Raw genomic sequence first — 124486 nt, forward strand, 5'->3', positions numbered from 1 at the left:
CTGGGAGCTGCCCCTGCAGACCCGGGCCGCAGAGGAGACGGCCGAGCCCGCTCTCCCCCCGGGTGCCCGGGGCAAAGCTGCTGGGTAGGCGCTGGTGAATGCTAGGCGAGAAAAGAAAGTGAAAGCGGCCGGGGTGGGCGCCGTTGTCCCGCGCGGGCGGACTTGAGGGGCGGCCATGGCGGGGGGGCCGCTGTCCACCGTCGAGCATCTCTGCCCCGCTGCGGCCGCTGCCGCCGCTGCCCTCCTTCGTCGAGGCGCGAGGGTGGAAAGCGGGCAGAGCAGTTGCTCTTCTTTTCTGTGTACTGTTTCTTATGCTTGGCTCAACTCGGACAGCGAAACTGTCCTGTTGCTGGCTGCTTGTGGCTTGTATTTCCTTCTGATACTGGGTCCTCCGAGGGACTGACTGGCTTAAAATACGTACTTTGTAGTCCTTTGCTTAGTTTCTGGTCATTGCGGTGGCAAATTTGCTAGGTAAGGTGTTTCGACCATGGAATCAGCTTGACAATCCTTTACTTCCACAAAATTACGTGAAAATAGCGTTGCTTGATAGCAGTGGTCTAGTACAGGCACACTGTCCACCCTCTGATCCAGTAATTCCTGGCCCGGAACCTCTTGGTGTGCCTCACAACATGAGTGTGCCCAGCTCCAAGTCCTACTTCTCCGCAGCATTGCATTAATGTCAGCACACGGTTGCTAGACACTAGGCAGAGCCAGCGTATGAATCCCCGTATCTGCTTACACAGATGTGCCCTGTGTCTCCTCATCTGAGAAATTAACTTTTTCCTTTGGAAATTGCATCATGTCAAGGAGGATTTTTGTTCCCTGAACACAGTAATAGGCCTGATGAACGTTTCATAGTATTTGTTATGTTACAGCTCTTTAAAGATTTGACCACTTGGATGGGTTTTGGTTGCAGTGGAGGTTATCTCTACAATGAAGACATGAAAAAAGTAAATGTTATGGCCAGGTCTTGCTATTGGCTACCAAAGCACAAGCCTCCATGTGTGCTCTGATGGCTAACTTGTGCCGGTGTACCTTTCCCAGCTTCTCTGTAATATTATTATTATTAATTAAAGTTACATGAAGACTTTAAAGAAATTCTCAACATTTATTATTGTTGTTTGTGGGAAGGTGTGTTGCAAAACTGAAGAGACTGATAAATCTGAAGAGTAGCTCAGAGCATCCTAACACTGCTATTGAGGGCTCACAAAACTGCTTTAATTAATGACTTAATCTAGCCACAGTGCTCTCTTAAGAACTATGTTTACATGTTCATTATCAGACTTACTCAAATATGGAGGATCTAGTTCAGCTCTAGGATTAGTAGTAGTGAGAAGCACGGGAATGATAGATGTCCAGTTTGCTTCTGTGTTCTTTGCTGTTTCATAGGAAAGATGATCTGGTAACATTCCAGGAGTGGCAGAAATCTTAGTGGTCAAGTAAAGGCCTGAGATTTTTTTTTCCAGTTTAAAATGGAATTGAGTTAAAGTCTTTGGTGGCAGCTAGGAACATTTTGTATTACATTAAAAACAGTTGAAATTGTGTGCTGTGTTTTATTAGAAGTATTAAATTTGTCTGTCATCTTGTACACTTTTTTTACAAAGCTTAGAGTAATGCTTAAACAAGTAGTTTCTTCTCTCATGTTAGGTAGTGTGAGCAAATATCACTTATCTTCTCCCTGGATGATACTGTCATTTCCTAATCAATGAAACACACGTAGTGAGAGCACTTTCAGTAACAACTGCACTGAACTATCTGGTAGTTTGCAACATCAAGCTTTTTGCAGGAGTTAGCAAACTAGCAATTGAAACAAAAAATGAGAACTGATCTTGAGGGGGGGGGGTTATTTTTTTATATTTCTGTTGTATTTTCAATTGTAGCATCTGTTTGTGTGCAACACTGTGTGTAACATTCAGACAGGAAAAACATGTTTCAGTTCAGAAGCTTACTTGGTAATCCTAATGCAGTAGATGCCGATCCATACAAACCAATGTTGGTGACAAAAGTCACATGAAAGTAAACAGCTCGGGGGGGAAAAGATTGCGCAGGCCATCCTAAACAGTGCAACATGGGCAGCTGCCCACGAGTGAAAAGTTATGGTATCTCAGGGTCATATCTGCCACAACTCATTGGTTTGAGGGTTTGCTCTAGTGTCTCCATTCTCTTTTGCTACAGTTGAAAATTCGGGATAGAAAGAAGATTGGTTACTGGTTTAATGCCTATAAAAATGGAGAAACAAAGTAATTTGGTATGCAAAGATTTTTCTGTTGACAGTTGATCCAGCCTCCCCTCGCTCTACACTATGTTTCTGTCTGTATGTGTATCATAAGGAATTTCCTCTTAAGTCACAGAATATTATCAAATATTCAGCTTCAAAATCTTAAAAACTGTTTTTGGAAAACAACTGAACATCATGCTACTATCTGGTATACTTAGTACTACTTGATTGAAATAGTTCCCAGTGAGTATTCACCCAGGGGTGTTGCTGCATACTGGACCAAATACTGAGCTTCCATTATGAACTGGGGCTTATTGGGTTGTGCTAGTGCTCCAGTGTTTTGAGGCCAGGCTTCTAATTGAGCAGTTTATCTCTAACTTGCATAACAAGATAAATGTTTTTACATTAGGATTTTTTCTTCTTGTGTAGTTTGTTGCATATTCTTAAGCTTCTCCAAATCCCCCAACAGTGTAATTCCTTCTTCAATAAGCCTCAGAGTTTGGGCATGGGCATATGGTATGGAATATGTGCTGATAAATAAAAGCAGCCTTTTAAATTATTTGCATCATAAACCTTTCAAGACATTCATTGATGGCAGTGTTATCTGGGGGACAGGCATTGTTTGAATGTCCAATATAGCAATGATGCTTTTAACAGTTAAGTTTTCTGTTAATGTCTCAGTAGTACTGAAAAAGGGAAGCATTTGAACTCAGAATCCTTGTTGCTAGCTAGAAAGCTGCAAGTTGAGGGGATGTCAGCAGACTCCTTCCATCTCATTGTTCATGCTGCACAGTGTCTTTCTCCTGTGGCTATGCCAAGAGTTTCCAGCAACCTTGCTCCTCTATGACAGTGAGGGCTTTCTGTTCACTCATTGTACTTGCCAAGCAAAAGGGTCTGTGGTTCCTCATTTGTCTGATCTTGTTGACTCTCCACCTGTCCATTTTCTTTGATTCCCGGTGCTCTGTTTATCCCATATTTGGGTTTTTTTGCACAGGCAAGAAATCTTCCAGGGTATATATTGTCTGAAACTCTATTGGGAAGATCAGCGTAGCAGAGCTATGTTGTTCAGTCAGAGGATTCCAGCAGCTGGTGTATAGCAGGCCTGGGTTGGATGGACCATGAATTGCAAGTGGGGGAAAGGCTGTCAAAATGAGGACTGAACCTTGCTCGCTTAAGTAATATCAGCTTATTTTGCTTTTACCATGAAAGATATTACTGATCCTTGGAATGTTTTGTAATATAATAGCTATAATGAACTGCCATGCAATTACCCTATAGGAGCATCTGACTTGCTATCTAGACTGTAAATGAGATCTGTTTGAGAAGTCAGTTGTTCCTGAATGTTTCAAGGAAGCCTAAAAGATACGTTCTATCTCTGTATGTCTTTCCATGTTGAATTCTAAGTATTTGGCACTTTGACTTCTATTCTGTGTGGAGGTAGGAGAGCACTTACTTTGGAAGTGTTTCATGTGATCATGTGTTTATTCTAGGCTCTAACAGCCTGTATATTCTTTATTTATAAGTGTAGAGGTATGAAAGGAAGAGACATGAGCACTCTTTAGCTTATTGGATTTGAGTAGTCCTTAGTGACTGTAAAATATTCTTTCTAGCAGTCCATGTATGTATATGCTTTTTAAAATGAGTTTTTATTAAAATCTTGTGATTTTAATAATTGTCATTCTGTCAGTGGAAAAGCATTGGAACCCCCTGGATCGACATGCCTTACAAGAAGCAATCTTCACTTTCTCTAGGTTTATTACCTTCCAAGTTTTGATTTGCAGATGCACAATCCTGTTACAAACCCTGACTCATCATTGCTCTAAAGGAACACTGCAACCATACAGAATTCAGCCAGCTTTTAATAATGGGGAGTAACCCCTTCTGGAATCATTGCAACTTTCATTGTTGAAAATGTAAATGTTTTTTCTTTTTTCACTAAGGAACAGGAAACCTGTAGCAATATGCGAAGTAGTACAACTGACTGTTGAGAAATGTGTAAACAGTAAGCCAAAGACACTTTGTCATCTTTTTTATGATAATCTTGAGTGCAAAACAACTTGTTAGCAGTAATCTGCTGTAAAGTGTCACCTGTTGCATATTCTCTGAGCGGCTGAGAATGCTTACACTTTACCTTGTTTTTTGGATTAATATGGTCCTTGTGTCCCTTAGAGCATCTCTTCTGATAATGTGTGGCTTTCATAGGAATTCAGTTGTTTGCATGGGCTGCTCTTAGTTTTTTTGGTACTGACTCATCTCTTTTTCTCACCTCTGGTCCTCTTGTTTTTCAATATATAAGAGATGATGAAGTAGAATACAGAGGCACTGAAAGTCATAACCTGCATTATCTTATCCCTCCCATCTCCCATGGACAAATATCTCCAAATATTCTCACTTTAGTTCTTAAACATTGTCTTCATATGTGTTTGCTTCACTTAAGCATTTTAAATAAGGGATCTGAAGTCTTTCTAAGGCTAGTTTCCTATGGTAATTTGAAGCTCATGTGTAACCAAAATTGTGAGATTGTACTTGAAATCCCTGCGGTAATCAGGAAATTACCTTAGATTTTTTTTTTGTTTTAATTTTTATTGTTACTTGTTTTTACTCACCGTGTCTTGCATTTTATTTCCTATTGTTGGATACCCTTTTTGTTCAGTTGTTAGAGATTGATTCTTCTGACATTTCCTCTTTTGTTCAAATAAGGTTATCATTTAGCCATACTGACTTTTGGGGTTATTTTTTGTTTCCACTTCTGTGGTGTGCATTCTGTTTGTGATTGCCTTGAAAGCTGAAAAAGGATCCTTGTTGAATATGACTACTAGTCATGGTTGTCGGGGTGGGTTTTTTTTGTTTTTCCCTTCCGGAGAGGGGGGTCAGCACTATCTTTGTAATTTTATGTCATTCCAGTGAGGTATATCTGATAAAGCATTCCCTTTGTTCTGAAGTACTGGTTCATCTCATTGCTGTTAATGAACAATGTTGTTTTCCTTATGGGTTATTGGCAACTTTTGCTTTTAACTGCTCCATTGGCTAAACCTCATAAAGCAGTCTTTCAAATTACAGTCTCTTTCCACAATGTGAGGAGAACGGCTCGATAGGCATAGGACAGGCCCCAACACAACAGTGATTTCTGTCTCTTGGGAACTTCTAGGCTGACAACATACTTTTCCCAGACATTTCACCAGCTTGTCAGGATTTTGCACTTGTTCAGGGGTGAAATTCCAAACCACCAGAGCTGACCACCATCCTAGACACTTGCCTTTACTTTCCCACACATCCTGCCACTCATAATTACCCAACCAGTAGCATTCTTCAGAGAGCTCTGTATTGCTCTGAACAAAACCTGGCATGCCGGCAACCAGTGCAGCACCAGCAGAGCTCTAAGTCATCCCCCTAAGGTGACACTCAGCGTCGTGGTGAGCACATACAGGACTCCAGCACATTGGCCCCAGCTGCCCCTAGAAAGCAAATGCATCAACATAGTGAACACACCATGGGGAAAAAAACCCCAGCAAATGTATATAAAACTCTCTTAACAAGCCTTAACTGAATCTTCTTCATATCTTGGTTCTTGTGATTTCAACGCTTTTGTCTCTTGCCAAAATTGACTGTCTTAGTTAAGATAGCTGCTTTTGAGCTACATGTTGGGATGCCAAATACAGACTCTCCTTGGTTAACACAGCCCATTCTCACAAACCCCTTTCCCCCAGCACAGAAGTAAGAGAAAGTAGCACAAAAACCCCCTCTAATTCTGGCTTGAGCTTTACTGGAAATGAGATAATATAATGCACAGTTACCTTAGCCTATTTGCAGAAAAGTGCAGCAAAATGCAGAAGCAGCAGGAAATAAGCCAATGACCTACCCCATCCCCTGACCTGCAGCCCCTCCACGGGAAGAGACCAACACCCCAAACATAGAAACCAAAAGTGGCAACCAGAACAGGAAGCCTCCCGTGTTACAATCTGAACTTCAACACCATAATACTTTGGTCCATCCAGCACTTTCATTTTGAAGTGGGCATGACAGCAGCATGTTATTGAATATCAGCAGCAGATTCAATTCAACCTGTGACAGAACTGCAAAAGTAGAATATATTTTTTTGAAGATGGTAGCTGAAGATCATGCAAATTTTTATTCTAATGTATTGGCTTCAGCAACCTACTTCTAGGTAATAAGTTGGGTAATTAAACTCTTTTTCGAGAAATCTGAGTAGGCAGCCTCATGCAGATGTAGTTTTCTTTGTTTTAGTTGAACTATTTTGGTTAACAATGACAACATTTCGTTGGTTTGCTCTATAGCTTGTCACATGGAATTCATGGCATTGCTGCCGGGACATCTGCTGTGCACACTTAAAGCTGGCAGGTTCTGTTGTGGGCATTTATTCTGAAATTATGAAACTGTAGTGTGACAACAGTATGAAGAATGAAAATAAACAGAGTTCACAGGTGATGCAATCAAATTGTGAAAAAGCTCCAGCTTCAAGTCCAGTCCCAGATCAACATTTTTCACACAGTTGTAGCTTTGTTACATGCCAACAGTGTGAAATAAGGAGTTTCTGCTTTCTGTGCCTTATAATTGTGTTGGATTTAGTTGGAGTAAAATGAATTTTCTTCATATTCTGTTGCATGGTCTGTGGTTTGGATTTGTGCTGAAAACAGAGCTGAAATTTCAGGGATGTTTTAGTTACTGCTGAGCAGGGCTTACCTGAGTCAAGGACTTTTCTGGCCCTCATCCTAGCTGTGAGTAGGCTGGGGATGCACAAGACAGTATGAGGTGACACAGCTGGGACATCTGACCTGTACTGACCAAAGGGATATTCCCTGCCATATCACCTCATGCTCAGCGTATCTTCTAAAGGAAGGAGAAGGAAGGAATGGACATTTGGAATAATGACATTTGTCTTCCTAAGAAATCATTACATGTGATGGAGCCCTGCTTTCCTGGACATGGTTGAAAACCTGCCTGCAGATAGGAAGTGGTGAATGAATTCCTTGTTTTGGTTTGCTTGTGCATGCAGTTTTTGCTGTACCCATTAAACTGTCCTTAACCCAAGAGTTTTCTCCTTTACCTTTCTGATTCTCTGCCCCATCCTACTGGGAGCAAGTGAGCAAGCAGCTCTATGGGGCTCAGTTGTCAGCTGTTAAATGCCAACAGTAGTGAATGAACCTTCTAATGATTTCTGTGCTCTTTTTCTTGGAGTCTAACAAAATTCTTTGTAAGGAGGATGTGTGTGTCCGTGTTCCTATTCCCACTAGTTAGGCGTATGAAACAGCATATTCGTGACTGCTCCAGAGTAGGGGGTGCAGAGATTATGGAATGTTTTGGTTTTGTTTGGGGGTGATTTTTTTTTTTTTTTTTGTCTTTAAACATGATGGTGTGCTGAAGAAATTCATCTGTGAGCTGACAGTGAGACACTTATAAATCGAAAACCAAGTTTTGTCTTTGAGTCTAACATTGTTATTCTTCAGCAGTCTGCTGTTGAGTGATTGTGGAGTTGGAACAGAATGGGTTTGTGCTCCATTATATGCCTGCATTGCAGTGCTTCAAAGTAAAGGCATAAAACTTGCAATGACAAGCTTGGGTTTTGTTTGATTTGCCTTGAAGGCTTTGTACAAGTAAAGACAATGAGAAAGATCTAAAAATTGACCTTTCCATTATTTGGGTGTTTCCTTGCAGTGTTGGAGACACAGCCATAACAGTGCTATGCTCATGTAGGAGACCTGAAAAATTCTGTTGAGTGGTTATAGCTCATTGTCCAAACTGAGTGAAATACTAAATGTCATTTGAGAGGAGAAAGAAAACTGTATTAAAAAAAAAAACAAACAAACAAACCAACAACCACCAAACAACCTTTAATATGCATTTTTAGCAATAGAAGTAAGACAAACCTTCAAATATTTTGTCTTGAAAGTGTCAGAAGTACATTTGAAAAAAAACAAACCACCAAAACCAACAAAAACTACGACAATAAGCAAGAAGTGGTAAAACTATTCCTTTTACAATTCTTTGTGATATTAGAAACAAAAATGTTCAAAGTGATTTGGAGTAAGAAGTAACAACAAATGTCTAATGAACTCGTGCTCCAACCTATAATTCTGGGGTTTTGAGAAAAATTCAGGCATCCCTTTCACACTTCTTTTGAGTTTTGTTCTGATGTATGTATGTGTGTGCTTTACTTAGCTATAGGGATATTTATCCCATATGGAATGTGTAGACCTTTTCATAGACTTTTCTTAAATTATTACAAAAAAGGAAACTTTTGGTAGCTTCACCTTTGGTAATGCCTTAAGCTGATTTAGCTTGTAATTTAAGCAATGATCATATGGAATTTGTCATTATATGTGCTTTGTTTAATATGGAATTACAGATTTTGCATGGAGTTTGGTTTCTCAAATGATACCTTACCCAAAGCAAATGGCTGGTTAGCTGTCCTGTCGATACTTTAAAAAAAAAGAAAAAAAGCTGTTCTTGTTGAACCCAGCATAACAGTGTGTGGTTACATGGCCAGTTTCCATGTAATACACTCAGTGTGCATCTTTACATGCTTCCTTTATGCTGAAAGTGAGCTTTCTTAAATTGTGGGAAGAAGTCTGTCTTGCAAGCTTTTGGGGAGGTGCAAACCTCAGGTGTGTTTTAACAAGATTACTGACAGTAACAGCTTTGAAGCTGGCTTTGATGTAACCAGGGCTTGGGAAAGCCACTCGGCTCATGATGAATGCGATGCCTGGATAATGGACATTGTCAGTGCCGTCCTTCTTGAGTCTGGATATCTTTTATTTGACCTACGTGATTATGGCCTTTAAAACTTAAGGAAAATAGAAGCAGGTACCTCCACTTCTGTAGGGGCGGGCATCTTTTTGCGATCGGGCATGGACAAAGTGAGAGTGTGAAAACTGACCAATGTATTGGTGCTCAGTGTTGCTTCTAAAATCCCCGTCAGTGTCCTTCCTAGCTAACCAAAGTGAAGTCATCAGGGGAATAGAAGAGCTGGCTATTAAGATTACTCTATGGGGAGGACAGTTTTGTAAACTGAAAATTGAAGGTGGCTAGAAAAGAGAAATACCCTAAATACTGCTTAGAATGTCCAGGAGACCTGGGGGTTACTTTAAGCTTCAGTGTACAAATATGATTTCTTTTGTGCTTTGAGATCTTACTGAAGTTTTTTTAATGTAGGTTACACACTACAAGCAATATCCACCTAATACAAGCAAAGTATATTCCTACTTTGAATGTCGTGAAAAGAAGACTGAAAATTCCAAATTAAGGAAAGTGAAATATGAAGAAACTGTTTTTTACGGCTTGCAGTACATACTGAATAAATATTTAAAAGGTAATTGTCTCAGTTTCCAGTAAAATTTACCTGTAAATAAATATCTTAAGACTTCAGGCTTGAGAAAAAAATCAGCTGGAACAATTACAGGTTATCTTGGTGCAGTGTAGGTAGTAACACACATAAGATCTTACTGATGTAATTCTGAAAATAGGATGTGCACCCTTGTAAAACGGTATTGACTTCACAATTCAGACATATCTACGCTATGTTTATTCATGCCAGTGGTTTATTAAAAATGAAGAGGTGTTCATATGGCCAACTTGCACAGTCATCACGTTCCTCTGGGATCACTGCTATGAAAACTCTTAGCAGGTTTTTGACTGTCATAAAGAATCGATAATCTCAAGCTGTTACCAGGTCACCTTCAAATTACAAGTGTACTTTAGCCTGTTGGTTTCTTGAGCAGCTTAATCTGTATGAAAAAATTTGGAAGTAAAATTTTGTTTTAAGGTGGCTAGTTTACTGCATTTGATGTGTCCTCTGTCTTTGCTGAAAAGAGACTTTTCTGTATCTGAACCAGTTTGTTGTTTGTTTTATGAAGTGGTGAATAATTGTAAGCTTTCATCTGTTTCTGAAACTACAGGTAAAGTGGTGACCAAAGAGAAAATCAAGGAAGCCAAAGAAGTATATAGGGAGCATTTTCAAGATGATGTCTTCAACGAAAAGGGATGGAACTACATTCTGGAGGTAAAAACCTACGAAAATACTGTGAGATTGTTATGAAGGATTTATGAATCAAGTACAGAATAAATACAGCAGTCTTTCCTTTTAACCATGGTAGTAAAGACTGGATAAATTTAGCTTCTTATGTTTAGTGTACTTGGAGTAGCAGCTGTCAAAGAACAATAATATAATTGTAATTCCTTAGAGAAAAGTAATTTTCATCCTTTCAGATGCCAAATACAGCTTTGCAGGTAGTAAGGATTTATGGCTGCCATCAGCCAACTAGTGTAAGTGGGGGGCTTGTTGGCAGGGTTCCACATGGTGCTTAGTGGTTGCTTGCATCATTTATATTGCGTTCTCTAACTAATCTTAACCATTTTTGTTCTAATGCAGAAAGGATTACAACTTCTTGCATGTGTAAATGGGTCCAGAAGATAGATGTTTTGTTCAATTGATTCCTAAACTTTGCAGAAATAGTTAAGTTGGACTTTATTATGAAATGCAAGGCTTGAACACTTCTGACATGCAAGTCCTTACAAACTTAGTCTTGCACAATTATCATATTTCCCTTTTGTTTAAAAATGTGTCAGTCTTCAAGTAACTGCAAACATCTCTTCTGAATAATCAGGAGATTGAGACCAAGAGCATTCTTTAGAGCTGTTCTAATCCTTGCAGATTAATTAAATGCTAATTTCATTTTGGGCTCTAGTGAACAGATTATTATTTTTTTTTTTGCATTTGAAAACACAATTTTTGGTTCTTTGCATTTATTTTTCCCTGGATATCCTGACTGTATATATGTTACGGTGGCAACTGCTACAAGTTTCCACTAAGTGTTGCAAATGGCAACAAGGTTGATACAACTGCCTCTTGGGAAACAGTGGTGTTGTAGAAGTTTATAGAGGACTTGCAGCCACTGCAAGTAACTACAGATGTGAATTCAATCCATATTTCCTTTAGGCTGTTATACATGGTGGACTGCTGTCTCCTGTATTTAAAATAATCTTGGTCCCTCTTTGGCTAAACTGAATTAATACACTTTTAATACTGCATGCCTGTCCACACTGATAGGTTTAACTAATCCCATTCAACTTTTGGTTTAGTCAGAAGAAGCCTTCCTGTATACATGGTGTATTCCTTATCAGATTGTCTTGTTAAAATTACTCATGTATGTATAAATACAACTTCCATTTCTTGATCTTGGATGCTGATGGCTCTCAGACTAGAACTGCATGTACTCACTGGGACTTTGCATGTTCTTATGCACACAGAGACCAGGCTTCCCCTCACTGAATTCCTGTATATACTCAGATACCTACCACGCTTTACTCTCTGTATGTGTAGTATTAGGTAAAGTGGAGGGAGCAATGGCTGCATGCATGAAGTGCCAAACAAATTGGAGATGTACACACATGAATCTGTACTCAGCATAGGTAAATGAGTTAATACTGCCAGCGCATAGGGGTAGAAGAGGGGAATGGGCTTCCTGGAGAACAAGGGGATGGTGTACAGGCTGGAAGTTGGTTGGAGTTGAGAAGTAAGCCCTGAATTTTGAGAGTTGATTCTACCTACAGATTTTGAAAATGACTAATAGAGTGCTGTGGCATGTCATACTGCCTTTTTTCTGTGGACAAAATCAACACCTGTAGCAACTTTGAAATCTGTTTTGTTTGTGGTAGTGTTTTGGTTTTTATTTCTACTTAGCTGTACTTCAGTCATTGAATTATTAATGAATTATTTTGAGTGCTTTTGAAGGCTTCATTGTCCTTGTTAATCCAGAATGGTTCTCTCTAACAACTGAGCTCTATATAAACAGAGTTCACTTCAGCATATTACACTTTCGAAGAAACTTTTGAACTGTAGTGTAAAAGAGACTTTTGATGTGTTTTGAGCATGGGAGAATATATTTTGATGCTACTTATGACTCTGTAATCTCTCTGACTTGTTGCAACTTTTGTTGCCTTTAAAGAACACCTCATGAAAAACTTTCTGTTGAAGAGTATTAAAGTATAAAACATTTTAGGTATTTAGCTTGCAGAGCTCTTTCAGAAAGTTGTAACTGCTCTTTAGAAGTGCTGTTTGCAACTTACTCTTTTTCAGAGGCTGTATTTCACAGAATGCTTAGTCCTTCAGAGATGAAAGACTACATTTGTCAAAAGAATGACACTTCAAGGTTAGATACAATGTTTAGTGGATGGAATGATAAAATCCCCTTAAAACAGATACTAAATGGATCCTGCTCCAATAAATGACCAAAGCACACATCTATACTAAGCAAAACTAGAGACTTCTTTTGAAGGCCTAGATAATAGCTAAATGCTTTCTAGCTTGCTTTGTCTGAAAGCACTGAGGAAAATCAAGGAACAAATATTTCTAGTTCCATGGGTGAAACTTACATATTATTATAGGAGATTTAAGCCTTTCTGACTCAGTTTGCACAAGGAATGCAACTGATAACCATCATTTGGTTTGATAAAGAAACTGAGGTTGAGGTTATAGGATTTTCCTCTTCTTTTCTTTCTTTTTTTTTTTTTTTAAATAAATGGAATTTTTTTTTAATTTGGGCTGGTATGTGTGCAAACAAACCAAATTATTTTTAGGATTGAAAGAAATTTAGAAGAAGAAAACTTTATCAATAAACTCATAGCTTGACTTATATCCCTTGCAGTCAAATAAAAGAGAAGTAGGTCCTAATTTTTCCTGTTTAACAGTATTACTGTTTCTTACACAGAAATATGATGGCCATCTTCCTATAGAAATAAAGGCTGTTCCTGAGGGCTCTGTAATTCCCAGAGGAAATGTTCTTTTCACAGTAGAAAACACAGATCCAGAGTGCTACTGGCTCACAAATTGGATTGAGGTCAGTTTGGGAAAGTTAACATGTTTTTTTCTAAGTAAATATTAATGCACTTAAAGAATGAAGCCCTCATTGGTTTAAGGGGAATCTCTGATAGCTTTCATCTTCTGCTGTAAGTAAGCCTGGGTTTTAGTGCTGTTACACAGATCTTTTCTCCCTACCTGGCAAGAGACTGTCACAGCTTTAAGGAAATTCCCAACAGTACTTTTATCCACCGTGAAAGGGAGATGGGGGGGAATTGCATGTCTGTAGCTTGGGAGTGATAACTCCTGAGATGGTCCATACCTGGCCTAACTTCTAAAAGTATTGTGAAAGCTAATTGCTTTAGCCCTAAAGCAAACTGTGTGGAGGCATCACTGCTTTCTGAATGGGAAATGGAAATAAGTCCTTTGTGTGTCTGATTAAATGTCAGGTGGGCATATTTAAGTCTCAAGCAAACATACACTTACTAATGTGATGGATTTTGCTTTAGACTATTCTCGTCCAGTCGTGGTATCCAATCACAGTGGCTACAAACTCAAGAGAACAGAAAAAGATTTTGGCCAAGTATTTGCTAGAGACATCTGGCAGCTTAGAAGGACTGGAGTATAAACTGCATGACTTTGGCTACAGAGGAGTTTCTTCACAAGAGGTAGTACTACTTGTTTAATAATTTGAGAGCAGTAAATGTTTTTAACTAGAAACGGCTGTAGCATGTGTCTGTTAACAACTGTGAATGCAGAGAGTACTGTGTTTGGACTGATTGATGGTGGAGGGGGAAGAGATGAGGTGGGGCTGTGTCTGAACTCTTGAGAACTAGACCAGGAGAGCTTTTTTTGGTATGGAAGCTCACTTTCCTGTGTAAATGCACTGAGAGGGCACTGGTGTAACAGGAACTGAGTCAGAGTTTTACTGTTACGAACTAGTGCTAGACAGTGACAATTTAGGCTTCTATATTTGGTGCGGCAACTGAAAGTTGCATCTTTTTCAGACGGCAGGAATAGGAGCTTCAGCTCATTTGGTAAACTTCAAAGGAACCGACACTGTAGCAGGAATTGCATTAATTAAAAAGTACTATGGTACAAAAGATCCAGTTCCAGGATATTCTGTTCCAGCAGCTGAACACAGGTAAGATACTGGGCTATTAAAGCCTTTTAAAAAACAGCATAGCAAAATTATTTTTTTCTTACCCACCTTTGTATCCAGAAATATTAAGCTATTTAACTTAGATCATACAGTACTAGACATGACTAATCCAGCTGCTGAGGCTGAAGTTCTGTACTGATTTGAGGTGAAGAGCTCTCTCTCCTTTGTTTTATTTTGCTTTCATTAGTTTTTTTTCTGCAAATCCTGTATAAGGTCAGGAGTTAATGCAAGTCCTTGGATTTCACTTGCATGTCTGCATACTGAAATGAGCAAAGTATAAAGGAAGGGATGGGGTGGTTTGTTTTTGTGTGGTGTTTTTTTTGTTTTGTTTTTTTTACTTATATAGTACAAAACCTAGTCCTTTTAAATAGAGAATATTTTCACTTTGATTTTGCAAAATGAGATAATGGAAAGGTTTACATGAGTAGCTCTCCTAGTATAGTAATCATCTGTAAAGGAACACTGCTTTATATAACTTTGTGGACCATTGCTGTAGTACTATTCTAGAACTCCTGCTTGATCAGTAGAAGTCACAAATTTCATCTGAAATGTTTTCTTTTATCTTAGCTTAATACTGCAGTAAAATCCAAAAATGATGGCCTGAGCAACTGTAACGTTATTTGTAATGAAAGCAAACCCATGGAGTGAAGAGAGTAAGCGTTTTTGCACAGCATATCCAAGTGGTGGTATGAAGCAGACACCCTTAAACTGCCCTAATTTAAGCTTGTATTGGCAAATGCTGACTGCAGGCAGCCTTTCCAAATTAATACACAAAGAGGTGTGTCTCTAGAAAGAGATTCAACATTTTCCATAATTGTTCTACTGTTCCCCAACCTCCAGTGTGAGGCTGTGTTGTGAGGGGTTCTTACCTCTGGCATGCCAGCAGGATTGCTCTTCTGGACTGGCCTAACGGTTTTGAAAGAAATTTTGTTGTCTCTTCACTGCTGTGATCTGGGGCTTGTCCACACAGTAGTTAATGCTAGCATTCAGTAACTCTGTCTCATGCTGTTGCCTGTACCCTTGTACCAAGGGTAATGCCCTGAGGCTCCTCTACAAGAATGTTTGTATGAGTGAGCATGATGGTTTTAAATCACTATTAGAAGAAAACACAATTTATTTTCTCTTTAAAGATATTTTTTTCTGACATATGCTGCTAGTTCTACTACTTCCCATTTTGTAATCTGAAGTTGCCAGAGCAGATGTTCTGTTCTTGGATCTTTACTTCCCCAGCTGTCTGATTTGCAGATTTAAGAGAGAAGCTCTTCCAAATATGTTTAATATTTTTTTTTAATGTTTTTAAAGAAAATCACATTTACACGTGAAAGAAGTTTAATGTGTCAAGTGTTTGTCCTAGCTGCCAAAGTTAAATCCAGGGTGCTGTTTGTTTAGCATGTTTACTATCCATGCAACAGCTGATAAATACATAGTTCATGCTGTCTTGTAATCATTGCCTGTTGCTATCTTGAACTGTTGCTAGTAGGGAATACAGAATGTGTGATTTAATATATAAATGCTGTTGTAATAGCGATTTTTTTCAATTGACTTTACAGTACCATAACAGCCTGGGGTAAAGATCATGAAAAAGATGCTTTTGAACACATAGTGATGCAGTTTTCTTCAGTGCCTGTATCTGTGGTTAGTGACAGCTACGACATTTACAATGCTTGTGAAAAAATATGGGGTGATGACTTAAGGCATATAATTGAAGGCCGGAGTCCAGAGGCACCACTTATTATTCGACCAGATTCTGGGAACCCCCTTGACACTGTTTTAAAGGTAATCCTTTCTTTAAGTCATTTGTATAAAAGATTGGGAAGGGCAAATGTGTGGTTTGTAATGACCAGCTAGCTTACATAGAAAACTTAATGCTCTAAATTGGTATGCTTAGTGTATAGTTCAGGATGGATAATTTGGTGCTATGAAAAATGTAAACATTTACTTCAGCTCAGTATCAACATGGAAACTCTTTTGCAGTCTAAATAGTTTAATCTTTTCTATCAAACCTATTCTTACCCACTGTTCCCAGTACCAGGCTATTAAGACTTCTTATCATGAAGTTTAGATATGTTGGCATTTTGTATGAATATAATTAATTGTTTTTATGCTAGTGGACTTCCTCCTCTTGTAAGACATGCATTTAAATCAGTAGCACATGACCTCCATGTTGAAAAATGCTTCTTGCCTTGTAGCTTTTTAGAGAGCATGATTGTTACAGTTCTATAATCAAAGCTGTTGGTACCTTTGAATTTGAATAGCTGTCACAACTCTATTAATGAGAAAGTAGGGGAGATTTTAGTTGTGTTGGTACTCTATCAAATAGATCCATACACTTCCTCCCCTGCCCCAGGACAACTGATGTATCACAAACAGTAACTGAATAATTTTTGGAGAGCTGATAAATAAAACTCCTAACTGAAATGTTTCATTTTAATTATTGGTGGCTAACAAAATTGCAGAAAACTGAAGGCCTCATCCACCATCTTTAGGGTGGTCAAAAGAAAAGCAGAATCTTCAGATGACACATTTAATAGCAAAAACTTGCAGCAGTCAAAGAGAAAGGAGGGAAGTATGGTTCTGATTAACTCTTGGGTGCGAGTTCATAAAGCCATATAGTCTGTAACTGTTTTAATGTCTTCCACCATCATGGCTGGCATGCTTTTTGTTTGTGTTTCTGTGTGGATCAATTTAGAGTAGGATATGTGGGTATACTTATGTTGGTTTTTGGTTTGTTGTTTTTTTCTTTGAGAGAGCATGACTCAAATGTGGAAATTGTTTGTTGGAATGGCAGGATTTTTTTTTGACCCGTCTCCCTTCTCTTTGCAATAGGTCTTGGAGATCTTAGGGAAGAAGTTTCCCATTACAGAGAACTCAAAAGGCTACAAGTTGCTGCCACCATATCTCAGAGTTATTCAAGGGGATGGTGTGGATATCAACACATTGCAAGAGGTAGGAAATCCTGTTCATGTGTCAGGCTGGCACTGGCAATGTTGACATGTAATCTGGACTCTGACTGGTCAGACATTGCTGCAGAGACTTGCTGACCCTACCCTGCCCTTCATTCCAGACACTGGCAGGATATCCTAATGTGTAAAACAAATTCATTAGAACTTCACAGGAAGTTATTAAGATGCATGAAAAAAAAAAATAGGCATTTCCTAATCCCCCTCTTGTCACCCTTCTCCTCACACTGTCTCTTCTTTTCTTTGCTCTAATCCTGCTTGTCAAGTCTAATTCAGATCAAAATCTGGCAGTGTTTGGTCTTTTCATTGATATCTAAATAACACTGCGTGGTTGTGGTGCTATAGCAATAGTCGTAATTAGCTGGTTTGGCTCATTTGTTGTGTACTATCTGAAATGTGCTTGCACTCAAATATTGAAGGTGTAGTTTTTAAGTAGACTTTAAAAACAATGGTGAGGGAAATGAATACATTGATTTGTTAGACTGTAACCTGAGTCAAAATTGCAATTCCATCAAGACAAAAACTGGTGGTTTAGTAGATGCTGCGTGCTTGAAACTAGTTATGAATTCACCATTATTGACTAGATGGAGGTATGAACTACAGTTGATAAGGGGCATGTAAAAGGAGGAGGGCTTGACTTGATCAGGTTTGTCCTGGATCATTCATCCTCAGCTGTATTAAATTTCAAAATCAGAAATGACCTATGATTATTTTTACTTGATTTTGTTGATGCTTGTCTTGGCTTTCTAGATTAACATATCCTTAGATTCTTAACAAAGTTGACTTTTGCTGCTTCTCAAAACTAGGAGTAGGAGACATCAGGTGCTTTGTTGTTTGTTAATGTAGTCTGAAACTGTCTGCATATCTAACATGGACACAGTGGTGGACCTCAATGACAACTCAAATTTGCCACTCAGATCCTTAGAAGTTAATAGGTCATTACCTTATATGCTAACTGTAGTCTCACTGTGCACTACAGTTCTGTTCCTCCTCTAATAACCTTTAAAACAATTTTATTTTTTTTTGTCCCATGTGACTTCTTGAGAGTATGGAGCTGTGTTAATGTGCTTGATGGAACATAAGCATGAGCAGTTAATAACTGGAAACAAAGCCTTGTTAAATACTAGGGAAAGAGACTTTTTGTTGTAAATTTTTTTTTCTTCTAAATTTTTTTTCCTTAGTTTGTTTCTCTTTTTTTAAAAAATAAACTTCTGCATGTTCTCCATATCAGTTTAACAGAACCAATGTCTGTATTAGGCAAAATATATTGTGGTTGAGATTTTAATGAGCCATGACAGGAAAGAAACTGGATTGTTTGTTCTCTCTTTTAAGAAACTTGAAGGTTGCCTTCTGTAAGTTATACTGGACCAAAGCCAAGGATGCTCATACAGCATCAGCTGTAACCAAAAGGTTAAAACTAGTATTTTAAAATCTTTATATCACTGCTCTCCACATTCTAAATAGAGCAGGAAAATAATTCCAGCTGCTAATTGTAGAGGGTAAGAGGCAGAATAAGCAAATCTTTGCTCTGATGAGCAGCCTGTTTGATGAAGAAAATATAAACTGTAGCTGATTGTGGGGAAAAGTTTACCTGTAATATGTAGTAGAGTTTAAGATCCAATTTCACAAAGTGTACAGAGCCAACATAACTCGCTGCTGCCTAGTGACTGCTGCTTATCTCTTTCTGAATCTGCAGCCTTGCTCTGCACCTCATGTCAACTTTGGTCATTGAACCACTGGTCATTAAATTAATGTAGCCCCCACATGTAGCAGTGAATGTCTCAGCCAGAATTATTCAATTTTGTGGTTTAGTTAATTAAATTTGTCCCCAAAAAGAGGCCAGTACTCATCAGAAAAATTTCTAAAAAAAAATTTTTCAAAGTTGTTCTGTGTTGGGAAAGGCAGGCAGGAAGGAGAGAAACACTTCATCATTTCACAGTAGCAAGTTATGTTGGAGCAAAGCCTCCACGATCTTATTTTAGTTGTGTTCAAATTTTATGGATCTTGTTATCTTGTGTCAGCAAAATACAAGGTTACTGTGCTGACTTTTGGAAGACTGGGTAATATTTAAAAACAAACTAAAAAATGAATGAAAAACCTCCTGCCCTGGAAGCACCTCAATCCTGAAGTGTAATTCATGCTTTTCAGAAAGGCATTTACGTGAACAAATGTAACTCTGTTGTTGTGGCCGTCCTACCCCCATCCCCTCCCCCCTGTACAGCCTATGCAAGTGATTATTCTAATTAAGCCATATCAGCTTCTAGGCATGATTTATCTTTATGGATCAGATGAAAGGTAATGGGTACGATAGGGAAATCTAGAATAAGTAATAACCAATTTCTCCCACTTAACTAGCCAAACTAGCTGAAACAACATTACAGAAAACACCTCAGAGTATAAACTGGATTTTAAAATTCTTTGTTTTAATAGGGGATGCTGGTAGAACAGGTAAGGAATTTTTTTTTCTGATTTTCTTCTAGCATTTTCACGTTAAAAAATCATTCCAATCTGCTAACTCCACGATATACTACACTTTCAAAGGATTTTCTTTGAACATTCAATTTCCAGATGTCATTTTATACAAAGAAAATCCTCTAATCTGGAGTCACAGTTGATATATTAATCATGCTCATAATGGTCAGAGGAGGCTGGTCAAAACCTTGACACATGAATGTTTTCCTTGTTTAAACTTGAAAGTGTGAGACAAAAAAAATTCCTCTGTGTTGTTTTCCTGTGGGGGAGGCTTCAGTTGTCTCAGATCTCTTCCCCCCCCTCCCCTTTTCTCTTTCCCTATTACTGTTGCTATTTGCCATCTCTTCCCCATACTTAAGGAAGCTGTTATCTGGGCCTCTGTGGGTCACTGGTAGAGTCAGAGCTGTCTTTCAACTTAGATTCTATTTCCTTTTAACCTCTCACCAACCAAAGATCAGTCCAAGTAAGCAAATCCCTTGGGTGAGAGTGAAAAGGTGGAAGCCAGTTCTTCACCCAAGGTAAGTAAGGAGTGTGTGTGACACAAGATGAACAAACCATCTGTAAATGAGAGCAGAAAATCTATCTGGAAGGGAGTTCATGTTTCTCTCACCCAGGCAAGAAGGTTAAGCATCCATGGCCAAGCTACACTATATTTGTACTAACATCTGTTCCCTTACAAGTATCAGTCAACATGAAGTCTAAGCATCATCTGCTTTGTTTATAACAAGTAATTTACGTTACATCTGTGGACTTGTTCAGGCAAGTTCAGTGTCAAACCTGATCCATAAAACTAGATAAGGAAAGGAGCAGAATACATTGGCTCAGGCATAGCCAACAGTTCACATAGCTTCAGGCTTGGTCAGTCTCTGGACAGAACTTGATCAGGATCTGGGTGGAGTTTACCTGCTTTTGCCTTTTCAAAAGACAGTGTACATAAGCAGAATCCATATCCAGTCCCAGTCAAGTTTGATTTCTTTTGGTACTATTGAGCCTTATGCTCAAGGAGAGGGTATATAAAATCCCTCTTCTTACCCTTCCTTTGTTGTCTTCAGTTACTCTGATATGCTTAGGAGAGAACTTAATTAATTTCAATCCTTTATTCTTCCTGAAGATTCCTTTTAAGTGCTCCCAGGAGAAACCTAATTACCTGAAAATATGCATTCCTTTTTTGCATGGTCACTGTCTGAAAGGATATGATGAGTATTGCTGAGATCCACAAGATTGTCACCTATTGAGGCATTTTTTTCAAGATACAAAGCATCACAACCTTAAGAGAAGGTCATGGCGATAGGGTCTGAGATTCACTTTCCTTGGCTTCTTAGATGAGGCTGGTGCCATTAGAATGCTAGAAACTCACTGATAAGATCTCTGCTGGGGAAATCTGAAAACATAGCGGGGAGGTGTTCCGTATATAACCTCAGAAGGTTATAGAGCTCTTCAATCTGCCCCTCCTGCTGATTGGCCTCTGTCAGGCATTCAGATTGAGAGTATGTGAACAGATTCTTTGCATGAGACTAAATGGATAAACTAAATGCTAGCACTTTTGTTTTGTTACATTAGCTACCACCAGTTAGCCACTGTCTGAAGTTAGAATTGTTCCTTTTTTTTTTTGTCTTACGAAGGAAACTTTTCATTTTGCCCCATAGCTGTCTTAAAAAAACAAAGCAGCTTGATGTCAGTAGCTCCTGAAGCAGTCCTGTTCAGTCTTACCCTGGCATTTCTTATTGATGCAGGATGTTGACGCTGCACAAAAAGTTACTATATTCATGATGATGTTGATTTTTGAAACTCTGCACTGTTCCCCATAGATTACTTCCTTCCATTCTGCTAATCACCACCTTTTTTTCACCTACTCTGAAGTTTTTCTCACCCACTTCTATTAGGAGAATGGCTAGGAGATAGAAGTTCAGACACTCTCCTTTTGGGTCTGTAACCATCATTTCAGGCTGTCATAATCGTAACAGGTCAGGGAAACAAATCTTAGCCATGTATGAGCATGAGTAAACTAGCACCCATTCCTCCAGGCTAGAGGATGTTACGTTTGGATAGAATGAGGGTGGGGAGGAAATGATAAAGTTTTAACGTGACTGTTGATAGCTGTGCAGTTCACAGTGATCTGTACTAGCCTGAGAAGGTAGCAAATCAAATATTTTGAACAGCTTTATGTATTTCCATTTTCCGTCCTCAAAACTGCTGATCTAATTCCAGTCAAAGCAATTTTCATGAGAACTGCTCTGTTGAAGTCCTTGACCAAAATGGCTAATAACTTGCTGGAACTGATGATCGAGATGACTGCGTTGTTTCAGGATACATGCTATGCTTTGAAGCCCTCTCATCATTTTGAGAGTTCAGAAAGTTCTGAAATAACTCCTGTAAAGTCCTTTATTCTCTTGAGAGCTCTGATTGTCTGGACACTGCATTGCTTTTCTGCCCTCGTTTAGAACATAAATATGCCAGCATGATAATAGTTTTACAGCAGAAACTTGCTATAATTATGCCATGCTGGAATTGCAAATAAAAATTAAAAGAGCGTGCCAAGTATTGACAGAATTGTTACATGCCTCTCCTGGAAACTGAATGTTAGTTGGTTTAATTGTCTGTAAAAGCATCTTGTTTAAGTAGTATAATATTTTTATGGAAAATCACCATGGCCTAATAGTATGCCCCATCATAATTTTCTCTTTCTTATTAGATTGTGGAAGGAATGAAGAAGAATAAATGGAGTATTGAGAACATTGCCTTTGGATCTGGTGGAGCTTTATTGCAGAAACTAACCAGAGATCTCTTAAACTGTTCCTTCAAATGTAGTTACGTTGTAACCAACGGTCTCGGGGTATGCCTTTGTACACCTTCTACCACTGTGTTTTCAGTAGAAGCCTTCCTGCTTGTTTAACGTTTCCTGTTACATTACCACCACCTGCATTAGGTGCACAAGCCCCACAAAGCCCTTTTCTTTAACAAAAACAAAAAATACTCTCTCAATTTTAGGTAAACGTTTTCAAGGATCCAGTTGCAGATCCAAACAAAAGGTCGAAGAAAGGACGACTGTCACTGCATAGAACACCTGCTGGAGATTATGTGACACTTGAAGAAGGCAAGGGAGATCTTGAAGAGTATGGACAGGTATGAATTTCCAATATGTATTATGTTGTTCTTCAAGCAAAATTAGACTGACAAAAAGCAGGTTATAACTTAATTTCAAGAGGTGGGGTTTTTTTGGTCTTGTTCAACTCCAGTGCTATTACCCAGCGTGGAATTCAGTAACAGCAGAATGTTCAGGCTTTGCAAGTAGAGAGCTTTCCTGTTTGTCTTCAAAAGCAAGAGGACATTGCTGCTTTTCCTCAAAATTAATGTCTTAATGTTGCAGAATATATGCCAGCCAATTAGTTTCATATGGGCTTGTATTGCACAGTTTGACTAGCAACTTGAGTTGCAGGTGGGAGAGACATAACTAAGATTTGTTTCTGATTGACATTTGTAAATAGTTCAAATGTACATAGAGTAGATGCCCAGTTTTCAAAGATGTCAATTTAAAACAGCAATTCCATTTCCCTGTGAATTCTTTCAAGTTGCAAAAATGAGCTGTTATTTCAGTATGACAAGGGCAGACTTTATGCACATCTCAGGCTTTCAGTTTGCTATCTCTTACATTTTCAGTGTGCAAGTAATTAAATATTTAATTGCATGTTGAGTCTCTTCCTGAATTAAGAGAATTGAAAATAACTTATCAAATTGCACTTCAGCCTATAGAGGCTGAAAGTTTCATAAGTTTTCTGATATACAGAAGCACATTTTTGTGCTGAGATCTGAGAAATTTCAAGACAGAAAACAAACTGAGCTATACTGTGCTCTGGATGCAAAAATCAAGGAAGATTTTCAAAGTTCTGTATACACAGAAGATTTTTATGTATATCTAGAGAGGGAGGGACCTAATGGTGAGCAATCTTTTCATAACAAATCATGAGATGTTGACTTGGAAGTTAGGCAATATGTAGTTCCTTCATTTTTTATAAGTTAACTAATTAATTAAAATATTAGAGTTATTTGTGTGGTACAGCTTCTGGGGCTTCCTGGAAATTACAGGCAAATGTAGTATTTTGAGCCCATTTCCTTAAAGCCACAGCTCCTTGCAGTAGGTCATTGAGCATAGCCACTGCTCAGTGTTACTTTTGTGCTAACTTTCCTGTGCAAAGCTGTACTTCTAGCTCCTTCAGTGTGCTGTTTGCAAGCTCTTCTTCGCAACACTGTTTTACAAAAAGCATGTGCAAAGGGGAGTGGGAAGAAAGATTCCCACCCCCCGGTTGCTCTAGAGGAAAGAAGAGTTTAATTTTAACCTCTATAATTGAATTTTGTTTAATTAGTTAAGTGCAGCCTTTCTTACTAGCTGCCCTAGCAAGGTGTGTTTAGCAAGTGTGTATTTGGTCTTGGCCAGAGGGGGATGACTCATTTTAGGGACTACTCAATACTTCTGTCTCTGCACAGGATGGGCTAAATCTTCTGATCAGTGGAAAGTGTCAGAAGAGGCTGTAGAGATTTAGTATCTCGAGAGTCTAAAGCTGCAGTCCTGCCAGGCCTGATTTGGGTGTTGGTTTCTGTATCTGTGTAATGCATGTTGTTTGTTCATTTGCCAAATCTGGTGTTTCTTGCAGGATCTCCTTCATACAGTATTTAAGAATGGAAAGGTAACGAAGTCATATTCATTTGATGAAGTAAGACAAAATGCCAGACTGAAGAACAGTGAAATAGAAATGGCGTCTCACTAAGTTTCATTCCATGTCAGTATATGTGTGTGTGTGTAACAAGTATGTACTGCATAGCTACTGGGTTTCTTGTACAGATTTGTGTGTTTGTGTTTTATGACATTGTAGCCAAATTATTTGTTGGTTTATGGACATACTGCCCTATCTTTTGCCAGTCTTTAGAGAAGATGAAATCAGGAAATGGTACTTGCATTGTAAAACATGTGTAATGCTAAAGTGTGCTTTTTAGGGCCCTTTGCCAGTAGTGATTCAATCTGGTATTGATCTTTTCACAAATGAGACAGAGCTGAGAAACTTTTTTATATATAAAACAGAATATCACAAAAAGGATTTACATAAAATTATCATGATTGCTTTATGTTTATATTTAACTTGTATTTTTGTACAAACAAGATTGTGTAAAATATATTTAAAGTTTCAATAATTAAGTCTTTCCAACTTTTCATGATTTTTATGAGCACAGACTTTCAAGAAAATACTTGGTGGGAGGGGGAATCCATTGCCTTTTGTCCATTAATCAGCAAATAAAACATGGCCTTAAAGTTTGTTGTGACATCGTACCATTTGACAACTAAATCAGGACTCGTATCTCCTTAAGATCCCATAGAATTGCTGACCTCACTGTTTCTTGTAGTTGTCTGTATTAGTAAATCTACATTAAAGAAAATTACTGTTCGTACTAGAAGGTTTAGGTACTACAGACCTTGCTGGCACGGTAAGGTATGTAAATGAAATGCCAAATTTGTAAGGATTCTCTACTGCAACTGAACTTGCCAAGTCTATCCTACTTGGCATATGCACCTCAATATTTTAAGAGTAAAATTTTTAAGATATCTCCTCTTCCACGCTAGAATATATGTGTAAAATACTGAAATATGGAAGCGGTGTATTTTAAAGTAATTACACTTCTGGGTTTATTTTTCATATACTGTAAGTGACATGACTTTAAAGCAAAATACTGGACTGGGTAGTGCACTTTTTTACTTTTTTGTATTTTTTTCATTGATTTGCCTTTTGTCAGACTGGATGTTAAATTGTAAAAATGTTTAACTATTTTTGTTAACGACTTTAATAAAACTTTATGCTAGCCAAACTCCTACATAAATGGCAGACCTGTTTCCCCCTCTCGCCCTGTCTCATTGGAGTGAGGAGGGGCTTTTATTTTGCAGAGGGTAACTGTAAAACAGTGTTTGAGAGATACTTCCGAACCGTCTGGACTTGATTGTATTTGCTCTCTGCATATGCTTGATGTGAATATCTGCTGGAAAACAAAACTGAGGATTTTATTTGAGAAGCTATGTAGTAACCTCTGAAACGTTTGATAGTACTGTAGGATGGCTCTCACCAGAAAAGTACCTCCCTTACTTAAAAAACAGTAAAAGCAAATAGCTCCTGTGTTATCCTGGTAATCAACTGTCAACCAATGGCTTAATATATTGATGTAATTAATTAATGCTTCTCATTAGCAAGTAATGTTACAGAAAAATGTTCAAGGTCCTCTAAAATAATTTAAGCCTACAAAATGTTATGAAATGTGCTTTGAGAGGAAGATTCAAAAGCCATACTTCATTGTTTTTATTCTCTTGCTAAAAAAGGGCCGTATCAAAGCACCCATAGTAATTCCAGGGTTTGTGGTTAAGACATTTATGCCCAGTATCAATAGTTCTTGTTAATAAAAACTTGTTTTCCACTTGTAGTGTATTGTAATTATCCATTTAATTGATGTATTGTTTCAAAAATAGTGCTTTAGTAAGACTAAATGCTGACCTTTCACACTGAGGAACTGCCTTCCCTTTGCTATTAATGATATTGTTTGTATTTGGCCAGGAAATATTTTAAATCTGGACCTAGGATCAGTAGCAGGTCAGCCTGTTTCACTCCTCCACATGTGTAGTAGGGAGTTTTATGATGTATTGTTTAAAAAACAAAGTAAATGCTGCTTTCATTCTCTACCAATAAAAATTTTGATAACTATTGACTACCCATAACTGATATTTTTGTACTTGAGAACTAAGAATATACTGTGCAAGCAGTTTTCTTGTGTACCATGAAATACATTAGTAATTGTTCAGTATTGTCTAAAACTGTAAACTTATTAGTTGAAGACTTTTAAGCAAATTGTCTACTTGTGCATGTTGCTTTCAGAAAATTGTCACATTGCATGTCTTGGGCCACATTTTATTAAATGTTAATATCTTTAAAAGAAAGGGGGGAAAAAAGGAAACACCTGGTGCTATTCAGACTTGCATACATATATCTCTGTGTTTGGCGGTTTGACATTCTGGGTATCAAGGAGTTGACAAATTACCACAGTGCTTGAACCTTACAACATCCTAATTCTTCCACATGAAAGCAAACAGCATGCTTAAGTTTGCTTTAAATTACTACATTTGTAGTCACTGCTATATTTTAATTATCCCCATTTCATAATACAATATTTGTATTTAAAACTAGGATTTGGGAGTTTTATGTTTAATACCCTTATTTGTAACCATATTTAGCATAAGAAATGGATTTTATAAGACTTTTTTTTCCCTTCAGCTGCATGATTATGAAAAGATATTTTTTTGGTACTTAGAAAGATCTGGGGAGAGAACAGAAGAGTACTTAATTTTGTCAAAAATCAAAACAAAGTTTAAACAGTTGTGTTTTTTTTCTTACAGGTTTTTACATTCCTTTTTACCTATTAAGCAAAGAATATATATTCCTCACTTAAATCCTCTGTTAAAGTAATCTTAATGTACTTGGCATCAAATTCCAGTATGTAATACAGATGGAAATAAAGCTTAGTTCTGGCAGTGAAAATGATAGCCATTTGACTGTGTCTTAAAGCTGTCATGTTGAGCATCAGATTTCATTCCTGTGCTCTTTGTTGCCAAATGCACTGGAGGATAGATGTGCTGTCTTTCCAGTCCTGTAGGACTGCTGCTCAGTTACCTTGCATGCAGCTTGTGATTAAGGGATTGAATTTAGAGTTGCCTCAGTTCTAGAGAAGAGAAACTTCTTTCTTTGGTATTTTGCTTTTTTGTGTTTCTGGGGACATGAGCATGTCTGATCTTCAGCATCTTGTCTGTTCTGAAGCACTTGAGGTTTATTTAAGAAATTATCCTATATTTATAGTTGACATAATCCTTTCCCAAATAAGCATTCATTATTTAAACTTTACCTCTACAACCACTAAAATTTCTTGCTTAAAAGCATATTAAACAAAGATGTTGCAGCTTTCAGTTCAGTAAAGTAAATGTCAGTGCTTCAACAGAGAGAATGTCTTGTGTCTGTTTGGACAGGATTTTTATAATTAGAAGTTACACTTAAAACTGAAATGTAACTTTAAATTGCAGAGGGTACCTTATGAACACAGATGCTGTGATAGTACGAGTTCATAAGGCTCCTATTGTAAGGATTGTTCGTTGGTTTTGTTTGCTGGTCCCTTCAGGTCATACTGTACTGTAAAAAGGGATTCCTTGTCGCCTACAAATAATGGCACTTTCAATTCGCATTTCTGTTGCATTATCTTTACAGACAACATGCACAGCTTAAGTGGTAGGCAGGCCTTTTCTTCTTTTCCATGTTGCTAAAATCTCCCAGCTATACCACTCCGACTTTTCTCACTGTATTCAGTCTGCGCAAGTTCAAAGTGACTATGAAGAGTGGCTGTATGGTGGTAGGCTCCTGAGTTGTCATGCAAATGACGGCAGGGACATTTCTCTCAGATTGTGCAGAAGGCATGCAACCCACAACATCTCTTGCTATGTCCTTCAATTCATAGAATCTCAGAATGCTGTAGGCTGGTGGGACATTTAAAGTTCACCCAGTCCAACCCCCTCCCAGTGAGCAGGGACATCTTGCACTAGACCAGGTTACTCAGAGCCCCATCCAACCTGACCTGGAATGTTTCCAAAGATGGGTCTTTACCTCTTTAGGCAACCTGTGTCAGTGTCTCATTACCCTCATTGTAAAAAATGTCTTCCTTATATCTACCCTAAAACTTTTAGTTTAAGACCATTACCTCTCATCCTAGCCCTCCTAAAAAGTTTGTTGCTATCTTTCTTTATAAGCCCCCTTTAAGCATTGAAAAGTAGCAATAAGGTCTCCTTGGAATCTTTTATTAAATAAATACTACTGTAAGAAATAAAATACCATAATTAAAAATAGTATCAATAAATAAAATAAGTATTGGTGCTGAGCTGTTCAAGGCAAGAACTGTAAGGATGCATTTCAGCAATAGTTGTTGCATCTTTACTTGTTAATATGGAGAGTTTTAAGTCCATGAGAGCCGCCTCAGGTACCCATAAGTGCACACTTGCTCTGGGAAATTTGTAAACTCTTGAGTGAAAGGCAATGTTCTTGTCTTACACCTGGTGATAGAGACATCTTACCTGGAGAGCTGCATGCCTTCTAAATAACCTGATCATCAGAAACAAGGAAATAGTGCAATTAAAGATGCTCTGTTAAGTCATGCTTACTGCATTTACAGTTAACCGTGAATGTTATGTTCTCTTATTGTTTTCTTGCTTTACTTTGTTAATGACTTTAAAACACCCCTCACAGCTATCTAAAGATGGTTGGCTGTAATTTATGGCAAAGGATGAAAATCACTTAGCAATAGAGCATTTAAAAATTAATTTCCTATAGCAAAATATATTGTTGAAATACCTGTTAATGCAGGTATTTAAAATTTTCACATCGGCTCTCTTATGTTTCCTCAGCTGCTGCTACAATTGCTGAGTATTCATGTCACCAAAATATTATTAAAAGTAATACGTCAGACCAACTGTATGGATTCTATATGTCCTAAGGTAAAGTGGTGAGGTATCAGTCTCAAACTTCCTGAAGAAAACCCCCTGAGTGTTCGAGATGTGGTTTCCTCAGATTTCTGACTGTAAAGATCAAGGGAGGCATGCTCTTCCTTTTCAAGGAAATGTTCCCTTTTGGAAGATGCTACCCTATTTTAAGCATAAGGAATTGCAGCTCAATGTTGGATATGTCAGAAGGATGACATACTCTAGCAATTTAAGACGCTAATATATGGGTAAAGTGGCTTTGAGAAGAGATATGTTTGTAAGTCATAGAAAGGTCAGAGCATGACAGCTAATCTCCCTCTGCTGAAGGTGCCTCCCTGTGATTTCTATATCAGCTGAGCAGGTTCAGATTTATCCTATAATCTGCTGTGAAAACATTGCAACTGTTCAACCAAAATAGAGTGTTGCCATGTCCCTGTGATAACAAAGCAGGAGTCTCTTAATATGCTTCAGTCCAACTTTAATCCATTTTTCAAGGCTTGTTGCTGCTTGTTAGGCCGAATACCAGTGGCAAACTTCACTAAAGCTACTGTTCTTCCCACACAATGTGGGTTTTGCAGCTTCACCTCCAGCACTGTTGTGCAAAGGACATTATTTGCCTTTACTGCAACTCTTAAGTCTCCAGAAGGTAAAAAGGAAGATTTCACCTCTGTACACCTTCAGACCAAATCAGATAGATTCACACACTAAAACCACAATAAATAAAAAAAAGCTGTCCCTTTGCTGCCTTTCATTATTTGAGCTGTGGGCAAGAGGATGTTAATATGTATTATGTGAATATGTAAAGATATGCAAGAATCTGGCAAAACTCAGAATTTATGGTCTTAAACCCCAGTTTCCTTATAAAAGCCATATAATGAAACATACACATCTGATCTGTACAGTAAATAATAAAATATAGCTGAGTACTCAAACACTTTAGTTTGGTTTGTGCAGGTGCTTCTTGACTTCCAGTCTTAGCCAGATTCCATGCAGTTCACACAGGGTGAACCCCACCAGGCACAGAAGCTATGCTGGCACATAGAAGAGGGTGACTAAGTACTCAAATGTTTATTGACTGCAATGCTGGGCTTTGTGTCTGCTGGAAAAGTTCACCACTGTATGAAATAATACACCCTGCTGCCATTGTGAACCTTGAAGGAAAAAAATGTGGTTTTGTTGGTCTTGAGTGTAATTCATCTTCACTTCTGTCTACCTCTGGAGGCTATTCCCCTGGCTGTCTTGTAAGAAAATGTACATCTTTAATCCTTGGTCTAGCTTTCACAGCATGTACTGGGTTAGACAAGACCTGGAAAGTTTCTTTGGTTTCTTCCCTGTTAGAACAGGGTCCTGCCCAGAGGTGTTTAGAGACAAGAACCCTTCTGGTTATTGAATATGTGATGTGCTGTAAATCAGCATAAGAAGAGGGAGTGACTTTGCAAGCTGTGATATAACTGTAAATAATGACTGCTTCCCAAATCAGTTAATTAGACTTGAATGTTATAACACTGCACCCATGTATCAAGACATATGTTGGCTGAGGCTGCCCTTTTTTTTTTTTTTTTTTAACTGACTTTATGCACTTCTTTCTTGAAACACATGGAATTTGGAAAGGATGACTCTCATCAAGCAGCCCCATGTATTTTTTTCTACAACGAGGTAAAGCTCTTTGGTGCTGCCTCAGTTCTTGCCTAGCATTTGAATTGCCTGTGTTTATTTTTGTTTGTTTTTAGTGCTATTGAGCTTTGTACTGGCATTATTTGTACTGACTTGAAGCCTTGAGTACTGTGTGCAGTTCTGGGCCCCTTGCTTCAAGAAAGTTATTGAGGTGCTGGAGCAGATCCAGAAGAGAGCGATGAGACTGGTGAGGGGAAAGTCTTATGAGGAGAGACTGAGAGGGAGCTGGGGTTGTTTAGCCTGGAGAAGAGGAGACTCGAGGGGATTTAATCACTATCCACAACTACCTGAAGGGAGGTTGTACTAAGGTGGGGGTCAGGCTCTTCTCCCAGGCAACTTGTGACGAGATGAGAGGGCATGGCCTGAATCTGCACTAGAGGAGGTTTATGTTGGATGTTAGGAAGCACTTCCTCATAGAAAGCGTAATTAGACACTGGAATGGACTGCCTGGGGAGGTGGTGGAGTGACCATTCCTGGAGGTGTTTAAGGAAAGATTGGATGTGGCTCTCAGTGACATGGTCTCACCTATGTGGTGGTGTTAGGTCACAGGCTGGACTTGATCTCAGAGGTCTATTCCAGCCTCAATAATTCTGTGATTATTGTGAAGCTATTTTTTATAACTAGCGTTTTGTATCTGTTAGTACATAAATAAGCACATCATTTCATGGGTGAGGTTAGGAATTATTTTTTTTCTGTACACAACAGTTCATGCTCTATGTTCTCTCCTGTTTTAATTTGCAGTCATGGTGTTTCAGAAGGTCCTTTTGCAAATCTTCACAATCAACTCCCATCTCTGTTACCCTAACTCAGCACCTCCAGCAAACACATCCTTCTTTAAATTGTTTAATAACATGTTGAGTAGCATGAGTTCAACCACAGATCACTAAGTGGAGTTTCACACTCTATGAAAGCTGAGTGTTTTTCCTACTCTATTTTCTGTCCTGTTATATCCACCCTCTCCTCAGGTCTCAAAACTTTCAGCTTCCTTCAAGACTTGATTAAAAACCTTGTTGAATGGGTTTTTAGAATTAAGTAGGTTATATATTAAAAGAGTCTCCTTTATCCACACATCTATTGACTTCAAAGGACTTCAGAGAAAATAACTTTCTCTTGCACATGTCAAGCAGTCTTCCCCAGGAGCTTAAACTGATTTCTTCCACTGCAATCTCAAAGTTAAGTTTGTCTACCTTCAGCATCCAGATGCTCAAAGTCTGTGCCTTTGTCCACAAGATCAGAAGTCTTTTGAAAATTTGGAAAAATGGACTCCAGACACTCAGGGAATGTGTGAAACTGATTCTTGTGCTGCTATCTTTGCTATGTTGCCATACAGTTTTTGGTGGTGAACAGCACAATGCTGACAACGTTCTGCAGTCTTATTCATGCGTGGACACTCAACACTCAGTTGAGTGCCTCGGAATAAGAAAAACAGCTATCCATTAGGACAAATCTGTTCTTTAGGTTTTAATTCAAGAGACATAGTTACCAAGTGACAGGCCAACTTGTGAGAGGCTTGTCACCTGGTGATGCTTCTTAGGGACTTGCATGAACAGGAGAACCGGGCATTATAAAAGAGACAGGCTTATCTGCCATTTAACAAGAAATTTGTTGAGACTAGAGGCAAAGAGAAAATGGTTTGCACAGTGCTCATCCTTGGACTGCAAAAAAGTTCTTGTATTCAATATTGGACCAAACTAAATGAGATTCCAGGATACTTCTGATTAAAGAGCCATTTGTTTTAGAACCCTGTGCAAGGCTCTGTGGCCATCTGATGTCCTGAAAAAGATTGTACATAAATTAAATCATCTTTATACTTGAAGGTGTATTGAAACTACTGAGGTATCTCTGGCATATTTGCTGGGCATGAAGTGAGCAATGGCAATGGGTACTTTGCATATACTGACTGTACAGGAATCACATGTGTGTATATATATATACACACATATATTATGGACACAAAGAAGCAGATCTATCTATATATGGATAGACAGATGTGTATATATGCAATCTGTTCTAGAAGGAAATGTCCATAAAGGCTAAAGACATTCTAACAGTGATCTTTCATGGGCTATGACCTTTCACAAACTCTGCATATAGGGATCCTTGCCCTATTTTCCTGATAGCTTCATTTTATACATGAAAGGGTTGTGTAAGCACCCTTTTCAGCTACCATCTGACTGGCAGCTTATGCTGAAATGATCATCTATGATTACTCCTAAATCTGTCTGTGAATTATTCCTTGCCAAGATTGTCTGCATGTCTGTCTCTGGTGTTGTGTAAGTTGGTATTTAGCTACCTGCCAGTGGATGTCATGGGGCTGTGACCAGGCAAGTCAGGTTTATGTAACAATAACCTGCCTTTGTCCCTCTTTACTGCTCTTCGATTTGCATGTCTTCCACCATTTTTTAATCCATGTAGTTAATTACCTGGCAATTACATACTGCACAATTTTTAAAAACTAAAGCAGTGCTGCAGCAATGCTTTGGAGGAATTAACATTGCATTATGATGGTTTTCTTTATTCAACAGACCTGTGATCCCATCAATAAAAAGACACCAGCCCTATTTAATTCTCTTTGTTACTACTAGACAGTAAAGTGCTCTGCACTGCAAGGTTGAGGACTATCTCCAGGCTGTCCTGGACCCTGCAACAAGTCCTCTCCATCAGCAGTTGCTGTTCTCTGTCCCAGCATCCACTGGAATGACCTTGTCTCCTGGCTCAAGGTAAGTCCTGAAGGTGAGTGAGCAGCAACAGGTCAAAACTGTCAGGTCTTCAGGCAACAGCAGGCTTCTATTTAAAACCACATTGTGTTTGTGTAGCAGTTGTTTCCCTTGGAGAGGCAGCTGCCATCTTGTGGCAAGGTGTGAGATTTTTCTCTCATGTTGGTGCAGGCTTGGGATGAGGCACCCCTAGATGTTGGGCAGGTGCTGGCAGAGCCAGTGGCCCATGAGAGGTGTGCTGTACTCCTGCTTCATTAGTTGGCACATCTTTCTGAGTAAGCTCCTCTGTAACGGTCTCAGTGTCAGCTCAGTGCTGATCAGGATGAGGCCATAGGCAACACCAGAAACAAACATTTATTTTGAAAGTGGAAGAATCCAGGATTCTCTGATGCCTTTCTCTGCTGGGTGAATAACAAACCACCTGGCCACAGTATTTGTAACTAGACTCTTCTCTGTATTTTTAGCAACTGATCTATGAGATCATTTTGCTATTTTCAGTTGTTTGTGACTTGGGACTTTTCTGCTGGGAACATGCTGAGTGGGAAGGAGCACATTCCCTGAGCCTCCAGTGAGAGGCTGAACAAACCCTGCACACCCAGTAAATGATACTCATTTTCTGAGCAGTTTACCTCCCTTGAGCATCAGTAGTTCAGAGCAACCCTCCAGGTTATTCGTCCAAGACTCAGGAGAATAAGCAAGTACCCAGGAAAAGTCTAGACAGTCTTCATTAAACTGATTTGATTGCTTCTATAAGCAGAAAGAGTCTGTAAGCTTGGATGTCATCTCCTGTGCCACATTCACAAGCAAACAGCATCCTGCTTAAAGCAAAAAAATCCAATTCACACACATGCCTTGTGGTGATCTGGTGGTTTCAGTGTGAAGTGTCTCAGAGCAGATCATATGTTCTGCATATCCTACATCATTCCCTGCATTAACAGTGCTTGCTGCAAACACCTACATCTGACAGCTGGGTCCCTCTGAGAGGGGCAGCTTGTCTTCCTCTTGCCTGCTCCTCCTCTGCTTGCCCTGCTGCATTACATTCCATGTGCCTTACACATCTCTTACCTCAAAATACAAAGAGACCCTGACTGAGTGATGTTGTTCATTCATAAATTAATAAGTAAGCAATAACTGAGTCATAAGCCACAGCTATAACTTTGTGTCAAGCCTGCAAAATTACCTGCAGGATTCCCCTAACACAGCCTGTGCTGCACTAAAACTGAGCTTTCTGTCATCTATACTAGAACTTTGACAGTCATTAAACAGAAAAAATCCTCTTGCAACCAGGAAAAATCTCTGCAAAGATGAATTACTTGGGCTCTCTGTAAGTGGTATAACCCAGGCAGTGCAGGGGCTGGGACATGGGGCTGCCAACCCAGCATGGCATGCTCCTGCTCAGTGTGTTAGGGTTAGCCTTAGCCACTGGCCCTTCTGGCTAACAGCTCACCCTCTAAATTAATTTCATATTATACATATGATTTGTTGGGAGCAGCATCACATCTCACCAGCCCAAGTCCTTTGTAATATCACTTTTCCTACTCAAGTGGCCATGTGCACACATTAGACAGCACTCCCTGTCCTGGTTAAATAATCCCCATTGCAAAGAGCTTTGTAGAGAAGAGTTTATCCTCATTCCTCAGCAAACCTGCAGCACATCAACAACCCTCCAAAAGTCCCTGCAACAACTGCCATTTGGGTGCCAGCAGTGCTACCAACCCCCTGTGACTGGGCTGGTGTCTCAGAGCAGGATGCTGGGACCTGGACTGTGCCCCAGTCCCACTGTCCCTGTGTGCTGGGTGCATAAGCACTGCTGACCTTTAAGACCTCGTCAGAGCAGAGGGATTTCCAGCCAGGATGAAATTCTGGCTCCAAAAAAAGGGGTTAAATATAAGAGCAGGGATGTTCGATTTTGTCTTAGCAGACCCCCAAGTTCAAAGCATGCCTTGAGGCTTTGCACATTGGGAGCCTTGGCAGAGCTGTGCTGAGCAAAGCACAGCCATCGACCTGGTGACTCTTTCCCTATAGTGCTTAAAATGTATAAACTGCCTGTTGAAGTACAGAATACCACTGTTACTATCTAAGGGAGGCTGGTAATCTGTTTTCACTGCTTGTAGAAGTACAGAATAGCACTTTAGCTATCTAAAGGAGGCTGTTTATCTATTTTCCTTTCCTTTGAAGTTAGAGTGGGACAGTGGAAGACAATATGGACTTGCTTTCTCCAAAAAAACTAACTGACCTTGACTGTTATGAAAGCCTTTATACAATAATCTGGGCAAAGAGAACTGGAATTTCTCCTGTGAAGTATATTTTTCCCTACAAGAATGCCAGTTTCCTAAAACAAGAACACTTTGCAGAAAGGCTTAGTTTCAGTGAAGCTGCCTATTTGGCAGATGTTTAGAAAAGTTTTGAAATTGCTGAAATACTGAGTTTGTCAGTATAACTCTTCAAATATGAAATTTATCTACAGTTGGAATTAAGACAAATAGAATAAGAAGTTTTAAAACCCACAAACAACACATAAAAGTAAATAATAAGTTTAAAAAATTAGAATTGAAAATTTTGCATTATTTAAAATAAAAATGTTTAAACTGACCAAATCCAAACCAGATTATGATCACCAGTTCACAACAGCTTTCAAATTTGGATTTCTGGGAAGTAGAAAATTTACCCTATTCCAGGAGGAGATAGGAAAGCAGTCCTGGCAGAAAAGCTACAGGGTAGGTGGTGACCAGAGAGGTGAGGCTTCACATCTGTGCTCTAGAATAAACTGCCAACCTTGTACATTCAGAATTACACCATTTTCTCTTCCCAAGGAACCATTACACATAATGAAGCCCTGCTTTCCTGGAGGTGACAACCTGCAGGCCCATGGGAACTGATGAATTAATCCCTTGGTTTGCTTTGCTTGTATGCTTTTGCTTTATTTACTATACTGTCTTAATCTATGAGTTTTCTCACTTTTACCTTTCAGATCCTCTTCTCCACGTCACTGGGGAGTGAGCAAACGGCTGTCTGGTGCTTAGTTGCTGGCTGGGGTTAAACCAAAACAAAAAGCTAGTATTACCTCCTCTGAAGAGCTTCACACAAAATAAATACAACCTGATCCAAAAATAATATTGTTTAGAAATCAGGAAGCCTATTCTGCCTCCTGAGTATTTTATCCCAGTTGCTCAGAGGTAGGACACAGCCACCACATGGTTTACCTGAGCCTGAAAGTGGTATGGGGACGCCTAGGATGATGTTTGAATGCCCTTATTTGTACTTGTTTTACTGAGCTGCCCCTATATGATTGGTCTGTTTTCAGTTTACAGAAGAGAGGAGCAGGTGAAGCAATTCTTTCTCTCTCCCTCTTCACCATCTAATAGAAGATATCTAACAACAGAAAGGATAAAACCTACATGTTGGTCTTACTAACAAACATTAACTGACTTTAGAAGACTTATTACTGTTTTGCTGCTGCTTTTTACCCCCAAAAGGAAGTATTCTGGCGTGAAACTATTGTGAAGGTCCAGGCAAGATCCTGTCCTTTTAAAGTTCTGGTTTGTTTTGTTTGTTTTGTTTTGGTTTGGTTTGGTTTTTTTTCTCCAGGAAATATATTTGGAATAACTGGTGGGTGGGGAAAAACAAAGGAAACAATTTAAAGCAGGTGAGTAAACTGTCTTTCCATTTTATTCCCCCCTTGTCCCTCCCCCTTCTTTCCACACTAGAGAAAGCACACAAACCCAATTACATTCATTCTAAGTCTGGATAAAGTGGAAGACTTCATCCTGGACAAACACTCTTCAAAGCCTATTGTGATGGTTTAACCCACGCACATCAACAAAAGCTCAGCTGAACCCAGTCAGAGAAGCGAATGAAGCTGTAGTTTACAAGCAATAATGGAATGCAATGAATATGTACAGAGTATACAGTATTTACAACATTATACAGGTATTTACAAAATGAAAACAGCACAGCAATCCTCCCTGGGCAGGAGGACATTGCCCTGCTTCCCCCCAACCTCTCCCCTCCCTTTATTCTCTGGTTAATTAGAAGAAAAGAGAAGAGGAGAAATGTTAGGGGAATTTCAGTTACTTCAAAAGCTTTGATAGAAAAGCTAGTAATGCTTATCTCTAGTTTGCTGATAAAGAGTCCTTCAGTGAAGCAGCCAGCATGCCAGCAGAAAGACAGAAGAGAACGGAATGAGAGCAGAATGTAAGATGGTAAAACTACATCCCACTCATCTGACCAATGAAACTAGTTTAGAATTATCGCTCTTGGCTTTCTTTTTACACCAACTGTAGATTTGCTCAGATTCTATTTTTTTTTTAAAGGCACAGCCTAAACTGTCACACCTATACTCACAAGATACTAATGCACTTCCTGACACTCTGAAATGATGCTGCCTTTGGCCTTAAAACCCACAGCACACCAAAGCCATGAAACTGTCCCATTGTAGATATATTTTGTTGTGGCTTAGGGCCAAAACAGCAACAATAAAGACTTACATTTGCATAGCATGTTTCATAATCCACTGGGGTTGCAACCAAGCAGGTTGCAACTTGCAGCTGTGCAGCAGGTTGTCTGTGCAGGTTGTGTGTGCCTGTGTGTGAATTCCTAAGCACCAAATTATTGCTCTGGTTTGTGGTTGTTAGAGAAGACCCTAAGTGACCCCATTGCTTGACAGTGCTGCCAGTCCACCTGAAAGCTGCTGCTGATAATGTTTTTCCTTCTAGAACTGAAGGAATATTTTAACACCAGGCCATGTATAATCAGTGCTCAAATCCCCAGCTGGAACAGGAGATATATCTGTTTGAAACTCAGAAAGACAAAACTGTTACCTCTCTCAGCTGATCATCTACAAACTGCTTTCCCTAGCAGCTGACCATGACACCCCTTCATCTGGAATTAATGTCATCCATTGTTGGGCTTGTTGGTTTTGGTTTTGGTTTTGTTTTGTTTTTTCCTCCTTGCTGCTTAGCCTAACATTTTCCTGCATAACCAGGGATAAAGTGTCATTGTGGAGTCTTTAAAGTTTCACAGAGCTGTATGTGATAGCCAAGAATAAAAGGCATTATGCTTAAGCAAATCTAATAAATATAATGGAGTCTGAAGATTTTTCTGCATCTGAAACAGATAATTCAGGGTTCATAAAAAATTTACCACCATAAAAAATATAAGTGTCCCTAGCTTTTGGAGTAAATCCAGTCTGAGCCCAAAGAGGATCAACCAGGGATGCCTTTAATAAAGATTAGTCAATCACTCAGTGGATCACATGGTTCTTAATTCTCTCCTAGTCAGCATTTAACTTGGTAATTAATTTATCTATCACACCAAAGCCCAGTGTTGTTCTCCTGATGGATGATACTGATAGTAGATGCTTGTCAATGGTCTCCACAGCCCTTGGTACAGCCATGCTGACTTGGAATCCTGAGTTTAGCTCACAGCCATTCAAAACCACAGTACCCATACAGCCAGATCAGGCAGCTGCTTGTACCTGTGCCCAGGGCTTGAGGGGTGGCTGTGGATGCAACATCCCCCACAGCAGGCAAAGAGGGACATGTCCTTCCACTGAGACCTGATGCAGTGCTGGAGAAAGGGTTGATGAAACACTGTATATGTAAATGCCACTATTACCTTTATTCCCCAAAGGCAGTACAGGAGTTAAAGGAACACAAGATTTTAAAAAGCTGTTACAAGAATAAAAATTGAAAATATTTGGATTATTTAGTTTTTAAGGCAAATAAAATATGTGTAAGCATGTAAAAGTGCAGCCACCCTCAAGTGACAGGACTATAAATCTCTGTCTCAAGGGCAATGGATGTGATACTGCCTCAAGTACTACTGGAAAATCCCCCCTTGTTTTTCACTGGGTTAAACTGTTTTTCACCGGGTTTTTCTTCTTCTTACTAGTGCTGTGCATCTTGTAGATGAAGGAATGTACAAATGTTCACCACTTGGAGCTTGCAAGGTTGATGGTCTGTGTACAGGTGTTGTAGAAAAATATATTCCAGAGTGAGGTGATGATTCAGTTGTACAGAAATCAAGACCTATTTTTTTGTCGACCCTACTTTCCCCTCCCCGCCCCCCTTTTCTTTCCAACATCAACACTGCTGTCACACCTGCACAAGGAAACAGTACTGTAACATCTGCACAATGAAATATATTATTTCCTGTCTGAGTATGTTCTATCACTCTGCATTTTGTGTTTGTGCTAAACCCTATGCTGGGGCACTCTACCCCATCCACTGCCATGGGAATGTCTTTAGGAAAACATCAGAGCAGGAAAATATCACAGTATCACACAGTATCACAGTATCACCAAGGTTGGAAGAGACATCAAAGATCATCAAGTCAAATCTGTCGCCACAGACCTCACGACTAGACCATGGCACCAAGTGCCACTTCCAATCCCCTCTTCAACACCTCCAGGGACGGTGACTCCACCACCTCCCTGGGCAGCACATTCCAATGGTGAATGACTCTCTCAGTGAAGAACTTTCTCCTCACCTCGAGCCTAAACCTCCCCTGGTGCAGCTTGAGACTGTGTCCTCTCATTCTGGTGCTGGTTGCCTGAGAGAAGAGGCCAACTCCCTCCTGGCTACAACCACCCTTCAGGTAGTTGTAGACAGCAATGTGGTCTCCCCTGAGCCTCCTCTTCTCCAGGCTAAACAATCCTAGCTCCCTGAGCCTCTCCTCACAGGGCTTGTGCTCAAGGTCTCTCACCAGCATCGTCGCCCTTCTCTGGACTACAAAAGGCTTGCTCAGCACTTGTGACAAATGCCTTCTTCAGAAACAGGGTGGGTGTCGAGTTGAAGGTGACAGTCGCTTTTGGGTGGTGCCCAGTAATAGACAATGTGTATGAGCTGGAACACAGGAAGTTCCACCTCAACATGAGGAAAAACTTTTACAGTGAGGTTGACGGAGTGCTGGAACAGGCTCCCCAGAGAGGTTGTGGAGTCTCCTTCTCTGGAGTCTTTCAATATCTGCCAGGATGCATTCCTGTGTGGCCTGCCCTAAGTGATCCTGCTTTGGCTGGGGAGAGGAGGCGGTGGGGGGGAATGGACAGACACGACTAGATGCTCTTCACAGGTCTCTTCCAACTCCTAACATTCTATGGCTCTTCTTGAAACATATGCCCCTTCTTCCAAAAGGTGTCATGCTGAATGGGTATAGGAAAGCAAACCACAACCCTCAGCTCCAACTTGCTCCAGAACCCAGAAGATGTAGCTAGAAAATAATGGAGAAAACCAAACAAACATTTACAAGCCTCTTATTTTCCTGTCCTTAATAGTTATACTTATTTCTTAGAATAAGACAAAGGAACTAACTAATGCAGTGCTGCTGATATCCATGAGAGGGGTATCAGTAAGGGCATTTTGGTGTTTTACACTAACAGAGAAATCCAGAAAATGCACTGTCAGCTGATTGCAACATTCATAGGTGACCCCGGTCCCTTACAAACTTTGGCACAAGCTCTGGTTCAAATCAATGTGCCCTTGCACCAGCTGGAGCCAGAGGCAACGCGACCCCCTCTGACAACAGCAGCTCTTGCAGCTAGAAAGTCGTTAATGACTTTTCAGCAGCATGGTGCAGTAGTGGAGTCTCTGCTGCCTCCAGCTGTGGCTCCCCGCAAGCTCCTAGACAATCTTCTGCATTGTTAGAGTGTCTGAGTCTAGTACCGAGGACCGATTTTCTTAATAGTGCAGTTGAAAGAAAACATCTTTTTTACACACACAGCTAAAAAAATTTTTTGGATCCAACATTATATGTTCTATGTCTGTTCAGCTTGGAATATATTGTCATTACTAAATAAAGCAAATTTCAGAATAAAACATAATTTGAAAATTAAAAACTACAGTATTTTAATTAAAAACATGAAAAAGTGAAATATTTTTATTTCTATACATGTATATCATATATACATAAGTAACATAAATCAATCAAAACATTTTATATACTTTCCTAGTGTTCTTATACTGTACTATGACCTTCACCCAATATATACTTTCTGAATAACATAGTTTTTGGTCAACAGAAGAGACATTTGGAGAAAATTAGACTATTAGAAAGAAAGAGGTAAGACTAAAACCCAAACCCTTTTCTAATTCTGGGATTTTACTTTCATTCACTTTTGCAGTCACTAGCAAAGCTGTTGGCTCTTCTGATTGCACCTTGAGTAAAATTCAGTCCAGTCTTGAGGTCAACAGGAATGTTGGCATTGCCTAGATGAAAAGGTCCTACTTAAGAAGTATGTGATCTGTGGACTTGTGCTGGATCATAGCACTGGGCTGAGCGTGACCTTTAGATTGCTCCTTGAGCTCATGTAAGAGTGTGCATTATTTTTGGGACATTAAGCACAGCAGGATGAGCTCTTCGGGGAAATTCTGCAGTGTTGCCAGCACTCTGGTGGCTGGTCCTGTGGGACGCAATGTACTTCCATCCCCTCCTTCTGGAGTCATATGATTATGTGAGGATCTCAGCTTTCATGACAATGAAAAGTGGGTTTCTAGTCATTGAGATTACAGAGAAAAGCTGGCAAATGTCACCTCCTAAAGGTAAAGCAGCAGATGACAAACTAAAAGGAATCTCAGCTGCATCGAGCTTGATTTTAAGCTAACCACATAGCTCTTGGTTATGAGGACCAGTAACTTTTGAATACTCGGAATAAGAATTAATTTCATTAAGTCCTTGAAGACATAAAAAAAATGCTCCTTGCTTTTCCTTCTTTACTCCCTCCCCTTCTTCCTTATTTTCTTAGGATCTAGCCTATTACTCATGTTCCTTGATGCTTCTCAGTCCAGAGATGCCATTGGAGGAGGATGCTGTTAAGCAGTCATCTGGAATATGAGCACTGGGAATTTTCCAGGGTTACAAAGTATTTTTCTTTCATCTGCCAAAGCTAACAGCAGCAGTCACTGAACACATGCCACTGGAAAATCACAAGTGGGCTGATTGCCAACTATGCAGAGCTGTTTGGATAGAAGCGTGTCAGGGTCTTGTGAGTGTGAAAGGACGTTGCCTGCTGTGTCTTAACTGGCAAGGCAACGCTTACTTCAAGGCTGGCTTGGGGCACGTGACAGCCCAAGACTGTGTCCTCCTGGGTGAGGCTGAGCCAGGCACTGTCTTTAGATCTGTACTGTGAGCTACCAGGCTCCTCATCAAAGTGAGCTTCGTCCAAGGAGTGTCCAGAAGAATGCATTTATTGTTAGTGGAACAGTTCAAGTGCAAGTAAAGGGGACAGCATGGGATAAACAATATCAGCTAATGGCATTGCTGACAGTTAAAATGAGGACATCTCCAGCAACCCTTGAATCTTCCACCAAGACTCTCTCACTTGGCAATGAGGATTTGCCATAGGGAGACTAAAAAGAAAAGTCCAGAGGAATGAATCTGCTGTGAGCATGTGGAGAGTCACAAGTGCTGACTGGAGAATTTTGAATTTGTACTGCTCACAAATCCACACTAGAATGGATGTGGAACTTCTCTGACCCTATAGTCTCTTCTCTGACAGCACTCAAAGCCAGGGAAAAGGTATCCAAAGCTATGGAATTGTTTTTTCCAGCCCCAGATGAGTTGTGACACATGGGATTTTGTGAGAGTCCATTCACCAGTGGCATTGTAGAAAAAAAAAACAACAACAAAAAAAAGAGATCTTTTGTACAGCTTGGTGAATCTTATGGCTTTCATCCACAGGAAAGCTGGTGGGAAAGGTTGAATTTATGCAACTTAGAGAGATCATCATTATTTCACAGAAATCCTCTGCCATGCACATCTTTAACTAAATCAGGCTGCTGAAAGCCATGTCCAACCTGATCGTGAGCACTGGGCAACCTGTTCCAGTGTTTCTCCATCCTTATCATATCCAGTTTTCATAGAATCATAGATTGGCTTGAGTTGGAAGGGACCTCAAAGATCATCTAGACTCCTAGGCAAAGATACCTCCCACTAGACCAGGTTGCTCAAAGCCTGATCTAGCCTGGTCTTAAACACTTAGAGCAATAAGCAATCCAGAACTTCTATGGGCAACCCATTCCAGTGTCTCACAAACCTCATACTGAAGAACTTCTTCCTAATGTCTGTAAGAGTCAATTGGAAGAATATTGTCTCAATGTTGTCATCAGAAACTTGAACAATAGGGGACCCTGTGATAGGACAAGGAGCAATGGGTGCAAGCTGCAGCACAGGAGGTTCCACCTCAACATAAGGGGGAAATTCTTTACTGTAAGGGTCACAGACCACTGGAACAGGCTCCCCAGAGAGGTTGTGGAGTCTCCTCCTCTGGAGATTTTCAAGGACCATCTGGAAGCATTCCCCTATGACCTGAGATAGATTGTATGGTCCTGCTCTGGCAGAGGGGTTGGCCTTGATGATCTCTTTGGGTCCCTTGCAACCCCTGACATCCTGTGATCCCCCAAAACTTAAGACTAACATCTTGTTGCAAGTCTGCCTCACTAATAAGTTACTAAGCCTGCACAATGGAATGTGGTTTCTATGGATACACAGGTGAAAAACATTAGCTGCATGGTACAGAGAAGAATGGTGCCTCTCTCTGTCACCTAGGACAAGTCAGAAAGACTGACTGCACCACTGTCTCAGCTTATTCTACTGGAGCAAAAACTGTAACTTCTGTCCAACTTCTGTCTCAGTGTTGATGAGGAAATTGTGAACCTTAGGCAAACCTTGCTCATTATAATGTCATTCTAATATGAAGACACACCTCCTGGTTGAAAGCTACCCACCTCCAAGGTAGACTATACCTCAGACACTCCTCCTTGGGCATGCGTGGAAGCCTTACTCACAAGAGGTGGAGAGAGGAAGAGATTGGCCATGGGCAGGTGCATGATTGAGCATAAATGAGGGCTCCTTAACAATGGAACTTGAAAGCTTTTCCCACCAGGATCAAGAATGATAGGAAGGACCAGTAGGACTGGACCTAGGACCAGAGAGAAGTCTTTGGACACTCACATTGTTGGTAGCTATCAGCCTCTTCTCTCTTAAATTTCCTTTTCTCCTTTTCCTATCACCCTTTCTAACCATCACAAGCCACTTTACAGGATTTACTGCTGATTGAAACAAACCCCTTTAGAGTGCTTGCCTTAGATTTTTGCACTTTGAGATCACAGCAAACGAACTACCATGAGTCCACTGAGTGGACTGTGACAATGTCTAATCGAAATCTACCCCAATCTGTTTTGGAAGTACCTAGCCAGGTAAGAATTGTGTTTTATGTGTACACAGAAGAGCAGAGTATTCCCACAGGAATGCACATCTATGTATATGACTGCTCTCATTTGGGTTGATTGCTACCTTTGCGCTTTAGCACTGAGGCCAAATTCTTCAACTAAAACGACCTAGTTCCATGGGAGCTGCTCAACAGCAGATTGTTAAGATATGAATTCCAGTTTGATTTATATGAACTTAATGAAAAAATTGATTGAAGCTCCATCTTACAGAAAGTTTCGGCAAACCACTTAGGCCCTAAATTCTGCCTTTCATTAACAGTATGTATTTTAAACAGGTACTTGAAATTTATACCTAAATGTAATTATATGTGCATATGTTATGTGCCAACCCCATATATATGAGGGCAATCAAAAAAAAACCCCAAACCCAACCCAAACCCTCTCTCTTGGAGAGAGGCCTAGAGAAAGTGGAAATCTTTAGCCACTATGCATAACCTGGAATTTGATGCATACTCAGTGCAGAAGGAATGAAGGGGTAAAGTAACACTGGACTTTTGCCTTTGCAGAACCAGCCAGTCTGGGACAGCGTTACCCTCAGAGGTTGTTCCAGCTTTATGTCCACTAATACACACTACGGAGATGCTGTCTGGGGCTGACAGACCAACAGCAAGACTGATTAAACCAACTACTGGAAAAACCCCCAGGAAACTAGTCAAAACATAGCATTTCCTGCAGTGAAACATGAGCTCTATGAGTTCCTAGACGCCAGGATTTTGTTGATTTAAGAGCTGTGTTCATATACACACACAGAGGCACAGCAGCTTATGACCATGCAATCACAGCACCAGGGCAGAGCCGGAGGCGTATCCTATTGGCTGTGCCCAACTGACATGCAGATATTTGTTAAGGGCATGTTACAGTGACAGTGGCATCAGCATGTGTAAATTACCCCAGAACAACCACCTAACTAGGCAGTCTAGAGGTTCTTTTTAAGCTTTCTGTTCTTCAAATGGCTCGTATAGCATGATGCTTACAATAAAATGGGTTTGGAGCTGACAAGACAGTGTTATTATCTCTTGCCTAGTTGGCTCCTTGCCATGCTCCTGTTGCTTTCTATCTCCCATCACAGGAGACTGGAAGAATTCCCCTGGGATTGATTAACATGAGAGAGATCCTGTGAAAAAGGGAGAAATCAGCCTTGCAAGGATTTGCACAAGCAGTTAAGAGCCTGGAGAGGTGGGAGCACAATAAAAGGCACTGCAACAGAAAATGAGAAGGAAACCCCAGGCAATTTCTCCTGTCTCTGTGGCTGTTCCATCCCTTCCACAAACATGCTGCTTCTAGATGAGAACATTCAACAGTGGCAAGGAGAAACATCCACTATGGAGCACTGCAGTCAGCAAACTGCTGAAGAACGCCAGGTCAGGAACTGGATGCATAGACTTGCTCCCAGGTAATTTTAAGGCAAAGTTCATGAGAGAGGATGGTCCAGAGACGACCTTCCGGGTCATACACCCATCATGGCTTGGAGGCTGAGGTTTTTATGAGTGACAATGCCAGCTGGCCTCTGTGCCCAGAAAGTCCCCAGCCACACTTCATTTGTTGCATCTGGAGCATGCTGGGAAACTGTGGTTTTCTTCCACTTCCTTTCTCACCATTCAGAATGAGAAATATTTGTATTGTTAAACAGATTTTATTTTGTGGCCCAATGTCTGTGGTTTGAGAGCTAAACTGGTCATCAGGTCTCAACATCTGCAGATTGTGGTTTTGTTTTTTTGTTTCCAGGATAAATTTGGGGTTCATCCAAAAAAAGCACAATTAATCATTAGACCAGCTTTACATATACGGTGTCTAAGTTCACGTGCATTTCTTTGCTGCCAAACACCTTCTGAATTTTAGACACCTTGATTTGTGTTGTAATCAGAAACACCTCATTTACGATAGCAATTACTTGCATAGTTAGCTGGCTAATTCAAGTGTGTTGGCATCCCGATAATGCTAGCATACTTGAAATACTTGCATAGACGATAAAGCAGCAACAGCTACAGACAAGAGCGGTGAAATATGACTTCCTGTCGCCCGTTTTGTTTCCCTGCGGCATGCCGGGAGCTGGAGCCTGTTACACAAAACTTCCTGCCAGCCATGTTGCTTCCCAGGGCATTCTGGGCACTGGAGTCGTGCCACAGGGGCCATGCCAAAAGCACTAGGTGGAGTGGGAGGGCACTGGGAGCGCTAGAAGCACTGAGAAGGGAATTTGGGGGGTTGCTGGGAGCACTGGGGAGGGATCTTGGAGTTACTGGGGAGGATGGGGAGGACACTGGGGTCCTACTGGAAGCACTGGGAAGGGGATTTGGGGGTTACTGGAAGAAGTGGGTGGAAGTGGGAGTACTCTGGGACCATACTGGAAACACTGGGAGGGACTGGGAGGACACTTAGTGTTATTGGGAGCGCTTGGATGAGATTTTAGACTTATTGGGAGCGCTGGTGGGTCTGGGGGGCACTGGGCAGTCTGGGAGCACTGGGAAGGGCACCTGGGGTTTACTGGGAGCACTGGGAGGGACTGGGGGTCATTGAGTGTTACTGGGAGCCCTGAGAAGGGATTTTGGAATTTATGGGAGCACTGGGAAGGGGATTTGGTAGGTTAGTGGGAGTACTGGGAGGGCACTGGGCATTTCTGGGATCCCTGGGAACAGATTTTGGGGTACTGAGAGGGATGGGGAGGACACTGGGGCTATACTGGGAACACTAGGAAGGGGATTTGTGTGTTACAGGGAGCACAGGGAAGAAATTTTGGGGATACTGGGAGGGGCTGGGGATTTGGTGGTTACTGAGAGCACTGGGCTTGACTCTGCAATACTGGGAGACACAACCAAATATTAAAAACCTGTTGCGTATTGTCTGGCCAAACTCAACCTGAATTTGCAAAACGGCTTGCGGACAAAACTGCCCTTTCAGAGCGCAGAGCAGCGCAGTTTGCATAGGGCAGCGAGCAGTGCCTGCCCGTGGCCACATGGCGGCAGCAGTGAGCGTGAGAGCAGGGGACACCGACGTGTATGCGCCACGTCCGTAGCGACGCGAGGCTCCGCTGCCGTAGCAACGCGCGCACGCGCTCTCGCCTCGCCCTTCCACCCCAGGCCTCTTCTGTTTTCTGCGCCGGCTGCTGTCAAGGAGGGACGCAGTCCGCAGCGCCGACTCCTCTCTGCGCGAGGGAAACAGGGTTCCTGACACCCCCGCAGGGAGCTCCCCATAGGCACCACCCGGCTGCCCGCCCACCCGCAGAACCCCCACTTCCGCACAGCCTTCCTATTTCAGCTTGTCTGCGGCGCAAGGCAGACTTGCGGTCGGGGCTGGAACTGGGCTCCGGAGCGGGCCCCCTGGGCAATGAGACCTTGTCACGCAGAGCAGCGTCCAAAGAGGCTGCACCACCCTGCTTACAGGGGTCTGGACTCGCTGCTGGCATTGCAAAGCGCCTAGGACACCATGGCGCTGACCAGGCCCTAATTTACAGGGCAGCCCTGGTCCCAGAGGCCCACAGACAGGGCGGGCACCATAAACAGGCTGCCAGCTGAGCACAAAGGCTTTCAGACCCGGACCCCCTTGCTTGCAGGCGGGGTTGACATCCAAGGAGTCAACTTCCCACTTTTAGGGGCTACTGTGACAGCACCCGAGGAGCCTGGGCCTGGAGGGTGCCCTCCAGGTCCATGCTGTATGGTAATTTGGGCCTTTAGCAGACTTTCTAGTCAGGTGTTTATATGAGTCTATTATAAGAGCCCCAGGTCTTGTTGAATTGACAGGCATTAGCAGTTATGCCCCCAGGAACCCCAGCCACAGAGCTTTTCCCCGCCAAGTGTCACAGTGGCATCTCAATATTTGACATTTGTCATTTAGAGATTTAAAAAAGTGACATTTTGGGATACACGAGGTCTCCACTATTTAACACTATTGAGCTAGAGGATCAACTCCTCGACAAGTTCTTCTTGTACCACTTGATGGCATGCTTGCATCAACACACTGCAGGCTGAAGGCAGGACAAACCAGCAAATCCGGTCCAAAGTTGTTCCAAGCAATTAATTTTGCATCATGAATGTACCTGTTTAATTGATTAAAGGAATCTCACACTGTAGTATTGACTAGGAGCAAAAAGGGCATACAAAATAATTACACTCTATATTTTGCAGCTTTAATCCCAGCTTTTGTAAGTCATTACTTTCTCATGTTCTCAGTAAGTTAGGTAAGAAAATTGCTTTTGTCTTACAGAGCCCCTTCTTTCAAAGGTACAAGTTTATTTCCTTTTTTCCTCTATGACTCTCTGAAAGGATATAGGCATGAGGTGGCTATTGGCCTTTTCTCCCTAGAAACAAGTGATATGAGAGTAAATGGCCTCAAGTTGCACCAGGGGAGCATTAGGTTGGCTATGAGAAGAAACTTCTTGACTTAAAGGGTTCTCAAAGACTGGAACAGGCTCCACAAGGAAGTGCTTAAGTCCCCATCCCTAGAGATGTTTAATAGAGACAGACATATAATAAGGAGGGACATGGGTTTACACCAGACTTTGTAGAGATTGAGTATGGCTGGATTGGATGATCTTAAAGGTCTTTTTCACCCAAAGCAACTCTTTCAAGTGTTTTTTCACCTCAAGTGAAAAAATAACTGTAACCCTAACTCTAGAACGTAGCCCTAACTCCTAACCCTAAACCATAACCTTAACTCCTAACCCTAACCACTAACCATGTTTATCTGGACATTTAATACTGTATTGCATGACATCCTTGTCTCTAAATTGGAGAGACGTGAATTTGGTGGACAAGGAATTGTCTAGATGAGTTCACTCAAAGCTGTGGTCAATGGCTTGATGTCCCAGTGGTGTTCCTCAGGGGTCAGTAGAGACTGGTTTTGACCAACGTCTTTGTCAGCAACATGGACAGCAGGATTGCATGCAGTCAGCAAGCAGATGACACCAAACTGAGTGCTGCAGTTCACATGCCTGAGGGATGGGATGCCCTCCAGAGAGACCTGAGCAGACTTGAGAGGCAGGTCCATACAAAACTAATGAAGTTCATCAAGGCCAAAGGCAAGGCCCTGCCCATGGGTTGAAGCAACCCCAAGCACAAATTCAGGCTGGATGACGTCTGGATTGAGAGCAATCCGGTGGAGAACGACATACGGGCATTGGTGGATGAAAAACCAAGTGTGAGCCAGCAACGTGCACTTCCAGTCCAGAAAGCCATTTGTATCATGGGCTGCATCAGGAGAAGTGTGGCCAGAAGGTCAAGGGAGGCGATTCTGCTCCTCTACTCTGCTCTCTTGAGACTCTACCTGACGTACTGTGCTCAGTTCTGGGATCCCCAGCATAAAACACTACGTCACCCCCGGGACTTCCAGATCATCCACTCGACACGGAGCGACCGACGTCCTGCCGGATCATCATACTACCTGTTCCCGCGCCGCCAGTTTCAGAGTGAGGGCAGGCACCTCCGTCCCATCTCGGCGCATGCTGCGGGCTCCGCACCTGCGCGCTGGCTGGGGAAGGCGGAGCTGGGCGCTGGGTGCGCATGTGTGGAAGGCGGCAGCGAGAGCTGGCGCGCGGACGGTGTGAGTGTGAGCCGCTGCGGGTAGCGGAGCCGGGGGGTGGTTCGGCTTGGCCCGGCCCGGCCCGGCCCGGCTCGACTCGACTCGACTCGACTCGAGGCGGGGGCGGGCGGGCAGTTTGTGGTTCTTAGGCTGGGGGAGAGGAAGGGAGTGAAGTGAGCGGCTCCTGCTACGTTCCGGTTTGGAGTCGGTGCGGAGCGGCGCGCGGGGGTGAGGGGCCTGAGGCCCCAGCTCTCTCCCGGCTAGTCTCCGGGATTCGAGCTGCCCCTGGGGCCCAGGTTCGCCTTCAGCCTCGCAGACGCGTGGCCGAAGGAACCCTTAGTCCCGGCTTTGCGGAGAGAGACCGCGCTGCGGAGGCCCAGGGGTCGGCGTTCCCCCTCCACCAAGGCATGCCTGTGCCGGCGGTGTCGAGGGGGCAGTCTCTTGTCTTGTGCCGGCTCTCATGCTGAGGTGTAGAAAGACCTGCCCAGCAGGGATATTTTAGGACCAATACGCTGAGAGAAGTCCTAAGTCATCAAATCTAGCTGCTTGTGCGTTTGGTCTCCTTACCTAGACTCAGCTGGAAAGTGAGTGCTTTTTGTTCCTCCTGAAATCCCTTGTGCAAACTTCGTGCAACCTATCCCGGCCAGGAACATCCTGGATTCAGGCTTTGGCTGATGCTAGTCTTTGTGTCAGCATTGCCGTTTAAATGTAGTTGTTTTGTGAACGTATTACTCTAGACATCCTCTTGTGAACTCTAGGATGGGATCCCCTTGGAGATTAAGACGTGGTCAGTAGAGAAGTACATTTTCATCCAGTGGCTTTAATCTGTTTAGTGTAAGATGGCATGTTCTGAGATTTTGAAGAGCAAACAGGGCTGTCACATACGCTGTGATCAATAGGCAATTCATGCTTTTCTGGAGTGCAGTTAGGCACCAGGATGGACAAGCTGAAGTAATTAATGGCTTTAGATATATTTAGGACTCTTAGCCAAGCCCTGTTTTCATGTAGGCAGTGGAGTAAAAAGCTGTACTTAAAATCTGTGTACACTTTTCAGACATTTCTAAAACTTACCTCCTCCTTGTTGGTCTTCAGTTTTGGAGGATACTAATATTTTTTTCCCCCTTCTTTGTTTAAATTGTTGATATTTATTTGTATCTTATTTTTAGAAAGCCACCTTAATCTAGCTATGCAATTTCTTGGTATCTTCGTTCCATTTAGAATACTTGGGTAGATAGTGTGGACAGGTGGGCAGACTTACTCAAAGCTATCTTGCTGGTATAACATGGGCCAAAGCTATTTGTAGGGCTATCTGGGAAATATTTTGCCTGATGCATATGATTATGCTTTTCTCTCTCTCTTTTTTTTTTTATAGCTACATTACTTTGATTTCTCACACTTGCTCTGTAATTGGTTTTTTTTTCAGGTGCTTCAGAATTATGGTTTCCTGATATCTAGCTGTAGTCCTTGTTAAGTGTGATACAGTTGCTCACAAATATATGTAATTTGAAGTGTTAATACACTGGCATTGCTTCTATTCTTTCATTTATCCTTTTTTTCCATAGTAATTCCACTTGCTTATACAATTTATCCACTGGATTATACAATTTATATTTTAGAAAACTGGCTACATTTCTGAACTACTTTTTGGGGTGCCAAGTCATGTTACATTTGACAAAGTCAGAATCCAGTGTGTGAGGTTACTTCAGTTCTCTCTCTGCATGTTGTGTTTATCACTACAGACAGATCTATCACTTTTCCATCAGTTTTAAAAGCTGCAGGCAAAGTAGTATCTTTGAGGTATTTTTCTATGTTTTATCCCTCAAATCCAGCCTTTTCAGTGTTTGGACAATTGAGACCCTCAGTCTTCCTTGACTAGTTCTTGTATAAAGGTAAACTGTAATTAATACTAGAACTTTCTCTAGCTAGTTTGGGCTCCTACTATTTTTTAAGGTGTATTGTCAGTCTTCAGCATCAGCTGGATTTTCTTCATATGCCTCTGCTACTTTTAGGCTAGAGTAAATGTAGCTGTTAACAGCTGTTGTCATCCTGTCTTTCCTTAGTGTCCTACCTCTGCTCTGTTACTTGTAAATTCTGCTTTATTTGCTGTCCAGGGAGGTGATGACCTGTGACTAATCTACTTTCCTGATTTTATTCCCTTGATACTTTTAAATGCATATAAGTCCAGAACTAAATATGTATTTCTTCAGTTAGCTAAACTGTGATAATTTGTTATATTGCTTTGATCATATCCTATATGCTTTTCCCTTTTTGTTTGTTTGGGCTTTTTAAATATTATTTTATTCTCTGTGCTGTGAAAATGTCTGTGTAATGCCTTACAAAGTAAAGCTTGATATTGATGAAGTCTGTTAAATCTGTTATAATGATACTATTATCCTGGGCTAGAATTCCTGTTCATTTGTTCATTTCCCTTTCCAGGAAATGATAATTAAAACTTTTTATTTTCCAGATAATTTTATTTTTTCTCTGCACCTCAAATGGGATATGCATGTTTAGGTGACTAACTGCAAGAACGTCAAAATGCCTAATCTTGAACATCCAGCATACCCAGCAGCTAAGCTGCTTCAGTTAGAAAGTTTGGTGCCTTGTCGAGAATCCCAAGTGTCCTTGTTGCTGTCCATATTTGGAGAGGTAATGCTTTTTATATTGCATGTTTGACCAGAACAAAGGTGTTCTGCTGTCTGAGGGAGAAGGCATTTAAGGGCATTTTTGTGATGGTACAAAAGGGGAAGAGAGAGGGGTTAAGAGCATCTGTTAGTCATTCAATGGTCGGCCCAGCCTAACGCTTGACATTCATAAAAAGTGTTTGTCAAATTTATTTTTGCATTAATTTTTTAAGTCAATATACACAATTCTTAGAAATGAGAAAGGCAGAAAAATAAGTACTTGTTCAGAATGAAATAAAAAGAACAACTTTATTATTTTGCTTGTATCTTAACGAAAATAGTCTATGAAACATACAGTGTTAGTACCATTAAGGAAACAGAGGTACTAAGTCAAATACTGTCTTGTGAAAGAAGAGCAGGGTCTTTGACCATCTCCTCCACCAAACCATGCAGTTCTTTTTTCTTTGATGCTAGTGTTTGCAGAGGTTAGGATGATGTAAGGCTTGCAATTGGTGCTTGCCAAGATTTTGCTTCAGTTAACTAACTAATTTGAGGTAGGAGCCCACTACTTCCCTCTCCCCCCGCCCCCCCAACCTTCTTTCAGTGTGTTTTTGTTGCTTGCTTGCTTGGTTTTTTGTTTGTTTTCCCATGAGAAATGTACCATGTTGTTATAGCAGTTTCACTGGTAGCTTTATGGGATACTTGATTCTTGGGACTTTTCTCCCAACATTTCAGTGAAGGTGAAACATAAAACTTGATCACACTGATCCCCTGATAATTGACATAGTTCATATTTAATGCCTCAATTTAAAAGATAACTTTTCTTCTGGAGGGAAACTTCATTGATAAATCTTTCATCTGTTGAATGTGAAAGAAGAACTGAAACAGCAACAACTGTTTTTTAATTTTGTTTTTATTCCTAGCGTGAGCAGTTTAGTTTTCCATCCATCTTTATCTATGGACATAGAGCTAGTGGAAAGACCTATGTGATGCACACTCTTCTAAACACCTTACAGGTAAGAATATTCACAATGAATATTGAATTTAAAATTTGTTTGTAACAGGTGGTCCCACTAACTTAGCTTCTGCTTTCTCAAAATGATTTCTTTTCTCATCAGTTTCAGTCTTCTTGATTCTTCTTTTCTGCTTACTGTGGTGAATGCATCTCTCTTCTCACAACTGCTCTTAGAATAAAATAAAGGTGGTATTTACTGAGATGCAAATCATAATAACTTACCTAAAAAAGCTCTAAGGAGCCAAATTTCGAAATAGCCCTGGTGACAAGAAAATACTCATACAACCCTGGAATTGTTTCAGCTGGAAAAGACCTCAAAGATCAAGTATAAAATCAACCCAACACCATCATGGTCACTAAACCATGATAATGATTCTGAGGTTCAGTCTAAGAGTCACTTCAATCTTTTCTTGAATCTTCTTGCAATTCTTCCTTAAACTTATTTTTACTTGTGAGAAGGAAAACAGAAGAATTTGCTGTAGTGAAATTTTGTTTCACTCAGTTTGTTAATAAACTCAATTATATTGATTTGGGTGTGTATGGCCTATATAAATGTCACCCTAAGAGCTTAAACTTACTCAAGTTTGCTGAAAACAGAAGTGAGTCAGAAGTGGTGAAAAATCACTGGCTGAACACCAGGCAACTGCCGCTTTCTCTGATAGGGGTACCTGGTTTTGCAGACCCTAGAGGAATGTTGCATTCATTGGGATGAAGTACTTAGATTTTCTTTGTTGTTGTTTGGTTTGTTACACACTCATTCCTGTATCAGAAGTTTAATTTTGTAGGTAACACATATTATTCACTGGGATACTTGTTTTCCAGAGGTTTTAATGTTCAGTATATAAAAAAGCATATGCCTCAGCAGAGAGTATGGAGCTATGCAAATAATGTATTTCTTAAAAATATAGGTGCTAGAAAATTACGTTTTTTCCCTGATGTGGGTTTGCATACTGGTGCTGTTTTGCACTTCGTAGTGTCTTTTATTTATGCACAAGTGCCTAGCTTTTCAATATTACTGAACTGATACATGGATTGCCTTAGTGTCTCATGCCCTGTTTTTCACACATTCCCTTTACTCTGAAAAGGCCCTAGTTTTATAAAAATGTTGGTCACAAGCAGGCTGATTACATGTCTGATACAGAAGCTTATGCTTTCATTTGTATGCAGTGAATACTAAAAACATTCAGAGTAATTCTGGGGAGTGTGCTTCTAGATTACTTGCTTTGTAATATAAGTTTGAGAAATTTGTGCTATCCAGACCCTGTAGTTTGTAATGGACTATTTTCTGATACTGTAATGTGTTGCAGTTGTCTGACTTTGCTTTCATCTGCATTCTATTTAGTTCTTTTTTGCTTATTGCTCACAAATTTTAAGTGTAGTTAGAAGATACACAGCATATTCTGTATGAGGATTCATCAGATCTCTCTTTGCTTTGTGGTACATAATATTTTGACTAAGTACATAAATAATAATTCTGTTTTGGCAAGAGTGTTTTTGTTTTCTCTATCCTCTCGTCAGGGTGTGGTTTCTTTCAGTATCTCATTTGGAAAGGAAAACTGACTTTGGAGTATTTACGCTGAGAGCCAAATAGAGTTGTATCTTTTTTCTACCCTCCAGCTTCCTCATGTGTTTGTGAACTGCGTGGAATGCTTTACTTCACGACTTCTTTTAGAAGAAATTCTCATCCAGCTGCAAAGATATTCTGAGGCAGAACAGAGTTCTCATGTGCCTTGTGATACCTTGAACGACTTCGTACGCCTGTTTAAACAAGCTGTTGCAAGTCGAGAACTTCAAGATCAAACATTATACATTGTAAGTAATTTCATTGTAATATCCAGTTTTATTTTGGTTAAGAGGGAGTGAATAATTGTTATTAATAATTTGTTTGTGCATTATAAGTAAGTCTTCACAAAATTTCCCTATGGACTTAATTCAAAATCTGTTAATACTGCATTACTGGTTTCAGGTAAGGTTCTGTATTCTTCATGGGTTTAGAACACTTTATACACAAAACCTGTATAGCATGACTAATAATGAATATGAATTGTACTTCAAAGTTAAATTAGGTATACAATAATGTTAAGATACAGAGAGTCTGTATTTGCTTGTCTGTTTTCTTGTGAAGGTAGCTTCACTAATGAGAAAGCAAAATTGGGAAGCAGAACAGATGTGAATTGTGGAGCATGCAAATGACAAGAACTAGTAGGCTAGAGCAGGTTCAAGTTAGAAGTTCTATGACAGAGCTAAAATGCATTTCATCTCTAATAGTGCTGTTGAGATTGTACATCTTCAGCTGCGCCTGTGACCCCCAGAGACAAGAACTGTGCTTTTGAAATTTAAATGGGGGGGAAAAAAAAAGGCTACAATGAAAATTTTGATGATATACTCAAGTGGAAGAAACATACAGACGACAGGAAAAATAATCACAATCTAGACCACAGGAATGATTAAACCAGTATTTACTAGAATGCTAGGTTTTGGGTTGGTTTGTTTTGGTTGGTTGTTGGTGGGGTTTTGTTTGGGGTTTTGTTTGTTTTGTCTTTGTGTTGTTGGAGTCAAAATTTGCTGATGTCTGACAGTATAATGAGAGATGAACACAGAAACATTTCAGGCACACAATAGGACAGACTCCTTAAAACTACTTTGTTGAACAAAATCTGTTATCTTGAAAATATGAATGCCACAATATTAGTGATGTGTGGGTACTCTGTGTAGGCATTTTGGACTTGAAAAAGATGGTAGAACTTAAGGGGATTTGAGAAGAGGCAAAATTGATTCTTTAAGAAAACTTGGAAGTAGTTCAAGACTGAAAGCTTGATGGTCCTGAGTAATCACTCAGCATGTTTCTCACAGCAGTCAGCAGGTATACTGCTTTGTTTTTTTCACAATCAAACAAGAAGCTCTTACTTGCAATGAACATTCTTCATTCTGTTTCACAGGTTATAGTTGCATACACTTTATTTAGATTTTAAAATACTTAACCACTGAGTTAAATAACTTCATACTATGTTTAGTGAAAACAGCCCTATCTCATAGTTGCCTACAGCTGACAAGGGTAATAAATTTGATATACTTCTTTAAAAATTGAATGGAGGAAAAAATGTACCAGTACTTAAAATAGGTAAGAAGTTATACATAGCTCATTAATTTTAGTTTGCTGTCAGAAATACGATACTGGAATCCTTCAGCAATTCCAGAATTAAAAAATATAGCACTAAAATACTATATAAATTAAAATTTTACTTTCAGATTAATGCTTGAATTAAAAAACTGTTCTACATCAGTAAATAATGCTTCATGTATTTTATGAAGATTAGATTTGCTCAGAAAATTAGAAAGTTCTTGATCAATGGTTATAGTAAGGTTCTGTTGTATTATGTAAATAGTTGCCCAATCAGAAGAATTAAGTATTAAATCAGTATTTCAGTTCTGTATGGGAACACACAGGAATAGGGGAAATCAATTAATATGTATTAACCAGTGTAATGATTTACTGTAGAGTGGTTTAAACTGAGACTGATGGAAGACCAGTGTGCTGGTAACGTGTGTTGTCACTGCTGCACTGATTTATTCTGTTTCATGTCAATAGCAAATAATGTAAAATTTCAGCCCAATTGACTTGAAGCAAATTAAGATGAATGTTTACTTGCAAGCAGAGGATTCTAAATGTTACTCTTAACCCAAGCATACGTGATGAATGCTTCTGATTACTTGTGAGAAATGAATTTATTCGTTCTAATTACTTGAAAAATTGGAAGAGATACAACTTGTAGTAATTTGCACATTTACAATGTTTAGCACTTTAGAGAAGTAACAAGATGCTGTTTTTACTGTTCTAAAATATATTTTCTTTAAAAAGCTGAAGGTTGACAAATCTGTATCACTAAAGAATGCATTTATAGGCCTGTGGGTAGGCTGTTTCTGTGAACCACTTGACATACTCCACGAGCTAGGTCACAGTTTGTTTCTCACTTAACTAAGAAACAAGATGTACCTAGGTCAAGACCTTAAAGCTTTGTGTTTGGTATGTGCTGCATGTCACTGGGTCCAATAAGCCCTATACTGTTAGTAAAAATACGTACCCTCTATTTGGTCAGTAGTGTAATGCAGTCTTCATTCCTGAAGTTGTTTATCCTATGAAGCAAATGCCAGTATAAAGTCATATATTGTAGTTTTACATAAATTCCTGAGCAGTATGAGTTAGCATTGCAGAGGTGAGTGGTGCTTTCAGAAATTTTCTTGTATGGTGTGCTTTTGAAATACAGTTTTCAAAAAATGCTTCTTGGTTGCCTAGATAAAATTCTTCTTACTGTGGGCAACAGAAATGATAGCTATCTTAATGTTTTGATGTGTGGAGAAAAAGTAAGGAAATAGAAAAATACCATTTTCTTGGGGTCTCTAGTTTCTCTTTCAACCGCAGTAATTAGAAATTAGATTTATATTGTAAGTAGTAAATAAAGCATAGAAGAAATGTTTCTATTTTTAAAAATCTTGACAGGAACAAATTATGCTGGGAATATGATTTAATTTCTCTTGGTCAAAGAATATCCATGCATGTTTTCATGTTCCTAATTGGAGACTCTAGGTTCCAAACTATTGTAGTTGTTTAGATAAAGTGTTTCCTCTTTAGTTGAGGAAGTGTTACATATTTGTTAGTGCTATGAGGGGTTTGCATGCACTACAGTAAATTCTGTACATTTCTTGGGTGCAAACTATGACAAGAAAAATCTATCTGAAAATTCAACTGTGTAAGTTTCAGTTGGTAGCTAATTTGAAAATATCAGCTCTTATTTCTGAGAAATAAATTCTTTGAGGGGAAAAAAATAGCTCTCCTACCATTAGCATGTTCATATAATGCTACAGTACTACATAGTCTCCTTCTCTGCACACATTCAAAACCTGTCTGGATGCATTCCTGTGTGGACTACCCTAGGTGATCATGCTTTTCAGGGGGTTGGATGCGATGATCTCTGGAGGTCCCTTCCAACCTCTAATGTGCTGGGATACTGTGATAATCTAAGAAGAAATTTGGACAAAAATTGAGCTTTCAGTGGTTGTTAGTGATATCATATCATATCATGGCTTTGGCAGTGATATTCTTAACTGTTATATTTAGGTTTTAATTCTTAGTGCCTCAAGACATGAGAATGTTGCTTGTCTGGGGATTGTTTTCTTGTGTTTTTTTTCCCAGGTGTGAAGCTGCTAGGGCTTCCTGGAAGCACACCTGAAGAAGTAATCACTCCAGTGTTGCTTCTTTAAGGGGTCTTGATATTTCAGTGGTTTCTGCTGTTCAAGGACCATTGGGGAAATGAGTTTCCATGAGCAAAGAATGAGTCTATGTCAGAATGGAAAATGCCACTGTCTACATAAGATCATTGTTTTGTTAAAAGGTGCTGGATAGAGCAGAGCAGCTGAGGGAAATGGAAGCAAACATCCTGCCATCCTTTCTCAGGCTTCAGGAGTTGGTAAGTGTGTGTGGGAAAAAAAATTAATATGTATAACGGAAGTAACTAAACATGCTATTTTCCCATCTAGGCTCACTGATGAACAGAAATGATTTTTTTAGATTTAAAAAGCTGCAGTCAAATTGGAGTGGCGAAAACTAGAAAACAGGGGAGAATTTAATCATTGACAGGTTGTTGGTTGGTGTGTGTGTGGTGTGGTGTGTTTTGTTTTGTTTTTTTTTCCTTTCTTGGATTCTTAGGTTTTTTAAAAAATTCTGTTCAGTAGTATCTTGCTTTACAATGCCTATCTATTGTAGAGTCATGTGAGACCAGTGTCAGATGGATAGCAGTCTTTTCTAGAATATTTTTGGGTTTAAGAACAATGTGCGTGTTTTCTACTTTTCATTTGTAATAATTTTTTTTTTTAATAATTGGAAAAAAAATACCAGTCAGACCATAACAAAAAGCTTCAAGATAGCTCTTACTGGCTTGGCACAAATGAATCAACTCTCTTTAAGAGTTTGTTATATGTTTGCATGGGAATGCAAAACCTTCTTCTGAGTCAGCAGCTGATTTAGAGAGCTTAGCTACCTGCAGTAAATTAAGCATTGTAAGCATGAATTTACAACTTGGGGAACGTTTGTCTTCCTCAAATTTCTGCTATGTGAAACTTCACAACCTGGTGTGGTGACCGGCTGGAGGATGGTCACTGGACCACTAGCTATTTAATTGTGAGCTGCATGGCTCAGCAGCTGTGATTGTGCTTTATGATGGCAGAGTTTTTGCACTTGCAATGGGATTGTGTCACAGTATGTTTCTGAGTGGGAGTAAACCACTGTGGTTTTTGCTTTCCCCTTTCTGAAGTATCAAAGCTTATTCCTTGGGTTAGGGGAAATGGTGCATTCTCCAAGAAAGAAACTGAAAACAAAACCAGGAGATGGTGGTACTTCAAAATGTCTGAACATCTCAATAGCTGAAATGATACTTTATCTCAAGACTTCTGTGTGGTACTCTTAATCTTTTGGTGACATTGATTTTTTTTTTTTTTTTAAATTTTTTTTTTTTTCCTGTTTACTGAATGAAGACTGATTTACAGTTGTGTTCTTATGCCTGGCTGCTGGTGTATTTTCTGGCTCTTTTTGTTTGTTGTGCCCCTGACCTGGATTTTGCTGCCCCTGAAGCAGAAACAACCTGTCTGACAGAGCAAGAAGAAAAGCTTAGGCCTGTGATGTTGTTCAGCAACTAAAAAAGAAAAAACAAAACCAACATAGGCTAAAACTTAAACGCTAGAGAAACACCCTCAAATTCAGAAGTAACCTCCAAATAACTTTGTCAGCCTTCTTGAATGCTGAGATTGCAGTTTCTTAAATTCTGGATTCAGGACTGAGTCTTTGTAAAACTGTTGTGTGGCTGATGTTACAGAGCAGTGTTGTAGGAGCACATCTACTGCATCACTTCTTTTCCTGGAGTGAAAGAAGACAAGAAACTTCATTACTGGTGAAATATTTCATGGAACTGAGGGATTGTTGGGAAAGAATAGGTCATAGGATGTTTGATTTCTCTGAGGATTATGGGGGGGACTACCTAAGTTTTTAATATTGGAAAGTCTGTCAGAGACTGAACTGAAAGTACCTTACTACTTTTCTCCACTAAAATGCTTGGCAATCGGGTAGAACACAATTCAAAGAAATCTGTGGAAAGATACTCTCTTATCAAAAGGAAAAAAAGTTCCATACAAGAAGAAAAAATAAATAAGGGTAAGTGCTGCTTTGGCAGGAAGCAGGGAAAAATAAATAAAAGATGATTCTCCCTTCATTTCAGGGAAGGGGAATTGCATTTAAACTTTTCAAGTTGTTCACAGCTCTTATTAAGAATTTCCAAATCAATCACATTACTTCCTTTTTTTTATTGAGGTGCCTCAAGAGATTTGAAATGTTCTTGAAGAATGACATTTTAAAGCATATTTTTTAATGCAGAACTTCTAATATGGGAAACCTTGCATAACATTAGAATGAGCCATTTTCTTCACAGCTTCCTATTATAGAACAGAATTAACCAGGTTGGAAAAGACCTTTGAGATCATCAAGTCAAATTAACCCTGAATATATTGAAGGATGATGGAAAAAGAAGGAATATTGTTTTTAGTGTGAAGTTTTTTGTTACCGATTGACCAAAACAGCAAACTCAAGGCAAGTACATTGTCAATAAAAACTTGTTTAAAAAGAAGATGCTAGTATGTACAAGCCTTGTTTGTAACTAGTAAAGCAGTTGGCGGAGTACACAGTAAATACTGTGCTTTTGGTTTGGGATGGTTTCTTTTTTGCTTTTAAGGACCAACTTAGCTTTAAAATGCGAGTAATAAATAGCTTGGTTTCAGAAAGCATTGAACATTCTTTGCTTTTTATCTCCTCCTGTTTGTTCCGAGAGACTGGGTTTAATTATGTATGGAATCTATTTGGTATTATCTAGTGCCAGAGCTCTATCACCCCACAAAGCTTACATGTCAGTGAATTGGCAAGGGATGCAGAGAAATCCTGTGTAATTATGAAAATCAGCAAGTTCGTCAGCTGCTTGGTTAGGCCAGCTGAAGCTTCATTGCTATGCTAGTAATTTGTATTGAACTGTGAATGTGGTGATTTTTGTGGAACAGAGGAGTCACAGTGATAATTTTTCTGATTGATGCTGTAACATGCAGTGTTGTTTTTCCTTTCTTTTTCTTGCTGTGTAGACTGACACAAATGTGACCGTTGTCCTGCTCAGTGAAATAGTGTGGGAACTGTTCCGCCCAAACACCGGATGCCTTGAGCCAGTCACCTTGTATTTTCCTGACTACAGCATTGGTAAACTCATTCTTTAATCTGTTTTTCAAGAATTGAGTAACACTGTACCTTTTACAGAATCCAGAATATGTAATAGCTACTGGAGTGTGAAAGTCTGTATTCACACAGCCTCTGAAAGACTTTTCCCACTTGCCAAAACATCTCAAGTTAACATTGTAGATCCGTTACACTGGCTACTTCTTCTAATCACTGTAGGTTTTGGGGGATTTTATTTTTTTTAAATTTATGATTACAGTTTTAATTTTCCACTTAACTTGTAAAAAGTAGTCGGTTTAAGTTAGCTTTGTATAAGCAAAACTTGTTTTTGTTTAAACAGGACACCTGCAGAAGATCCTGTCTCAGAATCATCCCCCATTGTATTCTGCAGATTTCTATGCTGCGTATATCAATATTCTGCTTGGTGTCTTCTACATGGTCTGTAGGGACCTGAAAGAACTTCAGCATCTGGTGAGATTAGCTCCTTTAGAATTGTTTTGTTTGGTTGGTTCATTTTTTTTTTTCCCCCAAATGAACTCTGAAGGTTGAATAAATCATAGAATCATAGACTGTTTTAAGTTGAAAGAGACTTTTAAAGGTCTTGCAGTGAGCAGGGACTTCTAGATCTGGTTACTCAGAGCCCCATCCAACCTAACCTTGAATGTTTCCAGGGATAGAGCATCTACCATCCCTCTGGCAACCTACTCCAGTACCTCAACACTCTCATCATAAAAAATTTCTTAAATGTAGTCTAAATCTACTCTCTTAAGAATTTGATAGCTTATAAAAGCAGTTTCTGTAAAAATCCTTAATGAAGGTTGTGATTGCTTTGGTGGCTGTGAAGGGTTACCTTTGCAGTTTTCTACAACAAAAGTTGCCCTAAGGAGATGTCAGACTGGCTATGGTTCATCCATCCTAGAACTTCTGTTGTGGTTTTTGGGCTTAAGCTGTTCCTTGAATATCTGAGGGACTGAGAATGCTATGCTGCCTATTTTTACCTGCTGGGATAAGGTGATAAAAGTGATGAAAGCTTGTATGTCTATTACTAAGTATAGTATTGTGTAGCATTTACATGTGTGTGAAAGACCAACACAATGAAATGATTTTACATAATTGGACCTTAAATTCTTCTTGTGCTTGATAAGTCCTTTCTATTAAAGGCAATGACAGAACCAAATTTTTTCAATGACATGGAACATGTATGTTATTAGGCATGATTATTAGTGATATATTTTGCAGTTAGATATATATGTGGAAGTTACTGCATTGAGTTCTGTATACTAACATAGACATTTAATAAGGTGTACAGTAGGACAACAGGAGGAGGATTGCTGTTTTAGAAAATTTTGTGCAATACTGATGTTGGAAAGAATCTAGATTACAACCTTGTAAAAAAGACTCTCTTGCCTAAGGTAAGATAGAGACAAGAGTTGTATATGGAATGTGTTATCAGGGGTTTGGGTTTGGATTTCTTGCCTGTTTTTTAGTCTTTCTTTTTTCCCTCTCTCCCTTTTCCTTGCCCCCTCTCTCCCTTATATTTTTTTTTTTAAATAATTTCTGCTAGTGTTTGTGTAAGGTGGCATTACTATTGACTTATTCGTTGGTTTTTCAAAGTAATGAAAGATGTTGCCTGATAGCTTCTGTAGCTTATCCAAAGACAGAGTTACTTACTAATGTCTTGTACTTTTTGCTTTCTGTAGGCAGTTCTCAATTTTTCGAAATACTGTGAACCTGTGGTCAGAGGAGAAGGTGAGCTGCTGTTGAATTTGAGCATGTGTATGAGAGTGCAGGTGCCCTGCTGTGGGTTTTGTGGAGGATTTTGCTTCAATCCTCATTTTTGGGTGACTATTTCTTTGATCAGAGGAGCATTGCTTGCTCCAGTTGAACCCAGTAGGCAGCATTTGCAGCAGAAGCAGTAGGTTACCTTTGGTGGTGGTGTTTTATGAAGTCAGATGGGAATAACATGAAAACTTGCTTCCCTCTTATAAATCTTTCTCCTTGCTCAACCCCCAGGAGTTCTGCAAAGCATCAAGAGAAGTCATTTCTCTGTCAAGGCTAAGAGGAGAGAATTAAACCAGAGGTTCTTCTAAGCTGTCCTAGAGTGTCTTTGAATAAACTGCAGAGAAATGGCCTTTATGGCAGTATGTACTTGCAAATGGATGATTATGCAGTATCATCTTCATACAGTGTTTCAGAGACAGGGTGTTAGACTTAAGATGCCATGTCTGTGACTGTTTCAGTATCAGGGTTTTAGTGTTGTAGGAGTTAAATGTTTAACAGCTAATTCTGGCTTGGTGCAGCAAATGAACGTGATACCCGCAAACTGTGGAAAAACATTGAACCTCATTTGAAGAAGGCAATGCAGACTGTTTATCTCCGGGAAATATCCAGGTAATTTGGGAGAAGAGGGGTATTTTGTGGATGTTGGTGTGTTTAACAAGCTTCCTGTCTATAAATATTTACTCTGTCCATTGTGTTTCATGGCTAGCTTTTCATTTTTGCTAGATAGATAGAAAGAACCTTTTTTCTTTAATATGCATTTCTTTTGTGCCATATGGTATATGGGTATAACAGGAGGAAATTGTTAAGTAAAATGTTATTTGTAGCATATGGAATACTCAGCAAGTAAAGCAATGGCTGTAGGTTGTCTTCTCTTTTTCTCTGATGGTCATGCAGAGCAATCCATTTTTCGTCATGTACTAAATTGCCAAGCATGAGAATCCTTCACCAGAATATATGGGCAGAGTTTCAGACACACTTGTAAAGTTGACGTGGCTGATTCTCTGTACCAGGGATGCAGGCAAGCTTCAAAATTCTTATGAGACATTACAGATTCTGATCATCTGTGTTCTTTATCTTGTGTCATAGAGGTAGGTTTCTGACCCCTTATTTTCTTGTCCAAGGGCAAAATTGTCCTTATATGGAATTACCTTTATTGACAAAATCAAAAGCTGTTATCCTGGTAATGGGCTGTTTTTCTTGGATTATTTCCTAAACACCCAGACTGCTAGAAAGAAAGGTAGTGGTGTAGTTTTTTTTTTTAATGGTAATGATCAGCTCAGATTTAATGTCTTCTCCATATTTAAGATGAGTGATTCTGATGTTACACCGTGTAAAAAGAGATAATCCGGTAGTGTTTGATTTCTTCATCTTAATACAAATACAGTGATTTCTTTCCTTTGAATGTCATCGAGGCCATGCAGTATTTAGTAACTGAACCTGGTTGTGTAGAAGTCTTTGCTAGATGTTCTCATGAGCTTAAACAGTTACTAAGCAGAAAAAGAAATATACACTAGTAGTATTTTAATACTTTTTATTCAGTTCTGTATTGTTCTTAAAACTTAGAAACTATAGATAGTAGATGATGGTAGTTAAAGGAAATACATTGGTATTTTACAATTACCTTGGACTCACTTTTACACATCAGCATAACATTATTTTCTGCATTTTTTTTTCCCCAAATCCTCATAGTTTGTACATTGCTGGGACTTACATGCAAGGTGTTAAAAATACCAAGTAGTAATTACTTATTCTCTTACTGTATCCTAGCCATGTGTGAAATTAACGTACACATATACCGAGCAGTTAGTGTTCTTTAAAAGACTAATAGATGCTTCCTCTTGATATGCTTGCATGATCTGTCTTTTAGCTCACAGTGGGAGCGCTTACAGCATGACGATGGAGAACCTGGGCAGTTGAAAGGTATCAAATACAGTAACTCCACAGGGCCTTGTCATTCCATTCCCCCTAATCCTATGACTATGGGATATCCTGAGAAATCCCACCCCAGCCTTCTTGTAGGCCCCCTTCAGATACTGGCAGGCCACAATTAGGTCACCCTGGAGCCTTCTCTTCTCCAGACTGAGCAGCCCCAACTCTTTCAGTCTGTCCTCATAGGAGCAGTGCTCCAGCCCTCTGACCATCTTCATGGCCTATGAACAAGTTCAGTTTGAAATCTTTGGATGTTCACAGAGGGGCTTGGTAACACCTATACTCTTTATTTTTTAGGACTTTCTGCACATACACATGTGGAACTTCCTTATTACTCCAAATTCCTTCTCATAGCTGCTTACCTTGCCTCCTACAATCCTGTTAGGACAGATAAGAGGTTCTTTATCAAGGTATTGAAATTTCTTTTTTTTTTTTAGTGTGGTTTACTGGGTTCCTGCATACTGAATTTCCACTTTTAAAACTTCAACCATTCTTTTTCAGCTTTCCGTGTGGTTCATTTATTCAACAGGACATTTTTCTGTAGGTCACGTACTCTGGTTGGTCATGATCCCTTGTAATTTTTAATGTCTGATAAACCCAGTGCCCTTTTCATATCCATATGTGTGTAACACTTTTTTCTTTTTTAGCACAAGCATTGATTTGGTTTTATGAGTTGATGTAGCTTTGCTTTGTAAAGATTTTAGTGGAGTGCCTGCAATGTCCTTAGGTAAGAGCTACACTTAAATTTTGAGGTAAAAGACAGCCCACACCTGCTTTAGCCTTTAGTGAGGTAAAATAACAGTGCATTACTGTGTGGTGTTCATGTGTCAGTGTCTGGCATTCATGGTAGGTGTGAACAACTGAAGGAAACAAGAACAAGACAATTTGTTAAACGTATGCTTGCTTTCTTCTTCCCTTTTGAAAAAAAGTTGTAGATACATGTTTTGAGAAGTTACTGCAGCTCCCACTGATAACACATTGATACATTTTTAGCTTAAATATGCATTTCATGTTTCTGATGTGATCTTACACTGGAAGTTGTAGGTATTTCACCCTCCTCTCTAGTCCTTTCCTGAGTGGAGAATTACTGGTAGTAAGTACAGATTGACATGGGTTGTTTTATGGGCAACTTCTGTTCTTCTGCCTTGGCCAAAGGAACTTTTTTGTAAGAGTTTTATTTGCTAAAGAACTGATTTTGCCCAGGTTTTTTGATTATCAGTCTTGGAACTCAGAGAAAGAGGAAAGCTTACAAGACTCAAGTCTGTAAAATACGTTATCAAAAAATACTACATCTTTCTCATTTGTGCACATTGAACCATCTTTTCAATTTAATTTCTTTTCTCCTTTTCTAGATTCCCAGAACTTAGTTCCCACTCATGCATGTGAACCCTACTACACTTTTGTACAATAAACATGAGCTTCTAAGGTTTTTGAAGCAGGGACTGTGAAGGTATTTCAGTCAGTGAAGCAGGATAAGTTACTATTCTTCCTACATATATCATCTGATAGCAGTTAGTCACTTATCAGGTACTAAGGTGAATTTCAGGGATAGCTGAAACAAAGCTTAAAACCCCCTACACTTTAATTCTGAATGTTTTTGAGTCGTGGACTTCAAAATAGAATGTGATTTTAATAGTTTATAATGAGATTGCAAGTGAATTACAGACAGGTGCTCTCTGGAGTTACTTTAACTGGACTGCTAGACAGTGAAAAAGATTCTAACAAAAAGATAGTCTTTGAGCTGCTGATCTGCACTACTGGGATAGGTGCTAGGGTGTACTGCAGCTAAAGTCAGTTTGTGGCAGCCTGGAGTGCTGACAACCTGAGAGAGCAAAGAAATAACAGTTGGCAGTCCTGCCGTTAATTGTGTGAAAATTCAAGAGCTTCGCAGTGCATTGAGAGAAGAAAATGAAGTTGGTTTGAAAGGTAGTCTTTAAAACAAAAAAGAATAGCAATCTAGGTGAGGTCTTCGTTTTACCGGTTTAATACAAGAGGATTATAAACTAACAAAATTAGCCCTGAATTTCATATGTTTCTGTGTACTTGCATAGAAATAGGGCACCTGCTGACTTGCTTTGAAACACTTTTGATATAATTCAAATGCACCGTATGAAGATTCCAGGGTAACCTTTAAAATGCATGAATGCAGTTGTGATCCATCACAAGCATACTAGGTAACCTCACACTCAATCCCTTTCACCTCCAAAAGGTCTCTGTTACCACCACAGTCTTCTTTTCTAAGGCACAATAAAAAAATTACTCTGCTGTCTCTTAAGTATATGTGATCTGTCTTAATTTAATGAGTTATTTTTTTAGTTAGTGTGGCAAATAATTTAAAAGAAACTTAAAACCCTGTCTAATACTAAGCTCTTCAGGACTTAGTCAAGAAAAGCCACAGGTAACTGAGTTCTTGACATGGCTGAGTACTGAGATGCACAAATACCAAGGACAACATTTTTTAGCATTATAGTGAAAGTAGAACTATTTAATTTAGGATCTTTCCCATGATTCGTTGAACGTGCTCATAAGGTGTACCTATTAATAAGGTGTACTTCTCAAGGCCATGGGAAAAATCATCAGGTGTTATTTTGAGAAATAGCACTTAACTATGTTTAAAGAATATTATACTTGTACCTCTCATCTAATTTTACATCATTTACACATTTCATTCTTCATGTGGCTCTTTGTTGTCTTTTTTTTTTTTCCCCATGCTCATTTGTAAGATCTTCTTTACTTTGTTTCTGTCCTTGTCTTGCTCTCACATTTTCAGCTGATATCCAAGAACACTTGCTTTTCTTCTTTGGACAGTCCATCCTTTCTTAAGGCTGCTTTAAAGCTGTGCCCTTTTGTAACAGTTTAAAGCACTATGAATGGTTTAACCTGCCTGTTCCCCACAACACAGGAGTGAGGGAGAAGTAGCGCACAAAAACTCTGGGCTGAGATAAGTTTTACTGAACAAATCAGATAATATAATGCACAATTACCTTAGCTAATAATATACCTTAGCTTAGCCTATTTGTAGAAACAGAAGTATAGCATAAAGCAGGAAAGCAGTAGGACAAAGCAGAAACCCAGAGAATCAGCCAATTCTCACCCATCTCATTGCCATTCCCACGGGAAAGAGCAAACACTCAAAAGCAGCACCTGGAACAGGAAGCCTCTCATGTTAAAATCTGAACTTTAAGCCCCATAATACTTCTCTTCAGCCAGCACTTTGATTTTGAAGCTGGAACGAGGCAGAATGATTTTGAATGACAGCAGCAGATATTCAGCTTAACCCAAGAGACCTTTTAAGTAAAATTATGTTCCTTTCCTCTTTACCTTTTGCTGTTTGTCATTTAGCTCTTGCACCTTGAACTGTCTTTGCACTGTATTGATGTAATTCCTGGTTGTCATTCTGCCAACTTGCATGCAACCTGAATTCTAACACAGACCAGATAAAAAGTGAAAATTCAAATGGCTTTTGTTCATGGACACATTTTAAAATGAAGTAGCCATCATTTAAGCTTCTCTTGAAAGAGAAATAAAGTAAACGTCTGTCTTCTTCATTAGATGATTGAGGGGAGGAGAAGATTTGTGGCATGAAGTAAAATTAAAATCAGATTTTTATTGCCTCAGCTCAGGTTGTAATTTTGCCTGTCACCAACAATTTAAGCATGTTGTTTTCTGGCTTTGCACCACATGGGACACAATGGAGGAAGAAGTAAGGCAAGTGTAATTTTAGGGCTTCTAGCAAGGAGGATTGCTAGTAACATCGGAAACAAGTACCAGAAGAAGCAGACCCAGACTAGTGCGCTGTTGTACATGGTGCACAAGTATTTATTGACTGTTTTCATTCCATCTTCACTATGGAAGAAGCATAAAATAATTTACATGTAATGTTTGCTCTTGTCTTTTGTATACAGCATCATGGGAAAGTTAGAAAGACTAATTTTATGAAGAAACATGAAAAGGTATGTATTTCATCTTTCCAAGCTAAGTCTGGCAAGAAGTATTTTTATTCTATACTGCTGGTTTATATTTTGTTTTAACTCACTGTTTTCTACAAAATCAACAGAATTACATTAAATTCTGTTTCATATGAAACAAATTTCACCATAGCATAAATTTGTAGCCATATTTTTTTTTGTATGACAAAATGTTTTTAATAAAGCTAGTTAAGGGACACCATCCATGGAAGATCCAGATACCAGAGTTCCTAAGATGTTAGAGGAATAGGTAGGTAATAGTTTTGAAAGTTGTCATTTTAATTGCCAGTGATGCAATGAACTCCTCTGTGTGTCAAGGCTTGGAAACTTTGCAGTCCTGTCTGTTGTGTAGGATTCCACCAGACTAACCTTTTCATGGTTACAAATAGCTAAATATCATTGGTATCAGTGGAGCTGTAACGGTTTATACTGGCAGAAGCTTGATATGCTAGGAATAGCAAATACCTGTATGTACATTTATAAAGATAATGTGAGACATTCCACCATGTTTCTGTCAAGGGTAGGGACACTTCCTGCTAGACCAGGTTGCTCAAAGCTTCATCCAGCCTGTTCCAGAGATGGGGCGTCTACAGCCTCTGTGGGCAACCCATTCCAGTGTCTCACTGTTCTCAGAGTAAAGAACTTCCTTGTAGCTAATCTAAACCTACGTATCTACTTTAAAACTATTGCCCCTCATCCTATTGCTACAAGCCCTTATTAAAAGTCCCTCTCCAGCTCTGCTGTAGCCCCCTTTTGGTACTGGAAGGCTACTATAAGGTCTCCACAGATCCTTCTCTTCTCCAAGTGGAGAAGAGATCCAACTGTCTCAGCCTTCCTTGTAGGAGAGGTGCTCCAGCTCTCTGATCACCTTTGTGGCCCTCTGGACCCTCTCCAACAGGTCCATGTCCTGAAAATCAACTCATGATTAAACAATTCAGAGTCCTCCTGGAGATGCCAGGTTTGGAGCCAGACATCGATCTGCTGGCTCTTCCTATTTATTCTCTCATCAATCCCTGCCACTGCAGGGATAGGGGAGACGCTACTTGTGCTCCTTATTCTCCTAAGCAGTCATCCCAAAGGTCTGAAGTCTCTTGGCAGTGCCCTTGGAATCCTATGATACTACAAGTGTATTTTAAGAAAGTAGAAATGTGGTAGTAAAGGTGTAGTTTCCTGTCTAAACCTAGGTTGATTTCTTTTCTAATTTCCTGATTAAAAAATGTTTTCTTTGGGGTTGGTATCAAAGTGGTAACATTTCAATTGTGGTATAGGTCAAAAGAGAAAATGAAAATTAATAAAATGTTAATGAAAAAAACTCCACCAAAAATCAGCATTTTATTTCTGTAGAGAGAGTTGAATTTTATTTTTTAATTTTTTTAATTTTTGATAGTGGTTTTAGAAAGTGAAATTTACAGAAGACCTGAGGTGTCAAAGCACCTCTGGTTTAGTTCAACCTCCCTGCCAAAAGCAGGGTCACTTAGAGTAGGTTGCTCAGGACCATGCCCAGCTGGGTTTTAAGTATTTCCTTGGTTTAGCTTTGTAGCATTCATTTGCCTTCAGGGTTAAAACAGGTTGGCTTTTTTTTTATGTGGTTAAATGTGATTTCCTGTGTTGCAGTTGGTGCTCCTTTGCAGATTCTACTAATGTTGTAGACCTTAAAGCTGTTGTTAGAGCAGTTTAGTGTGGCATTTATAGTGAGGAACTTTTGTTGCAAGTTTGCACCTTGTGGTAGTGAGGGAAGTTCAGTTCTACCCCTCACCCCCCCAACCCACAGCTAACTTGGTCAGAGAAGCAAAATGGAAAAGAGCTGTATTTTACAAGCAGAATGAAATGCAATTAATATATACACAATATACAGTATATACAAAAATATAAAGGGAAGCATGTAACACAGAAAACTTCCCCCCTCGCCCCTTGATAGAGGAGGGCTCCCCCCCAAAAACCCTTTTCCCCCTTCCTCCTTTTTTTCCCATAAAGGGATAGAGATAAAAGTAATTATTAAGGGGGAATTCTGTTAGTTCAAAGAGTATGCTAGGGGAAGAAGAGAATTAGTTTCTTGTGTCATTAGCTCAACATCAGCTCCAGCAAGCACAGAAGAAAGAGAAACAGCTGTCCAGGCTGACTGAAACAGATATTTATAAATCATTATAAATCTAGTGACAGGAAATTTGGCATCAGATCCTCTGTTATAGCTCAGAAATGTTCCTATTGATTGTGCAGTTAGAACTCCTGCAATGTTGACTAGAGCTCTCTTTCTATATCCTTTTCCTGATCAGTCAGCATGTGTTCTGTGTTCAGTGTTTTCCATAACCAGTAAGTAGGCTGTATGAAAAAGGGTGCTGAGAATTCATGTTTTCACTACTGTGAAAATGCCATCTTGTGGTACTTCAGGAAAGATATATTGCATTGAAAAAATTTTGGTTTTGTTGCAGACCAGCAATCACCTCCTTGGACCAAAACCATTTCCCCTGGACAGGTTGCTAGCAATATTATATAGCATTGTAGACAACAGAGTTGCTCCGACTGCAAATATATTTTCCCAGGTGAGTGTGTACTTACTTTCTTTGTCTTCTTTTTATTGCTTGTAATTTAAAAAAGATATTACATTGGGTTTTTTGAGTCATTCTAATGGAAAAATAACAATAACAGTAGTTTAAGTTGAAGGCTTGGAGCAATATATATCTGTCTTACTAGCTATGAATTCAAGATTTTATCTGTGTGATGGTCTGAAATCTTCTGAAAGCTAACCTTTTCCTGATCCTAAGCTATGATCTGTGTTGGTTAGTTTTCATGGCTTCTCACTGAAGTCTGTCAGCCTGTCTGACTTGTAAGTTAACTGTATAAATGTTTGCTGTCCTTTGGTTAAAATTGGTCAGCTGGTAATGTTAGAAGAGCCTAGTGGTGAAGAAGGAGCAGAGGGAAGAATAAGGTTTTTGCAGGTGCAAGGTGTTTACTGTCATACACACATCTTAGGGGTAGTGTTTTTTGTTCATACCAACTTCAGCAGTCCTGCAGAGTCAATGGTATCCTGCTTCACCAGATGGCACCATAACTGTAGAATTGAGTCCAGACTTTTCTCTACAGCTCTGCCTTTTTCAAGTGTGAATACTCTGTTTTATGTAAGTTAAAGGAATTTTTTTGATGTCTGCTCGATTCTTAGATCTTTCATGTCCACCTTAGAAGAACTCAATTTCTTTCCTGCTTTCCAGTTGTGCTTAAATTTTACTTCCAGAAATGCTTTCTACCTTTCCCTGTCACGTTTCAAATGTCACCATGGATTATTTAACTCTGATGTCTGTGTTTGTGTCACATTCCAGGAAACATATGCTTAAAATGCCTAAACAATTTTGCTTGTTGCTCTAATCATCCCCGCTCAGTGTTCACGCAAACTTTTGGCGAAAGTAATCTTCCAGCTCTGTAGAATAACCAACCATAAGTATACCTACTGTAAAATCAGGGAATAGAGGAGCTAGAGAATTGTAGGATTTTATTTAACGGGTGGTACAGGGATACCTTTGTTGATGGTGGGGGCTCGGGCACTTTACAGATGCAGTGGGCAATTTATACTGTCACATGTTTTCTTTCAAGCCTTTTTAGTTGTAGGCCATGATATGATCTGTGGCAAGAGAAATTATTAAACAGCCTCAAAAATATGTTAATACAAGCATTTGCTTTGCTCCAGCCAGCATTTTCATTGTGAAGCTGGCATGAGGCAGGATGATTTTGAATGACAGCAGCAGATTTTCAACTCAGCCCATGACATATAGTGCATTTTTTGTTGTTCAATTCATGCTGAAGCTCAGAGTACTGCAGCAAAAGGTGGCTGTTCTTGTTTAATGATGTAGGTTTATCAATAATGATTGATCTAGCTTTAGCTCAGTAAAACATAGTGTTATGAACTTGTTCTAGAAATTCAGAGGAAAATAAGATATAATTGAAATAATTTTTGGATTTGTTTCACACATACTCTAAATCTACTGATGATCCACCAAATACGTATTTATTGTTTGAAGCCTTCCTCCTTGCTCTCATTCTCTCCCTCTGCCTTGCTTTCTTCAAGCATTTGACAACAATTTCACTGGTCTTTCAGTAAAATTTTGGTTTTAATTTGGAAAGAGTACATGCTTTAAGGTATGGGATAAAAGAATGGGCAAGAGGCAAAACAACTGACTGTTCAACTTGCAACTATGACATTCAGAGTTTTACTTGAACTCTGTCAGTCTCAAGGAGAAAATTTCAGTGTAATTTATTCTTGCAATATGAAAGGGAATGATGATCAAACTGGGAGCAGGACATAGTAAAATTTGTGTGTAGGGTGTTAGTTGTATTTTTTCTTATTTTTGGCTGTCAAAAACGTCTTGGTATGCTTAAAATATTAATGTGTTATATAACAATTATACACTGTATTGTCAAAATGAGTATGACTGTAAATCTAATGTGCATTCCAGACGAGAAAACAAATTCCAGTGCACAGTCCAGTAGTCCCTGGAATGCAATTTCCCTTTAGACTGAACTGCAGAAATTCAAGTAAATACTTCACCTTGCTTTAGAGTGTACAGTAGATGGCAGGGCTATCAAAGATGAGCTGCAAGTCCTCATTTTTCGGACTATATGCAGATTACGCTGTCAAGATACAAAAAGATTGTACTAAACCTTAACCAGGTTAGGGAAAAAAGGTTGAAATTAAATCTCTTGAGACCAAAATGTAATTTTATGCATTAGAAAAAGTACTTCTAAGTATGAAAGCAATTCCTGCATTAAATTTTAATTAGGAATACCGAAGCATCTAATGTAACAAAATACAACAGAATTTAAAATATATTTTGGAGGTAGTTGACTTGAGACATAATATTGAATTTAATTTTTTTTCTTGAATGGTTATAAACTATTTATATTTCACTGATTCTTGCCATTCCTTATTCTGTAAATATATTTTTCAAGTAGTAAATATTTAGGAGCTGAGTTATCCTTTGCAGTATCAATACATTTTACTGTTAGATAACAGGAGCATTTATTATCTTGTTTGTGTGTACAGCATGGAATTCATTCTTCAATTGTGCAGAAGTTTAAAATGTTTTAAATCAAATATTAGGCTTCTTATCTGATTGAAAAATTATTTTATATCCTTTTTAATGAACATTAATTTCATGTACTTTTTAATTTGTAAACTAATAGGCTGTACATGAACCAAATACTAATTCTCCCCATGTACTGTCAGAAAATAGCATGCCTTGGCTTTAAAGTTGATCAACAATCTCAGTAAAGATTCAAGGACTAGCAGCTGCTGTAAGATCTATCATGTTGCTGATTTCATGATATTTCTTACTGCTCCTTCTTTCTGTGCATAACATCTATTCACATGAAAATTCTGGTTATTAGCTTTTCAAAAGTGAAAATTCTGTGCTAATAAGCAGCAAAATGTCAATTTTCTGTTTTAATGCTAGGGATTATTGAAAACATTTCATTTTTGCTAAATAGTATTTCAACTTAAAATTTGAATCATCTAACTTTTGTCATTGCTACTTAAAGTGGTCTCCCAGTTTTTTCAAATAAAAAGTGAATGTGTTCTTTTCAGAAGCATGATCTTTTCAGTTGATACAAGACTTACTTTCTGCTGCTGTAACTTCTTGCTGTACTTGGGTTACATGAGAAAGAATTGGGCTTGTTCATTTTGTTTTGCTTACTATTTCAGAGGCGTGGTACCCAAACACAGATTTCCACTGCTACAAATGAAAGTTTTGTCACTCCCTTTAGAAGTCGTAAATTCTCTTGATTTTATGTGGGTTTTAAATAAGATTTTCCTGTGTTTGTTGGCAATTGTTTTAGATGAAGCTAAAGTTAGATTAAAAAAAAAATAAAAATTTGAAGACTTGATGTCAGTACCTCTGTGACTACAGGTCTATATTCACTGGAAGTTTCCTCCAGATACTGCCTTTTCTAGCAGCTCTGACTGGTTTTTAATCCAGTGCCTGTTATTGTAACATGTCAATGAATTTGTTTGCATTTCTGTGCATGTTTTTTAAACCAAGAGATAAGGGAGGTTAAAGCATCGTTGATTTCTGAAGCCATTTCAGAGGACAACATCTTGATATGTTTTTCTTCAGATGCACTTTTTGTAGTAGCTGAAGGGATTGAAGATACTTGTGGCATCAGCAGTGGGCAGATGTGCTCTGTGTGTGGGACAGAACTCACGCAGTTGACCCATGGTTGGATACATGGCTCGGTCAAGCATGTGGCTGAAGTATTTGAAAAGATAAAGCAGTGATTTTTATGGTGGAAAAAATGCGATTGTATTTTCACACAATGCTAAAAAATGTGCAACCAGGGCATGTGCAGCCTGCATCCTACAACGCTCTCATAATTTGTAGATTCTAGATACAGCAGTTGATGCTTTTTCAGGCTCAGAAAACAGCCATGAATATGACTTGTGTGTCTGCATGGACCCACTTTGCAGAAATTCATTGTGTCCAAGTGTAATTACTACAGAAGGGAGCTTTATAATGCCTATTGCGAGTCCATTTTGCAAAGACTCGGTTCTGGTTTATCAAAGAGCAGTGTTTGATTTCAGGTTTTCCACAAAATGACAGAAATATCACACTATTATTCCTATTAAAATGTGCCTTAGTGTAAAACAGTAGAATGAGTTTATGATCAAAATACTGTGCAAGGATTGCCAGCAGTTATTTACATTAAATGAGCACATTTTACATTGGATGGAACAAGGGCTGTTAATTTTGTATCACAACTAGTAAGCAAGTAGATTTTTGTTGTTATAGTTATTACAAGCCAAAATTAATACTTTTTCCTCTCCCAAAAGTGTTTTTTCAACTGCTGCTTCAAATCAGTTCTCTTAACCTTCTTTCATTTTCTAGGTGTTTTATCTTTCTTCTGTCTTCTTGCAAAATAAGGTTTTCATGAAGAGGATTGATTAGGTGTGCTAGTAGTCCTAAGTAATGATGTTATCTGTATTGGATAAATGTAATTAGACCCTTTGTCTTGTTTTTTTCCCTCTTAATACATCTCTGAATGTTTGGGAAGACGTCTATGCAGAGAGGTGCGATAAATTCTTAGTAATTTTCATCTACTAGTTACATATTCAGAATATACCAATCAGTAACTTCAGTTCTCTATGCAGAGAGTGAAAATGCAATAAAGTTAGACTGTTAGATCATCTTCAGAAAGCTTCAGAGTCAGGTTTGGCTTTACTGTTACTCATGTTCAGTGAATGTTCTTGGGTTGCTTTATAGTCAGAATTCACTTCTGATTATAGTGCATTTGGAAATGGAGTCTCCTACAAAAGCTGTTTATCTTTGTGGGTGTAAGATTCATATAGTAATACCTTACACATCTTACCTGTTTGATACTGGACATAAGAAATGCATCAAAGAGTAGCTCAAATTCCTAAAACTAATGTAATTACACACATGTAAGAATTTGGAATGAAGGTTAACAAACCAAACATTTTCTAGTCCAGCAAAATAATAAACAGCATTGCAAATGGTTGGCTTTTTAGGTGAAGTTAGAATAAGTCTGCAGAGACAAGATTTGGAGTATTGTGTTAAGTGCCAATATGATAAGGGTCTTTAAGAAACAGACAGTACCACTGATGTACTTAGCAGGCTTCCAGCTGGAGGGAGCCAGAGTAATGTAATATCCTTTAGTTAAAGGAGAAGTGAAAAGAAAAAGTATCCTTTCTGGGAGTGTAAAAATCTAAGAGGATTATTTTCTCTGTTTTCTGTCATCCCCAAAACGGTCTTGCTATAATTTCTTGTAGGGAGGAGCATTTACATTTATGAAAAAATGGAACTTGGTGGAAGAGTTCTTAAATACTCCTTTTTTTCTATTTTTTTTTTTTTCCTTAATAAGAACTATTAAGATTTATGGTATACCCCTCTTTCTGGTCCATCAGATCTTTGCTTTTTAGCCTCCTAATGACAACAATGAAGAATTATAAACTGTAGGATCTGAGGTTCTCTCCTTGTTACTGGTCCAGATAAACTTGCTCTTCTCTTACACTGAGAGTCAGGATACACAGACGTATCTTCAGCATAGAATGTTTGTTTGTCTCATAGGGTGTTGTATACAGCAGTCATACAGAACTGGTCTGTCATCTTCAGGTTTATTGTCCTTGTCAGTTTGTAATGCAAACTTTTGATCATGTCACTTTATGATTGCCCATACCTAAAAGATGTTTTTTTCAGCTTTCTTAGTGGTTAGCAAATTTGTAACTGCTTTCCCTCCCCCCATACGCTTATTTTATTAGTGTTGTGTTTGATCCTGATGCCTGTATACTTCTATGGGTGTATTATGCATCAGACACTCTTTTTTTGCCGTCTCTGTCTGTTGATTAGAAAGTATAGTAATCTACTTATCTCTGTTGGTTTTCAGTAGGTTTGGGGAGATGGTGATAAGAGGTGGTAACTAACTCTTATTTTCTCGTTTTCTGTTGTCGGTCACTGGACTAATCTGGTGGCAATGCATGAGCAGAAATGGGAGCTTAATGTGATGCACAGCATGGTGACATAGGTTAGCACTTCAGCACTGACTGTGGCAGCTTGAGAGAGCATGCTGTTAAGCCAAAGGAAAGAACACATTGCTTTTAACCAAATAGCTGACTATATATATATGTTGTTTTCATCTCAGCCTGGCTGTGAATAATAGTAATAAGTAGTCTTAGGTCAAATAGATCTTTCTAATTACAATTATGAAGAAACTAATAAAGATATTTTAGAAAAACTAATTATATTTGAGCTGTGTTATGTTGTTTGACCTAGTTTGAGCTTGTTTCAGTGTTTTGAGGTATACTGCTAATACAGCTTTACAGTCTGTTCAGATGTTTCCTCACTCAAATTCTATTATATTCTGTTCTATATAGATTCTTCCTTTTTGGTAATTTAAGGTAGAAAACATTAATTGTTGCAGAAATCTTCTAGTAATAGTGCCTGGCTTGGCAGTTAATCTGACTCAAATACTTAATGTATTTAAGAAGAAAAAATGATGCAAATTAATGAAAACCAGTTCTATGGAAGAAGTCTTGGTTATGACAAGGAAAAGGCTTGTTGAGAGGGAGCGAGCGAGGACTTTGGATGAGATTATCAGGAAGATCAAGGGGATTTCTAAATTTGTTCTGTCTTTTATTGAGAAAAATTGACTTACTTAAAAGCTTTCTCGATCTTTAATCTTAGGTTTTTATTTCAGTGGCATCTCCCTAAGACTTTGCACACTTACATAACCCAGTAAGTAGTTACGTGTTCAGGCTTTCAAAAATTCATTTGCAATAACTTATTTTCAAATATAATTAAAAATATGATTTTGAGGTAGGTGTGCATGTTTGCTACAGTAGTGATGAAAAGTGCTATGCACTCCATGTTCACTTCAACAGTTCCTGTGGCCTTGTGAACTTAATGCTATATAATTCTTGATACCTTTCACATGTCTTACCTTGCATGGCATATGACATGGGGAAAGTGTTTCATCAACCAGCAGTTCCTTGAACTTCTGTTCTCTCAGCATGTTGCTTGTAAATGGTATTTGAAGCCTCAAATTTTAACTTATGAAAATGTGTTAGTGTATAAGAGAAGTAAATATGAATGCATGAAAGATGAAACTAGTTTCCCTCCTTCTAAATTCTGTCCTTTCCATCCCTTTCTTTACATACTTATTTTGAAGTTGGTTTAATGTACTTAATGGAAGGAACATCTTTTAATGCTCCAGGAACAAATTCACCCTGTGTTTACATCAAGCAGTTGCAGCTGAAGCTTGTTAGTGATTGCATCCCAGATGAAAATAAAATATTCTTCACTGTGGTACATGAGCTCCTATTGTTTGGAGATACATAATCAGCTCATCCCCTCTTTAGGGATGAACAAAGAACATAATAGTACATCTGGTTCATCTATTAAGACAGCAAAGATTAATTAAGCAAGTACTGCACAACCTCTCTTGATAACAGATATATCTAAAACCAGCCTGGATATGACAAGGTTTTTTTAATCACTTTGCTTTAACCATTTAGTGTATGCACATAGTCTGTTGCAGGTCTCCAGCTCTTCATAGAAATAAGTTAGGATGTGTAATACTCAAGGTGAATTAGAGGACTAGGACAGAGGTGATTCGTTCTCTTGCAGATGTCTTGGTTTAAGAGGATATGACTAGGAAGATATGGCATAAGACTAGAAAGAACTTGTTGAGTGCTGAGCTGACATCATTAACACTTAATAAATTTTATCTGTCTGTCTTGAAAATACCTTGTCTGGTTTCTCTGACAATATGGTTTACAAGCTGTTTGGGAGAATGAACCATCTCTTTATTGAGCCTTTGTATAGAATCTGGTGTAGTGAAGTACGATTTCAAAAGTAGGACCTTGTGGTCACACAGTTACAGTGAGTATCTCTTTTTCTTCCCTGGTGGTCTAATTCCAAGTTTAAGACTATTCATGGCCAACTTTACTTTTTGTTGCTGTTGTCTTTTAGCCTAAATATCTTTACTTGTTCTGTGCTTTCTATTTCAGCAGAGTTATAAGGGCAGAGATGTCCTGTTAAGTCTTAATTATGCAAGCCTTCACTTACTAAGTATATGATTTATTTTTTTTTTACTAAACATCCACTAATTAAGACAACTGCAGCCTCAGTAATAGCATTAAAGATGGCTCAAAGTCACTGGTCAAAGAGTTGGATATAATTTTATGTTATTTTTACTGACATACTCTGTGGACTACTTCTGATACAGTCCTGTGCCTCTCCTCCCTGCCTAACATGCACTCACATCTCATTATCTAGATGATGTTCTCTTTAGGTACTTAATACCCCACCTGTCACTTCAATACAGATGATTTCGGTGTGTTGTAAAATAAATCTGTAGTATTGTTTCTGTACCAGAGACTCTGTCCAGTTCTTGATGAGGTTGGGACATACTGAAGCTGTGTCTGTGTACAGTGTCAGAGCATGAGGTAGCAAAATGGTACATTAAAGAACACATTGGATCTCTTCAGTGTATACTTGTATTGTTTCTGCCCTGACAGCTGCAGTCTGTTCCAGCTTCTGACTTTCTCCTTGACATCCCTCCTCCCCTAAAGACTTTCCATTGCTTCCCACATTCATTTGATTGTGGGTAGTTGGGATTGCCACAGTATCCTGGACAAAAGAAGCAGCTGCATTACAGTTAATTTGAAAGAGAGGATTTCAAAATATGAACCTCGTTGACAAAAGAATGCTTCTGGATAGATGAGTAGTTAAGGACTGACATAATCTCTCTTCTCTATGGAAATGAAAACAGGAAAATACTGGGGACAGCAGTGTATAAAAACTGGTAGCAGGGTATGAGTAAATCCTACAAAAAGTTTGTATTCGTAGTAAACATTGCAAATACTGCTTATTTAAAATGTAGGCTGAAATAAATCCTGCAGTAGCTTAGGCTTTGAAAAGCTTGATTTAGAAAAGTATGTTTTAGTTAAAAATCCCTGTGTGATCTGACTGATCAGTGAGTGAATCTGCCATGAAAAATAAATAAATTATTATTTATTTTAAAGGCTCAAATGTACTGAATATCTGAAGGTGTGTTAGGTGCTGCAAAAGGTCTCCTCTCTCCTGACATAAGGTGAAGGAGGGTGGATGACAGATGTAGTAATATAATTATTTTGGATGAGGTTAGTTCTAACTATATCTGCACAGTAAAAGTATGTCTGGACTGGTGTGCTTTTCTAGTTAATAGAAAAAAATGGGCATGCACAGAACATCATCCTGTGTACCCTGCTGCAGACATGAGCATCTAAAACCACTCTGTTTATGAAAAGGTTTTAAATCTTTATTAAAAGTTACAGTGAACCATATCCTGATTTTGCTCCATCAACTAGAAGTTAGGCCAAGACAGCCCCAGGTGCAAATATAAATATTGTAGCTATCTAAAGCTATTCTATCCTGAAGGACTAAAAAGTGTTTTCTCAGTAATAATTCATCGTATATACCAAAAAAGGTGTTTTCTGTGTAGTTGCTTGTAAAACAAAGAGAACAACCCACCATCAAGTATCTCTTCTTGGATGTCATATTTTTTTGTCAAAACATTTGCAGCATAGGGGAAATAATGGATTTGTACAGCTTCCCACTCCTTGCTCCTGCAGATTAGGTTGGCCAGTTGTACCATGTTGTATGCTTAGGAAGGGATGCTTAGGGTTGCATTGCATGTATGGCAAGCTCATGCTGGCCTTCCCATCCCTTTTTGCTTGACTGCTTTTGGCTTATTCTTGAACACAAGTGCTGAAGCCCCTATCTTTTCAATGACAAGGTTTTCCTGTTGGAAACTTGTTTTGTGGAATTCTGTGATGATGATGATCTGTTGCGTTGCATCCTTGGGTCTGTGAACTGTATCTCAGTAACAGCAATGCAGAACAGCTCAGCTCCTTGTGGAAAGTGCTCAGAGAGTAATCTTTTTCCATGTGAGAAAACCAAACATGTTAAGAAAACTAGGGTCTTCTGTCTCTGTTTTGAAATGTGAAGAGGCAAAGTATAACCTCTGCAAGTGGAATTCCTAGGATTATTACAGATAAATGAAAGGCCCCTCAGTTATTTAAATTTCAGGAAGTGTTTTAGGGATAAAATATAGAATACTACTTAGCAAATTTTTGGGCACTGCTTACCTGAGAGTAGAATTGAAATGTTTAAGGACAGATCTAGTTCAGGTGAGCAGATGTTTCATTAACATGTGGTTGGGCAACTTTAACTTCACTCAGATGAACATCTGTGACCATGCTGTTACCCATGTAGAGACAGGTCTTTAAAAAAGCAGCATATTTTAATCCTCACATTGTTGTTGTGTTTTCTAACTGAGGTTTAGTTCTGAATATGATAATAAATTCATATATCTTTTAATCTCTAACAGGACATAATTCTAGGTCTCCATAGCAGTTCACATAGAACATTGAGAGGTATCTTTCAGTGTGCATGTTTTTGCATACGTTTTTCTGCCTGCTCACTTTCCATAAATGTTTTTCAGGGAATATAATACAAATGAAAAGTAGGAAATTGGTCATCTCTTTATGAGCATGCATAAACATTCCAGTACCAGGAGTAGAATATATGGACAGGAAATCTATGTCTTTTGAATGGATCTAAATTCTGACAGGTTAGTAGCGAGTTTAAAAGAATATGAGGGTGGTGGTGGTGGTACTGAAGTATTTATTAAAAGGCATAGATAAAGAAGATGAACACCCAAGCTGATGTAGTTTAAAAATTAAAGACTGCTGAATATAGTGCAGACCATTTGTGATCTACATAAAACGAACGTAGGGCATTCCATGTTCTAGATCAAGAAATGTGAAAGAAAATGTCAGAAGATGAACTGATGAATCGCATACATAAAAAATTGCTCTAGTGGATACACAGAGTAAACAGATTGACTTAAGAGATTACCACGCAGACATGAGAAGAAAACTGAAGATTGTTGTTACAAAATGATCTTTTCCAGCCTTTTTTATTTATTACTAACATATGGCCTAGGAAGACTTTTTGCAACAGATATTTTCTAGCCTGGAGTGGCCTCTAATGGATGTATAACACTGATGGTGTAGAGAAAAGCTTTTTAATAATTTGTGTGACTGTAGTGCTTGTGAAAGATGCTAGACTGACAGTCTTAGAAGGCTGAGAGACTGAAGTAATCTGTTCTGATTCACTGAACAGGTATAGCACAAGTATCAGTTGCATCATCTCTCTGTGTTGCTTTATAATTGTATCCTGAAAAATATATCTTTGTTTTTAGCTGACTGACAAATTAATGGTGACAGGTACTGGATACTTAGCTCTTAAAAATGAGTTTTGACACAGCTGAGCTTTTTGTTTAAGCACTTCGTGTCATAAAGAGCAATGGGCGACCAGTTGCAGTGGTGAAGAGGAAGGAATGACTAACTGGGAACGCCTGGTGACAAACTGGAACTCTTGTGTGGTTGGCTGGTTTGCTAGTCAGCATATACTGGCTTCCCTTTTTCCTTCCCTCCTAGACAAAGCAAAGACCATTGAGATCTCACTGGTTTTAATCTTGTGGTAGACATTTCAGGGGACTATACTGTGGAGTGCTATTTGACCACTTACTTTTGTATGTTTTTGGTGCAGCCAAACCCTGAACCAGACTACTTCTTAATGACTGGGAGAAATAAGAGGTACAGGTGAAGAGTTAGCATGGCAGTATCTTCTTAGCAGAAAAATACCTTTTTATCACTTCTATAATTAGACGAACACTCAAACCAATATATTACTCTCCTCTTCCATAACAAAAACAACCCAAATTTTAATTCAACTCTTTGGAATTCCCTTCAGTGAGCCAGACTGCTGTCCAGTGAGAACAAAGCCTTCTCAGACTGGCTTAGGTGAGACTTTTGTAACATCACATTGTGCTCAGGCTCTGGGTATGCTTCAGTGTGTTAGGAGTGGTTAGGAAGAAGTGTAGAAAACATAATAGGAGTAAGCAGTATGATAGGAGAGTAAAAAATAATGCTTGAAGTCTTGATTTAATTTTCTTCATGGAAGTGTTTGTGTGGTGTCATGGGTTAACACTCATCCTGAAAACAAGGGGATACTAAAAAGGATAAAGAAAAAAATGATTACCTGTACTCTGAAAACCTAAGGTGTTTCCAACTGATTGCCAAAGTTGCTAGTGTCTAAAATCTGGTACATCATAGCCAAACAGAGAAATGAGTAATGTAAAGAATTTGTATTTATTAGGTACTTACGGTTATTGTAGTTTTGATATGCTAAAATGCTGATCTCTAGTGCAGGTAATGGTTTGGTTTTTTTCTGTGTTTGACATGAACAGAGGAGCAGTTTGAGCCTGATCTCTTATTAGAAAAAGATAACAAAGAGGAAAAAAAGCCTACAAAAACTCACACATAACAACGAAAAGTTAGGATAAAGCAGTAAATTCAAGCTAACATGCACAAGTGGAAATGACCTCAAATAAAGCTCTTCAGAGAAAGGAAAATAATTGGAAAGTAATAGCACTTAGAAGATGATGTAGGTATGAAGAGTGGTAAAAATTAAAGGCTAGAAGAGAATGACTTGTGAAGAAAGATTAAAGGAAATGAACATATGTAATTATTACTTATATATATCTGCATACTTGGTGATGTTTGGATGAAGAGAGATGATCCCTACACTAATTTGGCTAAATAGCTACCAGGGGTGATGAAAGTGTCTGAAAGTATTTATAGGCTTTAAATGCCAAGAAAGACCTCTTTGGACTCCTCTAAATGAATCCTAAGTAGGAGTAATGAAGTAAGATGAGGGGAATCTTAGCTTTGAATATTTTAAAAAACCCCCTTTCTACTGGAGATGTTAAAGTGTGTAGCAGTCTTCCCTGAAGTTTTAGTGGAATGCCCCACTGCTTGAGCTATTGAAAATGGCAGTGGACCAAACATTCAGACGTAAACTGAAGGAAACAATTCTGCATTGGAGGGAGGAGATGGAAGATGACTTAATAGGTATTTTCCATCTCCAATTTCTATGATCTCGCATGGTATAAATTGACAAAATAAGACTCATGGTACACTAGTGGAATATAATTTATGTAAATTTACTTCAGGCATTAACCTTGATCCTTCCTTCAGTTCTGCTATAAGCCCTGCCTTTGATACAGTAATCTTAATTAAAACTGAATATTTCATGATTAACTCCCTCTGCCTCATAAGCAGAACAATACTCTTGTCTATATTACCTATAAAAGTGCTATCCAAATAAAGGCTCTATTGCATCAGGTGATAGGCTTGCTTAAGGCCACGTTCATGGGAATAAAAGTACTGGAGGCACAGGGGTTTAATTTGGTAAAAACAATTAATTCTTGTTTTACAACCAAATGTTAAAATGTTAGGTAAACAACTTTTCCTGTGTGTTGAATTAGGAAATGTTGTGCTAATAAATAGCATATATTTCTGGGGGGAATAAAGTAAATCTGCATGAATGAGGAAAAAAAGGTAAGTATTGGCAGATGCGACGTGTGTCATCATGTAACTGTCAGTCACTGTCATTTTCATAATACTTTCAACTGCGTTTCCTGGGTAGTAAGAAAAAAACTTGCTCCTTTGATGTTACATTTTAAAAAGGAAGAGGCAGGAATTGGAAATAAGGGGCATGCAAGCTTGCCCATGCATTCTTCATCTTCTGGGGTTTTTGTGGTTTAATGTTTCTTTGTTTTGTAGCAGTGTTAGAACAAATGAACGCTGTTCTGGAGAGAACTGAACTAACCTTGCGCTCCAGACATGTGCTGACAGTCACACAAGCAAAGCACATCCTTAATGTAGGGGTGCTCTGCAAGTGAATTCACTGACACAGTACACACATCTTCAGGTTGCCCACAGCTGATAAACCAAGACATTTGGAAAATCAGACTTTCCAGGTTTTGAAAAGGATTTGCCTTTGTTATTTTCTAATATCTAAAATAATTTGTTTGTAACTTTAGGTTGATCAGCATGTAGTCACAGATGAGTACACTATGTGAAATGACACATAGGCATTGACCTGATCAACTTTGTAACTGATTGATAGGCCAGGAGACTTTGATCAGTGTTGGAACCCATAGTGAAAGTTCATGGAAATGAGGATGTGATACTAAGTGACAATACTAAATGAATATATATAAAAATAATTAAATACAACATAGTCTTAAACTGTAAAAGGTAAACAAATATTTGAGTATCCATTTAGAAAAACATTTAATTTGTGCTGAAACAGGCCATCTTTTTCTGAAAGTCTTTAAATTTTTGTTGCATTTAAGGTGACAGACTTCATTCTTTGGATAAAAATGCAGCTGTGATAAGTCCTGATGTCTGGACTACATCTTTGCTGCATGGCTGACTGTAGTGATAATGGCATTTGTGTCACTGAAATCTTTGGCTGTCAGGTATTTGGGTGACCAGTGTAAGTCACGAGTGTTTTTATTTCCAAATGTGTCAAACCTCTTGGTTAAATAAGATCTGTCAGTCACTTTCATCAGTACTTGAGATTTTTTTTCATTGTCTCAGCTTTTTCTTTGTCAGATCTAAGTACTGAGTTGCAGCTGTGGTAGACCAGCTTTACTTCCCATTGTAAGCACAAGGAACAGTGTTGATTTATTGTAACAGTCATATAATTTGAAATGGTAAAAAGTGTCTTTTTAGGCACAGCTGCCTTCCTGCCAGTCCACTATATTGCTGGATTTTCGTCTTGCAGATAGCTTGAGGAACAGATTTGGAAAGCTGTAATACATGTATTTGTTGGAGGAAAAAGACACAGAAAATGCATGGTTGTTAATACTGTGTTACAGGAGAATTACAATACCTGATCACGCTGCAGAAAATCAAACTCCTGTTTTGCAGCACCATTTCCATGCTTTCTGCCTGTACCGTCTGTGGCATTCTCAAATAGAGCATTGAACAGTGACAAAGAATGCGGGAATTACTGGTGCTGTGTGTGTCCCTAGCACCAGAGGACTTAATGTGGCTGATTCCATGGAGCCTTAAGGGTTAAATGCAGTGGAGCCTTAAGGGTTAAATGCAGTTAAGCCTTTCCCCAGCGTTCTGGGAACCTGGCAGTGGCTTTCTTTCAGTTGCTTTGTGATGGGAGGAACAATACCTGAATTCAGCCTTGGGTTGTGTTGAAGAGGGGGAAGGATTCAACTTAGAGTGTCAGAGGCAGCAGTTGCACTCGGGCAGCACCAGCAAGTGCTTCACCCTATGGCTCAAAAAAGTGGAATGTTAACAAGGCAAGTCTCAGATAAGACCATATGCATGTAGGGTTTTGTTGGTTTTTAATCCATTTCTCTCTGCTTGTGGTTTTCTTTTTAGTTAAATTAATCATGCTGTTTTGAATAGGCTGCATTCTGCCACTGGGAACTGTAGCTCAGGCTCTGGCTGGTGATGAGCCAGCATGAAAGCTGGGTGATGGATTTTTTTTTTTTTTTTTTTTTTTTGATTGCACTCAGACAGAAGCCTGAGAGTCTTGTCTCTTGAAAATAAGCATTTTGAAACAAAAATACAAGCCCTGAACCTATATAATGATGATGGCTATCCTCTGAAAAAGAAAACCTTACAATGAGATACCATTAGTCAACTGAATGGAAATTCCATTTCTGAATAACTTAACTGTTTGTGAAGCAGACGGTCCCAATATGTGAATAGCTACAGCTTTCATCCTTGATTTCTTCAGTAAGCTACTGCTGTTAAAGGCCACCAGGATCGTTTTGTCAGAGGTGGCTGCCTGGAAATCTCATGGTTGCTTCAGTTTGCAATTTTTTTCTCTCCTTTCTTTAAAAGAAGGATTTAGGTGTTATCTCAAAAGCTTAACAAAAAAAAAATACTAAACCCCACCCCTCCACTCCAAATCAAACCAAACCAAAAACCCCCAAACAAACAAAAAAACCCAACCCACCAAAACCAACCAACCAACCAAAAAAACCCACAAACAAAACCACCACAAAAACAAACCCACCCCCAAGACAAAACCAAGAACCTCCTCAAAACCACAACCCAGCCCACTGCAAAACAAACTTGATATAAAGGAAGACATGTCAGTATTTAGTTACTGAGCTGTTGTACGTTCCAAACGTTATTATTTTTTTTCAGTCTGAAACACAGAAGTATTGCATAAGCTGTTGAGGATAACTGATAAGGCTGCCCTGCCCAAGTCCTTAATATGTCTGAATGCCATGAATGTCAGCATGTACCTTATATTCAGTGTCTGCTGTTCACAGTGCTGTTTCATTTCTTGTCTAGTTGCTTTCCTAAGAAAGCAGATTCAATCACCTATCTGCTGATTCTTTCACCCTGCTTATATCCTTCATGCCTTTTTAGCTAATCTAGTTTTGGCTGAAATTGACAGCAAGGCATAAGTTTTAAAGACATGTGGCCATACAGAGCTAATGAAAGTTGGTGTCTGTGTCTGTACACTCTGTTGAGAAGACTCTCTAACATGTGCACAGGTTTTATTTTTGTGTGAGGTGGTGGTGACCATTTAGTAAGGACCTAAATTAGACTCAGGTACAGGGTGTAGAGTATCATCTGCTGCGACGTCAGAGCAGGAGCAGCAGAAAGTGCATGGGGTGCAAAGGGATATGAAGAGCAACTGGAAGGAGCTGCTGCTCTACTCACCACCAAGTGCTGACTTGTCATGATTAATTTGAAATATAACAAGCTTTAAATAAAACTTTTCAACTAGCACATGGGCTGGGCTAAGCCAAGCCACGCATACGTGGGAGAAATAAACTGCAGCATGACAGCTTTGTTGGGTGAATTTGTGCTTACCATCTAGTTTCTTGTTAAATGCTTTAAATACTCAGCTAATTCTCAAATGGTCACTTGCTTTCTTGTCTATAAAAAAACAAACTCAAATCTTCTCTGCCTCTGTATGAATTATGCTTGAACCGGAAAAAAAACATGTCCATACAAAAAAAGTACTGACAAATGCAAAACTTGCTGTAAACCAAGATGTTATTTATAGCTCTTCTATAGTTACAGCACTCTTGGGATTTAACTGTTCAACTGCCAAATGGGAAATGTACACCTCTAGTGAGTTTGGGTTTATATTTCTTAAGGTGGAAAGAAGCTTCCTGACTTCCATGAAGTGAAATCCTGGTATTGGTTCTTAAGGGCTTTGGGAGAAGAGAAAAGGCAGCTAAGAGTAGCCTTATTTATATGGAATTGTAAGTTTTACTGGGTCAGCTACTGGAATTGTACTTTCTTTTTCTATAAGAGCTTTGTAGGAAGGTGTTAAATATATCTAGTAGTGTATATTTATATGTGTGTATTTCTGAGGAAGACACCATTACAGCTTATTATTTCAGAATTAATTCTCTATCATGAAAGGATATGTTTGGGTGGTTTGAAGGGTTCCAGCTCTGTGAAGACAGCTTGCTGATTAAGATTTTACACAGCCTGTATTGTATGTGTGCAGGAATATGTATACATGTAAATCCTTCCTAGTATCCAAAGAAGTCTACTAAGAGATAAAAATTGCCTGCATTCTTTGTTGCTGAAGTTGGATGAGAGTAGTCTTGTTTCTACTCTTGAAATTATTTAGGATTGTAAATACATCCAAAAAAATAAGTAAGGTCTGTAGCAAATGAGGTCTTTTACATAGCATTGCCACGTCTCTTCTTTAAAGTGACCTTTTAAAAACGTGGATTTTGCGTATCCCACATACATTGCTTTGGCAGTCCTTTAACTGCAAACACAAGATTAAAGTCATTAACATTTTATATCACACATGCAGATCCACTGCAAATGAAGTAAAAAGATCAAAACTGGCGCTAAATAAGAATAATTTACCCTAGTAATATGTGCATGTAATTACTTTTATCTCAGAGACTGCAGGTTAATACTGCTGGGTTTTGTGGAAATCAGTGCCCGCTTTGCTAGGAATGTGATTTCCTTGACAGTCACATAAATATGTTTGTTGATATCTGTAAGTATCTACATGCTGGTTTATTTCTCTTTGAGAAAACTTGAGTTTTGTGTAATACAAATTCACTGCTTGAAAAACCTCCCCCACTGCTTCCAAAATGTCAGCGCCGAGCACAGGGATTTAGCCATACAACTTCTGTTGAGATTAATTGGATTTGTATGGCTAAATCCATGCAGTTCTTCTGAAAATATTATGCTCCCTTCTGTATAAAATATAGCAATATGTACACAAATATAATATCACAAAGACTATTTGGACAGAACATTAAAATCAGGTTTAATTTACGTTTGGAGATGAATAACTTCTGGTTTACTATAAATATCAGGGTTCCCGTTTCAGGATACCGAGTGAATACTAAGCATGTGCTGTGCTTGCCTTAGGGCTTCATTTTTTTTAAATGCGTGAAGCATTTACATAGGAGTCTTCTGTACTTAACTCAGGAGGGGGAAGAGCATTTCTGATTCATTAATCCCTTTCTCTTCTTGTAAGCAACTGAGTCCTTCACATCATGCACTCAAGAGGTGTAAAACACACAAAGAAGTGGGAGGGACAAGCAAAATGATGCCTGACTTCCTGTAAGGTATAAATTCAAAATCTATTTCTTTTTGCAAGGAGAAAAATAGCAAGGGGGAAAAGGGCAGGATTAAATTTACTGTATGTGCATGCATGATATGCAGGTTTGGGTTAATTATTTTCGCTCTTGTTCAATAAAGTGACTTGTTACCATGGTAGCATTTATATTGCACAATTTCTCTTATAAATTGAGAACAGTTTTTGAAACAGAGAAGTCTTTGTGGGAGCGTTTGCTCTTTTTTGTGGATTTGGTGTGGGGTTTTTTTAAGTATAAAATTGTGTCTTAGAAATGGAACTCCTTGTGATGACATAGTGTCTTCACTCTTCCCAAATAGAATCAGTCATGTTTCAGTCAGTGATGCACATCTTGTCCTATAGAAGCACTGTACAAGGAAAGATAGAACTTTGGGAGTTTAGTTTTGAACACTGGTTAAGTTGGAGAACTGCAGTGCTACTCCCCCGACCATTTCTTCTGGCAGTAAAACAGCACATATTAAGGAGAGGTGGGCTGCCAGGCGCCTCAGAGGAATAGTCTGGATGTCCTGATGCAATAACTAACTTCTGGCAGTGTTCTGCTTAGCTATGCTTTGGTTTTAATGTGTTGTGTTGGTCAAGAACTTTTGAGAACTTTTTGAAAAGCAGGTCTCAGTCTTCAGTGGCAGAGAGGGAAAATGTTTTCAACCAAGTATACCCTAGATAACATTTTGGTCTCTGCTGCTTGAGCTTCTTTTGTTGAGGAACAGCAGAATGACAACAACACTTCCCAGGCAGTTGGCTCTTCAATAACTTTTTTCTTACATTTATTGACTTCAATGCAAATTCTGCTATGGACATTTAAAAATATACTTGAGCAATACTCTGCTTACTGAACAAGTTCCAGAAGATAGCCATAGGAGCTGCTGATTTGTTTACGAAGAGCTTATGTGAAAGGTCTCCAAGGAGGTGCGTAAGTGCTTAGGGTGTAGCACAGTTGATGGGAATGACAAATAGCTTTTCATCAGATGTGAGTGATATTATTGCCAGATCATAACTGCTTCCCCTCTGTTTCATCAGGTTTGGGTTTTTTCCCTGTGCTTTCTCTCTACAGTAGGCAGTAGCCATATTTGTAGGAGAGTGACTCTTTCATCCCTGAGATCAAGAGACTTCATTGATTGCTTGATGTTTCGCCCCTGCTTTTTAGAACCTTTCCATTGTTCTCTTGTATGGATTTTTCAGTTTGGTGATAAATCCAATGCTTTTATGGGAATTAAGCCTTTGTATGGTGTTTTAATTTGAACATTTAAAAAGTTCAGATTATAATTCCTGAATATTACAGAAAATTTGTAACACACCAATTACTAAAAAAATACAATGGCAATCACAATAATCAGCTGAAAAATAAATAATTGTTTCTCAATTGCATTGTGTTCCACTGAAACTAAAGTAGGACACCTTGTGTAGGTTCTTTTATGCTTTTAATCCATTCCTGAATTTTGTGGAAACTGCCTTGTGCAGCACATTGCCGTTTTACACTGTTTCTACACAAATGATTTGTGATGGTGTAGGAGCCATACAGTCAGTTCGCTATCTACACCAATTTTAACCCAACCTATATCACAAGACATTTTCAGAAACCAGTGGAAGAATTGTCTTTGAATGTTTCTGCACACCTAAATGGTGGTGAACGCCATAGAGGCAGGAGATACAGTAATTGGCTGTGTACTGTTCCTAGGCAGTGCTTCCTTTTTGCAGGTATTTAAATGGAAAATGTACCACAGTCATTGCTGCAAAGACCCAACAATGCCCTTGGATGTCTTGAAGACTAATAGCATTTGGTACAAACTGTTTCTTTTCCCTCATTCCAACCCAACCGTGTCACTTACCTAAGGTTCCAGTGCAGTTAAGTTTATTGACCAGCACTGTGGATGGGTGTGCCAGCACACTGGGTGACTAGTTCATTTTCTTGGTTAACTGCTAACTTTTTTTACCCTACACATGTGCCTGCCAAATACCTGAGAGTCAGAAACTGCCTTTTTTCAGGCTAGAGAAACTGATAAACAGTGTAAGTATTTCACAGTTGTGTTAGTGAGGGAAACTGCATGGAAGTGTTGCATTTGAAGAATAGGTTGTTTCCTTTCCAGTTAATTGCTGACAGATGTTTCATGCTTTTTATCTGATAAAACCAAGTATAACTGAATAAAAGAGAGAACTGGTAGTTATGACCGCTTTGCAGGATCATCTATGCAAGAGGTATTTATGGATGTCTTCTGCAGTTGCATCTCAAGTATTTAGTGGGTCACTGAACCTAAATTTTTAATATTTCATGACTTGTCAATTCATGGATGACTGAAAACTCTATGTAGAAAGACTAGCAAAACCAGATATTATAAATGTCTAACCTTGAAGGCAGCATGCCTGAACTTACAGTTACAAATTTTTAAAAAATGACTCCCCGATTTCTCACTGTAGGTTACAACCATCAGCAGGACCAAAATGCAATAGATACAGTAATTCAGAGTAGAATATTCTCCTTGAGGGCAAGTATTTGGTTGTCTGTCATGCTCAGAGAGAGGGGAAATTCCAGATTGCCCGTATCTCCCTGATGAAAAGAGGGACTTTGCAGGGTCCTCTCTTTCTTTGTGCTGGCCAACATGGAACTTGCATTCATCCTTGGTGCTTTGTCTGTTCTACTCAAAGGTACCTGTGAACAAAGATAAAGGAATGTGTGATTGGGAAGATTTTTGAACAGCAGTATAACTATTTCTCTGAGTAGCTGCTGTGTGAGAGCTTTGTTGGTTTGTCTAGGATCCAACATCACATATCGAATCAAATAATAATTACTGTCTTGTAGGAAAGTCAATTAGATTTTACTTTTATTTCCCCCTCTTGGTGGCATGAAACCTGGTATGACTCAATGCTGTATATGCAGCTTTTCCTGAGAACTAGGCAGCATTGTTTCTGATTGCTTACTACTTACATACAGCCTCAAAATTTCTTCTCCCATGTCTTGATTAGGAGCATGACCATCACAATTCAACAGTCTTTTTAGCACTGTTTGACAATACAAGAACAACTTGAAATGTCATATTTCAGCACGTCAGATCCACGTGTGTGAAGAATTTTATACTAAATTACTGAAGTCTCTAAGATAAAGATTACCAAGAGCCAGTCATGTTTGTTGGGAAATTCCTCTTGCTTACAATTTTGTAATGCTCTTTCCTAAGCATCCTCTGCTGGTCTTTTCGAAAGACAGCATATTGGGCCAGGAGGTAGCTTTGTTTTGTTCCAGTGTGAGCTACTTACATACTGTGGTGACTGATAAAAGCTGTTTCTGTTTTTATTTTTGTTACTCCCTATTGTGGAACCACTAAAACGTGTGTAGTTTAGGTACTCACAGTGAACATGGTGTTGATTGCAGTCTTCTGCAGTGCTTTTTCTGAGTAGTTGGGATGCATCGTGGTCTTGTGGAGAGTCTGTAAAAGTTTGGTTTAGTAATCTCAAAATATAAAATAAAAAGTATCTTTAAACAGTTGTTTTCCAGAGCAGGCTTCCCACCTCAGGCTGCAGTGTATTTTACCTTCTCTCTAGCCTTGTGGTTAAAGTATCTGGGGTTTGCATTTCAGAAGGATTTGGGTCAAATCTTCCTGGAGTGGTTGTTTTAATTAAAAATTCTTAATGTCATGTTTCTTTATACAAGATTTAAATCAATATTCTTTTAACAATTATTATCATAATAAAAAAATAGATTGCATGTAAGATGTGTTGAGAATCTCTTTTCTTTTTGGAGAAGGCAAGGTAGTTTAGTCTTAGAAGATAGTCCTAAGCATCTGGTGATGAGAAATCTCCTTTAGTTTCATGATTTGTGCTTGTGGCATATACAGAGTACTGATTTTTTCCCTCAGGACTGGCTGAAAATCTTGATTGTATTAAAAAGAAATTATTATAAAATTGTATTTGCAAACAAAACTCCTTTACCAACTCTGTGCACACAGTTCTGTATTTTACTGAGATAGCATAAAAAATTTAGGGCTCCTCTATAAATACATCAAGGTATATCAGTGTCACTCTGCTTGGTAATATTTTTAAGGTTAGTTTTTCTGTTCTTGATAGAAATTTTCTTGCAATACATAGAAATGCTACCATTGTGGGACAGTGATGTTACAAATGAAGGACAAAATAAAAAGGTGATAGTTTTTTGGATTTGGGGATTTAAGGTAGTATGCTTGGTCAGTTTACAAAGGTTTGCTTCTGGAAAACAATTTTTGTGTTGCCTTCATCATCTTCTAAACATTGCTTGGAACCTGAGACTTCTGATGCAGAAATAAATCAGGGGGTGGCACAAGGATACTTCTGTTGGCTACCTGTTGCCTGTGCCTTGAAAAATAGCCAGCCTTTGTCTGGTGTCCACTTTTTGAAGCTACCTGACTTAAGTAATCAAATTAACTGTAAACATCATTCCCCAAGTGTTTCTTTGGCCATCTGTTACTGTCTTCAGTTGCTCTGATTTTAAAGTACAAAATAGAAAGGCAAGTGCTTTTGGATTACCTGTCTGTAACTCATATCTACATTCCTCCTCCTTTGAAGTGAATTTCCCGGCTTGTTAGGGAATAAATTTGTATATACACACCTTGAACAGATTATAAGTACATTCAGGCCTTGGTTTTGTGTGGTTTTGGAGGATTAAAATAAACTCCCTTTTGACCATCTCTGGGAGTCCTCGGACATTTCTGTAGAGATTTCCAAGTATATCCTTCAGGTAGAGAAAATAATTAGATTCTCTTAGAAAAGATCACACTAAGCAACTTTCTAGCATGCCTTTCAGGGCACCATGAAGTACTATAACTGATCCTCAGAGTGAGGGAACTGACTAAAATACTGATTTGTCCATGCATCACTCTGTAGAGATTTTCATACTTTTTAACTGATGAGCAGAGTGAGGCAAAAACTGTTGGGAGTTGACTTTTATTTTCATTTTTTTCCTTAGACAAATTGACTCATGCTGAAGTAAATGTGCAATGAGGAAAAAAAGTGGCTTATTCCCAGTTTCCATATTGAAAAAAACAATATGAGAAAGAAAATTCATTAATGTTTTGAAAAAGTCCTTTAATAGTTCAAAAATGAATAAATTATTGAAATTCTTTTAAAAAGTGATGTTACTGTAACAGTGAGTGGGCAGGGACAATCCTATAACTAAAAGCTTTCTAGAACACTGTGGGGGGAAGCTGGCTTTTCTTTCTTTGTTTCTTTCCCTTTTTTTTTTTTTTTTTTAAGGAGGGAATACAGCAATTAATAGTGAAGAGAGCTCTTGCAGCCACCTGGGAGAACAGGGAAGGAGAAACAAAGTGGTAGAATGTAGACAATGCAGATGATGTGCTTTATCTATGGTGAATGCATTATAACACCCACATTAAGTCAGACCAAAAGTGGCCTTATTCACTGTTTGGCTTCTTACAAGACAATAAAGCTATCTGACTCTTTTTGATTAATATTGAACATGCAGGAAATACATAAGACCAGTGAGCAAGAGAACGAGTTTACTCTGATATGTTACAGCTTCCTGTTATTTAAGAAGTCTAAAATGCTTGCCACAAAGTTGATGTCCTTTGTGTTGAGCAGCCTGTATGTTACTACTTTCCATTAATGTGACCAGTTGCTTTCTTAGCTCTGCAAAAACCTATACCACTGCACTGAATTTTCAGTGTCAATAGTGCCACAGATCAATTACAGATTTGGATGAAGAAATGCCTCGTGGGTTTCTTGTGTTTGGTTTTTTGTTGGGGTGTTTTTTTGTTTGTTTGCTTTGTTTTGGTTTGTTTTTTTAATTACCTTTTTAATTTCATGGGTTGTTTTAAAAACTACAGGGTTTTTTTTGGAAAGCACTGAGTTTTGGAAGAGAAGATATAAGGACTAAGGATAATAAGAAAGTACATAGGAAAGATCAAAGGATGAGGCACTGATGAGCCAAGATTTGCAGCCAGAGTCACTGAATACTGAACCCCTAGAAGACAGACTGCTAATTGAAGAGAGCAGATTTTAAAATATGAATGTGAATTCTAGGGCAAAGTGAGGAAGTGTCTTCTTGCAGGAAGAAAATATGTTTACCTGAGACTGTAAACTATAATAAAGTGAATTGCAGGAGAACATGCTAGACATGAGGCGGCTTCTATTATGCAGAAGGGTGTTCTGTGGTCTGAAAGAGGAGATGGTAGGATGGTACTGAAAGGCAGGAGGGGGAAAAGAAAAAAAGCAAAATATTTACATGTAAGCCTTGAATTTGAAATATGAAATTGTCAGCACTTCTTGTCAAATAGTATTTAGTGTAAACAAGACACAGAAACTAAGAGTGAGTGATACAAAACAGAAGTGGTGAACGCTGATAATACCATGGGGGAAACACAGTATGAGAGAGAATTCTTCTGACCTGTGTCATAAGAACTGAAAGAGTTTTGCAGTGTAACATTCAAGGTTGTATGCCTTGGGCTTTGTAAACATTTCTGCTGTAAAGAGCTATGCAAGAAATATCTTGAGGGTTGAGAGTGTGATACAAACTGAGTGGGTTTAACAGCATGAAATTCAAGGTTATATACTTGAGGGTAAATAAATATTTCTTTTAAAAACATCTTTTAGAAACCAAAGGAAGAGGAGGGAATTTTGGCTGCCTTAATAAATGGCTAAGCCACTGTCTCAGTCCAGAGAAGGAAAGAGACTCAGTTCTTGTGAATATTCCTGTGTTATGAAATTAGAGGCACAAACGAGGCCAAAATATCAACAGCGAGGCTATTTATTAACAGAATAAAATGGGTGGATCAGAAGGAGAGAGAGAAGAGGGAGAGAGAAGATCTCCACCCCCCAAGACGGTTTGGGTCTGTGGAGGAAGGGTGCTGCCTTGTTGGCTCTGCTGTCCTCTGCTGGAGGAGGGGAGGGAGAGATCCTAAAGTCCAAGTCCTTCTCTGAGCAGCCTCTTCAGCTCCATGAGTTGCAGCAGGCGGAACTTCGGACACAGAGAGAGGGTTCCTCCTGGTCTGCTTCTTCCAGGCTACATGGTGATGTCTTTTCCTCTCCTGGTATTTTCTTTGTTTTTCTTCAGAGTGGCATTGCCCAGGTCTTTTCCTTCTATCGAGCCAGTAGTTGCTCAGGTCTTTTATACTGTTTTTTGGGTATGTGTCCAGGTGGTGAATCCATTGTCCTTTGCACCATCTTCCCTTTCTGGGGTAGCTGATGGGTAGAAATGATCTTGTCTATGCACATTCCAGGGAGTCATTATCCAGTGGTGTCTGCCCAGTACACATCAGCTCTTGTCTGGGCAAGCAGCAAAGGTGATTTTATCTTTGTTTAGTTACATCAAGAGAAACACAACCACCAATATGATGAAACGTTGAAAAAGCCAAAAGGGCCATTTGCTTAAATCTGTAAACCTCACAGACTTGCCTTGAATGAAGACAAAGATGCAAAGTAACAAATAGAAAAATATTTCAGTGAAATGTAAGAGTGTTTTTAAATAAATAGGTCTTGAATAAAATCTCTTGGGAAATTTTCTTGTCCTTCTATCAATAAGATTCTGAAAAAGTCTTTGGTGGAAGTCCCTGTCTTGAAGGGAAAAAAAACTTATTTTTATGATAAAATGTAGTGTATTATGGAAAAGGTGGTATGACACTAGTGACATGACCTGATCTAAATCCAGTACATTCGCTATTGTATTCCAAACTGAAAGTAAGCACTGTTGCGTGGTAAATCTCAGGGTGAAACGGGGTCCAAATCTTCTTCCCTGACAGACTGTTTGGAGTGCTTCCTAGTAATAGCTAAATGTCCCTAACATCATGATAGAGCAAGCATTTAAAAATCCTTAAATGGGTATAAAAATAAATGAAAGAAAGATGTTAGTCTAAGCAACATTGGTTTTTAAAGGATAAATGGCAACAGAAGCAGTCGCTTGATTTCCTTCCCCACACACCCCCCTGCCCCATAGTAATTAAACATTTAGTGTCACATCTGGAATTTGTCAACACGTTTATGTCTTGGAAGTTTGTTCAAGTTAGTAATTAGTGTTAAATTGTTTGACGCAATCTGATGAAGTTTTCTGTTGAAGTGTTGTCAACTCGTTGATGAGACGTGCAGAAATTGCTTTGAGATGGGGAAGTGTGGTGTAGCTTGATACAGATGCAGAGATAACACGTGAGATCCCAGAGTGCCAACACCAAATAATGGATTCACATTTCTGTGAGAGACATGCAAAAAATAATACAGGATACAGACAGATGCCGAATGAAAACAGCATGGCCAGGGGAGGGCCACCAAGATGGTCAGGGCTTGAGCACATCTCCTATGGAGATGGCTGAGAGATTTGGGGGTTTTCAGCCTGGAGGAGAGAAGGCTCTGGCAAGCCCTTAGGGTGGCCTTTCAAGAGTTAAAAGATGCCTACAGGAAAGATGGAGAGGGACTTTTTATAAGGTGTTGTAGTGATTTGGCAAGGGGTAATGGCTTTAAACTGATAGCTGGTAGGATACAAGGAAGAAATTCTTCAGCAATGAGGGTGGTGAGACAATGGAAGATACTGCCAGAGAAGTTGTGGATGTTCTATCACTCTAAGGCCAGGTTGGATGGGAATTTGAGCAACCTGGTCTAGTAGACGGTGACCCTCCTTATGACAGGTTGGAACTATATCATCTTTAAGTTGTCTTCCAACCCAAACCATTCTATGACTTGTAGAAGAAAAAGACTTGCAAAACACATGGGGTCATAGTTGTGCACTGTAGCATCCTATGTTGGTCCACCTATGTGCTCATTGACTAAGTGAAGGGCATAGAGTGCTGTCTCTAGAGCATGACTGAGGCTGTGGCTGGGATACATGTGTCTGTTACTGGCCCTGTTAGTGTCAAAAGACATTTTGACTGCGTTCATAAGATGGTTTAGAAAAGGATTGGATTAATTTAAGCTGAGGAAAACAGCAAAAATATCTAGCCCAGGCATATAGTAAAGAATGCTTAGCTGCACACTGGAAGGCCATAAACAATTTGAAGGGTCTCCCTTCTGTTGTAGTTTTTTCATACATTGAAAACCTTGCACAAAAGATGATTCAGAAATCAAAACCGGATTCTAAAATCAAAGTGTTCAGAAAAGTGTTGATTTGTTCTTCATGATTTTTATGAAACCAATTTTGGGTAGTTGCTGGCTTAAATATTATTATTAATTGTAATGTTCTGAGGTTTTCTAAAAAGGCTGTCATACTAATCATGTTCTAGCTATAATTTTGATTGAAACGGTTTTGAGTAGTTTGGGGTCTTTTTACACTCATGTAATTTGTTCTAGGGTCACCGAATTTATCTCCAGGAGACTATTTTAGCAGTTATTTTGACTGAAGTGTGTGCATCTGTTTTTCAACCTGATTTGTTGCATAGCAGTGGTTTTAGCATGTGTGAATCTAACTCCTGGCAGCAGAGAGTTCTTGAATTAGTGCAGTGAGCTGCGTGTTTAAGAGCGGTGTGGTGATGCAGTTCAGTAGGTGCATAAGCATTTTAATACAGCTATGGAATAATAGCTATTTGCTGTTGTTTAATGGTATCGAGTAAGGAAATTTCCTCATAGGTTTGAGGCTCAGAATCAGAAAGTTGTGAGTGAAAGTAAGGCAGATTGAAAAGTTACAATTAACATTGCATCTTGGGCAAGATAACTGAAGATATTAGTCTGGAGATGAAAAATGCCTCACAGAACATTTACTATGCCTCTGCTAGTTTCAAATGGTTCCTGCTAGTGTCTTCTGTAAATACCTTTTCATTTTAGTTTAAAATGTACCACTTGGTGTGATAACAATCACATCTCTGAGGAAACAGCACTCTTTTTTTTTTTCCCTTTCCCCCCCCTTCTCTCCTCAATAGCATCATTTTCTCCATCTAGTTTTATCCTATGGGTGTTTGTGACACCCTTTGTCTGAACTCTTTCCTGTGACAGTCAGTCATTGCTTACCTAAACTAATTACATGTTTGCCTGTGTCTTGGGCCCTGATTTTGCTCATGGTTTGCACCCCTGAGAAGAGCCTGGCCTTTCTCAGCAGACAGCCCTCGCTTCTGGAATGCTTCTCGCTTCCATGCTGCCATGTGCTGACAAAGTCAGTCTGTGTGTATGCTTGGAGAATGATGCAAGGCTCATCTGTTAGTCCAGGCTAATAGGAAAAAAAAAAAGCAGCCTTTAAGGATGGCTTGTAAGTTGCTTGTTTTTTCCAGAGGTTTCAGTGTCCATATTTGACTAGTGAATCTCCAGGAGCAATCTGAGTGGTTGTTTCCTACTGGCGACAGCTCTCTGCTATGCTTTTCTGACTATTCTCACATTGTCTTCAAGCTTTTGGCAGCAGGTTTCTCACACAAATGTATTTCAAACAAAGGTCAATTGGAGCTTACTTTCAAACATGTGTGACACCTGTTCCTTCACATCTCTCAGACTTGAACTTAAGTAACTTTACTTCAAATTTTCTTGTAATTCCTATGGAAAATTCTATTTCCTTACAAACTTTTGCTGGTATGAAATAATTATCAGATCTAACTTTGATTTTGTTAATAGATTTAGATTATTTCCTCCCACTGTAATTTCTTTTGTTCAAAAGATTCCAAATAAATACTGTTTCCTGTGTCATCTACTCAGTTTTTCTGGCTTCTTTCTAGCCTGTTCTTGCCAGATGTTTTTTCCCCAAGCTTTGCGATAATGAAATGGAGCCACTGTATCCATGGTATGAAAAAAACCAAAAAGCAAAAAAGGCAAAAGCTTAGAAGAGTGTCTGTTTTTCTAAGAAGTACAAATAATTTTGGCATTGCATTCATATTTTTTTTTCCCAACTGTGTTTCAAACTTCTGCTGTATTTTCATTTTAAGAACAGATTGCCACCAAAATGTTGTGACACCTGAATGTTTGAAGTCATAACATTTTTGTGTGCTTGAGTTACAGGTGGCACTTGGACTCTTAAGAGTTAACCTAACATGAAAATTTGGTGATTTGAAAAATTTTGCTACAGTTTTTTCCACTGTATTCTGCTTTACCAGGTGAATGCCCCAAGTAGGTGCAGGGAGAATGCAATTTTGTGCGAAATAGCTCATCTCCGGAAGCAATTACAGTGAAAATTCAATCCGGTAATGATTTAATACCATACAAAGCTTTTTCTTCCTTCCTTCCTTCACTACCCCCTCCCCAGTTAGCATCAGATGTGCAGCAAAGAAACGCTCAAACCTCCTTGTGCCCAGAGGGAATTGAACCTTCTGTGTGCTGGAAGACTTCTTAAGCATTTGGTGAGGACAGTCTTGGTTGTATTAATCAGGTCTAGACAAACAGATTCAGCACAAAATATTTGAGGAACTTAATAATTCTACATCTACCCCAATTTAATATTTTCTTCTAACGAAGAATTGTATTGCAAAAAAATTAGTCTGTTGCCCAATTCTGTGGCTGACTCACCAACAGGAGAATCCTGCTGTATTGTATAAAGATGAAAAATTGAAGAAGCGATTGCTTTCGAGGTACAGAACTCTTACTGGTTTTGATTCTCCCTGAACCTGTTGAAAAGGCTGTGGAAACAGAGCTCAAGGCTGCTTGCCTGTTCTGTGTGCAGGATTTTGGATTTGTCCTTTGGAGATCTCTGCCCTCTCCATGTACAAATCGGGCAGCTGTAAATAGGTTTTGAATTCTGCCCCAGAGATTCATTTTGTGTTGGGGGAGCAGACAGGTTAGCCCTTGCGCTAAACCACTACAGTATTTTAGCATCCAACATTTGGCTATCTGTAGGGAATCTGGTCCCTAATTACTCCCCTTAGATACATGTTTGTTCTTTGCCTCTTCTGAGCATCTTCAGAGATAAAGATGGTTTCTTCTCTCCATGAACTGACAATGGCAATTCTCTCTATTTCTGTCTTTTTAAGCAGTCTCAGCATCAGGCCTCAGTTTCAACACTGACTTCCATGTGATGACATTTTTATAAAGCTAGATAGAGGATTTGTGAAACAAATGAGTAAAGTGTTGCAGTTTCTGAAGTTTGTGTTAGTCTGATGATGATAAATCTTTGTCTTGTAATGCTGTATATTGAGTGTTTATTGTCCTGAATCAAAAACATTAATGATACTTGGTGTCTAGTCTGATGCTGTTTCAGATTTCTGGAGTCAGCCTTTAGTAAGGAATTTTACATTGCTGGCCTTATGTTACACACATAGCATGTGGTGCTGATGGGAAAAGAAAGTGATTACAGTTTGTTGTTAGGGTATTACTGGAGCATTTGTAATGCAGCAGCAAGGTCATTTTTACATGCCGCATAAAACTGAGATGGATCCAACTATAAACTACCTAGGCTTTTGCTGTGCCCTTTGGTAGCTTTTAGGAGCCTCCTGCCATTCTTGCAAGTATGTATGGCAGAAGTGATTTGCCAGCATGCTGCGCCGGCATTTGCTGTAGCAGATTAGTCCATGCTTCTTACCTGACTATGGACTTTGTTGAATGAGGAGTGTAGAAAAATTGTTCTCCAAACATAGGAGTATTTTAAGAAGATAAGTGTGAGGTTGATCCCACTTCAGAGATTCATGTTCGAAGTGATTCTAGAACTGGATTTTGTGTCCCTTACCATAACACTGATTTCAGTTTTCTTCAATGGTGTCAATGCTAGCAATTTCTAAATCATGTGCTACACTTTAATGTAATTTATGGACCTGAATTAAGTGGAGTTTGTCATTTGGAATATTGGTAGGCCAGTATTCCTTAACCAAACTCCAACAATTTTTCAGAATTATGACTTCTAAGCTGTTGTTGTCTAACCCCATATAAGACAGTTAAACACAGGCTGTTATAAAAATTGCCTCATTTTTGGTGATTGTAATTTTTTCTATTCTTCAGAGATGTCATTTTTTAATATTATACCACTTAAGGAAGACTTCAATAATTATTCCTACCTCCTGTGAGCACTGTCACAAATTTGAAGACTAAATTCACTTTCAGCAAAAGTCTGGGGTTATTACTGAGTTATGATTTATTAATTTTTTTTTTTGTGACTGATTGATGCTAGTAAGACCTTGATGCTGTGTCTCATAGCACTGTGCTTTCTTGAAGGTTTGAACTCACACTATTTCCTGACTCGTCTGTTCTGCAGAAATTCCTTACTGTGCAGTTGTCATTACACAGAAGTTAGGTCATGGTTGGCTGGGTTGTGGGGGTTGTTTTTTGAAAAATAGAGTTGTGGCCAGATACCAGTTCTTCATAGAGTGTAACCTTGTTGCCTTGAGTTGTCAGTGGTATCTATAGCAAAGCCCAGGGAATTTTTTTTCTTGTTTTATGCTTTTACTTATTTCTTTCCCTTGAAGCTGAGAGGAGGTATGGAAACAGTGGAATTGCCACAGCAATTTTTCCTAGCTGAGGCAGGAAAGATAGAATAGAACAGAATAGAATTAACCAGGTTGGAAGAGACCTTTGAGATCACTGAGTCCAACCTATCATCCAACACTATCTAATCAACTAAACTATGGCACCAAGCACCCCATCAAGTCTCTTCCTAAACACCTCCAGTGACGGTGACTCCACCACCTCCCTGGGCAGCCCATTCCAATGGCCAATCACTCTTTCTGTGAAGAATGTCTTCCTAACATCCAGCCTAAACCTCCCCTGGCACAGCTTGAGACTGTGTCTTCTTGTTCTGGTGCTGGTTGCCTGGGAGAAGAGACCAACCCCCACCTGGCTACAACCTCCCTATAAGGTCACCTCTGAGCCTTCTCTTCTCCAGGCTAAGCAACCCCAGCTCCCTCAGCCTCTCCTCATAGGGCTTGTGCTCCAAGCCCCTCCCCAGCTTTGTTGCCCTTCTCTGGACACCTTACAGCAACTCAACATCTTTCCTAAACTGAGGGGCCCAGAACTGGACACAGTCCTCAAGGTGTGGCCTAACCAGTGCAGTGTACAGGGGCAGAATGACCTCCCTGCTCCTGCTGGCCACACTGTTCCTGATACAGGCCAGGATGCCATTGGCCTTCTTGGCCACCTGGGCACATTGTGGGCTCATGTTCAGCCTACTATCGACCAGTACCCCCAGGTCCTTTTCTGCCTGGCAGCCACTCTGACCCCAGCCTGTAGCACTGCATGGGGTTGTTGTGACCAATGTGTAGAACCCGGCACTTAGATTTGCTGCACTGAATGGTGGCATGTCATGACTGCACTTTAGTGACACCACAGTCATCATTTGGAGGACCATGATGATAGGCAAAATATGCCTATACATTGCTAGTTTGGTGAAATAATCAGTGGCTGTGTCAAGACACTGGATGTATGTTTGTAGGCAAATGTGTCTCCTTTCATGCCCTGCTCTTTTTCAGTACAGTCTTCAGCCTTGTCTTTCCAACCTTCAAGTCCTTTTTTATCTGGAGTAGAGTGATGCTTCCATCTGTTCAAAATGTGATATGAGCTGGCACCAGAACGTCCAACTTTGTGAAAGTTCAAGAGCAGGTCTTTAAGTATAAAGGAAAGAGAATCAAAGTCTTTCTGGTTGCTGGGCAGAGACTTGGAAAATGTTCAGCTTGTGCCTGTTATTGCTGTTCTCCACACTGCCTTTCTCTTTCTGATCAGAAATCCAAGTTAACTTGTGATACAAAGGATGAAGGGTTTAGCCTGTGCCTCTCATTGCCTGCACTGAAAATGTAACAGAGAAAATGTTTTTATGTCCCTGGGTTTGATACATGCAGAGCTGTGTGAAAATCAGTAGCTATGAATGACTTTCCAGTCAGTGATGCCAGGTGGGGAAAGAAAAAGATAAATAATTGTCCACTGCTGTTCACATTAGCAAAAAGGACTGACATTACTCATGTCTCTTGTTTGTAGATCAGCTCTCTTGTGACACTCCAACTATTATCCATGGTTGGCCATAATGACCAGCTTGATGGACCACGATATAAATGTACTGTATCTCTGGACTTCATCAGAGCTGTTGCCCGGTAAGGTATTTAGAGGTCATTTACTGTTGTATGAGCATGCTTGAAGGACACTTCAAACTCAGTGTTTCCTCCACCTATAGCTGTCTGTGGACTAGAACAGAAATCCAGGGATATTTTCTAAGAAAGAGTGAGTACTCTCATTTATGAGAAGTGTTGAATTTACAGTAAGCAAAGTCTAATCCTGTCTTGAAGAAACTGTTGGGTGGCAGTGTCTATTGCAGTACTGTGCACCAACGTCAGAGACTTCATGGAAAACCACTGCTCTAAAGCATCCATCCATTTTGTTACCTGTGGTATAGACTCTGTCCCATAATCTCAGTGCCTATGTAGCTCTCCTGAGCTATTAAATGTCCAGTAGTCTTGTCTGTAAAGCCCACAGACACACTAACTTCAATTTGCAGTTGGGCAGGACACAGAATGAAATTTCATCTCATTGAGGACTGGCTGGACCACACTGACAGGACCTCCATGGTTTCACTCTGTTTGCTATTCCCATCAATACAGTCACTTGTGAATGATGGAAAAGCTCCCACTAGTACCATCTACTCGGCAATGTGGATCATAGTGTGTTCAAATGTCCCCAACTCCTGCAGTAAATATTGGGACAAGAACATAAACGCTGTAAAGATTATCACAGTATCACCAAGGTTGGAAGAGACCTTGAGGATCATCGAGTCCAACCTGACACCACAAACCCCATGACTAGACCATGGCACCAAGCCCCACGTCCAATCTCCTCTTGAAGACCTCGAGGGATGGTGACTCCACCACCTCCCCGGGCAGCCCATTCCAATGACGAATGACTCTCTCGGTGAAGAACTTTCTCCTCACCTCGAGCCTAAACTTCCCCTGGCACAGCTTGAGACTGTGTCCCCTTGTTCTGGTGCTGGCTGCCTGGGAGAAGAGACCAACCCCTTCCTGGCTACAACCACCTTTCAGGTAGTTGTAGAGGGCAATGAGATCACCCCTGAGCCTCCTCTTCTCCAGGCTAAACAATCCCAGCTCCCTTGGCCTCTCCTCATAGGGCTTGTGCTCAGGGCCTCTCCCTGGCCTTGTTGCCCTTCTCTGGGTACGTTCAACTGTCTCGATGCCCTTAAACTGAGGGGCCCAGAACTGGACACAGGACTCAAGGTGTGGCCTAACCAGTGCAGAGTACAGGGGCACAATGACTTCCCTGCTCCTGCTGGCCACACTATTCTTAATGCAGGCCAGGATGCCATTGGCCTTCTTGGCCACCTGGGCACACTGCTGGCTCATGTTTAGGCAGCTGCCAACCAGCACCCCCAGGTCCCTCTCTGTTTGGCAGCTCTCCAGCCACTCCGACCCCAGCCTGTAGCTCTGCATGGGGTTGCTGTGGCCAAAGTGCAGCACCCGGCACTTGGACTTGTTAAATGCCATCCCATTGGACTCTGCCCATTTGTCCAGTTGGTCAGGGTCCCTCTGCAGAGCCCTTCTACCCTCTGACTGACTAACATCTGTTCCTAACTTGGTGTCATCTGCAAGTTTGCTGATGACTGTCTCAACCCCCTCATCCAGATCATCAATGAAGATGTTAAAGAGGATGGGGCCCAGCACTGATCCCTGGGGGACGCCACTGGTGACTGGCCGCCAGCCGGATGTGGCACCATTCACCACCACTCTCTGGGCTCGGCCCTCCAGCCATTTCCTAACCCAGCACAGAGTGTTGTGGTCCAAGCCACGAGCTGACAGCTTAGCCAGCAGTCTGCTGTGGGGGACGGTATCAAAGGCCTTGCTGAAGTCCAAGTAGACCACATCCACAAGCCTCACCACATCCACCAGATGGGTCACCTGATCATAGAAGGAGATGAGGTTGGAGAGGCAGGACCTGCCCTTCCTAAATCCATGCTGGCTGGACCCGAGTCCTTGGCCATCCTTCAGGTGTGCAGTTACTGCCACCAGGATAATCTGTTCCATCACTTTCCCTGGCACTGAGGTCAGGCTGACTGGCCTGTAGTTTCCAGGTTCCTCCATCCGACCCTTCTTGTGGATGGGGACCACACTGGCCAGTTTCCAGTCATCTGGGACCTCACCAGTGAGCCAGGACTGGAGGAAAATGATGGAGAGCGGCTTGGCCAGCTCATCTGCCAGCTCTCTCAGCAAGTCCTTGAATTAAGATACTTAAAATAATGACCCTGTCCTTGAAACCTTAACATCCTTAGACGTTTCATTGCCTTTAAAGTTGCTGCAAAGCAGAGATGGCCAAAAAACAGGGCCCAAATTTGTTCTATGCAGCTCATGTTATGAAGAAGCAAGCAATTTATTCTCCCTACCCTGCTGAGTAATTTGGAAGTGCTTATATGCTGCCTAGAGCCATTTAAATGTTAGATTTTAAAGCTGGCCTGTTTTACTTTCTCCTGTTGTCTCCTTTTCCCTCCCTTACTTTGTTCCTTTGTTACACTTCCTTTAAGTATTTTTTCTAGCCTACAGTCTTTGTTAAATCTTTAAGGAGGACAATCCATAAAGATACTAGGTTTCATGAATGCATGATAAATGGGCTCCCTCCTTGTCTTGATGGAGCTAGCTACAGGGTGGAGGTATGAGCACTTGTGCTTTAAGAAACTTAGGTTTCTAGCTGTGCTTGAGCCTTACAGCTGCCTATAGTTTTTAGCCACTCGTTGGATTTGTTGGAGAGAAGGAACTACTTTGCTATTTGAACTGAAATACACATCAAGCAAGCAGCCCATCTGCTGGTTCTTTTTAATCTGTTACTGTAGTGGTACTAAATTAACTTTGTTAGTCATTAAAATCGCCGGATACTTCGTTACCATCTCAGCCTTGCTACTCTAGCAATGTTTCTTCATGGAACACTGAAGAGTGCAAAGAGTGGGACAGAAAATTCAGCTGTCTCCCTTACCTCCCCACCTCCATGCAAGATGTTCAGATTACAATTTCATATTCTGTATTTTTTAAACAGAAGTGAAGCTTACATTTTTTTAAACAAAAGCCATTTGCAGTACCACAGAACCTCATGTCTGGCCTTGATCTGTTGCATATATTCAGTGTTTGCAGTGGTGTTCTCATGGCTTTTACCACATGTTAGTTGAAGGTAATGTTAGGTACTTGGTTGTTGTTTGAAATCTTTAATTTCTTGTTTGGGAATTTGAGACCTGTAGCTGACGTAGGGAATCTTAAAAGTTTGTTGAATGTAATGGATCTTTTCATCTAATCTCTAATGAAGCCAGTTATTAGGACAGGACAGTTGTATTTTATCAAGTTGACAGAGTCAGCATTTGTGTGGGATTTGTTTTCATGGAAGGCCTTGCAAGTAAAGCACTTCTCTTGAGAGACACAATATCATAGGAGTCTAACAGGGCCAGTTAGGATCTTTAATTTTGTAACTGAATTATTATGTAGAGTGCAACACAGTGTATCTTGCAGATTTCTGAACTTTCTCTCTGCCCAATACCACCTTTTATAGAAACTTTTGGAGAAATGAGTATGGGGCCAGTGCGTGAACAGAGACTATTAAATGATTGTAATCTAACAAATCAGACATTCAGCCAGTTATCTTCACTTAGCATTTTGTGAACAGCTATTTTTGCATCATTCGATATTTCTTTAAAAAAACTTTTAATTTTGTACTGGTGATTATATGCAGTAATTTGCATTATGTATTCAAGCAGTAAACTCCAAAGTCTGAGCGTTGGATTGTATAGCAGAATGAGTTTAGAGAGAAAAAATAATTACATGTTTTATTCTACTTCTGTTTCATTCTGCCTGCCATTAAAGTACAAAAGTATACATTTAAAATCTTCTATCCCATTGAGTGGCATTCTTGGATTTTTCAAATTTAGCTATGAACATGGGTCAACTAGTGTCAAGACTGAAATGGCACAGACTGCAAATGAGTACAGAGGAAGGAGTTGTGTAGTATGGACTAAAACAGGTGGTTTGGAAGATGAACAAAACGTTCAATAGCATAAAAGATTGTAGCTTTGCATCACTGACTAGAATATCATATATACCATGTGAAAATACAATCTTAGTAACTGATTCATATTTTTATGGCTTAATGATTGAAATTAAAGTCTTAAGAGCTTTTACTAGAAAGCTGCCCTTTTTTTTTTAATCTTACAAAGTTTAAATAATGAGAAGACTGGGACTGTAAAAACACCAGAAGATAAAAACTTCATTCATCTTTGCTTGTATTTCTTTGGGGGATATTGCTTGATTTTGATTGTGCGGAATGTCCCGCTTGTGCTGTCTGCACACAGGTTAAAGTCTTAGCACTGTTGAGATTTGCTCTACTGCACTGTTTTTGTTTACAGGACTGTGAACTTCGACATAATCAAGTACTTGTACGATTTCTTGTGAAAACAAGCTCCACAGCCATATGGACACTCTGACAATGACTAAGGCAAGCTGTGTTCATCTCTGTACTTATCTGGCCAGAAAGAAGAGTATTTTGGCTCTTTTGGATTTGTCCAAACAGGTGCTGGCCCAGCATGGAACCTGAGGAAAATACTGTGATTGGTCTGGGTGGATCTGAGCAGAGGACTATTTACCAGGGACCCTGGAGTATTTGGAAGCAATGTGTTAATTATAAACAGCAGGGTTTGAGCACAATCTGTTCTATTCTTAATGATGTTATCTTAACACTGAAATTGCCTGAAACACATTTACTTAGGACTGCATTTTGCTCTATGAACTCTCCCCAGTGCTTTGAACATGGCAGCAGCCCTTGTTTGTATGCCCAGTCTTTTTACTTCCTCTCTACGGGAATCTTTGCAATTGTCTGCCAAAGCAGCTTTTCCTGTGGCCACCATTTTAGAAGGTTGGAGTAGCAAAATATAATAAACATAAGGACATAAAATCAAGCTGATGTAAGTCCTCCTTTTTCTTCAGTCATATGTAGGGAGACAGTTACACTGTTACATGGAGAGCATGATGATAGGAACTTCCCAGTTTAATCATCATGCTCCCTTTTTTCAGACCATTCATAAATGTTGACTATGAAGCTATTTTTTACAGAGCTCTAGTTTAAAAAATGACTGATTCTTAAAATTTTATCTCCATGTCAAACTTGAAAGGTTTTATTTTTCTTTAAACTTTCTTTAGTCCTTTTACACTTCCCTGGTTAAGTGCTAATGATAATGTTGTTTGGAATGAATGTACTCTAAGATACACACTGTGTATACTTGTAACAGTATCTCTCCTGTAGGAGGATGGCACAGTTGCCTTTCATCAGAAAGGGATAAATTCAACAAATGAGAGAGTATTTCTCCAGCAGTTCCCCAAGGGAAGTGGAATGATGAATAATCACTGTGGTGTTACAGGATAAAACTTCAGCTTAGAAATATGTGGTGGACTACACTACGATTACATTTGTATGCTGCTAATGTTGTCGGGTATTAAAATCCCATACTTCGGTTCAGGAGTATTTTCTTCATTAATCAGAAGATTTCTGTCACCTTTGGAAAAACTGCAGGTCCCACAGGCTCCTCAAAGGTTTTACTTCTTTATGCTGGCGTTGTACTGTTTGTGCAAGACCATGCTATGTCTGCCATTATGTATGTTTCCTTTGAAAGAAAACAATCCTCATTCTTTCTCTTTCTCTTGCTCTGATAATGGGGATGGTCAAAGACCCTGAACAGGTGTAGCCTTTCCCTTGTCTTTTTCAAACTTCTTTTTTTTTCTTCCTTCCTAGTTCTGGGCTTCTGAATTCAGACTCAAGTGAACAAGTTCCAGGTGAATCTAAGTGACAAAAGCATCTTTCTGGCCAAGCTGTTGCTTCCCCCCTCAGGAGAGTGTGAAAGGGCAGCAATGAGTCATCTCCATGATCTCTTTTCCTTCCTACTGCTGAGCTCAACCAAACCCTGCACCTGTCCATGAGGTGGCAACATTTGTCATGCTTATTGAAGTGCTTGGATGCAAATACATAACCTGTTTCAAAATGTTTACTACCTGCTTTTGTTTTCACTAATAAAAATGTACATAAGGTGAACTTTTGACTAAACTTTTCAGCAGCTTCCCCTTTTCCAGCTAGTACAGGGCTGAGTTCAGCACTTGGTGAATCTCCTGTATGACTACCTAGGGCTGAAAGCTAAAGAAGGGGTTGATGTGTGCATAACAAGTACATTTGAAGCAACAGCACTACATTGCAAATTTTTGAAACATGATGGGACCGAGACTAATTTTTTAAGTGCCACAACTTGAGTCACAAAGCTTCAAAAAGTCGGCAGCTAGTCTGTTTGCAGCTTTCAGTGAAGTGGGGCAGGACAGTACTGCTGGGGGAGGGCACTGCCAGCCTGCAAAGCTGCTGCTTAGACGTAGTCAGGATGACTGAAAACATTAGCACCTGCCAAGCAGAAATAAAAAGCTCTTCTTGGGGAAGCCTTACTTTCAATAGCAAGTTAATGTGATTCCACTCAACCTGCCCAAAACATCACCAATTCTCAAAACCAGTTCCGCATACGTGCCTTAAGAAAATACAAAGAGATGATCAAAGACACTCTACAGGTAGCCCTATATCTGAATATTTGGATACACAATAAATTTGGTCATGTCAGAGGCATTTTCAGGCAATATTTATGCCTTCTTCCCAAAGGGAAGGAAACTAATAGAATTTTTACTGGTTGGCTTAGTACACAACCATTTCAGGAATATTTCTCATGTTGCTTATGGTGCAGGTTCATAAAAGAGGAGGTGCAGATTCAAAGGTTAGAAGCAGAAAAAGAACCAAGCATAATGGTCTATTGCTCTGATATAATAACAAATTGGCCCAAGCCCAGGATTGTATGGTTAAATTCATTCCAGAACTTTAAACAGTGTGGATCCACAAATGCATGCAGGTACTTACAACAGTACTTAAACAAACACACTGTATTGCTTGTTTTAACGTTCAATTGGTTATTGGAAATGAGCTCATAAATATGGATCAATTATTTTTATATTCAGTGTTGCTGTAGCTTTTCCAGAAAAAGATGAAGATCAGAACCAATTGAAGATTTAATTTCCTATAGATGCTAGACAGGCAGTATAGATGGAAAATACTAAATATGCCATATTCGAGACCTGATGTGTGTAGTATTTGTCTCACAACATTTTGAATGAGTAACAGAATCAGCCATGTAAGTTTTCTGGTATAGACTGCAGCAGCTTCTGAAAACATCCCTTTGGCACTGTGTCAAATGTGCTCCCTTTTCAGCAATGCCATCAAACCCACGTAGCAGACCAGACCCTCACAGCTACCCCAGCCACACATTTGGAGCATAAAGTATAGAAGACATGAAATAAAGGTCTTAGAAAATAAGTACTAAGAAAACGTGCTGCCGCTATTTTTTCAATGTAATTTCTTCCTTACTAGCCTTGATGATTGCTTCCAGTGCAAATCCAAAAGGATGAGGATACAGATTTTTGTAGAATGTAGTTAATTCACTGAAATGATATTAACTGGAGAAGTTAATCTCTCTCTACTGGAAAGTAGTAAGTGAGGATCCATTAGGCCAGAACCACTGTCCTTACACTGAATGCACTTTTGTGACCTTTTGGGAAGACTCCTATTGGTGATATAAAATTTAAAGCTGAATCAGCAGAGTATGAGAATGAACAAGGTGACTGAGGTATGGATGATTGATGGAGGCTATAACTAGGCTGATGATGAATAGTAGGATTTATTCTGACAAACCAGAAATATTTCTATATATCCATGTCAAAGAGTTTATAAATTACTGCTGAATTTCTTACTAAGTACCCTAGCAATACTCTGTTCACCCCTTCCACAGGTGGTTATTAGAGCAGTTGTTTGACTAATGAGAAATCCTGCAGCACTTTACTGCAGCAGTAATACCAGAGAATTTTTTCATAATTCTTGAGTCACAGAGCACTGTAAAAACTGCGGACTTAACAGTGCCTGTCTCCATTGGCTGATGTGAACATCAGCAATAGCTGGAACTTCTTGCAAGAAGAAAGTAACGAAGAAAGAAATGCAGCTATCATCAGTTGCAAAGAAATTGGCACTCTTGAGTAGCTCTGAGTACATCCACAGCTGCATTTTCACACTTGTGGAAATGGAGATTTTCCTTTTTTTTTTAAAGGCTTCTATGGTCCTGCTCTGGCAGGGGGGTTGGACTTGATGTTCTCCAGAGGTCCCTTCCAACCCCTAACATCCTGTGGTCCTGTGATTTTGGTGGCAGCCTTTCTCCTAAGCACCTTCTTTGAAAATCATCCCCCTGAAGAGACTGAAGCTGATTCAGTTGATCAATTTGTGATGTATTTGCAGAAATACCTCTCTTCATTAAAATAAAAAGTGGGGAAGTGGGGAATTAGCCTGGAAATTCAAACTGCTCTGTAATGACTTGTCTGCAATAACTATAAGCTTTTGCATGACTTGGAAGCCTTCACACTATAGGAGAAAACAGCCCTGATTTCAGAAAGATACATTAATATGTTACTGGTTTATATTTTCTGAGGATGGCACAGCTTCATGAATTTTTTTGGTGTGGAAGGCAATTAAGTGTGTGAATATGGACAGCTGCTTTCCATCAGCTACAGAATAGCTCATCCATCAGAGAAGACAGCACTATCTCTGCATGTTCACAACCAAATAGATGTGGATAGATTGGAGGAAGTCAGGTGACACTGAGTATGGGTTGCTCTTTCCTTCTCAATTTCCTTTCCTGGGAAAGCAACAATGGTGATAGAGCACAGTTAAGATCATGAATATCAAATGGTAGGGCATGGATCACGCACAATTTTCTTACAATCCAAGGTCTGTGACTGCAGGCTGCCTTTAGAGCTGTTGCTGTCTGGTTTAGGGATATAATTTCTGATACTTTGAAAAAATGCTGAACCAGTCAAAGGAGAGGGAGTCCTTTTCCTGCCCTCCTGCTGAAGTGGTGGTGTGCTTTCAGCTGAGGACAAGAAGTCTGTGGAGCAGAAGATCTGGCCTACCAGATTCAGTCACAAGGATCCAGAATGGTTAGATGTATTGCTGTGTGGAATGGATCTACCCTTCCTTCAGCTTGTTTAAATCATAGAAGATAACCAGCCTTAACAGGGATCAGGCTAATCCTTCTCACTCTTTGTGTCAAACAGTCCTTTCTCATTAAAAACTGGGATTTCTTTTTGCATGAAACGAGTTAAGTCGGCACAGGCTGCACACCCAGTTCCAACTCCAGCTTTTGAGAAAGTCATTCTTTTATTTTCAGTAGGTTAAGGAACATAATTTTTATGCTAACCTTTCTTTTGAATTCTTTTCTACAGATGCCTTCCAGAAATCTTTGGATGTGTGCTATGTTACTATAGATATATAGTAAAAATTTGACAGCTTTCTTACTGCTCACAACCTGCAGTTCCCTGCAGAGACCTTTTCTTCACTGTAGCCTTTTTGCCAAGTTGTCAGAGCATTAATTAAACTAGAAGAATAAGGCATTGCATGTCATTTCCTATACTGGATGCCTTCATGTCAGGGACATATCTCCATGGCAAGAACCTGTATATAAACAAAAAAATAAGCCTGGCAACAGTACAAAAGCTCATGCAGTCTTTCAAGTGAAAATTGTGGCAAAATGAATTACCAATTTAAAGCAAAGTCTTTCTAGGGAAAATGAAGTTTGCTGACTACTTTATTCCTTAAGTAAAAATGTGATTATTTTGTTTGGCTATTATGTATATTCCAATGTTATTTTTAATCCCCATATTTTAGGTATTTATTGGCTCAAACATTAAAAGGTTTCTCATTCTAAACCCCCTCGTTCATTATAGGTAGACTGAATGTTCCTCAGTGGGATTACAAATTCTCTGTGTGAGCACATAAAATTGTTTATGGTAAAACTTTGTTCCATATAAATAGATAATAATTTGCATACAGTTCATTTTGTTGCATGCATCAAACTATCTTTTCATATACTATACATCACCTCCCAATTTTAGATACATTTACTTTGCCATTTAGAACCCCAAAATACTGCACACATGTCAATACTTTTACTGCAATAAAATTAACAGATGCTTAAGCTATAGTTGCAATCTCTTGCTTGCTAGTCCTGCAGATAGAGCATTGGAGATAAAGGAGTATTTCTCATTCTTTCCCCTGTTTTCAGGTCTTTGGTTCTTTGTGGCTATTCACAAAATCAATCAAGTTAGAAAAACAAATCTTTTTAAGAACAGAAAAGTTACTGTTTGGACTATAACATGAAGAGGTGATATCTGGGTGTTAAAACTACCATGGGCTACATAGAAGACTACCCTTTCTTCTTGCCACGTACAGAGCAATTCCTGATGGTTTACATAGAGAGACTCTCTACAAAGGACAACCACTTCAACTGGTTGTGTCTGGTTGTGCCACTGAGGCTTTGGGACGCACAGAGGTAGAGAGGGACATCCATCACAGGCTGTCACAGCCCCAGCCAAAGCACATGATTGTGAGCTTCTGTACTAAAAAACAGCAACAACAAAACAAACAAAATGCGAAAACAAACAAAACACCAACCAAACAAAACCAAACCAAAAACCTGGAGAGCACTGGTTGTAGATTCCCCCTCAGCTGAACACAGGCAAACTGGCAGCAGCTCAACATGTCATTGAAATATTTGCAATCTTAGAAGGTCCTTGCTTTTTTGAGGAAGCTAGATTAACTCAATGCATGTGTTTCTGGGCTGGAGCTGCATGGCTACTCTCTGCAAGTAACCTCCAGTCCTCCTTCAGGAGCTCTGTGCCCAAGATGGACAGTGTGGCCAGAGGTTTCAGTGTCTCTGACCTGACTGTGTTGTAGAGAGTGAGATACAATTGCAGTGCTGCCAGGAGCCACCTGTGACAGCATATGCAGCATGTTCCTCTTGGTGTCTTGACTGACTGTCACCAGTGTTTCAGATGCATGTGCAGAAGCATGGTGTGGGTGCCAGCCTCAGAGTTACACTTGAGCAAGGCAATTTTACACTTCTGCTGCTTCCCATCCTGCACAAACCTTTCCCTGATAAATCCTGTAGGACGGTTCTCATGATGCCCAGCTGGCTGTTTGCCCAGGCATTTTTTGTTTCTGGCAGCCTCTGAGGCTTTACCTGGGAACCCGGTGATGACTGGAGTGTCCCCAGAACTTATGGCTGTTCCTGAAAGCATGGGTAAGAGGTCTCCTCCAGCAAGAAGAGTGACCCCTCTGCACAGCTGAGGATAGTGAGGAGTCCAAATGAGCACTCATTACCCCAGGTGAGAGACAAGTTTAAGTGCTGTCATGTTTGACCATTCTCATGACTGCTCTGAAGTGTCAGAGCAGCGCTCTGAGCCTCCTGCTTAGAAGAGGTCACATTTTCAACCCAGCTTCAAGAGTTGGTATCTTCAATTTGTTGAACACGTTTCTTGGTGAAGAAATGAAGTAACAGCACAGGTGAGGAGTCTGTAGGAAAATCTGCTGCTTCAGCCTAACTTCCCAGGGTCAGCTACTACATATATTTGGCCATCATGAGAATTTGCTCGTTGCTGGAATTTTAGCTTTAATTTCTCATGATAAGTTTTTTAATTCTAAGGATTAAGAGTATTTGAGGGCAGATCCAAAGGCTGTCTTAAATGGGTTTTGGAGGGGGCTCTAGGTGCACCTGAGGTTAATGACAGGAGAGCCTACTTCTGCATCTTGATCCCTGGAAATGGAATTGACCTTCTCACAGCTCAGTTAGGGATAAGTTTACATGAATATGTCTTAATGTTTGACCCCAATCTCCTTTGCATGTCCTGGTTTAGTTGTCTGTGAATAATACAGCCTCCTGTCAGCAAAAGGAGACAAGATACCTACTCAAATGTTCATAGTCAGCAGCTCAGCAGAGATGGCTGCCACCGAGGCTCTGACTGGGGCAGACTGGAAAGCTCAGACTGAATGCACAGAGCTGAGCATAGTGGGGGTTTGTTTCTCACCTTTGGTACTCACTGGCCAGTACTCCAGCTGTTACATTTAGCAGTGCTTTCACAGCTGCATATTTTTTGAATGTGGTGTTTCTCTTCAGTTATAGTTTCTCTTAGCAAGGGTAAGCCCCCTTGCGCCAATGAAATGCAGTTTTCACTTGTTCTGGTGAAGGAACACAAAAGAAGGGCTCAGGTAAGAGGTGTGCCAGTAAAGAGGTAGTGCTTGGTGCAAGTACTCGCTCTTCTGGGCACCCACAGACTCCTTGTCCTCATAGGTTGTGAACAAAACCCCCGAGAAGTGTCTCCAAACCTCCATTGTTCACCTCCATAAGAGGCCTCGGTCCCACAAGATTTGGTGATTTATGTCCCCTTGCCAATAGACCTGGTCTTCTCTTCCTGCAGCTGCCCTGTGCTGTGTGCTTACACCGTTTGCTTTGTGTCAGTTCTGGAACTGGTCTCACCCCTTTGAGCCAAAAAACAACTCAGCTTTAAAATTGGAGCATTTTTTTGCCATGTCTCCAGTATGGTTAGGGAGGGACAGGGAAGGATGTGCTTTGGTAGCCACAAACCTTTAGGATCAGCATAGCTGACCTCCAAACCCACATCCTAAATATATACAGCCCTGCTGTTTTCCTGTAGACAAATGGTCCTGCATTTGGCCAGTGGCACAGCTTGCACTCTTCCAGACAGCATCTATAGATGGAAATACTGTTTAAAATTAATTATCCCCTTAGTCTCACAAAGGAGGGACTTCTGAGTTGTGACAAGTTTATGCTGTAGCTATACATATGACATTGGAAAACAGAGAACACCAAAGTTACAAAGCCTGCTGTTTTCATGGCAGTGATTATTTTTGTTTAAATCACACTCTAATCTTTCAGAGAATAGAGCCTCTGCTCAGAGGTGCTGTTTCAAGGAGAACCAGACACCATACAAGTTGCCCTCTTGATTTATAGCCACAGCAGCCTGAATTTCATATAAGATGATAATATCCTACAATGTCTCAGAGCTCTACACTGAGTCCTGCACAGATAACTGGCTGAGCAGTGCACGGTCAGGACATGATAATAATGTCTTTCCTTCAGCATGAAATGATGCAATTTGGGGTGCCATGCTTCTTGGATGTGGGAGCAGTAATCCTATTATCAGTCATCAACAATAAATGACACTGCTGTAGATACCCATTTGCTGGAGATGATAAAGAAGCTATTAGTCAGCAGCCTAGCCAGCATGCTGAGGTTTCACCTGCTATTTCTTTGCAGATTTTCTCTGCAGATATCTGCCCATCTGCAGATACTTTCTTTGTTACTATAAATAAGAGGACATTTACTTCACAGTGACTTGGTTGTTTTCAAGCCACCAGCTGCACTTCAGCAGGGATTCAGGGGATCCCCTTCCGGGTCTTGGGGCTGTCTGCTGGAGGGTCCTGGGCTGTGGCATTCTTCTCAAAGAGACCCTGCAGACACAGAAGAGCAGGATGGTTTGTGGTTACATTAATGAATTCACCTATGAGGATGAGCAGCAAAGAATAGCAGCAAAATCTGCTATAAATTACCCGCCAGATCGCAAGAAAGGTAGACAAGTAACAGCCGACTGACAGTGCCAGGCAAACAGATGTGTTTTCATCATCTTCACACCTAGCCCATCGTTTCCAGCCAGGGCATACTTTGTGATTACACCTTGTTACTTTACAGCTAGCATGAAATATTTAGGGCTTTACATTTACATAGTCATAAGACAGACCACAGTGCAGTATATCTTACAGCCCAAATACAGGAGCCGTATAATTGCATGCTTCCACGAAATTTTATTAGTGGGAGAAACATAATTTTTATTCCATCACATTGTTGGAAATTATTTCCATAATAAAATCATAGAAAGGATTTCTTTAATTAAGTAGAACTGTAAACAAACAAATTGGGTTATCCTTTGAACTTCGTGTGCTTTCATACCATGGATGTATGTATACACACTCGCCTTGGTCCTTTATAAGCATCCTAAAGAAACTGCTGCTGACTGCCAAACTATGGCTATACATCTCCCTCACAGCATTTCTTGACCAGCCACAGGACTCAGCTGTCCACAGTCTAGGGCACAAGACACTTCATAAGCAGAGACACGCCCTGGAAAGATGATGGTTACCAAAGTGTCCCATCCACCTTTTTCTTGGTGGTGAGTTCTTACACTTCAAGCTTGAGCTTTTCCCATGACAGATGGGTTAGTGCACCTCTGCAGGGGGGAGTCCCTTCCCACCTCTGATACTGATTGCTTTTGATCCCTATTTGCAATCAGAGGTTCACCTGAATTCACACAGATTCTCTTCTCCTCCCATATTTCCTTTCTCCCCTAACTTTGCTTATTTTCCCCTAATTTCCTTAACTTCACCCACATATAAACACAAACCTTCAACAGCTGGCTCAGGTATGGATGCTGTTTTGGGGATCAGTGTGCAAGGGATGATCTAGTGTCTGTCTCATAGGTTCCCACCTCTTTCACTGGGCACTTCAACACCTTTCTAGGGAGGTGTCTCCTCTCTCTCTACTCTGCCCTGGTGAGACCACACCTAGAATACTGTGTCTGGTTTTGGGCTTCCCAGTTCAAGAGAGATGGGTATCTGCTGGAGGGAGTCTAACAGGGAGCTACAGGGATGACTGGGGGGCCTGAACATCTCTGCTGTGAAGAAAGACTGAGAGACCTGGGTCTGTTTAGATGGGGGAAGAGAAAGCTGAGAGGAGGTCTTATCAATGTCTATAAAAAGCTGAGAGGTGGGTGTCAAGATGAAGGTGCCAGGCTCTCTTTGGTAGTGCCCAGTGATAGGACAAGGAACAACAGGTATGAGCTGGAATTCAGGAAGTTCCACCTCAACATGAGGAGAAACTTCTTTGGTGTGAGGGTGCTGGAGCCCTGGAGCAGGCTGCCCAGAGAGGTTGTAGAGTCTCTTTCTCTGGAGATTTTCCAAGCTCACCTGGATGTGTCCTGTGTGACCTGCTCTAGGTGATCCTGCTTTGGCAGGGGGAATTGGACTTGATGATTTCTGGAAGTCCCTTCCAACCCCTACCATTCTGTGATTCTCATGCAGGAAGGCATGCGGCAAAGGAAGGCAGAGGGTGTCTGACCAATACAAAGCTGACCTTGTAGAAGATGCTGAGGAAAGATGCTTAGTCTTCCCATGACCAAAGGGAGGGATAGAAAAATATTTTTTAAAAGAGAGAGAGGTCTTGCTGCATTCTTACAATGCAGTTTTTGTTTTTACACATCCACTTTTGCCCTGGCCACAGCCACTATTTCTCACTAGTCAGTAGCACTGATGTGAGTGAATTGCTTTCTCCTGTGGGAGATGAACATTTTGCACCCCTCTTGGCTAGGAATTAAAGGAGACCCCTACAGCTACTCACACAGCACCCCATGCTGGCACCTTTTCTACAGGCTAGTTTACTTTGCTAAACCTTGCAGTGGACACCTTAGATGTTGACACGATGAATTCCTGTGGAGAATGTCTTTCCAAAATGACAGTTTTGTAAAATTGGCTGTTGCAAATTGTTTGAAGATACATGAGATCAAAGTCCTGTTTACCCTGGGTTTAATAATTGCTTTAGTGATGCGAAGCTGAGCCCAATGACACAATAAACCTTCCTGTCCAGTTTGACAGCCTGCATTTTGAGATGATGTTGACTCATTACTTCAGTCACTGTTTACAAACATTGTTCTGGGAGGTTGTTATAGATCAAAATAAAATGTTATCAGGAAAGTGAAGATGGAAGAATCCTACAAATTTGACCCTAATCTAATGAAAATATGGACAGGTGGTGGAGTTAAGCATCTCCTTCAGGCTCCTGCTCCTCAGTGATCTATCAGGGGAGAGATTTACGTTTATCTGAGCCTAAGGATTCATTATGGTACAGTTTTTAAATGCAGCCTGCAGAGCACTAACAAGAGGTGAAACCAGGGTCACCATTTAACACACCGATCAATAAATCTTTTCCATCCTTGAACTGCAGTGTCAAATGTCATTGCCTAAACATTCCTTACCCAATGCACCAAAGCATATCCTTCACAGTTATATTATTCTCTCAGTGTACATATAGCATGTGCATAGCCCCAGCTACACTTCCCAGCTGCAGGTGCAAGTTGTTTCACTTGTAGGTAAAAGCATACTCTAATTTTAACATCTGTAAATAATGAAATGCATTCTGATCTGTTTCAAACATCTGGAAGTTTCACACTGCCAATCCAAACCCTTACATTTCTTAATCAAAATAAAACCTTTTCCTAAACTCCTTGTTCACAGTGACAACACAATATTAACATCTTTGTAATTCAGATAAGTGAGATCTTCCCTAAGAAATTCAGGCGGAAAATATGCAACCTGACAGAACAGCATGAAGCTCCCATATGAAAATCCTAGGAGGAGGTGTCTACATATTTAAGAGTAAAATCAAGGGAAACCATTAGAAAGGAGCACATTGTCTAAAATGTGATAAAATGAGACATGTATTTATTCTCTCCCTGAGGTAAAAACCTGTACAACTTTGGGTTTACAACCCATAAATTATCAAGTCATTTCTCACTTGTAGCATAAATAGCATCCGAAAGTGTCTGCGTCCACACATCAGCTGAAGCTGGAGAGAGCTAAATTTACAAAACATTGAATCAGGAGGTACATGAGACTTAGTAAACAGCATGAAATCCAGTGCCTCTAACAAGGAATATTACAGCTAATCAGCAGCTGTTCAGTTTCTCAAGAACTTTCTGATGAAGTTCATGGGGTGCTCACAGCCCCTCTGTGGCGCTCATTGAAAGAGGGAGTACAGCCCAAGGAGGTAGATGGGTGTAGAGGATGGAGGAGTTGAGCAGGATGGCAAGACCCAGTCTGGACAGCAGCTCTTGGTTTGACCACACTTAAAAGTGATGTTCCGTGCTTGCCGAATGAAGACGGGCCATGGGTGGTTGAAGTTATCCAAATTCCTAGCTCCTTTCCTTCCCTCCCTGCTCTCCTCCTGAAACCCATCCATTCTGGCAGCTGTCCTGCATGGATGTAGGTCAATATTCAGAGCTAGAGTTCTCACACAAGATCCATGGTTCAGTGGTGAGATAGCTGCCTGGCTCCTCTGGAGTCCACTGACTTGGCTTGAAATCCTGTATGGGAAAACTACAAACTGAAGGCTCTTCAGCCCATGCCCCTTCCAGTTATTGCTACTTCATAAGATCTTTTAAGTTCATTGCTTTTTGAGCAAAGACTTCTGTGTTAGAATGAGCACTCCCTGCCACCCAGCCTGAAGAGCACAGAGGAAAGGCTTTATGACTTTATGTCGTACTCAAATGACAGGGCAGAGGTGGTGAGAGCACCACCCAGGGGGATTTTGGCTTCTGTAGAAACTTGGCCCAGCCTGATGGTGGTCCACAGTGATGCTTCATCCTGGAGCAGAACTGAGATGTGGCCAGGATATAGACCCCAGACCTGGGACCTCTGACCCTGCAGCCGGAGAGGCAGGAGCATGGGGTGTGGATTTACCCCGAATTTCAGAGCTTGTCAGCAATTACCTTATGCTTTCTTAATTAATGACCTTCCATTACCATAGCTTATTTTTAATGGCAGGTGTTCAGAGGCTGGACCACATGGTGTGTCTTCCTGGCACCAAACATGTACCCACATTGGCAGACTCTAGAGAAACCATGAGTGGTTTTGCCCTTGGAGGATTAAGCTGAACCTCATCTTGTGGTATTCATGGGGTCGGTGCTGGGGCTCTGGGGAGGCACGAAGTGGACCAGAAGCACCAGCCCTAAAGGCAAATACCAGCAAACACAGGCAAACAAATTACAGGGGGAAAAAGAAACCGACAAAGACGAATGTAGCAGATGAAATGTAACCAAGTGTGTTAATGCAGGGTCAGACAAAGACTTAAAAAATCTTGTACTCAGGATATTAAAATTGTACTCCCTGGTGTGTACCTACCTGCACCTCTTTTCTAAACATTATTTCTGCTACATTTGCCTTGAATTAAGAAAGAGGCTTTTCATCTTCGAAGCAGTCAGACCTGCAATTACACTGACCCAAGTTTTGCATGAAGTAATATTTCTTCCTGCCTTAAACACATTTTGTGCTCAAAATGAACTTGTTAAATAGTCTGTCATCTTGTGTTTCCTTCTCTAAAGATGCAGACAACACCTGAATAGTTAATGAGCTGCAGTGCAGTTTAATCACAGTAGGAAAAACACTATTCCAGACAAAGAACAAAGTCCTGCTTTCCAGTTTCTCTGGAGCCTCCAGCTTCCCACATTGGTCAGTGGGTCACCAGGTCACCCTGCAGCAAGTGGTGTCCTCTGAGCATGCTCTGATCCAACCTGTCCAAGCTCCAAAGGCTGCCCATGTATTTTGGGGGGCTGATTCTCCCAGTTACCTTGCTTCACAAGCAGATATTTAGGCCAAAATGAAGTGGGAAGACAAAGACATCGTGCTGCTGCAAGTCATGGCACAACAAGCCTGGTTCTGTTTCAATGCTTCAGCCTATGTAGGGGCTTAAAAGCTGGATGCCTTACTCACTCATTTTGCTAGGACATGGCTTCACCAGTGTACAAGAACATCAGTCATAGCCCTGAGTCCAGAGACTGCTCTCACAGCAGTAGTCACCTGCATTCCCTTGCCCCCCTGGCAGCAGCTTCAGAGCCATACATGACAGCGTATGGTGCAGACCTAAGCCAAATGTAGTATTATTAAAATAGCTTTTGTTCCAATACATTGAGCATATAGAAGGAAAAATATTATCTATTGGCTTGGTTGTAAGTTTCCCTTTATATAAAACATGAATAACATTTCTCATCTGTGTTGGAGAAAAGCTTTGTCCCTGGGCACAGAGGCTATA

The 124486-nt window shown here is 39.6% G+C and overlaps 2 protein-coding genes across 3 annotated transcripts in view; both read left to right on the top strand.

Annotated features, from left to right (window-relative positions):
- The window catches only part of NAMPT (nicotinamide phosphoribosyltransferase), a 25904-nt gene extending 425 nt beyond the window's left edge, over positions 1 to 25479 (top strand). Inside the window, exons 2-12 of one of the 2 annotated variants that reach the window (XM_054178007.1) lie at positions 9389 to 9545; positions 10132 to 10235; positions 12943 to 13071; positions 13541 to 13699; positions 14039 to 14175; positions 15744 to 15969; positions 17020 to 17139; positions 19584 to 19601; positions 22318 to 22458; positions 22614 to 22748; positions 24275 to 25479. In XM_054178007.1, the coding sequence (XP_054033982.1) occupies positions 9389 to 9545; positions 10132 to 10235; positions 12943 to 13071; positions 13541 to 13699; positions 14039 to 14175; positions 15744 to 15969; positions 17020 to 17139; positions 19584 to 19601; positions 22318 to 22458; positions 22614 to 22748; positions 24275 to 24388 (1440 nt within the window). In that variant the 3' untranslated portion in view covers positions 24389 to 25479. The remainder of the gene's footprint in view (positions 1 to 9388; positions 9546 to 10131; positions 10236 to 12942; positions 13072 to 13540; positions 13700 to 14038; positions 14176 to 15743; positions 15970 to 17019; positions 17140 to 19583; positions 19602 to 22317; positions 22459 to 22613; positions 22749 to 24274) is intronic. The other variant, XM_054178008.1, reaches the window with a different exon arrangement.
- A 27275-nt stretch (positions 25480 to 52754) lies between these two features.
- Positions 52755 to 110753, top strand: ORC5 (origin recognition complex subunit 5). Its single transcript, XM_009902256.2, has 14 exons — positions 52755 to 52945; positions 53844 to 53936; positions 55553 to 55747; positions 59326 to 59400; positions 62108 to 62219; positions 62536 to 62666; positions 63896 to 63944; positions 64496 to 64586; positions 65845 to 65897; positions 66204 to 66316; positions 69812 to 69859; positions 72304 to 72414; positions 105661 to 105773; positions 110063 to 110753. The coding sequence occupies exons 1-14, from the start codon at positions 52835 to 52837 to the stop codon at positions 110106 to 110108; spliced, it is 1341 nt and encodes a 446-aa protein (XP_009900558.1). The 5' UTR covers positions 52755 to 52834; the 3' UTR covers positions 110109 to 110753.
- The last annotated feature ends 13733 nt before the right edge of the window (positions 110754 to 124486 follow it).

Source organism: Dryobates pubescens, chromosome Z, assembly GCF_014839835.1.
Source record: "Dryobates pubescens isolate bDryPub1 chromosome Z, bDryPub1.pri, whole genome shotgun sequence".
In the NCBI taxonomy this organism is placed as follows: domain Eukaryota; kingdom Metazoa; phylum Chordata; class Aves; order Piciformes; family Picidae; genus Dryobates; species Dryobates pubescens.

Coding starts and splice junctions, on each gene's coding strand:
- ORC5 (XM_009902256.2), top strand. CDS start 52,835: ATGCCTAATCTTGAACATCCAGCATACCCAGCAGCTAAGCTGCTTCAG. Junction 52,946..53,843: donor TGCTGTCCATATTTGGAGAG/GTAATGCTTTTT, acceptor TTTTATTCCTAG/CGTGAGCAGTTTAGTTTTCC. Junction 66,317..69,811: donor ATAAGAGGTTCTTTATCAAG/GTATTGAAATTT, acceptor TTTTGTATACAG/CATCATGGGAAAGTTAGAAA.